The sequence below is a fragment of the Bos indicus x Bos taurus genome, chromosome 1 (assembly GCF_003369695.1).
Source record: "Bos indicus x Bos taurus breed Angus x Brahman F1 hybrid chromosome 1, Bos_hybrid_MaternalHap_v2.0, whole genome shotgun sequence".
NCBI classification, from domain to species: Eukaryota; Metazoa; Chordata; class Mammalia; order Artiodactyla; family Bovidae; genus Bos; species Bos indicus x Bos taurus.
The window spans coordinates 116589693-116733871 of record NC_040076.1 but is presented as its reverse complement, the minus strand read 5'-3'; the positions used below and the strand labels follow the sequence as shown (position 1 = coordinate 116733871).

Sequence of the window (144179 nt, the reverse complement as noted above, 5' to 3'; positions counted from 1 at the left end):
GCTTCTGTGATTGTGGAGGCTTGCTAAGAAAGTGTCATCAACCTCAATGAGGTGTCCCTCCAAAAGTCGTATGTTGAAACCCCCAAGATAATGATGGGTTTTGGAGGTGATTAGGTCATGACTGGGGCTTCCCAGGTGGCACTAGTGGTAAAGAACCCGCCTGCCAGAGCAGGAGACATAAGAGACACGGGCTCTATCCCTGGGTTGGAAAGAGCCCCTGGAGGAGGGCATGGCAACCCACTCCCGTATTCTTGCTTGGAGAATCCCATGGACAGAGGAGCTTGGTAGGCCACAGTCCATGGGGTGTGTCCATGAAATTGGACACAACTAAAGTGACTTAGCACATACGCATGCATGTAGGTCATGTTAGTGAAGTTCCCATGAACCTTTATTAGAACCCTTATAAAAGAGACCCCAGAAACCCCTTTTGTCCCTTTACCATACAAAAACACAGCAAGAAGATGGCCACCTATGAACCAGGAAGCAAGTTCTCACCAGACATCAAATCTGCTGGTGCCTTGATCTTGGACTTCCCAGCTTCCAGAACTGTGAGATATAAATGTCTGTTGTTTAAGTCAGCCAGTCTACGGTATTTTTGCTACAGCAGCCTAAACAGACTAAGCCAGCAAGTCTGAAATCCTAGGGCAGGCCATCGGGAGTGGCAGACTGGAACTCCTGGGCACGGGGTAAGACTGATGTCTACAGGTGGAGCATCTTCCAGGAAGCCTTAGCTGTTCATAAGGCCTTTCACTGATGGAATCAAGCCCACTGAATTATGTAGGATAATCTCCCTTCCTTAAAATCAATAGACTGTGGATTTTATTATTATTATTTTAAATTTATTTTATTAATAAAATATAGTTGATTTATAATGTGTTTCTACTATGCAGCAAAGTGATTCACACGTATATATATTCCTTTTCATATTCTTTTCCATTATGATTTATTACAGGATATTGAATATAGCCTGTGCTATACAGTCTGACCCTGTTGTTTCTCTCTTCTATATATAATAGCTTGTATATGCTAATCTCAAACTTCCACTCCATCCCTCCCTCCCCCTCCTGTGGCAACCCTAAGTCTGTTCTCTATGTCTATGAGCCTATTTCTATTTCATAGATAGGTTCATTTCTGTTATGTTTTAGATTTCACATATAAGTGATATCATATGGTATTTGTCTTTCTCTTTTCAATTTACTTCACTTAGTATGATAATCTCTCGTTGCATCCCTGTTGCTGAAAATGGCATTATTTCATTCATTTTTATGGCTGGAGCAGTAGTCCACTGTATATATGTACCACATCTTCTTTGTTCATTTCTCTCTCAATGGACATTTAGGTTGTTTCCATGTCTTGGCTATTATAAATATTGAAAATGGGTTTTATAAAATCTTTTATTTATGCTCTTTTTTTTTCTTTTGGCTTTGCAGCACGACTTGAAGGATCTAGGTTCCCTGACCAGGGATTGAAGCGGGGCCACGGCAGTGAAAACCTGGAATTCTAAGCACTAGGTAAGCGGGGAACTCCCCTGACCATGGATTTTAATCATACTGGCAAACTATCTTCAAAGTACTACCCGTACTAGTGTTTGATTGAGCAACTGGAGATCGTAGCCTAGCGAAACTGACACATAAAACTGACCATCACAAGTATGATGGTATTATGGGTATGTGCAAAAATATCTTTGTTCTCAGAAGATACAGCTTGAAAACGTTAAGGTAAAGTGTCATGATGTCTGCAATTTATGCTCACCTGGTTTACAAAATGCACATATGGAGAGAGCAAATGGCAAAAGGTTAATACTTGCAATGTAGATGGAGGGTATATGAGGGTTCACTGTATTATTATTTCAACTTTTCTGTTTGCCTGAAAGCTTTCAAAATAAAATTCATGAGCTAAAGTAGCTCAGATCTCCTGCCTGGCACAGTATCTGCTGGCTCATAACACAGTAAGTGCTGCATGAATTAAATAAAGGGCAGCATTTCACTCACAAAGTTGTCAGCAAGATAATGTGGCTAGGGTTGTAATAATAAGAAATTTATCCTGATCTTCCTCCATCCTTGTTTAGAATATCCCATTGATAAATAACCAATAGCTAAGGCATTTATTGAGGTGAGTGGAGGCTGCATGATGTAGCAGAAGAAACACTTAGATAGGAGCCAGGAATTCTATGTTATAACAGCAAGCTGTGTAACTTTGGGCAAATTGCTCACCTACTATGAATCTATTTCCTTGTCTGAAAATGGGGCTTATTATCCCTGCTTTTTTCAGGATTGTTCTGAGGGAGAAATTCAGTAACAATTGTGGAAATGCCCTGTAAGCAGGAGAGCTGCACAAGGCCTCCCCCTCGCTGTTGCTACATGCAGGATCTAGGCCTGTGTGGTATCACATGTAACATCCCTGGCTTGGGAAGAGCCTTGCAATTGATGGAGGATCATAGTTTAATTGGCAGCATTTTTTTCTTTCTTAACAGTATTTAAAATAATAGTGGTGTCATAGATTTGATAAAATACTGTGGCTGAGTGATCCTGGGCGATGACTTGACACCCTTCAAACCTCATCTTTTTCCTCTTTGCTTTGGGGATGTGCATGAGTGCTAAGTCGCTTCAGTCATGTCCGACTCTTTGTGACCCTATAAACTGTAGCCCACCAGGCTTCTCTGTCCATGGGGATTCTCCAGGCAAGAATACTGCTGTGGGTTGCCATTCCCTTCTCCAGGGCATCTTCCCGACTCAGGGAACAAACCTGCATCTCTTGTGTCTCCTGCGTTGGCAGACGGGTTCTTTACCACTAGTGCCACCTGGGAAACTTTGGGGATAAAAGTACTTTTATGGTTGTTATGAAGATTAAATAAGATCAAGAGTGCAAAGCACTTAGTAAGTATTCAATAAATAGCAGTCCTTCACAGTACTATGCAAATATGTTATTATTACTTAGTACAGAATGTATACAGTCTCTAAAGATCCTGCCTGTAGAATCTACCTTTGCCACCCCATTTTTGAAGAAGAAAAGAATACAGCCATATCAAGTTTTCTTTGGGAAAAAATGACCCCAAATGACATCTAGATGATTGCTTTGCATGTTAGCTCTAAAGAAGTAGATCTGAAAACAGTGTCAGAGCAACAATCTCTTTTTCACTTTCAGTTCCTCCTGGCTGGATGCTGGCAACATTTTCACAGCCACACTTCTGGGGACTGCCTGACTCAGGCTAGGACCTGGGTAGTGTGGGTCTCTGTGCACACAGAGGTTTTGAGAATATTGCGATCAGCCCTGCCCTGGGCCAGCTGCACTGCAGGCTTCCCTCAACAAAACTCCCAGAGGTTTCTCCCATACTGCTGTAGCCAGCCAGGTTCTGAAGCCTCTGGTGTCCAGAAACCAGGGATGGCAAACACATGACCTGCAGTAAAACCTTTTTCTGTTGACCTGCAGTGTGAGGATTTAATTTGCATGATCTCTCCTGTGGAGGGAAGCCTGTGAGTCGTGCCAGCCCAAGTGGCCTGTGTTAAGTGCTTCCAACCAACAGGCAAAATCAAGACCTGCTGCCAAGGCTCCAGCCTTAGCTTCACAAACAGTGTCTCCTGCGTGGCATGGGGAGCAACTGGGTGTTAGGATTTCAACATGTGAATTTGAGGGGAAACACATTTAGACCATAGCAGTGGAGGGACTTCAGTTTAGCCAGTTCCCTATTGATGGATGGGCTGCCCTGGTGGCTCAGGTGGTGAAGAAAATGCCTACCACGTGGGAGACCTGGGTTCAATCCCTGGGTCGAGAATATCTCCTGGAGAAGGAAATGGTAACCCACTCCAGTATTCTTGCCTGGAGAATCCCATGGACAGAGGAGCCTGGCTGGCTACAGTCCATGGGGTTGCAAAGAATCCGACAAGACTGAGCGACTAACACACTCGGGCATGTGTGTGCACACACACACACCCACACACTGTGATGGACACAGCTGTTTGGCGGGTTTTTTTTTTTTTTAGTACGTGTGGTCCAATATATCCTAGGTGGTACGCTGGTCAGTAAAGGCCAGAGGGTGAGGGGGAAGCCCTAGGAAACCACTTTAGTGATAGAATGAAATTCACCAGGCATGCACATCGCATGGCTTTGGGTGATCTTCATTCTGACTGAAGGATTTAATTGCTGTGGGCCGCATGTATTGTGAAGCACAGTGCTAGAAGCACAAAAGGAAACCAGGCCTTATTGTTGGTACTTTGGAAGCTAATTACAAGGAAGGAGTTAACATGCTGCACTGTTTACGGGCACTTGAATTCTTTCTCATAATGAAGCTTCCTGGATTCCTGGAAAGGACACCAGACACAGAGTGAGAGGAGCAGAATCTAACCCTGCAGAAGAGCAGGTTGCTCAGAGATAAGAGCTGTGGCCGCTACAGCTCCAGGACTGGACCCCCAAGGTGATAAGATACAGAACAGGATTTTTCTTGGTCTGGGAATTGGTGGCCAGGGCCAAAGTCGAAAATGAAGGATTCTACAGAGAAAGGTACCAAGGAGCCTCTAAAGATTGGAGCCAATCACTGGCCAACCCCCTTAATTGCCCCTGGGCCCCTCCCCATCTATAGGCCAAAGACAATTGGCAGCAGGTAGGAGTGAGGATGAGGGGTGTGGAGCCAGTGGAGAAAGTGAAGTGTTGGAGTTGTGATCCATCAGCTTATGGGGGTGGGATGGTGTTGTGGCTATTTCTGCAACTTTAAAGTCAAGTGAAGGAGTCTCAAGGGGTCATTTGTAAAGGCAAGGGTCCTGAAGGAAGTGTGCTTGATCACTGTGGTATCTTCTATTACTGCTGTAACACATTGTTACAAATTTAGTAACTTCAAGGGCTTCCCTGGTGACTCAGATGGCAAAGAATCTGCCTGCATTAAACAATGCAAGTTTATGATTTTACAGCTTTGGAAGTCCAATCAATCTCAGTGAGCTAAAGTCAAGGTGTTGGCATGTTCCTTCTCTCACTCTGGTTCCATCATCACATGGCTGTCTCCTGACTTTGACCTTGTTCCCTCTCGTTAGGACCCATGTGATTACCTTGGACCTACCTGCATAACCCAAGATAATCTCACCATCTCAGGATCCTTCATTGAACTACATCTGCAAAATCAAAGAGATCTTCTGACCATGTAAGGTAACATATTCACTGGTTCCACCGACATGCACATCTTGGGAAGCCAGTATTCAGCCAATCACAACCATGGTTCTTTGATTGAACAACAGCTTCGGCACTAGACTTGTTGAACTGCCTTCCACTGCGTGATTAAGGCAAAATAGAATTGGAGAGGGATGTGGAACTGCGGGGGTTGGCCACAGGGTAGACATCACTGACTAGTTAATAAGGATGTGAGAGTTCCCCAGGCATCCAGAGAGTGGCCCACTTGGGGAAGGGGACCCCAGGTGAAAGGAACTCTGGGCAGGATTACCAGCTGCAGCAATTGAAGGACTGGGATTCGGTGAAGCAGGCTGAGAGCCAGGTCTCCTAAATCTATGTGGGAGCAGGAGAGAGTACAGACCACCCCCTCTCCTCATGTTGGCCCCTGCAGTCACAGCTTGGTTATTTGGAAAACACTGCATCAAACATAAGATGGGGAGGTATAAACTACCTGGGCTTTCAATAACTTTTGACAACCAGAAAATGAGGTCAGCCCAAGATGTTGTGCTAGCCAGGAGGTAAAGAAGAGTCAACAGTTTGACAGTTGGGGTTCAGTGATGAAAGAAGAAAAACTACAGCTATTTCATGTTTGTGTTACTAGCCAGGGCAGGCTCTTCAATAAACCCGTTGTATTTCTTCATATCAGGGCTGGGACTCCAAGGAGAGAATGGAGAATCCTGGAAAGACATAGCAGATATCTTTTCTTGAGTGCCACTTGCAACACCCCAAGAATGAACATTTTCCCCTGAGCCCACACTTGTCTTAGTTATGTATGGTTATCTGTACAGAAAATTGAGGGCAGGAGGAGAAGGTGGCAACAGAGGATTAGATAGTTGGATGGCGTCATCAACCTGATGGACATGAGTTTGAGCAAACTCCGAGAGATGGTGATGACAGGGAAGCCTGGCGTGCTGCAGTCCATGGGGTCGCAAAGAGTCAGACAGGACTTAGGGACTGAACAACAACAGTCTTTGTGGTTGAATAGTATGGAGGCCCATTTTAAGCTGAGTTAGAGGAAAGGATTTTCAACATAGCAGTACTCAAGTAAACTGCTTGAATGGTTGTTTTTCTGGAGTGAACCACAACTCAGCCTCAAATTTGCCTGGAAAGAGGCACCTGAAGATGATATGTCAACATCTAGCACCCTGACTCATATTCTATTCCTGCAACTGTGTGCTCTATGGGAGCAGGGCGGTTAGGAGGGCCAATGACCACAGGTTCTCATCCTAGTTTATCACTACCAGATATGTGACTTTGACTGAGTTTCTGAATCTTTTATGCCAACATACCTAACCCAGAGTAGGTTTCCATTTCTTTCTTCAGTGGATCTTTCCCTGGGTCGGGAAGATCTCCTGGAGAAGGAAATGGCAACCAACTCCAGTATTCTTGCCTGGATTCCATGGATAGAGAAACCTGGAGGGCGGGTTGCAGTCCATGGGGTCGCAAAGAGTCAGACGTGACTAAGCACGAGCATGCACACACACCCCTAACCCAAATAAGCAAACACAATCTTTCTTGGTAGATTTTTGGCATTCTTCAGTATTTGCAATGGTGGGGGCCCATTACGTGAACTTTTGCAGCTCCACTATTGAGTTTCAAGGAAGAGAAGTCTCCGGCTGAGTCCTGCTACACATAGATGTCTATTAGCAAGTAGGTACAGGACATGTATCGTCCCTATTCAGTAAGCTTGGTGGAAGCTCGGCTATTGATTCCCTATAGCACCCCTTGCATAAAAGTCACCTCTGAGGCCAGTGCAGCTATATTTCAGTGGCAGGATTCTGTGAGCTGTTTTGTTGGAGTCAGGCAACCAACAAAACCCTGGAATCAGCAGGTACACTCAGGACCTTTTACAAATGCTGATCAGCCTTGGGGGTCATTGATAAGGGTTAAGTTTCTTATGTACCACTGATGCCAGTGGCTCTTGAAATTATGTTTTTCATCTATGTATGTTGAGCAAGCTATTAATTTGACCAATGGAAACTCATGTTTAATATCCATTAGGCTAATGAAAAAGCTTCAAGTGCTGGTGAGAGATAAAAACAGCTGAGGAGCTTATAGCAGCTCCCTCTGGAGTGGGGCCTTCTGATTAGATGCCAGCAAACCACCCATGGAGTGTATATTCCTGATTAGGGCATGACTGTCATGAGGGTGTAGGCCAAACGAACTAATATGCATATTTATAGCACATTGTTTATGTTGAAATATTTTAAAGCAAGCTACAGATGACATGAGACCTCTCACACCCTGGCTTCCTCTTCTGTAAAATGAGGGTAATGACACCTACCTCACACGGTTGTCACCAGACTAATAAACTAAGAGAAAGCTTAGTATGTGGTTTAGTCATTCAGTTGTGTCCAACTCTTGCAGCCCCATGGACTGTACCCCTCAAGGTTCCTGTGTCCATGGGATTTTCCAGGAAAGAATACTGAAGTGGGTAGCCATTTCCTTCTCCAGGGGATCTTCCTGACCCAGGGATCGAACCCCCATCTCCTGCATTGCAGACGATCTCCTGCATTGCAGGCAGATTTCTTTACCAACTGAGCCACCAGGGAAGCTCAAAGCTTAGTATATTGCCTGGTAAATACTAGCGGCTCAGAAAGTGTTAGCTGATATTGTTATTTCTTGCCTAGATACACTTAAGCAAACTTTTTTGAGAAATTATGTACCCTATTGAACACTTCAAAGTTGACATCTAAAACTTTTCATTACAGACATACGTAATAGAAAAGGATTTAATTTCTGACATGTAGCAATTATTACAATTTTAAATTAAAACTGATATATCAATCTTTTAAATATATACAATGGAATCTAAATACAATGCTTGGGTGCCGGGTATCCTGATTTTAAAAACACACAAGCAAACTTTTCTTTCCTGTGAAAACTCTTCTGTGATAAAGTAGGACATTTTATTTCTTTACTTTTTCTTCTTGAATTTGCATTTCCATTTCACTTACCCTACAAAATTTTCTTCTAATGTAATATATTGAAAGCCTCTTACTGATTGGGCTGTTGAGTTTTTTGCAACAAATGTATGTATGTAAATAAAAGTTTTATAATTCATTTTATTTCCTGTTACCTTAAGCCTCCAAATGTTAGAAATATTTAGTTTGGGTTACCATCACAGTTATTTTTTTTTTTTTGTGAGGAGTTGATCAGAATGACATAAATGTATGATATATTTTGATAAACCTGTGCCAAAGAAAAAAATAAGCTTGTATTAGAAATAAACTTAATAAGATGATTTTTAAAAATTTATATATCTGGATGAATATTGTTTATTTCTAGAATGAGACAAGGTTTAGCATCAAATACCTTTCTATTTTTGTTTTTATTTATAATGAAGAATGAGAACATTTATTCACATATATAAAACGTTGGGAGTGGAAAGACTCTTGCTCCAGCAATGACATTTAATTCTTTGAACTCTGTGTATTTTAAGGGGTATTATAGCAACCCCTGAGAATTAACTTGGAAGGTGTATTACAAAAGCAGTGACGTTGTTGTTTAGATTGGGTGGGCCTGGTAGAACTGATTTATTCGTCCCACCTGGGCAGGGCAGCACAATTAGCTGAAGTGTTTGCTGAGGGCAACTGCAAAAGAAAAGAACTAAAAACTCATGCTCAGTTGAAAAAATGTAACATGGGAATTTCTTTCTTATTTTGATACGTGTCAACCAAGTATTTTTGTTTTTCTTTCCTTATTATCCTTTTATCACATTTTATAAAATGTGTCAATAGTATTTAACTTTACATCTCAGTATGTGAGTTACAGGATAGCAAAGGGGAGTGTGAATCAGCTGGAAGAGTGAACATCACCCACAAACAAAGGACTTTGCGTCTTCTCTTGGAGAAAGGATCATTGGGGTTTTGGTTGTGTGTGGGATAGTTGTATGATGTCAGGCAAACATATGGCTTTGCTTTGGCCTTTAGAGATGGAGTTTGGTTTAAGGACACACGTGTGGGTGCAGAGTTGACGAGGCATAGATTGCACGGCTTTGAAGCATGTCAGTTTGGCCAGGCTGAAAAACATCACCTAGAATCCCCTTTTGTATATGTTTCCTCGTTAGGGTGCACTGCCCGGCGGGATCCTGGTAGTGGGCAGGGTGGTGGGGGGTGACTTGGAGGGTGAAGGTCAAGCAGCCGCCATATTGCAGCCCATGCAAGTGGTCATTATCTGCTGGTTCACCTCATTGGCAAGAGGCTGCAGCTGGGTCTGCTTTAGCTCTTCTGACTCCCAAGCAGGGAGATGGGTTCACCTCCATGGAGAACGGCCCTGGCTTCTGCAGGACACCACTATCAGAGGCAACAAGAGCTGATGTTTCAGTCTGCCTTTGTGGGTCCCAGCTTGTTCTTGGTCTCCCCAACTCTGTATCCAGCTTCCCTTCCTGATTTCCTGTCCAGCATCAGTTGGTAAGACGAACCCTTACTGTGATAGTTAATTTTCGGAGTCAGTTTAGCTCAGCTAAGTAAAGCCCAAGTAGCTGGGAAATTATGATTTCCCTGAAGTGGGGGTTGGGGGTGGGGAGTCTGTGATCTTTGGAAGAGATTAGAATTAGTGAACTGAGGAAAGCAGCCGGCCTTCCCCTCTGGGGACTGGTGTCACCCAATCCACTGAGGGCCTGAATAAAACACAAAAGTGGCAGGAGGGCGAATTCACTCTCTTTTCTCAGAGCTGAACCGTTCACCTTCCCCTGCCCTGGGAATTTGGTGCTCCTGGTTCTCAGGTTTTCGGATTTAGGTTAGGATTCATACCATTAGCCCTTGGTACTCAGGTCTTTGGACTCAGGCTAGATATCACCGCCAGACTTCCTGTTTCTCCAGTTTGTAAATGGAAGTTGTGGGTGATTTCTCAGGCTCCGGAACTGCACGAGCCAATTCTTACAATAAATCTCCTTTTATCTATAATATGTCTGCATCTATCCTATTAGTTCTGTTTCTTTGGAGACCTCGAATACATTTATAGAGACTACTTAACCAGCTCCCCAAATTGCATGGGGTCCAAGTCCTGTAACAAACCCCATTTTAGTGGTTCTGTTTCTTTGATAGAACCCTGACTGATGTTGCTGCTGCTGCTGCTAAGTCGCTTCAGTCGTGTCTGACTCTGTGCGACCCCATGGACTTCAGCGCACCAGGCTTCTCCGTCCATGGGATTCTCCAGGCAAGAACACTGGAGTGGGTTGCCATTTCCTTCTCCAATGCATGAAAGTGGAAAGTGAAAGTGAAGTCGCTCAGTCGTGTCTGACTCTTAGCAACCCCATGGACTGCAGCCTACCAGGCTCCTCCATCCATGGGGTTTTCTGGGCAACAGTACTGGAGTGGGGTGCCATTGCCTTCTCCCCTGACTGATGTAGTAGGTTATAAAAATGAATTAAAACCAATATGCCATTTTAAAAAATTTGCAATAAGGCAATGCAATTTGTGGCTCACATTGTAAGTTATTTTATTGTTGAAGCCAGTATGTAGTTGGATAAGGCAGTATTTCCCCTGAGCGTGGGAGCACAGAGAAACCCTGGTGTTCTGTCTTGGAGAATAATTATAGTGGAAGTTAGCATAAGAATCTGAAAAAACTTAATTTTTTTGACACCCTAAACAAACTTTTTCAATTTATTTTGTAAAAGAAGAAGGTAAATAACACTAAATACTAATTGGTCCAACAGCCAGTCATTTTATTTTTTTAAATAAGAGATTTATAATAGTAAACATTTTATAAAATGAAATAAATGAAATTTTACTCTAAAATAAATGTTTCATGATATGTAATAAAATATGTTTTAAGTAGACTGTTAACAATACACACTGAATCTCAGAAAATGTTACCTATATGTTCATTCCATTGTATCTTGAAAGTGAACGTCACTCAGTCGTGTCCGACTCTTTTCGACCCCATGGACTAGTTCATGGAATTCTCCAGGCCAGAATACTGGAGTGGGTAGCCTTTCCCTTCTCCAGGGGATCTTCCCAATCCAGGGATTGAACCCAGGCCTCCCTCATTGCAGGCAGATTCTTTACCAGCTGAGCCACCAGCAAATCTGAAAAATATTCTTATTACATTTAAAAGACTCAGCATCACTAATCTTTACTGTTTTGGCTGCTCAAAGTTGCTTTTCTTTCCAGCTAATGACAAGTTTTAGGCATGAGTATTGAGAACAGCAGGAAATACTTGCTTGTGTTTAAATAAATGAAAAGAAATTATTTTTTAGTACTAAGGGTTTCTGATGCTCTCTTTGCTGTCATGAAAATCTCCCTTGGATGATTCATCCTTTGAAAATGGGTTGAAAAATATGGACAAGCGATATAAATTAACAGTTCACAGAAGAATCGCAAATTGCTTCCATTCATAAGGAAAAATGTTTAGGTATAAGAGAAATGCAAAGTGCACCAAGAGAAACAGAACTCATGGAGATGTGAGGAGCAGAGACCTGGGAGTGTTGGGTTAATAGGTGATGGAGACTGATGGATGAGATTCTGAGTCGGAGATTCAGGGAAGAGGAAGGAACACTGACCCTCAAGTGACAGCAATATGTAAAGAGAACACCTCCTCTAGGTGTTAGCTATGTGGGGGAGAAAGCAGCTACATTTTGAGATGGCGGAAGATAAAACTCAGGACAGAAAAATAAAAATGAAAACCAAACTGCCAAGATGCAAAATTGACCAAAAAATTTTAAGAGTTTGACAATTCTGTTGATAAAACCATGGGAACAGAAATTCTTTTATATTGCTGGGGGGAATGTAAAATGGTACAACCCCTATGAAGGGAATTTGACAAAATCTGGCAATATTACATATACACTTACACTATCCCAGAAAACCATTTCAAAGATTGACTGGCAAAAATACAAAATGATAAACGTACAAAGACTCATCTCATTGTAGCACCAGACTCTGAGTGCAAATGGGAAGAATGAAAAAGCCAACAAATAAAGGGAAAGTTGAATAACTATGGTAGACACACAATGGAATACTAGATAGCGATAAAAAGGAAGGGAGTTCTATAGGACAAACAGCTCATTTCTTTCAATAAGTGTCAGGAATAAAAAAAGGAGAAATGGAAGCTGTTACAGGTTAAAATAGATTGGATGTGGTCTAATGTGATGAATTTTGTTTGAATCCTAATTTCAACAAATCAACTGGAAAAAAGTCATTTTTAAGATAATTAGGAAAATTTCAAACATGGCATAGGTATTAAAGGATCATTTTTGTTAGATGTGATGATGACATTGTGGTTATACTTAGGGAGAGGTATCAAAAGATGTATCTGCTGAGATATGTACAGAAATAGCTATCAGTAATGTGATCTGTATAGTGTTTGCTTTAAAATATTCCTTCCCCACTATTAATAAAATGTGTGTGTGTGTGTGTGTCTGTGTGTGTGTGTGTAGGGAAATACATGAAACAAGGGTGGAAAGATGCTGATTATTGTTGAAGCTGGATGATGGGTACTTGGCTTATCACACTATTCTATTTTTGTACATGTTTAGAAATTTCCATAGTAAGTTAACTATTTTCAAATTCAAGAAAAGAGAGTGTTGCTGCTGCTGCTGCTGCTAAGTCACTTCAGTCCTGTCCGACTCTGTGCGACCCCATAGACGGCAGCCCACCAGGCTCCCCTGTCCCTGGGATTCTCCAGACAAGAACACTGGAGTGGGTTGCCATCTCCTTCTCCAATGCATGAAAGTGAAAAGTGAAAGTGAAGTCGCTCAGTCTTGTCCGACCCTTCGAAACCCTATGGACCGCAGCCCGTCCGGCTCCTCTGTCCATGGGATTTTCCAGGCAAGAGTACTGGAGTGGGGTGCCATTGTGTGTATGTACCACATCTTCTTTATCCATTTCTCTGTCAAGGACATTTAGGTTGCTTCGATGTCTTGGCTATTGTAAACAGAATACACTCTTTTTATATCTTCAAAGATTTTTATACTCTGGGGAACAACACAACCATAAAATTTGGAGTAGATGATGGCTTAGTGTGGGAGAAAGGCTATTTTGATGCAGCCCTTCTAGGTGGGTGGGTTTTAGCAGAGTACATAAGCAAGCACAAGGTCTAGAAATCAGGTGCCTTAAAATAATCCCTGCACTATTTTCTCTGCGGAAGTCTTTGTTTATCCACAAAGGTCCACGCACTCATGTGAAGACTGCTCATCTCAGTTTGGCGTGGGTCCTCAGCATCCCCTGACATTCTGCTTCTCTGGCAGGTCTTGGCATAGGGTGGCAGTTTGTGCCCCGTCCAAAGGTGCCAGAGCGCTAGAGTAGGGAGGAAGTCCAGCTCCATACTTGCCAAGCCTGCAGTCTGGCAAGGAAGGGCCTTCATGTAACTCATCCTCTGGGGAGTTTTCTGTGTCTTGCACAGAGGTGACATCTGTGCTAATGGAGACCCAGACCCTGGGGGTTCATCCTTGACCTTATTCCAGTTCCATCACCTTCTCAGTATCAGATCTTTAGATTTCTGCTGGTAGGAATTCTGAATTATCTGTACTTTGAAGTTTCAGTGGCTTTGTGTTGACTGTAGAAGTAGGGATCTTTCTTGTATCATCCACTCAGTAGTGTTCAGAGGACAGCAAATCTTGGGAGTCTCAGGCAAACACAGACTCTAAAGTTATCTTCATCTTATCCTCCCTTTTCTCCTTTAAACTCTTATGCCCTCATTGCAAACTCAGATGCTTTCAGCATCTTTAAAATTATACAGAGATCCTTTTAACAATTTGGATATACAATGCTTGCTACAGAAATATCTTTAGAATAACATTTTCCTGATTATGAGAATTATACATGTTCATCATAAAAAAATTGGAGATTTTGTGAATAAGACAAAAAACTACCATGCAGAATGAGTATTAACATTTTGGTATTTTCTAAGTATCTACTCTTCACATGTAGATATCTATGTAAGTCTATTTGACGATGTTAACAGTATTAACAGTTTTACATCTCGCTTTTGTTATTGTCTTTAAACAATTTTTTAAATTTCATTTATTTTTTTAGCTGTGCCCACTCTTAGTTGCGGCATGCAGGACCTATTTCCCTGACCAGCGATTGAACCCAGACCCTCTGCACTGGGAGCATAGAGTCTTAACCACTGGACCACCAGGGAAGTCCCTAAACAATTAAAAAAAAAATAATTAAAGGATGTACTAGAAAAGGCACTGTGCGAGGCTGTAGGGTATACAATGCGTATGTGTGTGTATGAACTTATATATGCACGACTATGTTATTCAGATTGTTTCCAAAAGTAAAGAGGTAATAGATATTATCTCTGCTCTCCTAGACTTTCCAATCTAGTAGAAGAAATAATACATATACATAATCAGCTTCAATACAGTGGCAGCATATAATAAATCATGAATTCCTCAGAGATAACTTGGGGATGGGATTAATCTACATATTCATATTCTGGGCATTTTTCTGTTCTAGTGGCTGACACTGAGGAACTCTAACAATAATCCTAGCTTCTCCTCCCCTGTGAATGAACAGTTTTTGCTTTTCAAATGTAGGAATCATGGAAAAGTTTGGTGAACACATGACAAAGGGATGCTGAAATCAACAGAATTCATCTCCTTTTCATCGTTCCCCACGTCTGAAAGGTGATTCTGCCAAGGCTCTGTATTGTCAGAGGCAGTTAAAGTCCTGGGCGGCTCCGTCACCTGTCTCTGGAATGTTCTGAGGGTGAGGAGTGGATGCGACATTCAAAGAGTGAGAAGAGACTTTGCTTCTCCCTCCTTGGTGTGCCATGGGAAAACACTAATTTAGAATAATTAAGAGTAAGTAATGGAGAAGCCATAATGGGACGCTAGCCATGCATGGGACACAACAGGAGATTGCCCCTGCTAATGAGGAGGAAAGACCCAGTCTCAGGCAATTCAGAGACTGAGCAGTGAATTCTCACCTAAAAAGTGAGACTCACAGCTAGGAGGGGACTGGGAGAACAGATGTGAGCCTATCATGGGTGAATGTATCCTTTTCAGGGGCAAAGAGTGCCTAGCCTGTCTCCTGGTGTGTTTCATGTAATTTTCTTCTTCTTTTGTGCCTCATCCCCATTGTTTATAAAAGATATGACCCAGAGACAAGGGGTCACGTATGCCTTTGTAGTGGAGGCTCTGCAGACCTAACTGGCTACCCTTCCAGAAAATGGAGGTGATATTCTAGTGCTTTTATGGTCTTTCTGGGGAAGTTTATAAGATGTTGGTAAATTTGCTTACACTCACTACTCATGGGAAAATCCCATTAAATCTTGGTTCAGGGTTATTTTATTTGGGAAAGAGAGCCTTCCCCTCACCTTCCAACAAAGACTTGCATATGTTATTCCCCCTTAGTGCAGATATGCAGATATTTTATAAGAAACTGTGCAGACCTTATTTGGCATTATTTATGTAAGGAAAGGGCTTCCCTGGTGGCTCAGATGGTAAAGAATCTGCCTGCAGTGCAGGAGACCTGGGTTCAATCCCTGGGTCAGGAAGAGCCCCCAGAGAAGAGAATGGCAACCCACTCCAATATTCTTGCATGGGGGATTCCATGAACAGAGGAGCCTGATGGGCTACAGTCCATGGGGTTACAAAGAATTGGACACGACTGCGTGAGTGACACACATTTCAGGAAAAGAACCACAATTTTGTTGGCATTCACCATTTCTCAATATTAATTTTTTTTTGGCTGCACCACACAGCATGTGGGATCTTAGTTCCCAGACCAGGGATCTAACTCACACCCGCTGCGTTGGAAGCACAGTCTTAACCACTGGACAGCCAAGGAAGTCAGCATTCACAATTTTTGCAGGGAGGAAAGTCATCCCATGGCAGGGGCTGGGCCATGCAGTATCAGGTGGAGAAATTTCAGAGAAAGTCCCCACCGGAGCACCCTGCAACCAGAGCCCTGTTGAGAGCTCAGATACACTTGGGTTGTCTAAAGATATGAACAACTGGGCCAAACCCTGAGTATTTTTCGGATATGCTTGCATGGAAAAATCAGACTAAGAAAGCAAGTCAGATTCTATCTTGAGAAGAGCTTTAGTGATTCACCCCCACCTATTAGGGAGCCCCCTATAATGACTTAAACCAGTTCAGGTGGAAAATTATATTCTTGGTCATCTGACCGTGGAGATTTTTCTTAGCAAGACAGGAAGTGGACTCAGGCTGTTAGTAATGTGGCAAAAGCACTGAAAGTTTTCCTTTCAGACAGAGACAAGGCAGTGAGGCTCTCTGCCTGAAGGTGTGGTGAATTGTCATTACCAGATTGGTCCTTTGTTTGTATTACTTGGCCCACTCACTTTCACCATCTACAATTCACACTCATACAAATCTGCCCCAGGGTGCATTGTGTAGAGTAATGCTTTTCTTTGTGCAAAGTAGATGTTAATTGAGAAAGGAGGCCTGGCCCCTTGTGATCCCTGTGTCACTCTGCGGTCAGATTGAGCTCTTGGAAGGCAGAAATCTTTCTGACCCTGTTAACTTCCTGCTTAAAATCCCTTAGGCTTCTGGAAGATACCCAAACTCTTTGATGATCTGGTCACAGACTATCCCTCTAGCCTCTACTCTGATGACTCCTCACTCCGCGGTTTGGGTGCCAGTCATACCTAACTATTTTTTTCTAAGGTAACATTCACTGAGCTTCTTCTGTACTACAGAGTCTAACAGGATTTTTACATGGGTTTTCTCATTAGTCCTGATGACAACTCTAGGAGGCAGACACACAGAGATTACAGTGACCTGAGATCCCGGAGCTCATAAGTGCTAAACCAGGGTTGGAACTCCAACTGACCACTGAACCCACATCCATCACTGCTGGGCTCCACCACCTTCTCACCTGAAGGCACCATGCTGTCTGTTGCGTCACTCTCTTTGTTGATGCTGTTCCGTTTGTTCTTCATTCCTCATAGCTGCCTTTCCTTGTTTGGAAATCATATGGCCATCACCTCCTTCAGGAAGTCCTCTCACACACACTCTCCTAGCACCTGTGCTTAATTGTCATGTACTTGTCACATGTGTGTGTGCCTGTGTATGATATTTTTTATAGTCTCCCTTGTCACTAGGCTAACAGCTTATTTTAGGTAAGAACATCTTTTATCTCCATAGCCCCACTCAGAGTTCCCAGAACTTAGAAAGTCCTAAGTATATAGTAAGACAGTTCTGCTTTTTGTTTTAGGCAATGAATGCATGATGTATACCTTTTTCTCACCTAATAGTCTGGATATAAGGATCCAGGGCTGAGCAGCAGCACCAGAGTGAGGGGCCCCAGTCTCTGTGTATCTTTTTGATCCACTCTCCTGCTCTCATCCACGTGGACTACATGGACCGTCTCCACCATGTTCACCTGCGTTCAAACCAGTGGGAAGGGAGAAGGGGGTAAAGGGAGCCCTCACTCTTTCCTTTTAAGGGCCCAAATTGGTATTTGCACTACTGACCTGGGCTCACATACCATTGACCGGAACTGAATGATGCGGCTGTAACTTGCTGCAGGGGAGCCTGGGAAATATATTCTGAGAGGTCATCTGCCTAGATGAAAACTATTAGCATGGGCCTTCCCTGGTGGGCCAGTGGCTGAGACCCCATGTTCCCAATGCAGGGGGCCCGGTTTTGATCCCATATACTGCAGCTAAAGGTCCCACATGCCGCACTTGAGACCTGGCAGAGCCAAATAAGTAAATATTTGGAAAAAAAACTATTAGTATAACTATACTACTATGCTGCTGCTGCTGCTAAGTTGCTTCAGTCGTGTCCGACTCTGTGCGACCCCATGGACTGCAGTCTACCAGGCTTCTCTGTCCATGGGATTCTCCAGGCAAGAACACTGGAGTGGGTTGCCATTTCCTTCTCCAATGCATGAAAGTAGAAAGTGAAAGTGAAGTCGCTCAGTTGTGTCTGACTCTTAGCGACCCCATGGACTGCAGCCTACCAGGCTCCTCCATCCATGGGATTTTCCAGGCAACAGTACTGGAGTGGGGTGCCATTGCCTTCTCCCATACTACTATAGAGAGAGGGAAATGAATATTTGAAGATAATTATCATTTCTGCCACAGTGAACAAGAATTTTAAAATCACTGGAGAGTCTATTATTATGAACATGTTAAGTTAAAACAACACTTGGAGTATCAAACTTTTAGTTTACTGAATATACAGACTCTTATTGTTTGTTGTACAGTTACTAAGTCGTGTCCAACTCTTTGTGACCCTGTGGACTGCAGCACGCCAGGCTTCCCTGTTCATCACTATCTCCCAGAGTTTGCTCAAACTTATGTCCATTGAATCAGTGATGCCATCCAACCATCTCATCCTTTGTTGCCCCCTTCTCCTTCTGCCCTCAATCTTTCCCAGCATCAGGGTCTTTTTCAATGAGTCGACTTTTTGCATCAGGTGGCTAAAGTATTGGAGCTTGAATTTCAGCATCAGTCCTTCCAATGAGTATTCAGAACTGATTTCCTTTAGGATTGATTGGTTTGATCTCCTTGCAGTCCAAAGGATTCTCAGAGTCTTCTCCAACACCACAGTTCAAAAGCATCAATTCTTTGGTGCTCAGCCTTCTTTATTGTCCAACTCTCACATCACTGCATGACTGCTAGAAAAACCATAACTTTGACAATATGGACTTTAAGACCTTCAGTGATTCTCTGGTTGGAAGTGTTGGTCAGTGTATGTATGAATCAATTCAGTGGAACCATGGAGGAGTGGCCTGTTGGGGAAGGTTTCCTGGAGGAGGAGCATCTGACCTGATATTTGAAACACTTGTAGGAGTTAGCCAGGTGGTGAGCAAACCATGTCTGCAGGTCCAGCTGCTGCCGTGGTGACCAGCTATGCCACCCTTCCCCTCCCACCCACAGCTTCATGCTCCTCAGACCTCTTGCCTCCCTGCTGACAAGGAGGCATGGGAAGTTATGAGGCCCCCACACATACACAACCAGAAATGCAGGGCAGATAATGCTCCCCACCAGAGTAGACCTTCAACCTGAGATGAGGGCTGCTGGACACATTTTTGTCCCTTTCTCGCCCGGGTGAACTGTCCTGAGGTGCACTGTAAACGGCTTCTCAGGAGCGGCAGGAGGGCAAGCATCTGGTGTCCCCCTGTGTGTCGCACCCCCGTGCGTCCCTTCTCCTTCCCGCCACCCCAGCCCGTGTCCCTCATTCCTGTTCCATGGAGTTGCCACTCCTAGATAAAGGGGACATTCAGAAGCCTTTGCCTGCCAGACTCTGCTTTCTGGAGAATACCTGGTTTCCTCTAATCCCATTTGCCATTCCATCCACAGCATAAATCCACTCTCCTCTGTGCTATCTCTGTGAAAGGCGCACAATAGCCATCCACATGAGTACCCCCCCACTGCTGCCACCTGTCTCCTTTCCCCAAAGGAGATTGCAACTTCTGCAAAGACTTAGAAGCATGGGACATTTTCAGAACGCCATTCAACCACACATTTCAATTTAGATCTCATTGATCCCATGTTAGCATGGAGAGAGAGAAAGTTATTAAAGTCTGCGGTTGAGTGGTTCCTGCCCTGGCCTCTGTCTCTCACAGAAGAGCTGTCGTCGGCATGGCGATGGGGCGGGGAGCCAGCAGGCAGGGAAGTGGAGGGAACATCATGGCTTTCAGCAATAGGAGACATTTGTCTGGAGTCAAGTTAATGTGAGGATGAAAGTCCCTCCTCCTGACCCCATACCCACAAAAAATCTCCCGCAGAGACTCAGAAAAGTGCAAGAGTCTCATCTAGACTGTGGAGTTTCTATTTTTTTTTTTTTTTTGCCACATCCCAGGGCTTGTGGGATCTTAGTTCCTGCACCAAGGTTCGAACCCATGCTCCCCCTGCAATGGAAAGATGGAGTCTTAACCACTAAACTGCCAGAGAAATCCCCCTACTTTTTAAAACAGTTTTTTAAATTTTTGTTTTTTAATTGAAGCATTGTTGACTTACAGTGTTGTTAGAATTTCAGGTGTACAGCAAAGTGATTTGGTTATATATATATATATTCTTTTTCAGATTATTTTCCTTAGAGTCCCTACCTCTGTCCTGACCTCTATTTCCTCCTAATACCCAGAGGAAATGTTATTAAGGTTAACTTGTTGACCAATCTTGATTTTGCCTTTTATTCGTTTAATTGTGAGAACTTGACATTAAAGCAATTGAAGTAGAAGATCAATGATCAGCCATGGTCCCACCCTCTGAATGCAGTGTCAGGGAGCATATAGGGTGGGTGACGTTCATGGTGTCGCCTGCATGTAGGAGCCTGTGGATCTTGAATGTGATTTTGCTTCTCTTCTCTACCCTGTTGAGGCCGGGTGACAGCTCATCCCTTCCCAAGGCCCACAGTCTGCCCACAGAAGAGCCCCCGCATCCACCCACACACTGCCGTTCTCCCCTCTGCCTGCAGTGGAGCAGATCCTGGTAAGGTCTGAACTGGAGGGTCCAATCCAGGTAGTTCCCTCATTAGCCCTAAAAGGGCAACCCTCTGGTGTGGGAGCATTTTCTTGCTATTAGGAGGAACTTGAATGTTTATAATACAACAGCAACACACGTGAGTTTGCAGTTTACTTTTCTTATAGAATTGTAAAAAATAAAGTGTAAAGAAAGTCATCCACAATACCGTCATCTCCTGGGAATCGTTCTTACTACCTGAGTATATTTTCTTCTGTGCGTGCTGGTGTGTGTGCTCAGTTGCTTCAGTCACATACAACTCTTTACGACCCCACCAGGCTGCTCTGTCCATGGGATTCTCACCATTTTCAGCCTATCCAGGTGACGCCACTGGACTTGGCATTGGGAGCTGATGCACACAGTTGGCACACTGTCCTGGGAGTCTAGCCAGCTATGGGACGCCACAACCTCCAGAAGGATGCTGAGGGCACCTTTCATCTTTGCCTACAGAGAGCTGCTGGAAGCATTTTCTGAGTCAGTAAAGTATGTTGTTGTTGTTGTTACAAGTCGTTCAGTCATGTATGACTCTTCGTGACCCCATAAACTGCAGCACACCAGGCTTCCCTGTCCTTCTCTATCTAAAGTATACCACATTATATACTTTAAAACTGAGATCATAGCAAAAATATATTCTCTAAATGTTATTGAAATAAGGCTTTTGGTATCCAGGGTTTTTTTTTTTTTTTTTTTTGTACTTATCAAATATCTCAGAGGAGGTTGATTATTTTGTGTTCAATTATTAGATGTAAGCCTATGGCTGATTCATGTTGATGTATGGCAGAGGCCATCACAATATTGTAAAGTGATTATCCTCCAATTAAAAGAAATTAATTAAAAAACTGCCCATCATTTGAAGCACCTCCTTTCCTCTCCTCTCCTCCCCGCCACCCCTGCTATACAGAGAGCACCCCCTTCTGGGGCAGCTCCCTCCATCACGTTTTCCTTCTGGAGATTTTGCTCGTGGCCTTGAAAAGACATGGTGGTAAGACGTAACTTAGTCAAAATAGAAAAAACTTACATAATCTGTGTATTGATTCAGCATATTTTTATTAAGAGTTTATGAAGTTCCAGGCACTATTGTAAGTGCTGAGATTTATCTCTGAACAAAACAGACAAGATTCCCGTCTCATAGCGTTAACATCCTAGAGAGAAGAGGCAGACAATGAATGAATGAGTGAGTGAGTGAGTGAGGTCTGTGCAAACAAGGCCCGATAGCCTGCTGGGGCAGCATTCACTTTTTGCTGGAGGAATCAGAGGAGTCCTGGTATCTTTCAGAAGAGTTCCAAACGCCAGTTATCGTGTTTATCCTGTCCTCTTGGAGGGCACTGTTTGAGGTCAGAGAGCTGGCAGAACAGCACTCAGCTTTGCAGTCCCCCTTTTTCCCTCAGCCATCAAGACTCAGACTCAGTGATTCGAGAGCAGTGCCAGGTACCCTCGTCTAAAGGTCCTTAGAGAAGATGGGTTAACCCCTCGTCCCCATGCCTTACCCTGTGAGTCATGTACCTTGAACTAATGTAACACATAGATTAGAGGGCAGAGGGAGGGCTAAAGGAAGGAGTCCTGGAGGGAACTGGAAACTCTTAAGTCCTGGCCTTGCAATTCATTAGATGTTAAGACTTCAGGCAGCTTGCTTACTTTTTCTGAATCTACTTCCTCAACTGGAAAATAGATTATTAAATCTAACTTCAAGATCATTGTGAAGCTTACAATAGCTGATACATGGGAAAGCATTTTGAAAACCTAACACAGTTTAAATGTCATCCATTTGATATCATTTTGATTATGAACTAAAAAATATAGCGCCGAGATTAGTTACTCTGGAAATTCACCATGTGCTTTCTTTGTGATTCCCTTGCCCTGTAAACAGCATTTCCAATACAACACTAAATTCTGAAGCTCTTTTCAAGTGGGGATTTGAAGCAGAGATTAAAGAAATGTATATGGTAGCCAGTGGGAGTGTGCGACTTCTGATTGAGTGTGAACCTCCAGTGTTGTAGCAGCGGACTCTTGGAATTCGACCTAGTAGGAAGGTTGCAGCTGTGCTTCCTTGTTCCTGGATGCTGCTGGAAGAAAGGGAGGTGTTCCCAGGGTGTGGGACTCTGGTGCAGGTGGGGTGTGTTTGCAGAAGATTCAGGTGCAGGAGTGTTGGAGGAAATATCCAGTCCATGTGGACAGTGGCCTTTTTATAAGTCTCAACCTTTCCACTGTCTTGCATCACATTCCATCCTGTGGAGTTTAAGGAAAAAGCCCTTTCCTCCGGTTGTAAATTGCACACACAAGGTGCCCCTTGTTGTAACTTCATAACAAACTTAATTTTGGATCATTGTTTCCCTGTTAACACAATGCTACTATCATTTCATAGGCAGCTCGGAGTGTTTACTGATGCTCTAAAAACATCCAATTTATGTCAAGGCATTTGCATGAATAAAGTGGTTACTTTTAAAATTTGGTAGTTAAACACTCTTTATACCCGGCAAGGCAGGAGTGGGGAGAGAGAGAGCAACTGGCAGAGTGTGGACTTGAGTCAGTGTTAGGAAACATTATGTATAGTCTTCAATAATTTGTTGTTCAGTCACTGAGTCATGACCGACTGTTTTGTGACCCTGTGGACTGTAGTCCGCCAGGCTCCTCTGTCCATGGAATTCTCCAGGCAAGAACACTGGAGTGGGCTGCCATTTCCTTCTCCAGGGAATCTTCCTGACTCAGAAGTTGAACCCGCATCTCCTGCATTTGCTTGTTGTTCAGTTGCTGAGTTGTGTCAAACTCTTTGCACCTGACTGCTGCATGCGAGGCTTCCATGTCCTTCAAGTAAACTCCAGGAGTTTACTCAAATTCATGTCCATTGAGTCGGTGGTGCCATCCAACTGTCTCATGCTCTATTCCTCGCTTCTCCTCCTGCCCTCAATCTCTCCCAGCATCAGGGTATTTTCCAATGAGTTGGCTTTTTGAATCAGGTGGCCAAAAAGTATTGGATTCAGCTTCAGCAGCAGTCCTTCCAATGAATGTTAAGTGTTGATTTCCTTTAGGAATGACTGGTTTGATCTCCTTGCTTTCCAAGGGACTCTCAATAGTCTTCTCCAGCACCATCCTGCATTGGCAGATGGGTTCTTTACCACTGAGCCACCAGGGAAGCACTATGCTCTTTAATAACTTGTGTTTAAAGTACAGACACATTGTGTTTTAAAATGTATGCCAAGTTCTTAACTATTAAACTTCCACTAAAGCGTGAATCTTTTTTTTTTTTTTTTTCTTTCCTTGGGGGCTTCCCTTATGGCTCAGCTGGTAAAGAATCCGCCTGTAGTGCAAGAGACCTGGGTTTAATCCCTGGGTTGGGAAGATACCCTGGAGAAGGGAAAGGCTACCCACTCCAGTAGTCTGGCCTGGAGAATTCCACAGACTATATAGTCCATGGGGTCACAAAAAGTCGGACACGACTGAGTGACTTTCATTTTGGTGGTTGTTTCACTATTGTCTGAAGGAACGTAAAGTAGTTATTGTAATTGCTGTCATCCTGTTGGTTTTGGATATAGAAGGTGGGTTGTAGTTATTTAAAAATGAGAAAACTGGAGCTCAAGGAGGGAATACTATTTTCTTCTGGTGTAAAATATCAAGGCAGACTAATTATAAGAAGTCAGCTTTTCTGACTATAGAGGTATCTGCTGCATCTTTTCTATAAGATATATGTGCAATTACTGCGCTGTGCTGTTTTCTTTCTTCTCAGTTTAGCTCTCTGGGCAGCTTGCCCCTTACCAGTCTGTCTTGAGATATCCTGGAGGTTCTTTCTGTCTGTTTATCTGTGTCTCTCTCTCTCTCACACACACCCATCAGCATCACCCCTGCTTTATTCCCTATTCTTTTCATCCAAAAAGTGAACTGTCTTGATTAGACCACTGAAAGATGCCTTTCTATCAACATGAAATGACTGATTGAATGTATCTGTCAGGGCAAAGATGACTCATAAGGCAGTGTGTGAAAAGAGAAGAATGGGAGGGGATAGATGGCTTTAAGAGTTCTTGGCTCATAGTAATAGAAAACAAGCTTACAGTTACCAGAGGGGATAGCAGGGGAAGTGGGGGAGGTAAATTAGGAGTTCAGGATTAACCCATACACACTGCTAAGTATAAAAGAGATAAGCAACAAGGACGTACTGGATAGCACAAGGAACTATATTCAATGTCTTACAATAACCTACAGTAGAAAAAAAATCAGAAAAAATAATATATATTTTAATACAAAGTGGAAAAAAAAAAAAAAAAAAAAAACCAGGGCAGTTATGGCCTGTATGTCGGATTGGCGGTTGTTCGCACAAATTTCTTTGATTGTTCCTGGGAAGGGGTAGCACACTGAGGGACACAGCAAGGAGGCCCATCACACCCTATATCCTTGAATGTCTTAAATTCTTGGATCCCGATTTCATTCCTCCATTATGCTGGCAGCCGCAACCTGAGCACACAGGGCAAGGTGACCTAGATCATTACAGGGAGCAATGTATTTTCTGTGGTGCTCTGTTCCCTTTTTGAAATGGGAAATCTCATTCTATGGAAAAGACTCCAAATTGGCTTTTCATTTTACACACCAATAGCCGGGGCAGCTGCTAACGACTTTAAGTGGTAATTACAGCTATGGGCACGTAACAACTTTCTGCCTTTTTATTACCCTGGGAATTCAGGCTCCGGAGTAACTCTGATGTTCCTCTTGGCTGCATTCAGCATTCAGAAATGACTCATAGTGCGCGTGCTCACACCCTACCTCCCCAGTGACCTGGTGCTGGGTGCGCCCCGAGACTGTCCTGGGAGGCGCCTAATAGCCAGAGGCTATTATACTTTCTATGGTGACAGTTGAGTTCACTTAAGCCAGCTCGTTTGCGTGTCTGTGTCCTCCCTGGTGATTTAAAATTGCTTAGTTAGTGACTCTCTCTTACCTCTAAGCAGCAGTCAAGCAGGTTGCTCACCTGCTACTTTCGTTTTGCCCGTCAAGGCTGCCCTGTCTTTCTATCTGGTCAAGTCTGATTAGTTCTTGCACCCTGTGGCTTCTTGGGCTGCTGCTGAGGGGTAACCTGTGTGTTCCCTGCAGCACTTCTCTCATGGATGGTGGTCAGCCATTCAAACACCCAGGGCAGGAAGGGGAGGGAGTGCAGTGAAGCTGGGGTCCTCTGGGAGAGGAAGGGACCATTTGCACTGTTGCCCTGTTCCTTGTGGGTTTATAATTTTAGGCAAAATAAAAGCTAATTAGAGGTGAAGCAGCTTCATCAAGTAGGGGAGGGTCTGATTTCAGGTGTGAAACAGACCAAATGCCAGTTTGTGTTTAGGGAACTGTGTGGTTATATTGGGTAGGGAGTGATGATGAAATTTTCACCCTCTTCCTCCCTAGACATAGTCATGCCTCTCAAAACATGTTGGTCAGAGGTAAAGGCTTTTTGTCTTTGCAGATCTGTCAGATCCTTATTCTTTTACTATGGCCCCTTTCAAATGAATGGTGTTATTAATAGTACCCTTTATAAATAGCTCTTTTTTTTTTTACAAACAGCTTTATTGAGATATAATTTACATTCCTTAAAGTTTACCTGTTTAGCTGTTCTTCAGTGTATATTCAGAGTATGTATTCAACACTGTGACCTAAGTTTAGAACATTTTCATCATCCTGAAATGAAACCTTGTGCCGGTTAGCAGTCACCCTCCCCTCATTCTAGTCTACCTTCTCCTTCTCCCAGCCCTAGTGTGTGGTCGTGTTGGTTGCTCAGTCATGTCCGACTCTTTGCGACCCCATGGATGGTAGCCTGCCAGGCTCCTCTGTCCATGGGGATTCTCCAGGAAAGAATACTAGAGTGGGTTGCTATTCCCTTCTCCAGGTGATCTTCCCAACCCAGGGATAAAACCCGGGTCTCCTTCATTGCAGGCTGGTTCTTTACCATCTGAGCCACCAGGAAGCCCCTCCCAGTCCTGGGAAACCACTAATCTACTTCCTGCCCCTATAGATTGGCCTATTCTGGCCATTTTATGTAAATGGAATCATACACTATGTGGTCTTCTGTGACTAACTTCTTTCACTGTTTGACATTCATCTGTGTGATAGTCAACTGTGATGTGGTTATCTGTGTATGCCATTGCTTTTTATGGCTGAATAAGACTCCACGGTATGATCTATGAACACAACGTATTATTTATGTGTTTGTCAGTTGATGGACCTTTGAGTTGTTTCTACATTTTGACTGTAATAAATAATGCTGATATAAACATTTGTGTGCAAGATTTTGTGTGGACATAGGCTTTTCTTTTTCTGGGGTACATATCTAGGGGTAAAATTTGAAATTGCTAACTAATACTGTAATGTGGGATCTTCCCAGGTGGCTCAGTGGCAAAGAATCCACCTGACAATGTAGGAGATGTAAGAGATGTGAGTTCAATCCCTGGGTCGAGAAGATCCCCTGGACTAGGAAATGGCAACCTACACTAGTATTCTTGCCTGGAAAACTCCATGAACAGAGGTGCCTGGTGGGCTGCAGTTCATGGGGTCTCAAAGAGTTGGACACGACTGAGCATAGACACATACACACAAACACACGGTAACTGCGTGCTTAACGTTTTGAGGAACTAGCAAACTACTTTCCAAAGTGGCTGCAGCATTCTACATTTCCACCAGCATGAAGCAATCAACACGCTCACCAACACTTGTCTTTTTGATTACAGCCATTCTAGTGGGTGTGAAGTAGTGTCTCTTGTGGTGTTGATTTGCATCTCCCTAAAGGATAACGATGTTGAAGTTTTTTTTGTGTGTGCTTATTTATCCGTTTGTACATCTTCTTTGGATAAATCTCTATTCAAATCACTTCACATTTAAAATTGAATTGTCTTCTTATTATTGAGTTATACAGTACAAGTTCTTTATATATTCTGGGTATAAGTCTCTTATTAGATGCATCATTTGCAAATATTTTCTCCCAGTCTGTGGTTGTCTTTTCTTGATGGGGTTCTTTGAAGAACAAATATTTTTAATTTTGAGAGGCCCAATTTATCGATCTTTTCTCAATGAATATTCAAGACTGATTTCCTTTAGGATGGGCTGGTTGGATCTCCTTGCAGTCCAAAGGACTCTCAAGAGTCTTCTCCAACACCACAGTTCAAAAGCATTAGTTCTTCGGTGCTCAGCCTTCTTTATGGTCCAACTCTCACATCCATACATGACTACTGGAAAAACCATAGCTTTGATGAGACGGACCTTTGTTGGCAAAGTAATGTCTCTGCTTTTTAATATGCTGTCTAGGTGGGTCATAACTTTTCTTCCAAGGAGCAAGTGTCTTTTAATTTCACGGCTGCAATCACCATCTGCAGTGATTTTGAGCCCAAGAAAGTAAAGTCTGACACTGTTTGCATTGTTTCCCCATCTATTTGCCATGAAGTGATGGGACCAGATGCCATGATCTTTGTTTTTTGAATGTTGAGTTTTAAGCCAGTTTTTTCTGAGATACCATTGCATAGTATGAAATCACAGATTTATTCCTATGTTTTCCTCTAAGAGAATTATAGTTTTAGCTTTTGCGTTTAAATCAGTGACCTGCTTGGAGTTAAATTTTGTGTGAGATATGAGACAGGTGTTCAACTTCATCTATTCCATGTGAATATCTAGTTGTCCCACCACCATTTATTGAAAAGACTATTCTTTGTTCCATTTAATGGTTTTGTCCTCTTTGTCAAAAATCAATTGACAATGAAATTTAGGGTTTATTTCTGGACTCATAATTCCTTTCCATTGATATATTTGTCTATGCTCAAATGTCCTAGTCCAGAAAAAATATTTTTTATTAATGACAATATATATACATAGAAAAGAGCATAAATTTAAATGTATAGTTTTGATTAATTTTTGCAAGTGAACACAGTTGTGTAGCCAGTACCCAGACTTGGTAATTTAATATTGCTGCTGCTGCTGCTGCTAAGTCGCTTCAGTCGTGTCCGACTCTGTGCGACCCCATGGACTGCAGCCTACCAGGCTCCTCCCCAGGCAAGAGTACTGGAGTGGGGTGCCGTTAATATTGCTAGCACCCCACAACTCTCTGTACCCCTCCTGATTGCTTCTCCCAAAGGTAACCACCCTCCTGACCTTTATTACCACAGACTAATTTTTTTTTGTCCATTTTTGAACTATATATAAGTGTAACCATATAGCATGTATTTCCTGTCTGGCTTCTTTCCTTCAGCATTATGTTTATGAGCTCTATCCATGTTATTTCATGTAGCAAAAGTTTATTAGTAACTAATATGAGTTTTTGATACGGCATTATAAAATATGACCACATTTAATGATCTTCATAATTCAACAAGCCAGTATTTTCCAAATGACTAATGCATGGGAAAGATGGATTAGGAGTGCAAGATACACCAATAGATTCTAATATAACAGAGTTTGAAAAGCACATTAGTGCAGTTTCCTTTTCCACATTGCAACGAACTTTTAAAGAAATAACTAACTGTAGAGTTTTGGTGTAGTATCAAAGAAGAATAACCACAAGGTTATTACATTTTCCATTGTTTTCCAGCTAAATATGTAAGACCAGATTTTCTTCATGTGTTTCAGCCTAAAAGCAAATCACAACAGATTGAAGTAAGAGGTAGATATGAGAATATATGGCCATCTCACATTAAGCTGGCCATTGACTAGATTTATGGAAATGTAAATAATGCCACTGTTTCCTTTGGAAAATATAGTTGTTTTTCATAAGATGGCTTCCCTTTGGCTCAGCTGGTTAAAACTCTGCCTGCAATGAGGAAGACCTAGGTTTGATTCCTGGGTTGGGAAGATCCCCTGGAGAAGGGAAAGGCTACCCACTCCAGTATTCTGGCCTGGAGAACTCCATGGACTGTATAGTCCATGGGGTTGCAAAGAGTGGGACACGACTGAGCGACTTTCACTTCACTTTCATAACCTATTATTTTAGTTAACATATAATAGCTTTATTATTGTTATTTAAAATGAATGAATAGATTTTTAAACAAATGTTCAGCTTTAATTTCTAACAGGATAAATATTAATAGAATAACCCTGATAAACAGGGTTGTTGATAATTTTTCAGAACATAAAAGGGTCCTGAGACTAAAAAATTTGAGAACCACTGTGCTAGGGGGTAGTCAGGCATTTTAACACATAATCATACAAATAAGTGTGTAATTATAACCCCCCACAGTGAGTGATAAAAAGTAGAACAAGGTGCTAAGAGAGGCAAATTGGGGGATATTAGATGGGAATCAGAGAAGGCAATGGCACCCCACTCGTGTCAGAGAAGGCCCGTCTGAGAAAGTGGATTTTAAGTAGACATCTGCAGAGTGAGATCAGGGTGAAGATCGTTGTTGGCACAGGGAAAAGCATATGCAGAGCCCCTCAACTGGGGGTGAGCTTGGCTTGGGTGAAAACATGGTGATGATCAGGAGTTGGGTATGAGATGAATCAGAAGCTAAATCCCACAGGCTCTTGGAGATCATGTTAAGACTTTTGGCCTTTTTGTCCAAGGTCAATAAAAATGGCTCTATCACATGATCAAAAGTCAAATTTTTAAAAGATAACTATTGTGTTGAAAAACAATTATTAATAGAAGGGGACAAAAAAGGTGAGGGTAACACCTGGGCAGCTGTTTAATAGTCCAGTGGTGTCTGCACCAAGAAGGTGGTGATGCAAATGGGGGTATTTTAGAGCTAACATTTACAGTTCTTGCCGTGCCTTACCCATCCGCTTTCTGCCCCCGTTGGAGTGGAAGAGAAAGGAAGACACCTACAAGAGCAGTACTACCTACCATGCTTAGTGACAGCGCTTCTAAGTATCACAAAGATTAATACCCATTATATCGTTTATAATTATTTGCTTTTTTTTTTTAACGTGGTACCTGAATTGACCACATTTACTTTGATAATTATTTTTGATGAGGAGATTGAAAAAGTCACTCTCATAGCACCACCTTGTGGACAGTGGTGAGACGTTTTTAAAATTGGGTTTGATAACTTAAAAAAAAAAGGACGTACCAAGTTCTCCTGAAAGTTTCCTAGTTATCAGCCACCCTGTGTCCTTCTTGGAAAGGGATGGGATATGAATGCATTCAACAGAATTAATTTCAGCCTTAAACCTCACGTAAGAGTTCAATCATGTCTGACTGTCTGCCACCCCATGGACTGTAGCCCGCCAGGCTCCTTTGTCCATGGGATTCTCCAAATAAGAATACTGGAGTGGTAGCCATGGCTGCCGTCTATGGGGTCTCACAGAGTTGGACACGACTGAAGTGACTTAGCAGCAGCAGCAGCAGCAGCCATTTCCTTCTCCAGGGATCTTCCTGACCCCCTTCTTTCTGGTTGAGTTTTGACATAAAGAGTCACTGAAAAGACCTTTTATTTAGATATCAGTTGAGGGTCACCTCCTGTGTCTCGGGCTGTTGCCTCTCTGCTTCTTTTCCAGGCTCATTGGAACTTACTTGACCGCTAACAATGGGATTCCTCTGGGCTCAGATTCAGGCCAGCTCTCTAAATAGTCTCCTCAGGCAAATTCCCTCCCTACCACCATCTTCCTCACCATCAGTGCCTCCCAAATGTATTTTTGTGGTTCAAACCTCTCCTGTGAGATCCATAACCTTATTTCTAACCCGCTATTCTACCTCTCCACGTGAATCATGGTTTCACATCCAAGACTGAACTTGGGATTTCTTCCCCTCCTAACCTGCTATTCTCTTAGTGTGTCTTAAAATTCAACGAAGGCACAAACATCCATCCAACTTTCAAACCTGGAACTAAGAAACTATTCCTGATGCCTCCTTCTCCTTCATGTTCTGCCCCGACCCACCCCCAGTGTCAACCTCTTGGCCTTGTCTGCTTTACCCACCAAGTCGTTTCTCTTGAGTGGCCCACTTCAGTCTGCCTTAACTGCCACTACTCTGTTCTGGTCATCTCTTGTCTAGATCCCTGCTGTAGTCTTCTAACTAGTCTCTATGTCCACTGTGGGCTCTCTCCACTCTCCACAGAGACATCTTCTCAGAACGCACATCTTCCCAGGCCACTTAATCTTCCAAGGCTGCCCATGCCTCCTCATCTACAATGCCTAGGGTGTGTCCTTCCCTGCCCCTCCAGCTGCTTCTCAGCCATGCTGCACCTCGCGTTCTGCAAATGGCAGTCCCACTGGTTCTCTGATTCTTGAACTCGTTGGAGGCAGGGATTGGCACCTGCTCGTCCCTCTGTCCCTCTCCTGCTTCTCACCACTTAGCCTCCCTACCTCAGTTTAATTGTCTGTTTCTCAGAGATGTCTTTCCCTGAACTTCCAGGCCTTTGTTACAAGCTATTGCATGCCATGAATCCTCTCCCTCTGAACACTTATCTCAGTTTTCAAGTTTCTATTCATCACAGTGGTTTCTTGATGAGTGCCTTCACCTCAGAAGACCTCCAGAGAGAAGAGGGCCTGTGGCTGGTGTTGCTCACTGTATCTCTCTAGCACCCAGGCGAGTGCCTGGTACATGGGGGATATTTAAAAAGTTCCCTGAATGAGTAAACAGTTGTGTCTCTAAGGCCTTGACAAGGCGATTACAACAGTCCACAGCGTATATCCATTGTCTGTGCTATTTTTCAGTTGCTAAGTCTTGTCTGACTCTTTGAGAACTCGTGAACTGTAGCCCGTCAGGTTCCTCTGTCCTCCACTATCTCCTGGAGTTTGCCCAGAATCATGTCCATTGAGTCAGTGATGCCATCTAAACATTTTGTCTTCTGCCACCCCTTTCTCCTTTTGCCTTCAATCTTTCCCACATTGATTTTCAATCTTGCCATATCCTCCTTGACTATGTCGCATTTACCTTGATTCATGGGCCTAACATTCCAAGTTCCTACGCAATATTGTTCTTTACAGCATCAGACTTTACTTTCACCACCAAACACATCCACAGCTGAGCATCATTCCCACTTTGGCCGTCACTTCATTCTTTCTGGAGCTGTTAGTAATTGCCCTCCACTCTTTCCCAGTAGCATATTGGACAACTTCCGAACTGTGGGAACTTGTCTTCCAGTGTCACATCTTTCTGCCTTTTCATACTGTCTGTGAGGTTCTCCAGGTGAGAGTGGTGGATGGGTTGCCACTCCCTCCTCCAGTGGACTACAGTTTGTCAGAACTCTTCACTAGGACCCGTCTGTCCTGGGTGGCCCTGCAAAGCATGGGTCGTAGCTTTCATTGAGTTACACGGTCTCTTTGCCATGTCAAAGCTGTGATCAATGAAGCGGATAGTTTGTGTTACTCACTCATAGATAAAATTAGGCTCAGGTGTAACTAAGGTTGCACACAGCCTGGAGATGACCAGGGAATTTCAGGCCTGCCTGGGACCTGGCTTGGTCCCACCTGGTCTTGTGACATTGGCGAACTTACACTTAACAAAATGATACATACATCTTTGCTAAAAACAAACAGTAATTTTGAGGGACAAACCAAAAGGATTTGCCATCTCCACAGGGACATGGTCTCACTAAAGAGATACTCAGTTTAGTAATTATTCAGAAAAATTATCATCTGACAGAGCAAATAGCGTTTTCCTGCTTCATGTTTTAGAAGCTGACAAGACAATTAAAGTCATTTATCTCAAAACACAGAGAGTTCAAAGGTGAACTGATGGTCCTAGGAAATTTCTAGCTACTTAAAAAAAAACATGTTTCCACCTTACCAAAAAAATTAAAATATTATTTATAAGATGAAATAAACACTCATTTCACTGAACATTGACATACAAAGTAATTAATACCTTTCTGTGTCAAAATGATTATACGACTATATATAAAACATGTTCTTAATATTTATTATTTTGCTTATTAATAAGTTTGTTCCAGGAATAATAAGACAATATAACAGCTTGTAAAATATGGTAAAATACATAAATTATAAATGAATTTCCCAATGACTCAGTGGTAAAGATACTGCCTGCCAGTACAGGAGACACAGGAGACACGAGTTTGATCCCTGGGTCAGGAGGATACTCTTGAGGAGGAAATGGCAATCTGATCGACTATTCTTGCCTGAAAATCCCATGGACAGAGGAGCCTGGCAGGCTACAGCCCATGGAGTTCTAAAGAGTCGGATAAAACTGAGCATGCACACATAAATCAATTAAGAATCCAAAGAAAAATAGAGTAGAAATAGAAAGTAGATTCAGATATGAGGCCAATTGAAAAAGCACCTTTTGTAAGGACTAATACACTGCCAGGCAACACTGCCACATCACAGTCTACACCACACTCATCCTGCCCCTTTTCCTTCTGTAGAGTTCTGATTATGTCCTGGCTCTGAGACTTCTGTGCTTAGGCCTGGAGGAGAACCACAGTTGACCTAGGAGAGTCACGTGGATCCCTAACTGGCTCATTCTTGTTAGAGAGGAATGTCCTCACTGTGTGAGACACTTTTAGTGAGCTCTCTTACTTGTGGCTGGGAGCTTTCTGACCGATATACTTGCTATGGTTCTCATTAGGCTCTAAGTTTTCCAGTAGTCCACACTGAAAGGGAGATTTAATTAGAAATAAGTCAGTGTTCATAAAACCGAAACAGGCCTGCACCTCAGAAAAGCACAATATTGCTAAGACCAAGAAATATGCTGAGAATCTATCAGGATCCACTCATTTGTCTGATGTATTTAAAATCCCAAATAGAAGCATCAATGATAAGGATACTGAAATCAGCAATCGAAGCCAAATTGGCTTTCTCTTTTGACATAATTTATGATTCACCTTGAAGTTTCATTTTCTACATGCTTCTTAAGTTAAAACATTGTTCTTGGGGCCAAAAGAAAATGCATTTAGCAAATTAATTTGGACAATGGGTGCAGAAAAGTTGTTCTTTGCAAACTAAAGTTTGGCTTGTGAATAAGAAACCCTATATCTGTGAGTCAGTAGACCAGTGGGGTGGCTAGGAGAAAGGTCTAAATGGTTCCCATGGGCTTCTTTTAGAAAGAATATGTATCTTGCTCTGTGTATTTCTTCAGAAAAAGTGTAGGCATTCAACAGAACAGGGAAAGGTCAAGTTCTAAAAAGAATTGTTTTCCCCTTTGAACATTGACAGAAGGAGAGATTTTACTTTTGTATATAATTTTATTTCATTTAGGAATCAGGCTTCTCCGTGTATGTTTGTCCATTTGTATATTTATATCCAGGGGCTTCCCAGATGACTCAGGGTAAAGAATCCATCTGCCAATGCAGGAGACATGGGTTTGATGCTTGGGTCAGGAAGATTCTCTGGAGAAGGAAATGGCAACCCAGTCCAGTAATCTTGCCTGGAAAATCCCATGGATAGAGGAGCCTGGCCGCCTACAGTCCATGGGGTCGCAAAGAGCTGGACCTGACTGAGCACACACCCATTATTTACATTCAACTTATAAAGAAATTAAGCAATCATAGCACTGATGGAAAGAATGTCTCCTGTGTGCTCACAGGATGGTTTGCACCCACAGCCAACTACAATAGCCAGCCTACCAGGAATAGCCCCCGCTTCAATCCCATTTACTATTTTAATGACAAGAACTTGCTAATGTGGGCACTTTGAAATGTAACCTTGGAAAGGAATGCTCTTCATACCAGGAAATCTTTGAGAAGGCTTGAGTTCTTGCCATAACTAAAAATCTAATGATTTATTACTGATGACTTCATCCCCAAATGAAAGCTAGCTCCCTCCTTCTGTAATCCCCAGGGAGAATCACACTGAGGAGAGAGGAATTTGGAAATAACATGAAGGAAAGAGACTTCAGTTTTTCTTTTGAATAAAAATGAGGAACCCGTTTATATGAGCATAAAGGATACGACTTCCAGACCCTGAAGTAAGGGTTCTGTGTCTCCAAAAATACCAATAGCAACTGCAGAGAGTTCATAGAGACAAAAGAAAAAACATACTGCTTATGGGAGTGTTTTGGGTGGGGTTTCTGAATAAGGAACATAAAATGGTCTTCCCCAAGTTAGGCTTTTGTGTCCCCATAGTACTGATGCTTCAGACTTCATTGTACATCTTGGCTTCCTCTTTAGAAAAAGGGAATAGATCCATTCCAATTGATGGTGGCATCTCTCCACTTGGTTCTGATCACCATCTCCAGTGGGGAAAACCGTCTTCCTGGTCTGTGTTCATCTTCGTGTTGGACGCTTTCCCAGTGATGGGAGTGAGTGTCTGAGGAAGGAATAGCCAACATTTAGACCCCAGCATTTGATAGTATATTGAAAAGCAGAGACATTACTTTGCCAACAAAGGTCCATCTAGTCAAGGCTATGGTTTTTCCAGTGGTCATGTATGGATGCGAGAGTTGGACTGTGAAGAAAGCTGAGCACCGAAGAATTGATGCTTTTGAACTGTGGTGTTGGAGAAGACTCTTGAGAGTCCCTTGGACTGCAAGGAGATCTAACCAGTCCATTCTGAAGGAGATCAGCCCTGGGATTTCTTTGGAAGGAATGATGCTAAAGCTGAAACTCCAGTACTTTGGCCACCTCATGTGAAGAGTTGACTCATTGGAAAAGACTCTGATGCTGGGAGGGATCAGATGCTGGGAGGGAGGCAGGAGGAGAAGGGGACGACAGAGGATGAGATGTCTGGATGGCATCACTGACTCGATGAACGTGAGTCTGAGTGAACTCCAGGAGTTGGTGATGGACAGGGAGGCCTGGCGTGCTGCGATTCATGGGGTTGCAAAGAGTCGGACACGACTGAGCGACTGAACTGAACTGAACTATGTATACCATTTCAGAAGAAGCCAGGAAGGAAGGAAAATAGGATGAGTGGGCAGGAGTTGGGCTCAGCAAGCTGTGTTCCTAGAAGTGAGTGAGCTGATGGGGATTCAAGTGGATGGTGTGTACATATGCCCCACACAAGACATGTCCATGATAGTCTGGGTTGTTGTAGATTTTGAAAACTCAGTATTGATGTCATGTAATGGTGTGGTCCCGCACCGTGATGGAACACATAGAGTTAGACGTATCAATAAATCACTGAATGTTGTCAGGAAAAAATAAGAAAGAGAGAGCTTCTCAATGCTAAGAGTACATTTGCATTTGGGGGTGAAGTGCGAGTATTCTCGTGAGGTGGTCTAGAACTGAGTTCAAGGCCCAAGTTTGTCGCAGATGACCTTTGGGAAGGTACTTAGTATCTCTCAACCTCATCCATTAGAAATCATTTTTTGGCCACTTCAGTTTCCTCTGTGTAAAATAAGCATCATAGTGTCTACTTTAGATGACTGTTAGGAGGATTTAATGGAATAATGTATGTAAGGCTTTCAACACAGTGCCTGGAACACAATGCTTGCTATGTGTGTGAGCTAAAAAAAAAAAAAAAATCCCAGTGCTTTCCTCAAAGAAGAGAGTAAAGTAGAAGCAATAATAGTAGAAAAGTAGAAACAATAAATATCTTAAGAAATGTATTGGCAATATCCCACTAAATGAAATGGGTGTGTATATATATAATATACATTTTTCTGGGGTCATATATACACACACACACACACACACACACACACACACACACGCACACATATATATATGTATGTATTGGGCTTGCCTGGTGGCTCAGATGGTAAAGAATCCACCTGCAATGAGGGAGACCTGGGTTCGATCCCTGGGTTGGGAAGATGCCCTGAAGGAGGGCATGGCAACTCACTTCAGTATTCTTGCCTGGAGAATCCCATGGACAGAGGAGCCTGGCAGACTACAGTCTATGAGGTTGCAAAGAATTGGACATGACTGAGAGACTAAGCACATGTATGTGTATACACATACACACAAATATAAATTTCTCATAATTAAAGAAAAAGAATTAGGAGCTACATAGACAAAGCAGTCACTAAAATACTCTTCTAGATGCAGTCATAATAATGAAAAGTTGCCTAAAGCCAGACCTGTGATACTAAAGGCAAAGAGTCAGACACCAAATCAGCAAGGCTCCATGCATGGTGCCTTGGTAGCAAATACGGGCTCCTGGTTTCATCATGTTTATTCCCTTGTCCAAAAGGCTAGTGTTTTAAGACAGCTTAAGGTTAATCTTTTTTCTTCGTGTTTTGTTTTTTTTTTTAAACATGGTGGGAATTGGAATGAAATGGCTTATATGATCACACTGGAACCTCTGCCAAGACTGTGCCTTCTTGCTTTCCTAGTGTCTGGTATATGCCTGGTGCTTAGTAGGCCTCAAAAATGCTTTTTGAACTGATCTGAATACAAATGCACTCTCAGTTTAGTTACTGTGTTCTGGGATGATCAGTCATCTGATACTCTATCTTGGGATTAGAATTCATCAGTTGGAACCCCAAGATTACAATGCTTAGGTTAGACCCATGACGTTGAAGCCTAGGTTTCATTTTAGAGATCAGGCCTCCACATCTTCCTGCAGAGCTAGCCCAAGCGTCCACACAGCTGTAAACCAGCACAGCCTCGGCTCTCTGAGCACATTAAGCTGAGAGCACTGGGGTCTGGAGTGCTCACCTATGGTAAGGTGCGCAGGCTTTTTCTGTGCAGGCTGGCCACTGTAGAAGTACAGATCAAAGAGGCGCTCCACTTTCCAGTCTGATAAGAGCTGCCTGTTTGTGCTAAACAGGACACTGTAATTTCCGTTGATGTTGCACAGCCAGACAGGTAACTTGGGAGTCTTCAGCATGCTGCCCACCTGCAAGAGGAGAGAGGACCGCAGATGAACATTAGATTTGGCTGCCTACGAGAGAACACATGTCACCAGGATCAAAAAGCAGCTCGGGGACTTCTCTGGTGGTCCGGTGGTTAAGACTTTGCCTTCCAATGCAGGGGGTGTGGGTTTGATCCCTGGTAAGGGGGAGCTAAGATCCCACATGCCTCATAGCCAAAAAACAAAAACATAAAAACCAGAAGTAGTATTGTGACAAATTCAATAAAGGCTTAAAAAAAATTTTTTTTAAAGCAGCTCAGAGACTTGGCATTGCGCTTGTAGCTGGGCAGGGCACTGTGCATGGAGGAAGATTTCAAACAAAGGCTTTCTTGTAAATGAATTTGCATTTATGAATGGTGTGGTGGTGATGTTCCAGTTTTTCTCTTCATGGATTTTATTTTAAAACATTTTGAGGGTGGGCTTACGGAGCTGGTGGAACCATCTCAGTTTGGTTTGTTAGTGAGGTGGAGAATAAGTAGACTGAAATAGAAGTGTAGGAATGGAATATGAGAACTTGAACTGGTCTTTTTGTTGACTAGTGTACTTATTTCTGTTCCCAAGATAGGACAGTATTTCATTCAGCAGGTGGTCATTCTGGCAGCACTAACCATTTAGATCCTAGGAAAAAGAGCCTAGAATATGGAAAGAGAGGATATTTTGAATACAGAAAAAAGCTTCTGGGAAATGAGTGGAACGCACACAAACACTCTCACAGATGTACACATAACTGCGTGTTAATATGTAGATCAATTGTGAAGATGTACTTACAGCTGAATGTACTAGTTCAGTATTACGCATAATATTAAGTTCACTGTTTTTAAAAAATTATTTGTTTTTGGTTGTGCTGGATTTTTGTTGCTGTGTGGGCTTCACCCCAGTTGCGGCAGGTGTGGGCTCCTGTCTAGTTGTGATGCATGTCTTCTCTTTGTGGTGGCTTCTCATGGAGCAGAGGCTATCGGGGACATGAGCTTCAGTGGTCGCAGCCCCTGGACTCTAGAGCACAGGCTCAATAGTTGTGGTGCACGGGCTTAGTTGTTCTGTGGCATGTGGGGTCTTTCTAGATCAAGGGTCAAACCTGTATCTCCTGCATAGGCAGGTGGATTCTTTCCAGTGAGTCACCAGGGAAGCCTAAGTTCAATGTCTTAATCAGCTTGTTTTCTGGTTTTTCCAGGCAATCCAGGCCTTGAATTCTCAGGCCAGTGAATTAGATTCACCAAAGCACCACTCAGGAAGGCTCACTAGTAAAGGATCCTGCATACTCCAGTAACCCCTGAGGTTCGTTGTTGCTGTTCAGTCACTAAGTCATGTCCAATTCTTTGCGACCCCATGGACTGCAGCACGCCAGACTTCCCTGTCCTTCACTATCTCCCAGTTTGCTCAAACTCATGTCCATCGAATCAGTGATACTACCTAAACATATCATGCTCTGTCATTGGCTTCTCCTCTTGCCCTCAATCTTTCCCAGCATCAGGGTCTTTTCCAATGAGTCAGCTCTTTGCATGGCCAAAGTATTGGAGCTTCAGGATCAGTTCTTCCAATGAATAGTCAGGGTTGATTTCCTTTGGGATTGACTGGTTTGATCTCTTTGCAGTCCAAACACATGAGGGAATCAGGATTATAGTGTTTTTCTTGATGATATCTCCCATTTTGTTTAAAGAGTCAGGGAAGCACAAATTTTTTTTTAATGCCATTGAAACTCATTAATGTTTTTTAAAAAACATTAAAAAAAAACATGTAAAGAGATTAACGTGAGCTACATGGAAACCCCCATCATTTCCCAAGATGCTAGGGAGAGCTCTGGACCCTCAGCTGTGGCATATCTTCCCATAACAGAAGGATTCAATTCTGTTTCTTTTCTTCTTGGTCTTCAGAGTTGTACTGTGTGTTCAGGAACAAATTCTGTTGCATGGAAAATCCAGTTTTGAAAAAAAATGACTGCGTGTTTTGTCAACCCAAGTATTAAAGGCTAGTAACTTGACATTTTGATTTCTCAATCATTCTATTCAAATCCCTTCTTTCTCCTAGAGTTGAAATTCTTCAGTTGTGGGTGAATCAGAGGTGCTTTTGTGTTTAAACTTTACTCTTCAGCTACTGGAGAAAAATTATACTACTGTGTTTAAAAGAAATGACCTAGGTTTTAGCTGATAGTTGAAAAAAGGGGTGTAGGCCCAGCACCCCAGTCTGGACATGCTCATAGTGGGCATGCTCATCTGCTCACATCAACACCAGCCCTCCCTGGACTGAGTATAACATGAGTATAATACACCAAACTTGGGGCAAGTCACCCACTGGCTACATTGGAAATAAAACACAGAGGATGTGCCATTGAAGCAACCCCATGTATTTACATCCCAGAGTCCACCCCCTACATTCCAAAGAACATCGTCACCATTCACTAGTTATAAAATAAGCTCTTTCTTAGGCCTTCTTGTGATAGTACTAAGGTTATGTATAATCAAAATACGATCCTCAGGACTTGGAATTATTAAGTTTGAAAATATGGATAAACTAATTAGGAAACTGAGGGCTGTTTGTAATAAAGTGCCACTGCATTTTAACTCCAGATGCATATTCTGGCTGATTTTAAATCAGTGAAAGTTCCTGTAAATGATGTGTGGGTGGATGTAATTGACTGTAGACATACATGATATTGTTTCACAAAATCTTTGTGACGTTGGCAAAATTCAACTGGAGCTCAGATTCATACTCTGTAAGGTGTGGCCACTGCACTGTTGTGATTTTATGCAACAATGCAACAGTTTTCTCTCCTGAACTCAAAGCTACTCATGATCTTATTAAAGTAGGAGGAAAACGAAGGAGTCATAAATATAGCAATCTCCAGCACTCAAAGTGACCATTCAGAGACCCTACACTGAGTAGGCAGAGTCCCACTTGCCCTGAGAGATTCTGGTCAAGAGAAATATGTCTGTCACAGCACTTTAGGTTTTAACTCCAAGAGGTGAGCCTCAGGTTACAGCTTAGAACATGCTTGGTTTAAAGGGAGTTCTGCAGAACCAAAACTGAGTACCTCCCAACTGAACCCAGTCAAATATCAAAGCCCTTTCCTCAGTGCACCATGGAATCTGTTTGACTGGCATCTTCAGTTAAGAATTTGTATTGCTTTGGGATAGACACAATTTATCAGCTAACCTCCCCATGAAAGAGAATTCTAAGTATGTTTTACTGGTGAGATGTCATCAATGCAGAATTTGTGCATGTTGCCTCATGTTGCCATGGTAAAAAGGAAATTAAATTGTGATAGAGTGGTGCTATAAATAAAATACCTTTCTCCTTAAATTCACTCATTGTGTAATAAGCCCAGTCAGTTCAGCCTTCCATGCGGCAATCAAACCTTCCATAGCAGGTGTCATTGAAGGTAAAGTTACAAAGATAGGAAGAAGGGACAAATTCTAAGCACCAGAGAGTGAGGATCCATCTGTCCGTGTGGTGGCTTAAGTGGTAAAGAATCCGCCTGCCAATGCAGGAGACCTGATTCGATCCTTGAGTCAGGGAAGAGGAGCCTGGAAAATCCCATACACAGAGGAACCTGGTGAGCTACAGTCCATGGGGTTGCAAGAAGTCGGACCTGACAGTGACTGAGCACTGAGACTGAGCCGTAGGCCGGCTCCAGAACAACGGCTCTTGGAATGCGCCTCTGCATAAGGAGCTTGATGTGGAAGTCCCAGGGCCCCCATCCGGCGATCTGATTGGGAGAAAGTTGTGGAAATGTGCTTTCTTCGCTGATTCCTGGTGACAACTCACATGCGTGGCTCTTCACAGTCTGGCTCTCATCTCTGCCACCCGGAACACGAGTTGATGTAATTTCTCTTAGCCAGTTTGCAGGGGTGTTGTCATGTTTTCCAGGCGCTACCCCAGCGACTCAGGGGTAGAGAACAGTGGGTGGAGCTTCATCTGGTACTTTGAGTGTTGGATTTCTTCCTGTCAGTCTCTTTAAAGGGAAAAATGTAAAGAGGGAAGAAGGTAGGACTCAGATGGTGATGTGCTCTGCCAGGGTTGTCGGGGGAATAATTCCAGCAAGACCTAAATGGCTTCCGTTCCTTCTAAAAATCAGAGTTGATTTTTCTTCTCGGTGGCAGGTGTGAAGATAATGTGAACCTCCTGAGGTTTTCCAGATGGTGTTAGACTCAAACTACTTTATGTTCTCACTTAGGTATTGGAACCACACACTCAAACCTGTATCTTCAAATAGAAAAGTGATGGGAGGCTTCAAAATAGTGCCTCTTCTTGCGGGGAGCTGGCTGTGTGCTGCAGGAACTGTCAGTCTGGTGGGTTCTGGGGGGCTTGCATGTCATCTAATGAGAGCTCCTTTTTTTGTTTTTTTTTTTAATCTCACCTACTGGGCTGTGACATTGGGACTGAAAGACGTGCGTTTTTGCAATCTCTGCAATTTTATCACTGAGTTAGAAGAGATTCACTTAGGGAAGACAGATGCAGTGGCGGATGAGGGGGTTTCACAGCGACAGCAGGTTCTGCCAAGCAGCACATTGATTTTCTTTTGAACTCAGAAAACTTCTTATATTAGGTTTCTCTTACCAATGCTTACATATAATCTTCCAATTTAGAACGCCCACCCGAGGCAGGGACTCGAGGCAGGAGTCCCTAAATACCCCAAAAAATGCTTATGTGCGAGCTAAGTCACTTCAGTCATATCCGACTCTTTCTGACCATGTGGACTTTAGCCCACCATGCTCCTCTGTCCATGGGATTCTCCAGACAAGAATACTGGAGTGGGTTGCCATGCCCTTCTTCAGAGGATCTTCCCGACCCAGGGATTGAACCTGCGTCTCTTATGTCTCCTGCATTAGCAGGCGGGTTCTTACCACTTAGCACCAATACCTATATGCATTTGGCATATCCATGTGCAGAGTCACCATGCCTCAGAGCAGAAAGGGAAGGGAGTGACTGTGAGGTCCTCAATCCAGTGATGCTTAAAGCACTGCCCTCGAACCACATCTGGTTCTTTTTTGAGCAAACAGCTGTGCTGCAAGAAGTCTTATGATTGAAGGTTATGAAATATTAGATATCTGTATGCACTGCCATCAGATGAGTCTTCTGGTTAGCACATCTCTGAGCACCACTGAGCTTGTCCTCCTAGCATATAGTGACAGACACAGTCCGCCAAACACACAGATACTTGAAAGGGTGTGTGCCACCAGTACTTGCGGATCACAATCAACTCACACTCACCACTGCTTTAACCTAGTAGTCAGTGGATAAAGTTTTAGATATTGAGTACAACCACCATGCATTGTAAGACCGAGCCATGATTTTGCCATTATCTAACCATTTGCAGTTCAGCATTAGAGGATCTGTAATTTGTTGTTTGGTCACTTAGTCGTGTCCGACTCTTTGCGACCCCATGGACTGCAGCATGCCAGACTTCCCTGTCCTTCACGATCTCCCAGAGTTTTCTCAAACTCATGTCCATTGAGTCAATGATGCCATCCAACCATCTCATCCTCTGTCCCCCCCTTCTCCTCCTGTCCCTGGTCTTTACTTTGGCCACCTGATGCAGAGAGCTGACTCATTGGAAAAGACCCTGATGCTGAGGAGATTGAGGGCAGGATCTGTAATAGATCTTATATAATACAAATATACATGTCTATGTCAATATGTTGATGTGATTGATTACAGAAACACCTCTGAAAGATATCTTACCCAGAACAAATGTTTTGTATTTACCACTTTATCAGAAACAAGTAGAGATGATCATGACAGGCAGTGGGCTGAAAGTGCCTTGGAACACATATAGATCTGGGCTCAGAATCCTGGCCCTGACACCTCCTTAGTTGGTGGCCTTCTTACACTTTCTCAGTCTGGGATTTCTCATCTCTGAAACAAACAGCTAGTGGGAAGCTACTGTGTAGTTCAGGGAGCTCAGCCCTCTGCGATGACCTAGAGGGGTGGGATGGGGGCAGGGGAGGAAAGGTCAAGGGGGAGGGGAAATATGTACATATATGGCTGTTTCACTTCATTGTACAACACTGTAAAGCAACTATACTCCCAATAAAAAGAAATAGAATGAATGATCACACAACAGCCCCTGTACTTGAACTAACACTGATTGTAACTCTGAGTGGAAATGAGGGTTAAATGAAAGAAGATATCATTACCAGTGACTTGGAGAGAGCCCAGCACACAGTATGTGCTCTGCACAAGTGGCTGTTAGACTATAATGACTAAATGAGCTTTAAAAAATACCGTCTTCAGGAGTGATTGAGCTTTAAAAAATACTTTAATTGCCAGCTTCGGAAGTGATGGGAAAATATAAAATTCTTATAGATATAAAATCATTATCTACAAAAATTATTTTGATACTATTTGGTGAGTTATAGATTGCTTTTTTCCCAGAATATAATGAGCTGCTATAGAAAGAATAAAAAAGCACCTTCAGGTTAAATAAACTTTATATGTATGTATGTAGATGCCTAACAGAGTCATATATCTCAGCAGTTCAAGTAAAACTACCTGCCAGCCTGTATTTGCTCTTTAATACATTTGTTCTGAAACCAAACTTCAAGTGCATGTCAGAGACAACATAATAAACATCCTCTGGGTTTCAAGCCATTAGTGTACAATTTCAGGCAATTTTCACTGAGGGCAGGATTCATAGGCATCTCCCTGGGGAGAGAACACTGACTCTAAGAAGGGAAAATGAAAAGCCACATTAGTCACTTTTTGAAAAGATGGAAGCTTTGTAGATGTGATTTTTATGTAGATTTTAAAGCTAACCCAGTGTCTCACCATCCTTTGCCCTACTTCCAGTTTGTGAGCAGGCATCTGGATGGTGGTCCTGAGGTCGGCTACATTTTGCCCTCTTCCCAGCAAGAAAGCTTTTGCTTTTTTTTTTTTTTTAAACCTTAGACCTTGGCCTCTTGATGGAATTTAAGGTCCCAACAAATATCCACTTTATTACTGGAGGATATTTTAGGCTCTGCAGGTAATTTTCTTTAGAGCATGACTTAGCAGTGCTGTTGGTCCTAGCTGACTTGTATTGAAAGGTATGTGATCCGCGGAAAATGGTAGCACTGGATTGCCATGAATTCTTGCTTCTCTGAATCTCTCTCTCTTTTTCTCTCAATCTCACTTTCTTTGGGGCTGGGGTGCATAGCCTTTGATACAGTCCTTTTTCTCAGAGAAGCTTAGTCACAAGCTGCTGTTTAATTTTAAGGTTTAGCAAATGCATGTTTAACTTTAAAGTTTGAAACTTGCCCCTAACACCTTGGTAAAAAGGAATGGAAAGCTGTCAACATTTCTCATACTTGAAGGAAATATCAGTATTGAAAGAAGATACTCTTTGTTGTAATTTCACTTGAAATGATAGTTTTCTAATTCTGTATACCATGGATTTAATCAGTTAAGTCTAACGAGATTCTCCCCCACACACACCTTTTTTAGAGCAGTGATTCAGTTGGGACAGTTTTGTCCTCTGGGGAACATTTGGCAATATCTGGAGATATTTTTGGTTGTCACATGGGGTGGGGCAGTACTACTGGGATTTAGTGAGTAAAAGCCAGGATGGTGCTGAATATCCCATAATGCACAGGCCAGCCCCCACCGCAAAGAATTATCCATTCCAAAGTATTAGTAGTGCTGAGGTTAAGCAGCCTTTCTCTAGAACAGAGATTTCTAACTCTGGATGCACCTGAGGGGTTGCAAGGTAAAAAGCTTTGATTACCAGATGGTCTCCAGGCCAGATAAACCAGAGTCATTGGATAGGACCAGCTGTACAATTTGTGGGGTCCAGTACAAAATGAAAAACTGGAGGCCTTTGTTCAGAAAATGTTAAGAATTTTAAGGCAGTGACAGCCGAGCCTTCTAAGTGTGTGGCTGTGTGTTCACACAGGTCCTACACACATATAGCTGACACTGTTCTGGAGGATGACCTGAGCACTGGTAATTTTAGACGCTCCCTATGAGTAACAGATGAATCAACAAAGACAATAGACAGATGGCAAATAAGCATATGCTTATTATCAGGGCAATGCAAATAAACAATGTGGTACTTATTAGAGTGGCTGAAATCCAGAACACTGACGACACTAAATGCTGGCAAGGATGCAGAGCAACAGGAACGCTCACCCATTGTCGGTGGGAATGTAAAATGGTACAGCCACCTTGGGAGGTAGTTTGGCAGCTTCTTATAAAACTAAACATACTCTTACCATGTGATCCAGCAATTGCCCCCCTCTTGATATTTACCCAAAAGAGCTGAAAACTTATGTCCACACAGAAACCTGCACATGATGTTTATAGCAACATTATTCACGATTGCCAAAATGTGGTAGCAACCAAAGGATCTTTTATAAGTTAATGGCTAAATAAACCATGACATATCAGTGGAATAATATTTGTTCACAGAAATATTATTCACAGTATTCCAATGGAATATTATGCAGTGCTGTAAAGAAATGAGGTATCAAGCTATGAAAATATATGGAGAAAATATAAAGGCATATTATTAAGTGAAATAAGCCGATCCAAAAATGCTACATACTATAATTCCAACTATATATTAATAACACTCTGGAAAAGGCAGAACTATGGAGACAGGAAAAAGATCCATCATTGAGGGAGATGGAGGGTTGACTTGGCAGAGCGCAGAGGACTTTTAGGGCAGTGAAACCACTCTGTATGATGCTATAATGGTGAATACATGTCATTATACATTTGTCCAAACCCAAGAGCGAACCATAACATAAACTATGGACTTAGTTCATGTCAGTGTAGGTTCATCAGCTGTAACAAATGTACCACTCTGGTGGAGGATACTGATAATGTGGAAGCCATGCATGTGTAAGGACAGGGAATTTGTGAAAACCTTTGTGCTTTCCACCCAATTTTGCTGTAAACCTAAAACTGCTTTCAGCTCAGTTCAGTCGCTCAGTCATGTCCAACTCTTTGCGACCCCATGGACTGCAGCACACCAGGCCTCCCTGTCCATGACCAACTCCTGGAGTTTACTCAAACTCAGGCCCATTGAGTCGGTGATGCCATCCAACCATCTCATCCCCTGTCGTCCCCTTCAATCAGGCGTCTCCTCCCACCTTCAATCTTTCCCAGCATCAGGGTCTTTTCAAATGAGTCATCTCTTCGCATCAGGTGGCCAAAGTATTGGAGCTTCAGCTTCACCATCAGTACTTCCAATGAATATTCAGGACTGATTTCCTTTAGGATGGACTGGTTGGATCTCCTTACAGTCTAAGGGACTCTGAAGAGTCTTCTCCAAAAACTGCTTTAACTGACCTAAAACTGGTTACCTATTTATTTAAAATGTGTTAGAAAGAAATAGTGTATCAAGTCCATTGCTTATATTACTGCTATAGGAAATGTATATTTGTATGTGAAAGTCGCTTTGTCCTGTCCCACTCTTTGCAGCCCCATGGACTCCAGGCCAGAATACTGGAGTGGGTAGCCTTTCCCTTCTCCAGGGAATCTTTCTAACCCAGGAATCTAACCCAGGTCTCTCTCATTGCAGGAAGATTCTTTACCAGCTGAGCTACCAGGGAAGCCTGCTATAGCAAAGGTTAGATTCAAATTTTAAAAGTGAGTTCATTTAAAGGAAAATATTAAGCAAATAATAACAGAGGTGGTGTGAAGATATGACAAAGCTTGTGAATTACCTACTCAGATGACAGAACTATGAGAAACACTGTTTTAAATCTTTGTAGTTTGTAGTGAGGATATGGTGAAATAATATTGTGAAAGAACTTTATAATAACAGAGAAAGCACTAAAGTTGTGGTTTTTGTACCTCACTCCTTGAAACTTGCCCCCAGTGTAGCCTACCAGACTGAGTCTTGTCCTATTCCTGGGTTCTAATAGATACAGAGTGCTTAACCAAGGACATGAAGTGACCTTGTGCAGTTGAAAGAAAACTATGGATAATGAAATCTATAAGTCCCCTATTTTTGGCTTAGTTTTCCTTGTTATTATATACATCAAATTCTAAGATGAATTCCCAAATTATCAGGGACAAGCAATTAGGAATTTTATAGTAGTAACAGAGCCATTCTCTGTTTAGGACATATTCAAAGTACAGTTTTTCAGTTTCATATAGTGGAAATGTTTGCATCCATTAAATATGACGAAGGACACATATTCATTGACATATAAGGACATTTGTATTACATGAGAAAGACAGGGTTCAGAAGAAGTAGAATAGGACATATTTATATGAGAAGGAGAAGGAAGCATTTCTGAGAGAACTGACCGTGGGTGACGGATTGGGTTGATTTGTTTTAGTTTACCTGTCACTTCTCATTTTTTCTTTTTTTCAAACTGAAGTGTAGTTGATTTACAATGTTATGTTAGTTTCTGTTGTCATTTTTCTATGATGGACTAGATTTCAAACTCAAGGAATACTTAGCAAACTTTGAAGACACACTTGTACAAAAAAGATGCAGTCATTCTGTGATAGTCAGATGCCACGTTCCCAACATCAGATATGATTTGTGTGTGTTGTGATGTGCTGATTTCATGAATAACACGTTGTAGCTGGACCCAACAGTAGAGGAAAGCCAGATGAAGCAATAGATATAAAAAGACCTTATAAAGTGTAAAGTCCTGTACATGTGAAAGAGACTTTGAGCCTGAACCAGCAGAGTGAAGGACAGGACAGGCTCTGAGCAGTGGGGCTATTTGGCGCTGATAGACCGTGAACCTGGGAGGGTTTGTCACCATCATATTGAATTCCATCCCAGTTAGTTTCAGGATTGCTCCAGAGAAGCATTGCTTCTCACAGAACCTCCTTGCCTTCCCTAGGTTTTAGGATGAACTTTTTGGGAAAATATCACAGAAGCATCTTTGATTTGTGGTTTGGGTGGGTGTACTTGATTCCTCACTCTCTTTACCGGTTGTTTTTGCAGAATCACATCTTACTCAATTCTCTGGTTGTGCTTTTCAACAGCACAGTCTACATTCTGGTTGTCAGAGGTTATAAATCCTCAGAGCTGGAAAGTGTTTTGAGAGGCATTTCATAAGTGAGATTCCCTTTTATTTTCAGTGATTTTTAAAGCTCTGAGTAATAGATACAATATATGCATTCATATTTGCATAAATAAAGGGTTGGGAAGATACTCATTGTCAGCTGACAGTATCGACTTCTGATGAGTGGAGATGCTAGGGGACTTTATTGGTATACTTCAAGTATTGTTTTAAAAAACGATTTGCATATTACTTGTATCACCTATACTCTATATACATAAAAATTGATAAGGCAAAATATAAAGCAAGACTTGTGTATTTCCATTTAGACCCTGAAAAATCTCTGTGTGTGTCTGTATGTGCATGTGAGAGGCATGCAGTAAAGTAGTAAAGGAAAAAGTAAGCTCAGGTTTGAATTAGGACTTCCCAGACGGAGCTAGTGGTAAAGAATCCAACTGCTAGTGCAGGAGACGTGGGTTTGATCCTTGGGTCGGGAAGATCCCCTGGAGGAGAAAATGGCAACCCACTCCAGTATTCCTGCCTGGAGAATCCCATGGACAGAGGAACTTGACGGGTTACAGCCCACGGGGTTTCAAAGAACTGGACACAACTGAGTACGGACACACGCAATCTAGAGACTTAACAAAATGTCCAAATAGTGCCACTGGTGGTGTGGTTGAAACTGGATCACACTTACCTGTGAAAGTCTGTCATCGTCTGAAGTGCCCTTCCCCCACTGCAAATAGCCGATGTCACTGCGGGTCAGGACCCCATGTAATATTTCTTGAGACTTTCCTTTCTGACAGCCGTTAAAGGTGTGTGGACTTGCTCTTCCAGTTAAAATCAGGTTCAAAACTGCCTAGATGACATATTTTACAAATATGTGTAAAGATAACCTTGACACAAGGACTTAATTTTTTTATTTTCATAATCGCAAAGATTACCATTTTTAGTGAAAAGAATGAAATCCCACAGTATATAATTCTGGAAAAACATATGTTATAAATATTTGGTAGAGTTAAAATAGGAGTTTATTAATTTTTTTCTTGAGCCATGCCCCATAACTCCCCACAGACCCTTAATATTTTCTTAAACTTTGGTTTCTATAATTGTGATTTAAGATGCATGAAACTAAGATATTTTTATAGTGCTTTCCTTTCAGTTATGAGGGATTCCTGGCTGGAAGGGGGGTCTTGTCAAGATATTTTCTAACATTTCTAGACTTTCAGGGATGGCAGACTCTCAGAGGTAAGCTAGAAAGGACAGTAATGGAAAGTGGAAAAGTGAAAAGGGCGGGGAGGCATCTTAGTATTTCAAAGATAATTTGATCACCCTTCACTTAAGGAGAGAATATACTTAATTGAAAAAATAAAAGCCTCATTCAGATTCTACAATAAAAAGGTAGTCTTAAAAAAAAATTAATAAAAAGGTAGTCTTACAACCCACCTGCCTGCACAGGAAACCTCCAGCATTTGGTTGTAGTAGGTGAGTGGTGGAGATGTCCAGCTCCTCCTGAAGCCTGCGGAATGGGAGGAACCATCAGCACTCAGAGACCATGACTGCTCCAGGGACCCACAGCCTTTCCTGCCTTCACCCGAAACACGGAGCAGCACCAACATGAGCTCATCTGGTCACCGTCCTTCCCATGTGCCTGGTGTGTTTCCATCTGTCCCCTGGAAAGCTTCTAGGACTGGGGCTGTAGAGATGATTGGGGAAATTCTGATGCCATTGGGAGAAGCCAGTGTGAAGCGATGAGGGAGAAAGAAGAAGTGACAGACCTCACATGTGACAATCCTTCGGTATCGGCTCTGTAGGGATGCTGGACTCAGCAGAGAAACTGTTTGCTCTGAGTCTCAGGGGATGCTTGGCTTAAGGTGGTGACTTGTGACCACTCCAGAGAGTTCTGGCCCAAGGCAGAGCTGAACAGCCTGTTTAAGGGGAAAACGCCAGCTTGGCATTAAGCCCGTTTCTTGGTTGTAGTTTCCACTGTTTCATCAGGGACCAGGGATCAGGGTTCTACCCAGGGCAATGTAATATCAAGGTGGAAAGTGGCTTCAGCTGTAACCCAGAGGGAGCTGCTGAGTATGTGAGCTGTATGTGTTCTTGGATGAACCTAGTCACAGGGTTGGAAGGTCAGGCGCTTCTGTGAATCAAACCTAAAGACATGGGTGAAGCATCAGATATAATTCAGGGCAGTGTTTTCTAAAGTATGGCTTGATGTTAGTTGATATAGATATGAGCATTTTAAAAGTTCCACATTTATATGTTTAATACATTTTTTCTTTAGCACAGCAAATAAATGATTTAGATCATATATATTAACATATTAATATTTGAAGGGTATTAAATTTAAGAAGAGGATATTTAAATGTGTATTGATTTTGAATTTTTCTTCTTTTCTTTTTTTGTCTGCACCATGGAGCATGTGGGATCTTAGTTCTCTCATCACAGATAGAACACTTGCCCCCTGGAGTGGAATCACAGTCTTAACCACTGGACTGCCAGGGAAATCCCAAATGTGTGTTGATTTAAGGAAATTGTTAAGCAAATAATAATACATCATAAAAGTATGATATGCAAATGCATAAGTTTCAGGAACACTGCTTCAAGGTTTGAAATTTTTCCTTTCTGGAAGCCCTGTGTTTCTCTCTCTCTCTGACTTGCAAAAGCTTATCCTTTTTTCAAGGTCCAGAAGAAGGTCTCCTTCTTCCATGAAGCCTTCCTTGACTACCCTATCTGTTGGGGACCCTTTCTCCTCTGGCATCCCTTAAGAGTCATTGTCTTTGCACATCATCTGACATACCAAGTACCATCTGGGACTTCCCCAGTCTCTGTATGTGTTTACCTGGATTTTGCCAAACTAGAACCTGAGAGGCAATCAGGGCCATATCCTGTTTTATTTGTATATCCCACAGTCCCAAGAACAGTGCTTTGCATTTCATGGGGACAAAATAAATATTTGTGGGTATATATTTTATTGTATATAGAAATCATGAATTGTTTTCATTTCTGAAAGTTGTACAAATAAGCCTGAGTGATATCTGCCAATATTTATAACCACAAGAAGGAACCTCCCACAGTGCTAGAAAAGTAGATTTGCACTTTTCTGATGATATCCACTCTCCCATGAATATGGCCAAACCGACTATAGAAAAGGATGCATCAACAGAAGAGTGTCTATTAGAAAAAAAAATAGCTCTCATGTTTCCAATAAGGCATGAAAATACTTTCCAACACAGGAGAAGGTAGTTCATATGACCCCAAAGCTACAGGAAATACCTGTGCAAATATTTGTAGCATTTACCTTTCAAATGTTCTGGAGAAGATCAGGCTGTAAAGAAATAAGATGACGCCATGGCATCCTTCTCCTTTGAACTATTTGGAAAACAAAGGAAAAACACATTTGTCTAAATGCTGTGCATCTCTGTGTACCTGTGGGCCTGAATTCAAGGATTTACAGCCTGAGGGATTTTTTCTAGCTGATGAAAGGACAGTGGAAGCTGTCTCTGCTTCCCTAGGTCATCTCCTCTCAAATGCATCCTCTTGCCTTGCTTCAGGCCTGCCCGTGGCACCATCATTTTCTTGGTTTTCAATCTGTCTTTCTTTCTTCCACTTATATCACGTGACTCTCTTTGACTCATGGCTAAGACTTCGTGTATTTTCCCTCTCCGTTTTTCCAGCATCCATCCTAGCCCAGCCCTTCAGAGTTGCTCTGGATGGCCTTTATCTAGCCTCCCTCAGTCACTGCTTTCCTCCTCATTACCCTGTTAAACTCAGGGGGAGCAGAGTTTTCTAGAAATTGGAGTTACAGAAATCTGAATTCAAAACCAATTCTATTATACTAACTCCAACTCACTTTGAGTTTCAGTCTCATCTGTAATTGCAGATAAAAATACCTTTTCCCTAGGATTATTGCAGAAGTTGAAGGAAATAATGTACAGTGCCTACCTTAGTTTTGTTTTGTTTTTTTGTCATTGATTAGTCACTCAATCATGTCCTACTCTTTGCGACCCCATGGACTGCAGCACGCCAGGATTCCTTATCCTTCACTATTTCCCAGAGTTTGCTCAAACTCATGTCCAATGAGTCAGTGATGCTATCCAATCATCTCATCCTCTGTCATCCCCTTCTCCTGCCTTCAATCTTTCCCAGCATCAGGGTCTTTTCAAATGAGTCAGCTCTTTGCATCAGGTGGCCAAAGGATTGGAGTTTCAGCTTCAGCATCAGTCCTTCCAATGAATATTCAGGACTGATTTCCTTTAGGATTGACTGGTTGGATCTCCTTGCAGTCCAAGGGACTCTCAAGAGTCTTCTCTAACACCACAGTTCAAAAGCATCAATTCTTCAGTGCTCAGCCTTCTTTATAGTCCACCTCTCACATCCATACATGACTACTGGAAAAACCATAGCCTTGACTAGATGGGCCTTTGTTGACCAAGTAATGTCTCTGCTTTTAATGTGCTATCTAGGTTGATCATAGCTTTTCTTCCAAGGATCAAGTGTCTTTTGATTTCATGGCTGCAGTCACCATCTGCAGTGATTTTGGAGCCCAAGAAAATAAAATCTCTCACTGTTTCCATTGTTTCCCTATTTATTTGCCCTGAAGTGATGGGACTGGATGCCATGATATTTGTTTTTTGAATGTTGAGTTTAAAGCCAGCTTTTTCACTCTCCTCTTTCACCTTCATCCAGAGTCTCTTTAGCTCTTCGTTGCTTTCTGCCATAAGGGTAGTGTCATCTGCATATCTGAGGTTGTTGATATTTCTCCCGATAATCTTGATTCCAGCTTGTGCTTCATCCAGCCTGGCATTTCTCATGATGTGCTCTGTATATAAGTTAAATTAGCAGGGTGACAGTATACAGCCTTGACATATTTCTTTCTCAATTTTGAACTAGTCCACTGTTTCATGTCCAGTTCTATCTGCTGCTTCTTGACCTGCATACAGATTTCTCAGGAGGCAGGTAAGGTGGCCTGGTATTCCCATCTCCCTAAGAATTTTCCATAGCTTGTTGCAATCCACACAGACAAAGGCTTTAGCATAGTCAATGAAGCAGAAGTAGATGTTTTTCTAGAGTTCTTATGGTTTTTCTATGATCCAACAGACGTTGGCAGTTTGACCTCTGGTTCCTCTGCCTTTTCTAAATCCAGCTTGAACATCTGGAAGTTCTCAGTTCATATACTGTTGAAGGCTAGCTTGGAGGATGTTGAGCATTGCCTTGTTAGCATGTGAGATGAGTGCAATTATGTGGCAGTTTGAACATTCTTTGGCATTGTCCTTCTTTGAGATTAGAATGAAAACTGACCTTCCCAGTCCTTTGGTCAGTGCCAAGTTTTCCAAATTTGCTGGCATATTGAGTTGCAGCACTTTCACAGCATCATCTTTTAGGATTTGAAATAGCTCAGCTGGAATTCAATCATCTCCACTAGCTTTGTTTGTAGTGTTGCTTCCTAAGGCCCAGTTGACTTTGCACTCAAGGATATCTGACTCTAAGTGAGTGGTCACACCATTGTGATTATCTGGGTCATTAAGATCGTTTTTATATAGTTTTTCTGTGTATTCTTGCCACCTCTTCTTAATATCTTTTGCTTTTGTTAGTTCCATACCATTTCTGTCCTTTATTGTGCCCCATCCTTGCATGAAATATTCCCTTGGTATCTCTAATTTTCTTGAACAGATCTCTAGTCTTTAGCATTCTGTTGTTTCCCTCTATTTTTTTTGCATTGCTCACCTTGGTTCTTAGAACATGCTATTAATAGAACCACAGAAAAATTACTATCTGCCCCTTTCTAAGGGACTTCTCCCTGTCTCTTTTCTTGGCCAGGTTACTTTTCTGCTCTGAACTTTCTGAAGGTGCCCTGTGAGCTCCAGGATATAATCCACCCACATTCAGGGCCTCCCACTGGTTGGCCTTATCCTGGCTTTGTGTCAGTACTCTACCTGCTGAGGAGAAGAAACTCCTTGGCTGGCTTTCAAAGTGCCCAGGGTTAAAGCCTTTTCTTTAAAGGCATAGTGTCAGGAAGGTTTCTGTGAAAATGCATATGCTTTCCCTTTTGTGAGTTAATCTGTGCTTCACTATCTGTGTGCTAACAAGGGCTGGAATCTCATGCAGGAGAACAAATTTCAGTGCCACTAGAGCCAGATGGGAACCCAAATGGCTGTACTGCAGGACGTGAGAGAAAAGGGGAGAGGTGGAGCCTGAGGCACAGGACAGCACCCTTGGGTCAGTTTCCTGTTGCTGTCTTAACAGATGACCACAGACTCGATGGCTTAAAATAATGGGAATCCATCATCTCAGGGTTCTAGAGGCTAGCTGTCCAGCCTTGGTATCTGTGGACTCGATCCTAACTGCTGGTCAGTCCACGTTCCTTCTGGAGTCTTTATGGGAAATGGCGTCTCCTAGTGTTTTCCAGGTTCTGGTAACGGTCTTAATTCCTTGGCTCGTGACCCCACATTGCATAGCTTCTTCCCTTCTGCTTCTCTCATTGCATCCTTTTTTTCTGACTCTCCTGCCATCCTCTTTCTGTTTTAAAACCATTATGATTAATCAGACCCACCAGAAAAATTCAGAATAATCTTCCATCTGAGACGGTGAACTTAATCTCATCAGCAGTTCCTTTTGACCAGTTAGGTAACATCATTCAATCTATCACGACTTGTTTAATGGGAGTCACTGCTCCCCGTATCAGCTAATGGAGGGCATGCTAGATAGAATATAGGTCTAGTGCAGCCAGATTTTCTGATTTGGCCAGAAGGCGCTAAACCTTTAGGTTTTGATATGGAATTTTCTGATTCTTTTTGAAGTTCACTGACTCAAACTTTTAAAAATACAACACCAGGTGAACTGACACTGCCCATCCTGTGTGGTAGATGTATGAGTTTCCTACAACTGCCTACAAGTGGCCAGAAATTCAACAGAAGTTTATTCTTTGAAAGGCTTGAAACAACAGAAGTTTATTCTTTCACAGTTCCGGAAGCTAGAAGTCTGAAATCAAGGTGTCAGAGGAGGGCCATGCTCTCTCTGAAGGCCCGAGAGAAGGAACCTTCCTGGTACCTTCCTAGCTTCCTGTGGCTGCTGGCAGTCCTCGGCGTCCTTGGTTTGGGAGATACATCTCTCCAGTCTCCACTATTGCATGGCGTTTTCCCTGCATGTGTCAGTGTTTATGACCAAATTTCTCTTTTCTTATAAAGATAGAAGTCGTTGGATTGAGGCCCACCCTCAGCCAGCATGACCTGATGTTAACTTGATGACATCTGCAAAGACCCTCTGGCTGAATAAGAACACATTCGCAGCTGCTGGGGCACACACATTTGGGGGGGGGGGGTGATGCAACTCAACCCATAATAACAATAGGCCTGCTCCCACATGTAGCCCTCAGTTCTTCAGCTTGTGATCCCTGCCTCAAGATAGGCACAGAGATGCTTTTTTTTTTTTTAATGTTTTTTTAAATTAATTTTTATTTGGTGTATAGTTGCTTTACAAGGTTGTATTAAGTTTCTAGTGTACAGCAAAAGGAATCAGCCATATATATACATATATCCCCTCCCTTTTGGATTTCCTTGCCATCCAGGTCACCAAAGAGCATTGAGTAGAGTTCCCTGGGCTGTACAGTATGTCCATTTTGTACATAGCATCAGTGATGTATATGTGTCAGTCCCAATCTCCCACTCCTTGCCCCACCTCCAGAACTGTTGTTCTTTGATAGTAATGACATTGGGCGAAGGTCTGAATGGAGGCTGATCACACAGGCAGCCCCTGGTCTGGGAGTGCCCTTGAGAGGGGTATCTATGAAGCAAGATTCCCCCTCACTCAGGAAATGGTGCTGGCCCTTCCCCAGCATAGCTACGGTAATGGTCAGCTTGACACGGGTAGCTCTTGTGCCGAACCCACCTGCACTGTGCAGTCTGATTCCACTTCTGTTTATTACTTATTCCAGCTTAACCCTTAGCCTTTGAGGCGAATCCCTATATATAGCTCTAGCTCTGATTTTCCAATTGTCAGCTCTGGCTACACTTAAGAAACCGTTGCAGATGTGAAAGTCCTTCTTATTGAATCAGACTCTCCCAGGGCTGAGTTGAGGAGATGGAAGGTAGAGAGGGAAGGGTTTTCCTCTGTTGACTAGGAAAGTAATTTCTTAAATGGTTCCTCTCTGTGTAGCCCCCTTAAACATCTCTCTCTGCAACAGAGAGTCCCTAAGCAGGCTTCAATTGCACCCCACTCCAGTATTCTTGCCTGGAAAATCCCATGGATGGAGGAGTCTGGTGGGCTGCAGTCCATGGGGTCGCTAAGAGTCAGACACGACTGAGTGACTTCACTTTCACTTTTCACTTTCATGCGTTGGAGAAGGAAATGGCAATCCACTCCAGTGTTCTTGCCTGGAGAATCCTAGGGATGGGGGAGCCTAGTGGGCTGCCTTATATGGGATCACACAGAGTCAGACATGACTGAAGTGACTTAGCAGCAGCAGCAGCAGCCTAACATTTCATGTCAGATAATTTAAAATCTATCACACAGCTTTGATTGCTTTCATATTGCTATTGGAACAAATTACCACAAATTTGTAGCTTAAATAGTACAGATTTATTTTATTATCTTATAGTTCTGGAGGTCAGAAGTCTGAAATGGGACTTACTGGTCTAAAATTAAGATATCAGCAGCTCTAGTAGAAACTAACACAACATTATAAAGCAACTATGTGTGTGCGTGTGTGTGCTCTGTCATGTCCGACTCTTTGCAACCCCATGGACATGCCCTCCAGGCTGCATGTCCGTGGGATTTTCCAGGGAAGATACTGGAGTGGGTTGCCATTTCCTCCTCCAGTGAATCTTCTGACCCAAGGATAGCACCCGCATCTCCTGCATTGGCAGGAGGGTTCTTTACTACTGCATCACCTGGGAAGCCCAAAACAACTATACCCAAGTGAATAAAAAAAAAAAACATTGTCATCAGCCCTGCATTCCTTCTGGAGGCTCTAGAGGAGAATCCGCTTCCTTGCCCTTTCCATCTTGCAGCAGCCTATCCACATTCCTTGGTTCATGGCCTCCAGTTTCAAAGCAGCAATAGGGGTGATGCTCTTTTCATATCACACCACTCTTCCCCTCCCTTCTGCCTTCCTCATCCACATATAAGGTCCCTTGTAATTACACTGGACCCACCCACGTAATCCAGGATAATCTCCCTATTTTAAAGTTAGCTGATTGGCAACCTTAATTCCCCTTCACCATGTAATGAAGCAGTCATGGGTTCCAGGTGGTAGAGTACAGACATCTTTCAGGAGACTGTTCTTCTGCCTACCACATAGACCCAAGAGCTGATGGAGGAGGTAGGTCTGGGGTAACTAGTTTATCCAAGAACCTATTGCTAGTGTGTGTTTGACAGCTCATGCTCAAGTTTTCCATTGCTGTGACCTTTGAAAGGCCTGGAGCTCTGAGTTTCATGAATCACATTCCCCTTTCCACACATACACATGGACTTATAGTTACCCTGCTACATTGTAAGGTTCTGATTCTTCGGAAAACCAACTTTCCTTTCTATCTCCGCAGAGGCATCTTACAAAAGCACCTTGCGTTTTCAACCATCGCTGTCTCCTACTTTGTGTCACGCCTACCCAGGGGGTGAGGAAGACTCATTGCAGGGGAGAGCACTGTGCAGAAGGGGCTGCTAGAAGAGGTGGGGGGGCACCTTTTTCAGACAGAAAGTCATTTCTTTGAGCCAATGTGAATGGTCATTTTGGCAATTTAGACTACAATTTTTATGTTTTATCCCTCAGAGGAGGCAAGAATGCTGTAAAATTTTCTCTTCCCATAAAAGCCATCTTGCTGTATATGCCCTCTATAGTATTATTCTTTGGGTTTGATTAGCCAAGGAGAAAGAGGCATTTGTGAGCAGGCCTGTGTATGATCTAGCCTCTCTCTAGATTGTGGGGAGGGACACACAGGCTTCTCTTTCTCTCATTCCGCCCTCTCTTAGTCCTCAAAATGACCTGGTTTTCTTAACAAGCATCATTAGAAATATACTTTATAAAAGGAAGAAAATTCCTGTAAGATCAGTTCAACATAAAGGAATTACCTCAATACTTAAACACTTACACATTGTAAATGATCATAGATGAATTTCTCAGTGGCTTCTTTGTCTGAAAGTTCAAACAGCTGGAGCTATAAGTCAGAAATAGAAGATAAAAATGAATAGGAAGATGAAAGTCACATCTAGAAGATGTCAACTCACTGTTATTACCTCAAGGGAGTTCTTTGTTTCATTGCAAAATCACAGTGCTAAAACTGACATATTATCTTACCCAAGGTCATGTAAAACATACATGGTAAAATTGGGAGGCCACCGGTCTCATGTTTGCATTCCTGTTTTAAACCAATATGGTATCTTGAGAAGGAAAACCATAAACACATTTTTTTCCGTAATAGGTAGAATTTAGCCAAGTTTAAAAGATTAGTTATGAAAGTGTAGTTTTATGATAATTTCAGGCATGAGATTTTCTTTTTAAAAATGTTTTTGTTGTAGTTAATATATGGTATTATATAAGTTACAAGTGTAGTATCTAGTGATTCCCAATGTTTAATGGTAATATTTCATTTATAGTTATTATAAAATATTGACTATCTTCCTCGTGTTGTATAATATACTCTGTAGCTTATTTTATACGTAATAGTCTTCACCTCTTAACTCCCAAACCCTATGTTGCCCCCCGTCCTTCCCTTTCCACTGATAACCACTGCTTTGTTCTCTGTGTTCTGTGAATCTGCTTCTTTTCTCTTAGGTATGGAATATACTTGTTTGTTTGTTTGTTTTGATATGGACTGTTTTTAAAGTCTTTATTGAATTTGTTGTAATACTATTTATGTTTTGGTTCTTTGGCCATGAGGCATGTGGGTATCTTAGCTCCCGGAGTAAGGATTTAACCCACACCTCCTGCATTGGAAGATGAAGTCTTAACCACTGGACCACCAGGGAAGGCCCTGGAATATTCTTGATCATGGTAAATTTTGGAAGGAGAAATTCACAGCAGGCATCTCTGTCTTGGCTGCTTGGGTTCCTCATGGCCTTGATCCTTGCCTCTTTGGTCACATCAGATGCTTACATTGTAGAGGTCCACCCCAGAGCAGCAGTGGGCTTCTAACTCCCTTGCCATGGTGAGTCTAGTACTCACCCAGGCTCCAGCACCTTTATCGGGCAGGATGGGCAGGAGCGCACTCACCCGTTCAGAGAAACCGTCCCCAGAGTAGCCAGGAGTTGGGGCGACATAAGTGTCCTCAGTAATGAGGCAGATGGTGGCCTTCTGAGCTGCTCCTGCGGCCCACAGGATGCCTGCGAGCGCCGCCGCCAGCGTGTGGTCCTGATCGTGCTTGCTTATCCTGCACAAGCTTTAACGCAGAAGGAGGGGAGGAACACGTGGCAAAGAACATCACCTAGCCGAAGGCCCAGGCCTCCACTTTCAGGAGCCCTTCTGAGTACGGGATGGCTCTGTTGGGCTCCTTCATCAGCCTGCACTCCGAGAATGTCGTGGGGTCTTGTCCTCTCTGCCCCCACGGAACAGGCATCCTCATCCCAGCATACTATTCCTCCTGGTTCTCCACCCTGTGCATTACGGTCGCCACTGAATCCCCACACTGTCCTCTCTCTTGAACTCTAGTCAGGCTCCATCCAAACTCTCTAACCCCATAACACAGGCCCTTCCAAAGTGCAACCCCGAACAGTCCTCCCAGGTTTATCTCCCAGACTTCACTTTGCAAACCCTCTGCCCCAGATGGACTGGTCCCCTGGATGTTGTTTCTGCGTTCCACCTCCATGGTTTTTCTCATGTGCTGCCTTTAATATGCATGTCCTGTCTGTGCTTCCTGCCTGATCACATCCTACGTGTCATTTGAGGCTGCCTTCAGGTTGCCCTTAGTGACTTGTAACTTACTCTCATCTGGCACTCATTGGGTCCAGCATTGTCCTAAGCACCTAACACATATCACCTCATTTAATCCTTTCAACAAGCTGTGAGGTGGACACTATTATTTCTCCTATTTTAGAGGTAAGGAAGGGAAGACAGGGAGGGTGAGTAGTCTGCCCCTAGTCTTCTGCCTTTACAGCAGTACAGCAGTGACTTGAATGCAGGCAGTGTGGCTCCTGACTTAACCATTAGATTATCCTGAAGCATTAGCCCTGTCAAGTAATCCCAGCGGGTCCGACTTCCCTGGAAATGAGAGCCAGTCTTTACATCAGAGACCTGTGCTATGCTCATTTTCTAAATATTTAACATTGACAGCTGCGGTCCTAATGAAGAAACACCTGATAGAGGTTAGCGAATGAACTCAGCCATGGTTTATAAAATCCACCTAGATCTATGATGATACAGAAATGAGTAACAAGAGCCTCATACTCCAAAACCCCAGTGCAAGGTAGAATGAGAATAAAACAAAGTGCTGGGAAATTACAGAGGAAGGAGAAAGAACTTGTACCTGGGAACATTCAAGAAGGCTTCATGGAGATAGTGGATCGTAGCTGTTATTCATTACCATTGACTTAATACCAAGTACTGTGCTAAATGCTTTCTATTTGTATAGCAAATGTATGTGTTTCATCTAGACTTCTTGGGATCTCTTACTCAGTTGGTGGATACATCCTGCCATTGCTTTGGGTACTTTCGCTAGCGGCTCGTAGTTCTAAACTTTCTGAAGACCTGGAGCCATCTTCCCTGAAAGTGACTAGGAGTTGTGCCACCTTCCCATAGGAGGGTACATAGTAGATGCCTAAGCAGGAGTGAGAGGTGAAAAGGCCTCACCCCCTTATCTGAAGGTGGAGCAGTGCCCCACTGCCGAGAGCTCCCATGGCTCAGGCGGAACCTAGCCATCACTGGCAACCACCTGCTTCCTCCCCTTCTCTTCCTTCCTGAGCCTGTTTTACTCTGCTCTCTTATGGGTTTCTTCTCAGGACATTCATTCACTTAATAAATAACCTGCATAAAGAATTCCCGTCTTTGGCTCTGCTTCTAAGGAACCTGGCAATTCATGTTCTTAGGATAGATGAGTATTCAGTTCCTGTTTTGGGTGATAACTTATCCTGCTTGAGGATAGGTAGGTGCCTTTTAATTATTTCTGTTTCTCCTAATAGCAATCATATAGCCTTGCACATGATAGGGGCTTGTTGACATCTAAGAACAAAATAATTTGAACTGATTTTTTAAAAAATAGGCAACCACCAAACACGGCATTGCCAGCCTGATTAAACGGGAGGGTGAATTCTCCAGTTATGAGGCTTTTCATCACCCCTTTTGTTCTCTCTCTGGAATTGTTAGGTTGGGGCTTCCCATCAAATGTTGTCAGTGGAGCCCACCTGGAGACCTGGTGCTTCATTTTACCTGCCAGGGTGGTCTGCGGTGGAGCATAAAACCTGTCAGCATTACTCCTGCAGCTGAACCTTGAGGGGGACTCTGGGCGAGCCCTCCCCAGTTGTGAAATCCAGCCCCTCTGGGAGAACCAGGACCATTTCTGTCTCTTTTTATTTTTTAAGATTCTTTTTAATATGGACTGTTTTTTGAAAGTCTTTACTGAAATTGTTACAATATTGCCTCTGTTTTATGTTCTGGTTTTCTGACTGTGAGGCATATGGGATCTTAGCTCTCTCTCCAGGGATCAAACCCGTTTCCCCTGCGTTGGAAGGCAAAGTCTTAACTACTGGACTGCCAGGTAAGTCCCCACTTTTTGCCTTCTGAGTCAAGTCTCCTTCTTGAGGCAACCCAGGGGATTTTCCCTGGTGATTATTTAGCCCATAAAATTTTTCATAACATGGTTAATTCTTTTTGCATCCTTCTCATAGGCCTCTTACCTGAGGAAGTTACAGTCTTTTCCCTTCCTTGTAAACAGCAGGTATTTAATGATGGGTCCTTGTACAGCCATCTGAATGCTTTGGACACCTCCCTGAAATGGGAGTGGATGAATAGTGAGGAGCAGGGCTTTACAATGGTATTGGAACCCTTAGGGCCCACATTATAAAAATGAACTCTTGGAAACGGATGTCATCATTTATTCTTCTTGGCAGCCTTTTCCCTCCTGATGCACAGCATCCCTAGGCTTAGCAAAGGGACGCTGCACTCTACAATGCCACACCTCTCCATGGACTATGGCCGGGTGCCATGACCAGACTAGAACCTGCAGTGACTTGCTTCTCTGTGGAGCATTATAGCCAGCACCCCAGGCTGTCTGTCTTCCTCTGTCCTACCTTCACTGTGCTCCTGTCTCACATTCAACTTTGAGATTTGCAGGAAGTAAGGAACTAGTCGGCTAGCTCTTGAAATTCTGTGTGGCTAATGATCAATGATATGAATTATTGAGATTTTGGCGGATTCATTTCTATATTTGGCAAAACCAATACAATATTGTAAAGTTTAAAAATAAAATAAAATTTAAAAAAATAAAACAAGTTAGAAATTCCTAGATCTCTGTCTACCTCTAAATTCTTAGTGATGCTTAGGACTTTGAAAGAAGACCTAGGAAAACCAGAATTTGGAAGAGGGTAGGGAAGAGTTTGAGACTTTATTACATTCTTGATAGTGTCTTAGAATTTTCAACACACTAATTCTGTTATCATTTAAGGTTACATTTTAAATTATAAACATGTTTCTACATTTGATTATAATGAAAACATGCATTTATATGGAGGAGGATGGAAGGAAACACAGGGAGCATAGGATTAAAAAAGAGATCACCTGCACTTACCTTTCCCACTTGCAACGTGAAAGCCAGGTCAGAAAAAGGCTCATGAAACTGGAAATAGGCCTTTGTCCAGTCAGAGCTGAAGACCTGGATGGTATTTCCAAAGAGGGTCTGGCGCAGTTTCTGAAAAAAAGGGAACAAATGGTTCAAAGGGTATTCTTCCTAGACACAGCCCTTAGCAAATAGCCCTAAGCCAGGTGGTGGAATCACGGAGGTGGGCCTGTCCCTTTCCTAGAGTCAGGTTAGCATGTTACTCTGTTCCTCTGAGCATGATTGTCCAGCCCTCTGCAAAAGGTTTGCATCAGGTTCACTTAGGACACTTTATCCTGAAGGCCCAGAGCATCGACTCTGCACCTGTTGCCCCCGTCTGAGTTTTGTCCCTGTGTCTGTCTCACCCTCCACTGCCAGCCATCTTCCCTGCTCGCTCTTACCATCCGTGATGAGGCTGCAGTTCTGTTCTCATGCCTCTTGTCCCTCCATCCATGACTCTGGAACCTCTACCTCTCCTGCCTTTGGGTCTTTCTCTCTTGCTTAGAAAAAGGGAATAGGCAGGCCTCTATGATTGTAACCTGAGTGTGATAGTGGTGTCAATGGTATTCAACAAGCAGCCTCTGTTCTTGCCCTAGAATCTTTATGATTTTTTCTGGATACTCTGCAGCATGTTGAGATTAGAGAGGGTCTTTTAGAAAATCCCAGAAAGCTTGGTACAAGCCTTTGTAAACCAAACACATGACAAAAAGGGAATGCCTTTATAACCAGAGACACAAGAATCTTTGAGTATGTGTTAGGTCCTGTGTGGGGTATAGATGCGTAAAGAGTCTAACCTTGCAACCATGTCCAATAAAGCATGTGTGACATTCCATTAGACAAAGTGCCAGGAGTGAAGACGACTTCTGACGGAAGCAGTCAGTGAAAGCTTCGTGGAAGAGGTGGCATTGAATGCTGGCAAATGGCATCTAGTATTTATTGAGCATTTTCTGTGCACCCAGGACTGCGCTAAGTGCTTTGAGTTCATTATGTTAATTTAATTCTTTGAGAAGGGTCCCATTTTATAATTGACCATTTAAATTGACCATTATGAAATGACCATTTTATAATTATCCTCCTTTAACAGGAAAGTATTTGCAGAAGATCACCCAGCCAGAAGAAGCCAAGCTGGGATGCACACCCAGTCTAACAGCACTGAGCTGCCTCCCAGCTTCAACCCTGTATGTGCCTTCCTTAGGACTGCTGTCATTTTTATGTGCTGATCATTGTTGAATTAATAGCGCTCATTAGCTTGGGCCACTCTTTGGTAATGTAGAAAACATTTAAAATGTTTATTTAATTATTTAAAAGGACCCTTTACACCATGCCCTTAACGGGGAATCAAAGTCACTTGCCATAATAAAAAATAGAGAAAAGCAAACACTGTATGTTAATGCATATATATACACGAAACCTAGAAAAATGGTACTGATGAAGCTATTTGCAGGGCAGGAATAGAAGCGCAGACATAGAAAATGGACTTGTGGACACAGTAGGGGAGAGGGAGGGACGAATTGAGAGAGTGGTGTTGACATTTATATGCTACCATGTGTGAAATAGCTAATGGGAAGCTGCCATATAGCACAGGGAACTCAGCCCAGTGTTCTGTGATGACCTCGAGGAGTGGGATGGGGGAGGCTGGGAGGAAGGCTCAAGAAAGAGGGATTTATATACACATATAGCTGACTCATGTTGTTGTACAGCAGAAACTAACACAACATTATAAAGTAATAAAAATTGCTCTATAACATTATAATAAAATTAAAAATTAAAAAAACTGTACAGAATAGTGACCAAAAGTAAATACATAAATATATAATAGAAATAAAATGATCTTATTGAATCATGCTAGAAACCATTTTCTATGAAGTCTCTGACTGAGCCCTGCACTCTTTTTAATTAAAAAGGGAGATGGTGGTGATGGTTTAGTAGCTAAGTCATGTCTGACTCTTGTGACCTCATGGACTGTAGTCCACCAGGCTCTTCTGTCCATGGAATTTCACAGGCAAGAATACTGGAGTGTGTTGCCACTTCCTTCTCCAGGGGATCTTCCTGATAAAGGAATCAAACCCAGTTTCCTCCATTGCAGATGGACTCCCCCATTGCAGGTGGATTCTTTACTGACTGAGCTACAAAGGAAGACGTGAACATGTCCTTAAGTGGTCTTCTCCCTGGCCTGCCAGAGTGAAGAGGGGCCTGAATTTCCATGACGCAACTCCATGTTATTCAATGTCACTTACTGCCGCAGCCCCAAACACCCCATACTCCAGCTCAGGGACACGTCCCGCACTCTGCAACAGACCACACAATGGCCTGTCACTTGTAAAGGAGGGGAGGCAGGGCAGAGAGGAAGACCTACAAATGCACATACATGGTACCAGAGTATCTGGGGACAGTGAGCAGTTCAGTGAGGCTAGAACATTGCCTGTGTGTGTGTTCCAGGGTCATGGGGCGGAAAGTCAGTGGAAGCTCAGACTGGAAAGTACCTCGAATCTGATTCTGGAGTGTTTTGAACAGCACGCTCAGGCATTTGGAGCTAGTTGAAGAGTGTGGACAAATGGAACATGGAGCACAACTGATCCAGAGCCAGAGTACCTCTTCTCAGCAGTGCGCAGAGCAAACCCTGATGGTTTCCAAGAAGGACACATGCAGGAGAAGCATGCATCTGGAACAGTCTTCTCAATGTCCGACCAGGGTCTGCTTCCATGTGTCCGTGCATGATAAGTCGCTTCATTTGTGTCCCACTCTTTGTGATCCCATGGATTGTAGCCCGCCAGGTTCCTCTGTCCAAGGGATTCTCCAGGCAGGAATACTGGAGTGGATGGCCATTTCCTTCTTCAGGGGATCTTCCAGATGCAAGGATCGAACCCATGTCTCTTGCATCTCCTGCATTGGCAGGCAAATTCTTTACAACGAGTGCCACCTGTGGCTGGAGTTTATTTCCTGGCCACCCCGCTCCTACCTTGAAAGAAAAGATTGTCTCGACAGAGAAAAAGGAGTACAGCAAGGCCGTCAAAGGCTGTATATACCAAGAGAGTCCCTTGGACAGAAAGGAGATCAAACCAGTCAATCCTAAAGGAAATCAACCCTGAATATTCATTTAAAGGACTGATGCTGAAGCTGAAGCTCCAATACTTTGGCCACCTGATATGAAGAGCTAACTCACTGGAAAAGACCCTGATGCTGGGAAAGATTGAAGGCAGGATAAGAAGGGGACCACAGAGAATGAGATGGTTGGATGGCATCACCAATACAATGGGCATAAACTTGGGCAAACTCCAGGAGATGGTGACAGATAAGGAAGCCTGGCATGCTGCAGTCTATGGTGTCTCAAAGGGTCAGACATGACTTAGCGACTGAACAACAACAGAGAAAAAGAGGCGGATACATTTCAGAGTGAGAAAGAGCCCCAAACTGCACTTGAGGGAAAATGATGTGTCCCGTGTCTGTCAAGGGGAGGGAGCAGAAGACACAAAGGCTGCTCTTGGAAGACAGAATCGGTGTGCACTCTAGCCAAAAAGGGCCACCAACTCCTGGGCAGAGGACTGCATATGGATGGAAAGTGTTTCTTTGACATCAAGACTGCATAGCGAAGAAGGAAAATGGCTCACTCCTGACTCCAGGGTTGAGAAGCCCCTGCTCTGCTCCTTGCTGACAGATTTCCAAACCTAAGACTTTCTTTGCTTCTTCTGAAACTGGGATAACCCCTGGCTCAGCCCCTATCCCTAAAATGGAAAGCTATCCCACTGCAAGAGAAGATGTATGGAAAGGACTCTGGGAACCATAAGTGCTGTTATTACCTCTGTGAAAACACAGTGTGTCTATGCTTGAACGTCTTATGCTGCATGGAAGAAAGTTCCAGCCCAGATGGAAAAAGACCAGAGACTGGCAGGAGTAAGGGAGGAGAAACCGTGGCTAATGTGACAGACTAAGACCGTCAGAACTAAGAAAGCTTAGAATTCAAATTCAATTGAAAAATTCAGTAAGCCAAATCAAACTCCTGTTTATGTTACCAGCTGCCCCTTCCAACTTAGGGAGCATTGCCATCCAAATGCATCTTGGGGAGGCCTAGAGCAGAGGGGCTACAGGCTGCTCGGGGTAGCCCCCACCGGCCAGCATGGCAATGAAGATGACCCACCTTACTTATGTAACCCTAAGTTTAAAAAAAATTTTTTATTGGGGTATAGTTGATTTACAATGTTGTGTTAGTTTCGGGTGTACAAGAAAGTGAATCAGTTATCCATATGCATATATCTACTCTTTTTTTAGATTCTTTTCCCATATAAGTCATTACAGAGTATTGAGAAGAGTTCCCTGTGCTATACAATAGGCCCCTGTGTGTGTGTCTGTATGTGTGTGTGTTAGTCATTCAGCCATGTCTGACTCTCTGCGACACTGTGGACTGTAGCCTGCCAGGCTTCTCTGTCCTTGGGAGTTCCCAGGCAAGATTACTGGAAGGGGTTGCCATTCCCTTCTCCAGGGGATCCTCCCAACCCAGGGATCGAACCCGGGCCTCTTGCATTGCAGACAAATTCTTTTTTTTTTTTTTTAATTTTATTTTTAAACTTTACATAATTGTATTAGTTTTGCCAAATATCATAATGAATCCGCCACAGGCATACACGTGTTACCCATCCTGAACCCTCCTCCCTCCTGCCTCCCCATACCATCCCTCTGGGTCGTCCCAGTGCACTAGTCCCAAGCATCCAGTATCGTGCATCGAACCTGGACTGGCAACTCGTTTCATACATGATATTTTACATGTGCAGACAAATTCTTTTACCATCTGAGCCACCAGGGAAAACCACAATAGACCCTTATTAGACATCTATTTTATATACGAGTGATACTCGCTCAGTTGTGTCCAACTCTTTGCAACCCCATGGACTGGAGACTGCCAGGATCCTCTGTCTGTGGAATTCTCAAGGCAAAAATACTGGAAATATTTCTCCAAAAATACTTCCCCACCCAGAGTATCTTTATATTATATATATTTTATATATAGTAGTGTGTTTATGTCATTCTCCCAGTTTATCCCCCTCAACACTGACTTTTACATCAATATAATTTATAACAAGATTAACCTGACATGCAGTAAATGATACATATATTTTATGCTGCCTGGTAACTAGACACAAATGGTTGCTGCTGCTGCTAAGTCGCTTCAGTCGTGTCCAACTCTGTGCGACCCCATGGACTGCAGCCTACCAGGCTTCTCCGTCCATGGGATTCTCCAGGCAAGAATACTGGAGTGGGTTGCCATTTCCTTCTCCAATGCATGAAAGTGGAAAGTCAAAGTGAAGTCGCTCAGTCGTGTCCAACCCTCAGCGACCCCATGGACTGCAGCCTACCAGGCTCCTCCATCCATGGGATTTTCCAGGCAAGAGTACTGGAGTGGGGTGCCATTGCCTTCTCCCAGACACAAATGGTAAATGGTCCTAATAAATGACTGTAATGAGTGTTATTGTTTAACACAGTCAAGTGGGGTTTGTAGTTTTTCTCGCTTTACTTTGTTAGTTTTCCAGGAATACTTACCTCTCTTTCCTGATTGCTGTGATGATAATAAGGATGATGACCATTATTTCTCTCTCTCTCTCTCTCTCTCTCTCTCTCTCTCTCTCACACACACACACACACACACACAGAGACATGCACGCATCCACAGATCATTCTTCCCAACAGATTCATTTCCTTACCCTGACTGCCTTGTCTCTTGTCCCTGGGCTTAGAGTTTCCCTGTGACCACCTGTCTCTATCCATTGCTCAGCCACATCACCATACTTCACAACTTGAAGTGGAATAATTCTCTTTGAAGCTCCTTCCCTGAATCCTTTCCTGCTTTAGAAATTGCTGGACCATTGTAGAATCAGAGAATGTAGACCTAGTGAGTCCGAAGACATTTCTAAATCAGCCCACCAAGTAGAGTGGCAATCTCTAGACCTGGTCATGTTCACTGTCAGTTTCTCAACATCTGGGGCAGTACCTGGTACACAGTAGGCTCACAAGAAGTATTTGTTGAATAAAAATCTAATTTGGCCCTTTCATTTTACAGTTAAAGCACTTGGGGCCCAGAGCAGTGAAGTGGTATGCCCAAGGTCACATAGCTAGTAAATGGTACTGCCAGATCTCAAATACAAACCTTACAGCTGGCACCAGTCAGGGTCCTAGCAGGAAACAGATGGCACTCAAGTCAGGATAATTGAGGAAAGTTTAATTCAGGGACTGTTTACAAAGATGATGGCTGCATGTGGGGAAACCACAAGAGCTAATGTAGACTGCCAGAGCTACCAAGAATGAGAAGTTGTTATGTCTCCTAGACCTGGAGGTGGGAAAGGAAGAAAAGAGTCCTAGGGGAGCACTGCCTTCAAAGGAGAGGGATTCTGCCAGCTTGCTCAACCTGACTTAATTCCCATCCCTCCCTCCAGGGCTCCCATTGTTCAAACTCAACAGGAAGTCAGAGGAGGGAGCCCTATTGATGAAGTGAGTACAGCTCAGTCTCCAGGGCAGTAAGCAGAGTGGCAAGGGGTAGAACAAGTGTCTGAAGGGGCACACGGATGATATCCACTCTCCTGTACCGAGAAGCTTCTTTTGGAGATTGTCCAGAGGCAGTGAATTAATTAATTAATTAATTAAATAAACATCTACTTAAGACCATCTATTAGACCTGTGCTGACAAAGGTCAGCCAGACCTCTGTCGATAAAGGTCTGTATAGTCAAGGCTATGGTCTTCCCAGTGGCCACATACAGTTGTGAGAGCTGGACCGTGAAGAAGGCAGAGCAATAAAGAATTGATGCCCTCGAACTGTGGTGCTGGAGAAGACTCTTGAAAGTCACTTGGACAGAAAAGAGATCAAACCAGTCAATCTTAAGGGAAATAAGCCCTGAATACTCATTGGAAGGATTGATGCTGAAGCTGAAGCTCCAGTATTTTGGTCATCTGATGTGAACAGACACATTGGAAAAGTCCCTGATGCTGGAAAGGATTGAGAGTAGAAGAAGAGGGCATCAGAGGATGAGATGGCTGGATGGCGTCACCAGTGCAATGGACTTGACCTTGGGCAAACTTTGGGAGATGGTGAGGAACAGGGAGGCCTGGTGTACTGTGATCCATGGGCTCACAAAGAGTCTGACATGACTGGGCGACTGAACAATAACAACATGCTGAATTTGGACGAATTCCAATCATCAGGACTAATTATCAGTTACCAGGCTCTGGTAACTCAAAGCCAACCCATTGCCTGTTATCCTCTGTTAGAGCGTCATTCTTCTGGGTCTCCCCCAGAATATTTTGATCTCCCATATTACATTTTTTAGATGATCCTGCTGGGTGGCATTCCAAATAACCACTAGGCAAACCCCTAGTTTTGTTTACTGGCTGCTGATAAAAGAGGCAAGAAGAATATGTTCCAGGCTGGGTCCTGCAGAAGGGTTGGCTCTGGAGGAGGATGGAAGCTGCTGCTGGTGGGAAGATCAGCAGCTGTGGAGGGGAGGAGGAGGGGAGGGGGTGAGATAGGGGGAGGGGATGGGCCCTGAGGAGGACTCTCTCCTTATCCGAGGACCTCACCTGGGTCAGCAGCCTGGCTGGCCATTCATTACACCACACCACCACACACACTGTAAGATGTGAGGCTGGGGAAGGGAGAAGGCTGTGGAACTGGATATAGGGCAGCAAAAAGCAAGAAACAGGAGAATTAGAGACAGCGAAGGGGCCTTGTGTGCATTGCCCACCCCTTACTTTCTCAACAGATTCCCAGCAAAAAGCATGTGCCAATGTCCGGAAGTCCCATGCATCCCAATTCCAAGTGGGGGGAGAGCGAGAGTAGCAGGATGATGACAAAAGGCGCTCTCATGTGAGAATGAGGATCCAATCACTCTGAAAATTTGCCAGGCAGCTACACTGCCGAAATGTCCTTTAGAACTGGTCTGATCAAGCTTCTACACTGACTCCTGGACATGCGTATTCAGAGTCCCAAGGCTCATCATCTTGAAATCCCAGGGTGTGTTTAATTAATGCTGCTGTTGTTTAAAGGACACACTATCATCTGGTCCTGATAATTGGAATTTGTCCAAATTCAGCTTTTTTGAAGAAAAATCAATTCTCTCTTCTTCTGGGACTTCCTTAACACTCCATCAAGTCTGATTCTTTTGTCTCCAAGCCTCTTCCAAAGGAAGAGAATTATCTTGGAAAAGTTACCGAGGAGGTCTCCAATTGCATCATGTCTGTATTTGTAGACGAGTGGGAGAATTCAGACCCAGGCTCACTGGCCTCCACAGTATAGAGAGAAACTAGAAGACTTTGGAAACATCGGTGACTGCCTCTTTCCCCCACCACGCCCCGCCCCCCCCCCCCCCGCCCCGTTTTTAAAATGCATAAAGGCATTTTAAAAAATGCAGTTTTTGGGTTTTTTGGGTGGGGGGTGGGTGTGCTGTGCCACACAGCATGTGGGATCTCAGTTCCCTGACCAGGGATCGAACACACGTGCCCCACCTTAGAAGCGCAGAGTCCTAATCCCTGGACCTCCAGAGAAGTCCTATAATGGTGTTTTAAAAAATAGATTGTCCATGCACATGGTTCAAAATCCGGAGAGCACAAAAAGCTATGCTAAGAAGATTTCTCCCTGCCCTAAGTCTTTTGTCCCTCCACCCCTCCCCCCCGCCACTACTGTCACATTTTAGGAAATCGTCTGGAAAATTCCGTGTGCATTTGCAGGCAAATACAGTACTAGTATAGAATCATAGTTTTCTCTGTTTTGCATATAAAAGGTAGTCTATTTCCTGTTTCCTGATATGTGTAAATTTTAAAATGACCTTCTCCATAGAAATTCATTGGTGGCCAGTAATACTTGTTTATTAAAGATTGAAAATAAAAGATGCTTATTCCTTGGAAGAAAAGCTATGACAAACCTAGACAGAAAAAAAAAAAAGCAGAGATGTTACTTTGCTAACAAAGGTCCATCTAGTCAAAGCTATGGTTTTTCTAGTAGTCATGTACGCTTGTGAGAGTTGGACCATCCGTACAGAAGGAGGCTGAGCGCCAAAGAATTTATGCTTTTGAACTGTGATGTTGGAGAAGAATCTTGAGAATCCCTTGGACAGCAAGATCAAATCAGTCAATCCTACAGGAAATCAACCCTGAATATTCATTGGAAGGACTAATGCAAATGCTGAAGCTCCAATACTTCGGCCACCTGATGCGAAGAACTGACTCATTGGAAAAGACCCTGATGCTGGGAAAAATTGAAGACAGGAGGAGGAGGGGACGACAGACAACAAGATGATTGATGGCATCACCGACTCAATGGACCTGAGTTTGGGCAAGGTCCGGGAGATGGTGAAGGACAGGGAAGCCTGGTGTGCTGCAGTTCATGGGGTCACAAAGAGCTGGACATGACTGAGTGATTGAACAACAATAAACTGTTCATTAAAGACCTTGTACAGTAAAATACAGATACACTCAGCCCTCTGTCCCTGAGGATATTGGGGGACCGATGGTACTAGGCAATTTTATATAAGGGACTTGAGTGTGGTGGGCGTTGGTTTTCTCTGGGGGTGCCTGACACCCATCCCCCAGGATACTGAGGGATGACTTCAGTTGCCCTAACTACTGTTCCTATAGCACATCATAGGCAGAATAACCATGGAGGCTGGAGACTCTAACAGGATGACACTTTACCTGTCTTGATTATTCAAAAGGAGAGTGGTAAACTAGATGCCTGAGATACAAGTTAAAGCACCATCCAGGGGCTGGGCCACCAATGAGCCAAGTACTGCATCTCTGAGAGCCCTGCCAGCCTGTCTGCCTGGGACATCCGGCATTCGAGCATAAGGGGGAAGGTGGGTTGAGGCAGAAAGATCTGTGATGATGAGACAGAGCATGTGTGCCTCCCAGCACGTTTGTACCATAACTCCAGCAGTGGAGAGAGTTGCTCCATGGAGCCTGTGAGGATGTGCGTGAAGATGAAGAACATGGGGGCTGTAGGCTGTGTGTGATGATGTCCCATCTGGGAGCCTGAGGAACAGTTATGGGTTATGTTGAGGTTGGAAATACTGCAGTAAGGGCCAGCCTGGCCTCTGGGCTCACAAGGCAGGTGGAGACTGTGAGGTTCCCCCATAAAGGGGTCCGGCCCCCATCCCCACTCCCAGCAGGAATCCTGCCTATGGGGCACAGACTGCAGAACTTTCTGTCCATGGTGGCCTGACTGCAGCCTTGCTGGTCTTTGCCTGGATGGTCAGGCTGGTCCTGGGTGTGTTCTGAGAGTATACCCAGGTGTAGGGCAGCATGTCCTCAGGAAGAAAGTACCTCTTCCTACTTTTGTTCTTAGGGCCTCAAGGAGAGGCCTCTGCCTATGTCTCTATAATATAGTCTGAGGGGATGGGCTGAATATGGAGAAATTATCCCTGATGTTCACTGTGATTGAAAGGGCGATATTGGAGGACAATCCTGTTGGAAAGATCGCTCAGCCTCACTGGTGCTTTTTTTCCTTTCCTTGATCCCTGGCTTTGCTTCCCCAGGTCCCAACAACACCTCATTGACCATGACAGCTGGTCCTTTGGCCACTTGTCAAGACATTGCCCCCAGCCCACACAAGGAGATGTGGCTGGGTCTCTGCCTCAGCCCCTCGCCCCCACCTTGGTCAAGGTTTGAATGGAGCAAATGGTCCCTGGAAACAGCAGCTTCCAGATCCACTTGGATTCTCAAACTTTTAGGTTCTCTTCAAATCTGACTATTAGTTGCCACCCCAGAAAGTGTTTCCTCCTTGGGATCATGTGTTTGCTGCGGGACTGAGCCAGGGAAGGTTCCCCATCTTCCTCCTGTCCACATGGCACAGGGGTCCTTTCTCCCACATCTACCTCGTTTTTCCACCTTTGCCATCTTTATCATCTACCCCATCCTACCTCATATGGTCAATTATTTGAATTTAACACCCTCATGCCTTCACTTTTATCGGTCAAATTGAGGAAGTCAATAAAGAGAGACTCTTTATTGGGAAGGAAAGACTGTAACATCACCAGTGTCCTTGAAAAATACCACGCATAAGTCATTTTCATTATATTCTCCTTTAGCAATAACAACTGTCCGTAGTCTTATCTTCCATAATACTCTCATATGACAGCCGATTAGATTCCCCCAGCCTTGTTGTTTGGGGAAGATTACGTTTCGTTTCATGTTTAATTGACAAGCTATACTTACCGTGGCCATTGCTAGGGAGACAGGAAAGCCGCCTGATTTTGAAGAGATGATAGAGGGTTTGGGAACAGAACAAAGTCGACTTGATGGCAAATGTCCTTGTCCTTTTGGCTGAGACCTTCCTGTCCCATCTTCAGTTTCACCAGCAGATATACAGTCACCTTCATGATTCTGTGTAAAATGCCACCACCACCAAAAAACAAAGCAAACAGCTGGTGATGACCTTTTCCTTTGCTTTCCTTCTTTTCTTTTGCTCCCTGCAATATCAGTGTTCATAAAATGTTGTCTCCCTTTTAGAGATGTCTGAAAATGATCATAAATAGATAAAAAAGAGGCAGAAAAACCCCAGTGTCTGTGTCAAAGGGGTTCTCCCAAGTTTTATGTGACTTGATGAGGTTAAGTGTAACTATGGAAACATAATTAATGCTATCAAGACCTTGACTTGAAGCTGTGTTTATAGACAGTTGTAAATGTTACTGTCTCTTGTTTTGAGGAGACAACATTTTATAAACAAAGAGTGAATCTTTTTAGTCTATACGAAGTATTTCCCATTATATTGTTAACTGGCCAATAAACAAAGTCAGGTTACCTTCTTTTAATACTCTCAGATTCCTGATCCCTAGCAAATGCGTGCAATGATTTTCTTCCTTAAAAAAAACCACTCCCATCTTTAAGAAAAAAAAAATCCATTTTTACTTTTCTTAACTGATTCTTATAGCATTTAAATATAAGATAGCATCAGTTCTTCTTCCACTTGGTTTAGACTTCTATCCTAATGTCATGAAACATGTCTGACAAATTGGTAGCTGAAACATGAAGGAAACTGCCTTCCTTGTTTTCTGGATTCCTAGAGGCTAAGATACTTATCTCAGAAACACAGCATCCCAGTCATAGACTACTAATGGGATAAGATGCATTTTGTAAATTACATGGAAAATCTTTACATTTGTAGCAGGGGGTTTCCCCCACCTTGTGGAAAGCTTAACTCAACATTTGTTTATTTTTTTCCTTGCAAAGATTGTTTTATCTTTTGACTGTTCTATTCCCCCAAACGATAGCTAGCTCCATTTAATACTTCTAGGACTGAAATAGAAGTATTCTCTCTCTGACTGTAATGTAGACTGGCTAAGAGAGTTTCAGCAGAAATAATAAGGTTTTTGATCTTATGTTACTTGGAGCAAGGTGCTTTAGTGCTATAGTTAAAATATTAATAATTCAGTTGTTTGACTGTATTATACATTAGTGCCAGGAAAATCACCTTAATATTTTGTGCAGAGTTTGTTCAGTGATTGAATTAATATCTGAAATACAAAGCCCGTTACCTTCTAACCTTTTCAGGTGACAGGAGAGGAAAACATCTTTCATCTTATATTGTATAACAGATTTTAAAATACCTTTTAACATCTGAATTCAGTCATCTTTTCCTTGTTTGAAGATAGTGAAGGAAAACAATTTTTCAGGAGCTGAATCAATATAACTATTTTCAGAACTACTTTTCTTCAGGATCACTGAAGCACTTGGATGTCAGAGTCTAGTGCTGTTGCACAAGTGTAGGAACTCTAGATTCTCATATGATTTTTTTTTTTTGAAAATAATAACCATATGGTGCTTTTAATGATGCAAAGTAGTTTGTAAAAGTAAGAAGAGATTTTTATGAAAAAAGAAAGCACAAGAAAAGATCTCCAACAGGGTTTCCAGTTTTGTGTTTTCACACATTAAATGCCAAGTGCCCGAGTGACATTACATGCACAGAATAAATGGAGATTATGCTGTTAATGTGATTGTTTGAAGAAGCAACTAGAGGAAAACACTCTGGCTTTGAGAAAAGTAATTACCTGAGAAGTTGTATTATTGGTTCCCAACCTATAAGTGAAAGAGAAAACATCAAGAAAATTACTCACTCTATTCAACCCTTATTCCCTCAAACCTCCTCAACCTCCACTTTGCTTGGGATGCTTTTTCTGCAAAGAGTTATACCTGAAGCATTTTAAATGTAAATCTGTAATGGAGACTTCTCACATAGCAAGCGTAAAAGCTGGTTGTTTAGCCACATAAAATCCCCCTGGTTCTAGTGGGGCTTCCCTGGTGGCTCATTGGTAAAGAATCCACCTGCCAATGCAGGAGACAGGGGTTCCATCCCTGATCCAGGAAGATCCCACATGCCTTGGAGCTGTGCGCCAAAACTGTTGAGCCTCTGCTCTGAAGCCCAGGAGCCATACAGCCCATGCTTTGCAACAACTGAAGTCACTGCAATCAGAAGCCTGCGTACCACAGTGAGAGAGTAGCCAGTGTAGCAAGGAAGACCCCCCAAAAGACCAAAAATAAATATATAAAATTAAAAAAAAGAAATCCCTCTGGTTCTAGAGGATTGAGAAAATGAGAACATCTTACCGGTGATAACTAAAGATTTCCCTCCATTTGTCAAGAAATAAAAGCTTTCTAGTTATCTCCTCTAAATCCAGCTCTTGGGAGTTTTGTGCCTCTTCTGAGGGCTCCATAATTATTAGATAATGTAAAGAATTGGAAGAAGGAAGTTGTTCAAATGGGAGAGAGAGAGGGCTGGCAGTGAAATGAGTTGGCTGGCAAAGATGCCCAGGTGACGGGTGTGCAGTCCCTACCTTTTGACCAATGAGGAGATCACGCCACACAGTTGCAGCTCTGGGCTTTTTGTAAGACCTTGCTATCAGATCACGATTAAACTTTCATTAGGGGTAGAACACTTCTCTGTTTTTCTTCACTGTATGGATACCATGAATGTTTAATCCAAGACACAGATTTATAAACAAAAGGACTGCAATTACTTATCTGTATCAAAGCAACTGGGATAATTTAACTGATGAGAGATATCATGTTAGTGGAATGTGATAGCACCTTATGCTGTGTTGCCTCCTTGGAAATGTGTAGTCAAAGAGACTAAAAGCCATCATGATGATATTGAAAAACAGTATCAACTACTGTTGGGTAAAGTGTAGGCTGAGGAGGAAACTGGCCATATCAAGGCCAACTTGATATGGATTTTAGCACACAGAAACCTTACACAATTTGAAGAAGGACTGGTTTGATTTCTTTCTGGGGTAAATTTAAAAGTATGTCTCTTCCTATTAGCTGAATGAATTGTAGCTTTAATAACTGGCATAATGAAGAATGTTGATGGTTGTGATGGTTAATTTTATAACTTGTTAGGCTCAGAGAAGGCAATGGCACCCCACTCCAGTACTCTTGCCTGGAAAATCCCATGGACAGAGGAGCCTGGTAGGCTGCAGTCCATGGGGTCACTAAGAGTCAGTCATGACTGAGTGACTTCACTTTGACTTTTCACTTTCATGCATTGGAGAAGGAAATGGCAACCCACTCCAGTGTTCTTGCCTGGAGAATCCCAGGGATGGGGGAGCCTGGTGGCCTGCCATCTATGGGGTCGCACAGAGTCAGACATGACTGAAGCAACTTAGCAGCAGCAGCAACTTGTTAGGCTATGATACCCAGCTTTATTGACTATATCATAGCCTTTGATTGCGTGGATCACAACAAACTGTGGAAAATTCTTCAAAAGATGGAAATACCAGACCACCTTACCTGCCTCCTGAGAAATCTCTATGCAGGTCAAGAAGCAACAGTTAGAACCAGATTGGAACAGTGTACTGTTTCCAAATTGGGAAAGGAGTACGTAAAGCCTGTACGTTGTCACCCTGCTTATTTAACTTATATGCAATGTACATAATGCAAAATGCCAGGCTGGATGAAGCACAAACTGGAATCAGGATTATTGGGAGAAATATCAATAACCTCAGATATGCAGATGACACCACCCTTCCTTATGGCAGAAAGCAAAGAAGAACTGAAGAGCCTCTTGATGAAAATCAAAGAGGAGAGTGAAAAAGGTAGCTTAAAACTCAACATTTAAAAGACTAAGATCATGGCATCTGGTCCCATCACTTCATGGCAAATAGATGGAGAAACAATGGAAACAGTGAGAGACTATTTTCCTGGGCTCCAAAATCACTGCAGGTGGTGACTGCAGGCATGAAATTAAAAGACGCTCGCTCTTTGGGAGAAAAGTTATGACCAACCTAGACAGCATGTTAAAAAGCAGAGACATTACCTTGCAGACAAAACTATGGTTTGTCGTCTAGTCAAAATTATGGTTCTTCCAGTGGTCATGTATGGATGTGAGAGTTGGACTATAAAGAAAGCTGAGTGCCAAAGAACTGATGCTTTTGAACTGTGGTGTTGGAGAAGACTCTTGAGAGTCCCTTGGACTGCAAGGAGATACAACCAGTCCATCCTAAAGGAAATCAGTCCTGAATATTCACTGGAAGGACTGATGCTGAAGCTGAAACTCCAATACTTTGGTCACCTGATGTGAAGAACTGACTCACTTGAAAAGACCCTGATGCTGGGAAAGATTGAAGACAGGAGGAGAAGGGGATGACAGAGGATGAGATGGTTGGATGGCATCACCGACTCAATGGACATGAGTTTGAGCAAGCTCTGGGAGTTGGTGATGGACAGGGAAGCCTGGCATGCTGCAGTCCATGGGGTCGCAAAGAGTTGGACATCATTGGGCGACTGAACTGAACTGAACATTTAAATAGTAGATTTTGAGTAAAGGAGATTATCTTTCATAATGTGGGTGGGCCTTTTCCTATCAGTTGAAGACTTAAGAGAAAAGACAAAGATCCCCAACAGAAGAAGGGAAGTCAGCCTGTAAACAGCCTTCAGACTTGAACCTGCAGTGTCAGCCTCTTCCTGGACCCCCAGTCTGCCAGCCTGCCCAGCATATTTTAGATTTGTCAGTCCCCACATTCGTGCAGCCAGTATACATGAAAGTGTTAGTCACTCAGTTAGGTCCAACTCTTTGCAACCCCATGGACTGTAGCCCGCCAGGCTCTTCTATTCATGGAAATCTCCAGGTAAGAATACTGGAGTGGGTTGCTATTCCCTTTTCCAGGGGATCTTCCCGACCCAGGGATAGAACTTGGGTCTCCCAGATTGTAGGCAGATTCTTTACTGTCTGAGCCACCAGGGAAGCTGTGGCCGATATATATGTGTATATATACTGAAAGAGAGAGATTCTTATATCCTGTTGGTTCTGTTTCTCTGGAGAATGCTGAGAAATACAGTGGTTTTTTTTTTTAAATCAAAAACAAATACTGGTTATCAGAAAAGGATTCCTATCTTTTCTGTTTGAAATAGAACCTCTTAAGCAGGAGGTCACTTTCTCTATGACATTTCTGATTATAAGGTTTGTAAAATTTTGGGAAGACTAAGAGGTCAAAGCAAAGAGGCTATGTGGATTTATTACGACTAGAGTGAGGGTCAGAGCTAAGGGGACTGATTGTATATGGAAATGCAGCAAGATACCACATCAACCACTTTTGCCTGAGGATGCTCTACCTCGTTTCTCAAACTAACTTTTAGTGATTGTTTAACCACTTAATATTCAGACGTCTCATAAACTTCCTTTGGGTTCAGTATTTTTGTTGTAAATATAAGAGGCATAAAGAAATTCGTTTTCATTTCCTCCTTTATAGTTTTAATGGTGGCTTGGAACTATGGGAATGCAGGGGACAGGTAGGAGAGCAGAGTGGTAAAGAGCGTGGCCTCTGGGCCCCAATTGTTTTGAATCATGTTTTCACCTCTTGCTAGTTGTATGGCCTTGGACTAGTTATTTAGCCTCTCTGCAGCCAGTTTATTCATCTGTAAAATGGGAGTAGTTGCATATCTATGAAAATGGTATATTACTTACTTGCTGCTGCTGCTGCTGCTAAGTTGCTTCAGTCGTGTCCGACTCTGTGCAACCCCAGAGATGGCAGCCCACCAGGCTCCCCCGTCCCTGGGATTCTCCAGGCAAGAGCACTGGAATGGGTTGCCATTTCCTTCTCCAATGCATGAAAGTGAAAAGTGAAAGTGAAGTCGCTCAGTCGTATCCGACTCTTAGCAACCCCATAGACTACAGCCTACCAGGCTCCTCCATCCATGGGATTTTCCAGGCAAGAATACTGGAGTGGGGTGCCATTGCCTTCTCTGATATCACTTACTTACACAGGTCTTATTTATCTTGTTTAGTTTAATCCTTAAAAGTAGAGTGCCTGAACCAAATGATTTGGTTATTTAAAGACTTTTGCTACATAATGCCAAGTTTTACCATTGTTTGTGAGCATCCCTTGCCCAGTCCCTCTTGTTCCTTGTATTCCTAAATTGGAATTTGTGGTCCCATTCTTTTCAATCAAGAAAGTGCTGTCTTTACTTCTCTTATCTTTCTTCACAGTTAGATGTTGATAAAGGTTCTAGAATGGAAAGGACTGGTCTGTAGATGACATCAGGACTTAAGAATGTGATTTAGCTATATTCAGAGGAAGTCAATCTCTCTTGGGCATTTTGTCAAAGAACTTAGAGCAGGAGCCTGGGTGTAAGAAGTAGGTTGAAAAGAAAAGATGGAATTGGGGGATCTTGAGCCAGATCTGGAGAGATAAGGTGGGAGAGGGGTATAGAAATATGTAGAATTTAAGGTTGTCCCCCTCACTTTTTAATACCTTTGTTCCCACCACATGGCATGTGAAGTCACCTAAATCTCCCTAGACTGCCTGTGGTGTATCAAAGCTTCCTGCCTGAATACAAGGTCTCACACAGCAGTGGATTCGTAGCAGCAAAAGGAGAGTAGAAAGCAGGGTTGTGGGAAAGGAGGGAAGTTTTGCAACCCTGCAGTGAATCAGGGGGTTAGGGAGGATGGTGGAGAGCCTGTATTTGCCTATGAAATACACTATGTAAGTACAGAAACTTGTGCCTGAATCCATTTCCTTTCTTTGTTGATAATTAAAAAAATAATTCCAATGATTTCATGAGAAAAACTACTTTTTATTCTAAACTTTTTATTCTAAACATTTTATTCTAAACATATGAACACTTAATGTTATTACTATTTGCTATAGTTTCTAAGCAAACCATGATGGATATTTATAGTGTTACTCAGTTCATCCTTACGGTCAAATCCGAAAAACCTTGTGCTTCCAAGTGTTTTGACCAGCTTGCAAAATGATCCCCAACCTTTCTTCTTGCTGTTTTCATAGGAGGCTTTATATATAGAAATCTGGAAGGAGAATTTGCAAGCCTTTTGGTGTTTTTTCTTAAATAAAATCTTGTTAAGTGTTTTAATTAACCTTACCCATGGAAAGCTCTTCCTTCGGATTAAGTTAAATCCTTTGCACTTTAATCTTTCATTTTCTTTAGTTTTTCTTTCTGTGGAGATAGAAATTTCTTGATTAAGTCCTTCCTTAAGGCCTGGAAACTAGAAGATAGCTGATATATTCCCCCTTTTGTTCCTTGGTGGTGTAGTAAGGAAGAGAAAGAGAGTGTCAGGCTCAAGATCAAATGCCAGAGCCTCCCTCGTGACCTTAACCTTGGAGAAGTTACTTCATTTCTATGAGCTTCACTTTCTGAGTCTCCTTTGACTTACCTCACAGAATCATAATGAATATGACTTATGTGAAAATTCTTAACCTTTTACCAATGTTTTCTTGCCTCTCATATATTAAAAATTCTCCTTTAAAAGTTTTACTTTTTCCTACCTTTATGCATTTTACGGGTGGTAGCACAGGCTAGGGATACAATGAGAAGTCAGAAGGGCTCAGGCATGAAGACTGGGGCATTGGTCCCTCCATCAGTGGGCATGTGGTCTTTGGTTGGTCACTTAGACACTTGTGTTGCATCATACTCCTGCTCTGAAAGGTCTTAAAGACCAATGCGGTATGATAGGAAATATATTTGGTCTTTGTCCAAAGAATTCCTAGAAACCTTGGTATTTCAACTGTAGAACACCTAGGTGGTGTTGGAGAAATAGAGAATTCATTAGTTTGGGGGGAAAAACATCTCCCAGTTGGTGTCAGAAAGAATCTGAGAACCAGTATTTAAAGCACATGTTCTGGAGTCAGAGTGGGTGGGAATTTTTGCTCCTCTTCTATGCATGCGTCAGTTGTCTTCAACTCTTTGCGACCCCACAGACTGTAGCCTACCAGGTTCCTCTGTCCCTGGGATTTTTCAGGCAGGAATGCTGGAGTGGGTTGCCATTTTCCTTCTGCAGGGGAATCTTCCTGACCCAAGGATATTATCTCCATTTCCCCGGGTCAGGAGTCTAGACATGGTTTAGCATCCTTTGCCTAGGGTCTCACAAGTCTGTTGGCCAGGCCTTGTATTCTCATCTAGGCTCCTCTTCTCTTCTCAACTCACATAGTTGTTGGAAGAATTCATTTCCTTGTGACTGTAGAAGTTATTTCTTCAAGACCAGAAAGAAAAAGGGAGGTTCTGCTGCTTCAAGTTTCTGATCTTGGGGAAAGCCTAAGCTCTCTTATAATAAAACTAACTTGATTAGACCAGGCCCACCCAGAGTACTCTCCCTTTTGATTAACTGAAAGTCAAACTGATTAGGGACTTTAATTACATCTGCAAATTTCCTTCACCATTGCCATATAAGGTAACACAATTATGAGAGTGATATCCTACCACCATTGCCATGGTTTGTTGGCTTTTTCAGGTGGTCTCTTTCTTGTGTGAGTTTTGGCAGATTGTGTCTTTCAAGGAACTGGTCAGTTTTATTATTTTAGGTTATAAAATTTGTGAGCATAGAGTTTTTTTTTATAGTATTCCTTTATTACCCTTTTAATGTCCATGAGATTTGCAGTGATGTCCCCCCTTAATTTCTGCTACTACTTATTTGCATCCCATCTCTTTTTTATCTTAGCCTGGCTAGAGGCTTCATTGATTTTACTGATCTTTTCAAAGAACCAGCTTTTGGTTTCATAGATTTTCTCTATTGAGTTCCTGTTCTTAATTTTATTGATATCTGCTCTAGTTTTATACATTATTTGTTTTCTTTATCTTGCTTTGGATTGAATTTACTCTTCTTTTTCTAGTTTCCTAAAGTGGAAATTCAGATGATTGATTTTAGATCTTTTTTTACTAATATATGCTATAAGTTTCATTTTCATTCAATGCTATAAATTTCCCTCTAAACATTGCTTTTGCTGCATCCCACAAATTTTGATAAGTCATTTTATTTTTATCTAGTTATCTTGAGATTTCTTCTTTGACCCATGTCCTATGTAGAAGTATGTTTAATCTCCACATATTTGGGGATTTCCCAGTTATCTTTTATAGATTTCTCATCTTATTCCATTGTAGTCTGAGTAGACACTGTATATTTTTTATTCTTTTAAATTTGTTAGCTTTTGTAACAACTGTAAGAGTTCAACTGGTGGACCAGGTAAATGTATCTCATGGCCTATCTAATACCTAATAGAATGTTGGCACCAACCTAATATCTTAGAGTATGTTGCTGCTGCTGCTAAGTCGCTTTAGTCGTGTCCGACTCTGTGTGACCCCATAGACGGCAGCCCACCAGGCTCCCCTGTCCCTGGCATTCTCGAGGCAAGAACACTGGAGTGGGTTGCCATTTCCTTCTCCAATGCATGAAAGTGAAAAGTGAAAGTGAAGTCGCTCAGTCGTGTCCGACTCTTCTCGACCCCAAGGACTACAGCCCACCAGGCTCCTCCATCCATGGGATTTTCCAGGCAAGAGTGCTGGAGTGGGTTGCCATTGCCTTCTCCAATGCATGAAAGTGAAAAGTGAAAGTGAAGTCACTCAGCTGTGTCTGACTCTCCGCGACCCCACGGACTGCAGCCCACCAGGCTCCTCCGTCCATGGGATTTTCCAGGCAAGAGTACTGGAGTGGGCTGCCATTGCCTTCTCCACTTATAGTATATTAGGTGTGTTTTATAGCCCAAAATGTGGTCTATCTTGGTGAACATTCCATGTGAGCTCGAGAAGAACATATATTCTGCTTCTGGTTGGATGCAGTATTTTATATGTCAATTATATCCAGTTGATTGATGGCATTGTTGGATTAAACTGTGTCCTAGCTGATTTTCCACCTATTGGATCTGTCCATTTCTGGGAGAGGGTATTGAAGTCTCCAGCTATGATGGTGGATTCATCTATTTCTCCTTGCAGCTCTATCAGTTTTTGCCTCTTGAAGTTTCATGGTCTGTTGTTAGGCACATACATATTAAGAATTATTATGTGTTCTTGGAGAATTAACCATTTTATCATTATGTAATATCCCTCTATATCCCATATTCTGTTGATAAGAAGCAAGTCACAAGTCCCGCTGACACTCAAAGGAAGGGTATCATACAGAATTGTGATTGTTGGGGTGGGGAGGTCACCTTAGGGTGTGTCCACCATATCTAGATGCTGGCAGTGATCTTGGACCAATCATTTCACCTCTCTGCCTTACTTTCTAACCTTGAAAAATGGGGATAATAATTTTAAATGCATTAGTGGATCACTATGAGGATTTATTCACACCTAAGAAGCATTTAGAACATTGGGACATAGCAGATGTCTATGACTTTTAGTGGATTCTCTTCAAAACAAGGACAATTCCTGCTCTGTTGACCTCTTAGAGTTTTTACAAAACTCAGGGGAATGTGGATCTCTGTTAACTGAAAAGCACCACAAATAGTGGTGGGTTGTTGTTTTAGGGCTTGTCTTTCTCAGTCTTGTAAAAAAAAAGTTGCTTTTTGACTACTTTCCTATGATTGTGCAGTGACACAATTGTCTGTTTACATCTGTAGATGAAAAGAAGTGAAGGCTCTGCACCTATTTATCATGTTGACACTCCACCTCTGCCTGCTTTGAAATACTTTCTGCCTTGTTTTAGAGGCTGTTCAGGCAGCAGAAAGGTCATGGGGCAGCAAGTAATGAGATATGAGCACACTCAAATTGCTGTGTGATTTTACAAAAGTCACCTACCCTCTCTGAGCCTGCAGAAGTAAAATAAGATGTTGGACGACACTAGGACCAGATAACCCCTTCAGTGCGTACCTTCTCTGATTTTGGCTTCATTTGTCAATTCTGCCCAACTCCACCTGGAAACTCTTGACTCAGGCCTATAACTCTCTTCTATTTAATAGGCTGTTCACGGTTCTGTAATGCTTGGTGCTCTCTTCTTGGACTTCAGGTCATCCAATTGTCTATGGAATCAAGAAAACCCCTTCAAAGACAGAAGGATTCATTCTCAGGAGCATAATTCTAGGAGCCAGAAGCAAAGTAAAGCTAACAAAGTCAAAAGGCAGGCAAAATTAACAGATGCTCCCAGTAATGAACAAGGTGTAGAAAGGTTTCTCGTGATGACTGCCTCCGTAGAGCATAAATAGGAATGCATCCGTTCCCTCCCGTCTCCCCTCACACCATCTGTTATTTGTGTCAGGCAGTTGGTAATTGCTCTGTGTGACCCTTGTTGTTGGTAACAGAGGCTACACTGTACATTGCAGCTTTCTTTGCTTTCTCCCATCTCCTGGCAGCTGTGGCTATAAGGTTTGTGTCTATCCTGAGATGGTAGATCAGGGTTTCCCTGGCTCTTGTAACTAAATATAAACAAATCACTCACCCTCCCTATTGGGAAATAAGTTATAAATAACAAGTGGGAGCAATCTTTCATCAGAGAGGCTGTGGTTACTAGGAAACGGGCACTGTAGTCAGGCTGTCTATTGTCATTATGTATCCATATGGCATTGAGTATAAGCTCTGGTTCTCTGTCCTTGGTCTTTCAAATGGTTCTTGAGGGCACTCTTCTTGCATATTATTCTACTCTTTGGTACCTTGGGGGTTCCAATTTGACCTCTGTCATCAAACTTGCTGTGTGACTTTGGGTGAATTAATTCACATCTCTGGTCCTCAGTTTAATTCTCAGTTAAAAGAGATGAGAAGGTTCGGCTAGATCAGGGCTTCACAAATGACAGCCCATGAACCAACAAATCTGGTTTGCCATATGTTTATGTGTGGCCAGCAAACTAAGAATGGTTTTTACATTTTAAAATGGTTGAAAATGAATTAAAAGAATAATATTTCATGACAGAAAATACTTTACTATTTAATAGTGTAATTTAATAGTACATAATTTTAATATGTAATATACACAATCATATTTATGAAAATTATATGAAATCCCAGTTTCTCTCTAGAAATAAAGTTTAATTGGAACATGGCCACACTTATTTATTTATTTGCTGTCTATGGCTGCTTTCAGACTCAACAGCAGAGTTGAATAGTTGTGACAAAGATTGTACGGCCTTCCAAGCCTAAGATAATTACTATTTGGCCCTTTAGAGAAAAAGTTCACTGACCCCTGACCTAGATGGTCTTTTACCAGGGGTTCCGAACCTCTGGGATCTAATGCCTAATGATCTGAGTCTATGTAATAATAACAGAAATTAAGTGCACAATAGATGTAATGCTCTTGAATCATCCTGAAACCTTCCCCACCACCATCCCCCTGGCTATGGAAAAATTGTCTTCCACAAAACTGGTCCCTGGTGCCAAAAAGGTTGGGGACTGCTGTGTCTTAGTCACCATACAAATTGACTAAGTCTCAGCATAGAACCTTCTTAACCTGGGAAAGAATTTCAGGCTTTAGGTGAAACAGACCTGGATTGTCTAGTGCTTCCAACAAGACCTAATTACTGCCCTGGCTGATGAATGGCCTGATAAGGACTAGAAATATCTCAACCCAAGACAGGATTGGCTGCTGGACTCTGGTCCTGCCCTTGTCTGGGTTGGCCCAGGCCTGGGGACCAGGGTAATGAGCCACACGCCTGCTCTAGGAGCCATGACCTGCAGTGATGCTGGGCTAAAGCCCCTGGAGGTCTAGAGGAGAGATGAAGGTGTTAGGATGTCCTTGCCTTGATAGAGAGACTCCAAGTATGTGGCTTATACAAGCCAAAAGATCGTTGGTAAACTCCAGGTAACCTATATTCTAAAAGAGATATATCAACTTATTGCAATATAAGGAATTTATTTGGATCCTACAAAAAATTTTATGGAGGAAACTAAATACTATATGTTTTAAAAAGTGAATAAATACTGTATGTTTGATCATAATAACATAGAATTATATGATCATGTTTTTTAAGAAGAGTCCTTCAGTTCAGTTCAGTTGCTCAGTTGTGTCTGACTCTTTGCGACCCCATGAATCGCAGCACGCCAGGCCTCCCTGTCCATCACAAACTCCCGGAGTTCACTCAGACTCACGTCCATCGAGTCAGTGATACCATCCAGCCATCCCATCCTCTGTCGTCCCCTTCTCCTCTTGCCCCCAATCCCCCCCAGCATCAGAGTCTTTTCCAATGAGTCAACTCTTCGCATGAGGTGGCCAAAGTACTGGAGTTTCAGCTTCAGCATCATTCCTTCCAAAGAAATCCCAGGGCTGATCTCCTTCAGAATGGACTGGTTGGATCTCCTTGCAGTCCAAGGGACTCTCAAGAGTCTTCTCCAATACCACAGTTCAAAAGCATCAATTCTTCGGCACTCAGCCTTCTTCACAGTCCAACTCTCACATCCATATATGACCACAGGAAAAACCATAGCCTTGACTAGACGAAGCTTTGTTGGCAAAGTAATGTCTCTGCTTTTGAATATGCTATCTAGGTTGGTCATAACTTTCCTTCCAAGGAGTAGATATATACTACAATGTTTATGGGTGAAACGATGTGATGTCTGGGATATGCCTCAAAATAACCCACTTGAGGAGGATCTGAAGTGAATGAGTCCATATAGATGAAAGAAAGTTGGTCCAGAGTTAGCAGTTGAAGACATGTAATAGGTAAACAGGGCTTCATTATATTACTTTTTTTAATCATGTGTATATTTGAAATTTTCCATAATAAAAAGTTTAAAATATCTGTGTTCATAACCAGTAATTTAAAATTTGTATTTTTAAAGGAATTTAGTCCAGAAAACCTTACACAAGAGCCAAAAGTAATTATTGTGTCTTTGATAGAAATTTCTGGTAAAAAGTTTCCCTATGAGAAAAAAAAAATTCTTGAAGAGGAATAACTGTATTAAAACCTATAAGCATTAAAAAATTTCAATTGCTGAAATATAGTTTATTAATAATTTTGCTATTGATACATAATTATTTAAAATCTTACAGTAAATAGAAAAAGAAAACATAGAACTTGCTACTAATTCCCTAGCCAAATGTACCAGCTTTTATTAAGCTTGCATATTAATCATATAAACATTTAGCATTTACCAGTGCCTCCTGGATGATGGATGGTCTTATATTATTTTTTCCAATATAACTGTAATAAAATTATTTCTTGGGCTTGAAAACAAGTCTGGGTTAGCAGTGATTGGTATAGTGGCTTCTTAATCATCAGGAACCCAGGCTTTATCCATTTGTGTCTCTGTCATCCTCATACTTGGCTTGTACCTCATGGTCCGATATGGCTACTTCACCTACTGCCATTAACTCTGTATTCCAGAGTGTGGAAAGGAGAAGGAAGAAAGGACAGGCCCTTTAAGAGCATGACGTGGCATTTGCACATGTCACTCTTGCTCATGAAACCCCTAGCTGGGCAACCGTTCATGCTGCTAAGAATGTTTTTACTATATTGTAAGGGGAGAGAGGCCATTGATGGGAGGGACAATGAATAGCCTCTTCCATTGATACCTTATATTAAAAGATAGATATGTTTATGTACAGTTTCCAAAAGTCTCCCTCTTGATCTGAATCTATTTCTTGCTTTTCTCTTTCCTCCATCTGTCTTCTGGTCCCTCCTCCCCTTTTCCTTGGCATCTTGTGAATAGCTTAGTTTGAGAGTGCAAGTGACTACATTCCTTCAGTTCTGGTGGTTCCGATTCAGACACCCACTCACCTATTATTCATGCATTTCTACCCATTTAGTCATTTGTCTCCCCCACACTCACACAAAGTTTGGTTTTGCAGCTCGAGAGACATAGGTTTAAGTCCTACTTCCTCTCCTAGTCTGTCTGTGATCTTGGGTTAAGTCCACTAAGCTTTGTAAGCCTTGTTTTCCTCACCTGGAAGAAGGCATCATTGTATCTTAAAGAGTCCCTGCTTAGTCTACTTATCTGATAACTGTGAGGATGAGAATAGTCGTGGGGAAGTGCTTGGACTTTATAAAGGGTGAAGAGCCACATTGCTGGGAAGTAATGCACGGAGGGAGCCCAGGTATGCTGTACCTTCCCAAAACCTGATCATCCTGCTCTTCTCATGGAGTGAGCTGCTGGGAGCCATGTAGCTGCATGTGACCTTATCCCAATCATAGCAGATTCAGACATAGAATTTTGTCCCCAACAGGCTTGACTGTTTATTTGGGGAATATGCATTTGAACTGAAGAGTCATATGATGGTTAGAGAATCCTCTAAGTGGTTGCGGTCTGTAGGAACCAATCACAAACCCTGGGATCCTTGGAGTTCAGCAAGTCTTTGTATTCTGTGTGATGCCTTATTCCTTCAACATATTGCATTTCTGTTCTTTGATTTGTTAGAGTGGTTTCTTTTCCGTACAAGAACCTCAACTAAGAAACTCGATTACTGGCAAATTTGGCAGAATGTAACATTTGGTGCTCTCATCTTATAAATCTGTGCCTTTTCACCCTCTCAAAGTGAAAGGTAAATGGTGGTTTTTTGTGTTTCCGTGATCTTTCCCAATCATAACTGGGCATTAGAAGAGGCTCTGACAACAATTATTAATGCTGTAAAAATGTGAATTTATGTGTGTGTGTATGTATGTATGTATGTATGTACATATATATGTGTATATATATCCCTGGAGAAGGAAATGACAACCCTCTCCAGTATTCTTACCTGTAAAATTCCATGGACAGAGGAGCCTGGCAAGCTACAGTCCATGGGGTTGCAAAGAGTCAGATATGACTGAGCACAGCACACACACACACACACACACACACACACACACACACACCTCTCCCGGGGTGATCAAATGAGCCTTAATTCCACTTATATAATAAAAGAGTTTTCTGTGTTAAAACAGAAATGAGAAGGTGGACTTTCTGAAGAAAAGGAAGAGCTTTCAACCTTCTCCACCTCCATTTAACACTAAAGCACTATGAGCAGATGACAGGGTGTGCTTTTCTCCAGCACACCCTCTCCCTATCACAGGCTCCATGCATTCTAGAACCCTAGGGTTGCAGAGCATCCCTGGGGAGCACTTCCTTTGCCTTGGGAAAGCAATCTTCTCACAGAAGCCTCAGAGTCAGGTAGGCTGTGAGCTGCCATGGTGTGAACTGAGGAAGCAGACTTGATTCTGTGGGAACAGGAGGACTTAGAAACTTTCAGAATGAAGTAAAAGGGACTGTTTCAAATCCTAAAAGATGATGCTATGAAAGTGCTGCACTCAATACGCCAACAAATTTGGAAAACTCAGCAGTGGCCACAGGACTGGAAAAAGTCAGTTTTCATTCCAATCCCAAAGAAAGACAATGTCAAAGAATGTTCAAACTACCACACAGTTGCACTCATTGCACACGCTAGTAAAGTAATGCTCAAAATTCCCCAAGCCAGGGTTCAACAGTATGTGACCCGTGAACTTTCAGATGTTCAAGCTGGATTTAGAAAAGGCAGAAGAAGTAGAGATCAAATTGCCAACATCCATTGGATCATCAAAAAAGCAAGAGAGTTCCAGAGAAACATCTACTTCTGCTTTATTGACTATGCCAAAGCCTTTGATTGTGTGGATCACAACAAACTGTGGAAAAGTCTTAAAGAGAAGGGAATACCAGATCACCTTACCTGCCTCCTGAGAAATCTGCATGCAGGTCAAGAAGCAACAGTTAGAACTGGACATGGAACAACAGACTGGTTCCAAATAGGAAAAGGAGTACATCAAGGCTGTATATTGTCACCCTGCTTATTTAACTTATATGCAGAGTATATCATGAGAAATGCTAGGCTGGATGAAGTACAAGCTGGTATCAAGATTGCCAGGAGAAATATCAATAACCTCAAGATATGCAGATGACACCACTGTTGTGGCAGAAAGCAAAGAAGAACTAAAAAGCCTCTTGATGAAAGTGAAAGAGGAGAGTGAAAAAGTTGGCTTAAAACTCAGCATTCAAAAAACTAAGATCATGGCATCCGGTCCCATCACTTCATGCAAATGGATGAGGAAACAAGGGAAACAGAGATTTTATTTTTAGGGGCTCTAAAATCACTGCAGATTAAAAGACACTTGCTCCTTGGAAGAAAAGCTATAACCAACCTTGACAGCATATTAAAAAGCAGAGACATTACTTTGCCAACAAAGGTCCGTCTAGTCAAAGCTATGGTTTTTCTAGTAGTCATGTAGGGATGTAAGAGTTGGACTATAAAGAAAGCTGAGCACCAAAGAATTGATACTTTTGAACTGTGGTGTTGGAGAAGACTCTTGAGAGTCCGTTGGACTGCAAAGAGATCCAACCAGTCAATCGTAAAGGAAATCAGTCCTGAATATTCATTGGAAGGACTGATGCTGAAGCTGAAACTCCAATACTTTGGCCACCTGATGTAAAAAGCTGACTCTTTTGAAAAGACCCTGATGCTGGGAAAGATTGAAGGAGGGAGGAGAAAGGGACAACAGAGGATGAGATGGTTGGATGGAATCACTGACTCAATGGACATGAGTTTGAGTAAGCTCCGGGAGTTGGTGATGGACAGGAAGCCTGGAGTGCTGCAGTCTATGGGGTTGCAAAGAGTCGGACATGACTGAGCGACTGAACTGAACTGAAAAGGGACATGAGTGAAAGGGCCAGGTAGGGATCAATGTCTTGGTTCTCTTTATGGCTGGAGGCTATTAAGAGCCATGAAATTTGGAAATTAAATCTAGTATGATTGTTATCTATGTTTGTCTACTGGGAAAGTCTGGGGATATTTAGATTGGTTTCAGATGGGTAAAGAAAAGTCAGGAAAATTTAACTTTTGCCCCAGTATTACAGAACTGGTGAGAGCAAGAGTTTGGGCTTAAGCCAAGTTGCTTTCCCACTTCAGCAAGCTGATTCCATTGGAGTTCACTTACTGAGAAAATAGTCTATATTTTAGTGGCAGCATAGTTTCAGTGATTTTAGGAAACTGATTTAAGTTCTAAGAGAAGGGGCCAATGCCTTGTACATCTTTCCTGTAGGGTGTGTGTTTGAAGCTTAATCAATATCTCATGAGTCATTTTATTCACTAGACCCAGCATCAGCATCCTCTCTTAAATGTTGTAGGAAGTTCACTGGCAAAGATTTGGGAAGACGTAGTTAAACAATAGACCTTATATCTAACATTGCCACCCCCTCCAAAATGAAGAAGTGAAAGCCCTGGTAGCTTCATGGTTAGACAGAAACCAAGGGGAAGTACATGCAAAATGGTAGGAAGGAGACTGAGTTTAGGGACTTCAGTAAATATTAGGAGTAGTCAGATCTCTGGAACAGAAAGAAGAGTTGAAAATTGACCAACATTCAACAGAGATTTATCAAGTGCTTAGCACATGTCAGGTATTGTTCTAGGGACCAGGGATTCTGGGGACCACTGCTGAGTGGACAAAACAGAATTGATTTACAATGAAAGCATTTCAAGGATTGGGTTATATTTTATTTACATCTCTCCTTATTATGTTCTTGTCATTCAAAGATGATGGAAAGACTTGGATTTGTAAAATCTGTATCCTCCTTGTTCAAAAAAACAAAGCAACTTCTAAAGTAGTATGCAATTAATGATGAGATTATAAAATAGAAGTAGAAGCAATAGGTAAATACATTTCAAAAATTTAAAAATCATTGGAATATGGACCCGGCCCAGAGTAAGCCTTGTTACTAAGACACGTGTATCCTTGAAATGCTAGACACCGCAGGTGAGCCACAGACAGGGCTTTAGGCTTTTCAGTGGGGGAAGATGATACCATCACTGAAACAACCAACCAACCATGGTCTTTGGAAGAAGAATTATAAGTCCTAATACCAAGAGGAGGGAAAAACTTAAGAATCCTCCAAAAAGCAGGTCACTCTGTGAATATGCTAAAGGACTGTATCAGAAACCAAACACCACTTGGGTGAGGCTGGGAGAGCTCTCACCTTGAATCCAGCGGCCAGGTCTCTGTGGGTTCACATGGCATCTCCTCCAACAACAGAGGGGAGGCATGCTCCTAGTGAGTCAGTCCCTGCAGCTTTCTTTGGCAGACATTAACACACGGGAAAGCATGGCTATTGATCCTGCATGTGTTTCATGAGATAAAGAACTTTAATGTGATTCGCAGAATCGCTAGAAGCAAGGCAAGAGGGAGATAAGAAGGCTTGAAGTGAGCTTCCTGCAGAGAAATGTGTGCTTGTAAACACGATCAAAACCATCTCCACTCGGGCCATTTCACTCACCCAGCTTGTTATGTACAAGTGGGTCTGGCCATAGCTGTGCTGCCAGGTGGGTGAGGAAGGCCAGAGAAAGGATGGAAACAGGCTGTCACGTTTTGTTAGAATAGAAAGAATAAAGCTGGAATGAAACTGCTTTGCCTGTTCCATAGGAATCATCTAGGGTGCCCTCCTGCCCTTTTTAAAAGGGATTACCCACTGTTCAGTCAGCCAGGATATCTGTGAATACAATACACAGAGAAAAGGTGAAGCTGCATCTCTATGTCTTTCTCTCAATGTAATTCCGTGTCTTTTCTCTCTGATTTTAGAAAACAATAGAATGGGTAAGAAATAGTGAAGGAAGTTTGGTCCATCATTAGAAGGCAAGAAATGACACTAAAAGACAATGAGTAATAAAGATTAATGTGTAGGATACAGACTCATATAACCAACCATGATGGGTGGTTTTGGGGAACTTGCCAAACTGACATCCTCTTCTGGGATGAGCACACGCACAGGTACACGCAAGCATGCACATGCACGTGCGTGCGCACACACACACACACAGTCACACACTCTGCCCCCAGCCCCTCCCTATAGCTGTGACTCATCCCTCTCTTTGCTTGTGTGGAACGAGGGTGGGCACCTGACCAAGGGCATCTGGTACAGAGGCTGGCTGCTTCATTCTGGTGTTCATTCTCTCTCTCTCCCACTCCCTCCCCCACCCCCTCTCACTCATTGGTCCTGGGTCTTAGGGGATACTGTAGATCCTGTAGACAATGTAGAGATGGAGTTTCTCCTCTCATACTTTGAAAAAACAAAGCTGGTGGGCAGAAAGAGAGAGGAAAGTGAATTAAAGGCTTAGGGAGAAAACAGGGGCCTGAGCCAGTGGCCTTAGATCCACACACACAGAGGAGGGGTAGGAGAAAAGAGAAAGGAAGGGAAGGGCAACCTTGGTCTCACTGGACTTTCCGATAGACTTGCCTATCCAGGGGCTGAGTGCACACAGCGCCCTGGGTACCAGTGAGATGAAGATGCCTTATGTCTTTCGAGTGAATCTCTCTCCCATGCATTCTCTCTCTCACTCCTTTCTCACTTAAAATGTTTTAAGTGGGTCTTTGTTTTTAAATTAAATGTTTCCTGACCAAGATACTAAGTAAAATAGAATGTTTTCTTTTTTTTGAGGTAAGGAATAGAGGATTAATGGATATGGCATAAATATATTTTATGTTTTTGTATATTTATGAATTTTAAAAAAGGAAATAGCTTATTTGTGCAGGAGGAAGGGTGGCTGTGAAATTTGCTAAAAACTGGAAAAAAAAAAAAGTGAAGCAGAGTTCCCAGTGTTACGTTTCTTTTTAATTGATGTATAGTTGATTTACAATGTTGTATTGGTTTCAGGTGTACAGCACAGTGATTCAGTTGTACATTTTATATATATATGTGTGTGTGTGTGTGTATACACACACATACTCTTTTACAGATTCTTTTCCCTTATAGATTATTACAAAATATTGTGTATAGTTTCCAGTTCTTATTGCTGGTTTTATGTTAATGTGTGTTTGTAGGGTAGGGGCAATATTTCACTGGTTCTATTTGCTTTTCTGCTCCTCCATGCCTGTTTCACTCCTACACCTGTACTCCAAACATCTCTGCCCAGTCCAGGTAGCTTCATATACAATTTGGACAGAAGTGGATGACTGTGGTGAAATGTAAAAAGTGATATTAAGTTCAATGGTCACTAATTTAGGAGTGAAACAGAGTCACATACATTCTTGCAGAAGAAGGTTGCTTTTTTCTCCAAAAAGTGATAGTGTTATTCACTCAGTCATGTCTGCCTCTTTGTGACCCCATGAACTGTAGCCCACCAGGCTCCTCTGTCCATGGGATTCTCCAGGCAAGAATACTGCAGTGGGTTGCAATGCACCTCTCCAGGGGAGTCTCCCAACCCAGGGATCGAACCCAGGTCTCCTGGATTGCAGGTAGATTCTTTACCATCTGAGCCACCAGGGAAGCCCCTTTTCCTCCAAACTAGCTAGAAAATCCCTAGGGCCAGGAGGGGCAGGAAAAGGAGAGGAAGTACACTAGATTATACCTAAAATCTCTGCTGGAGTGAGGGTCATCTTTTTCCAGCACCAGAGAACATTGGGGAAACTGAGGCAGTGCCCAGGTGTCATCCTCACTGCAGTCCAGGTGAAGCCCTAGTTGACAGCAGAGAATGAGTGTCCTGTCAGCGGCCTTGCAGGAAGGACACCACTCAAGGCCCCAAGACTTGGCTTAGGACTTGTCTGACCCAGAACTGTGGAAAATTCCTCCTCTCAATGCCATGACCCCTCAGAAGGGGGAAGTGAGGGTAAGGTCATATGGTAAGGAATCTGCCTGTAATGTAGGAAATCTGGGTTTGATCCCTGGGTTGGTAAGATCCCCTGGAGAAGGAAATGGCAACACTCTCCAGTATTCTTGCCTGGAGAATTCCATGGACAGAGGAGCCTGGCGGGCTACAGTCCATGGGGTTGCAAAGAGTTAAGACACAACTGAGCGACTAATACTTTCACTTCTTTTCAAGGCAATTGAAAGATATTTTTCTTGGCTCTCAACCAAAGATCAAGAAAAAATGTTTATTAAAAAATGAAAAAACATTTTCCTGACTGTACATTTCCTCCCCCATCTTCAATGCTTTACACACAGCTAGATCCACTGTAGACGAAAGATTTGAATGAATGAAAAGGGATTTACTAACCAGCATTTGGAAAGCATACTGAAGGATACCAGCATAAGTTATAGTATTCATTTACTCTTGAGATATTTATGCAGAAAATTCATTCTCTGGTCTTCATTTTGGGGATAAGGGGATAAGTAATGTGGCTAGAGGGCCGGGGCTTCAAGGAAGGCAATGGTACAGACAGTCACTCAGTGGTTGTGGTTGAGGGTGCCCCTGGCCTGAGGCTGTATCTCAAGGGGCTTAGAGAGTGTCTCCTTGGCGTGAAGCAGAGCTTTCCTGGAGAGCAAGGCTTTGTTGGCGAGGCTTGGGTACTAAAAAATAACCACCCCAACTCAGCGGCTTTACAGAAAGTTTATTTACCACTCTTGTCACACTCCCAGGCAGGTCACAAGGCCCGCCTCTGTTTCGTTACCTCACCTCCTGGATCCCATGACTTCCCAGGCTGTACTGCCAGGGGCGGACAGAGGTGGAGGATCTCAAGTGAGAGTCTTCAGGGCCAAGCCCAAGAGTAGCTCAGGTCACCAGCCTACATCCCATGGACACAGACTCACTCCCATGGCCCCAGCTGCAAAGGAGCTGGGAACTGTGGCTTAGCTGTGTGCCTGAGAGGAACCTGATGGGGAATGCAAAACATTATCCACTACAGAGGGCCATCGGGGGAAAGGGGGCAACAAACGAGCAGGGCCAAGGGAGCCCCTGTGTGGCAGCCAGTGTGAGTCTGCAGCTTCTGGTGGGCAAGGATGCGCGTCAGACACTGCCCTTCCTTGTGTGCAGGCACTGTCTCCATTTTGCACCGGCCTTGAGAGCATGTAAAGGGATGTGAGAGCAGCTGCTCTGAAGGAGCCAAGGGGACCTCCAGAGCAAAAGACCTTTGTAATCGGCACAGCGTGCACGGAGGGAAGGCGCCCTCCTCCGCCGCCTCCTCTCCCGCCCCATATGCATGTGTTCGGTTCTGCAGCCTCCACGGGATTCAGGGAGTTTATTGTGTACGTGCACAGCCAGCTCTGCCCCGTAGAACCTGGCTTTCCGTTCCTTGCTGTTCTTTCCCACAGCGTAATAAGCACGGATGCTGATGGTGTGTGTGGACACCGAGAAAGGAGCGCCCTGCTGCGCTCCTGTTTGCTGCCCCGGAGCCAGCAGGGGGCCCCGCGTCCCCGTGAGAATGTGAGACCCAGGCTGCCACCTGGGGCGGGAGGTCAGACAGAGTGATGATTGTCATCCCTGGGCTGTGATCCTCCCAGAGGGACTCTCAGAGATCAACCCGGTCACGTCCTCCTTGGAAAGCTTTACTCGAAGGCCACATGGCACAGAGGTTTCTTCTGAGAGAAGAGAGGGAGCCAACTTAAGTGCTGTCCTCTGAGGGCCTGGGTGGTATCTTGTATTTTTGGGTGCGACCCACTTTGCAGGGACTGGCAGCCCTGCCTCCACTCCTCAGGGAGTGATCGTTCTCGTCAGGGAAGATCATTCATTCGCCTGTTAAGCTGTCACTGGATTTTCAGCTGCTGCTCTGAGTTTTCTCTGTTTATGGAACAAAGAACAATCAGGGAGGTGTTTTCTAAAGAAGAAAGTTTGGTGTTAGAAGGGAAGACAGAGAAAGGAGTCAGAAGGGACTGAGGGGCCTCTTGGGATCTCAGGCCAGTTGCCCTGGTCTGTGGAGTTCCTTGCGCTGTCCTGTCCACTCCTAGAGCAGCTGCTCTGAAGGAGCAGACGGGACCACGAAATGCTTCCGTATGTAAGTGTTTCATGAAGACTTCCAGAACTGGGTGCCCCCAGCCCATTACTGAAATAAGCAGCCTCTTTCTCACTAGATGGACTCATGGTCTTCTGGAAATTCTCCAGGTTCTTTCCTGAATGAAGGTAGAGAGACTAACATCTGGAAACGAAGTGAGTGTTCTCATGTTAGCCTGTGGGCTTCAGATCACCATCAGAGCAAGTATACAGTCAGGTACACAGTCATTTGTTTCTTGTAAATTGTTCCCCACCAAAAAAAGGATTTTTTTAAAAAGAGCCCTTTCAGAACCTCTTGTGTGGGGACTGAGTGCTGAGCAGCTGTGGCAAAGGGCCTGGTGGTCTGCTCTCTGTCATTCCCCGCCTCTTCCTGAGTGCTTTCTCCAGGGCAGCCGTTGGAAGACAGACGAATGGTCAGTTCTAGGTTCAGTTGCGGCCTCTGGTCAGCAACTTCATCGGTAACTGAGGAAAAAAGTCAGCTTGGGTCATGCTTTGTGACAGACCACCACCCAAGATGACACTGATACCATCTTAATTCCACAACGTAATACGATTTTCATAAGTGGGACTTAGTGCTTGAAGAGACTAAAAAGTTTGAAGCAACAGCTCCAATGAGTCATTTTGCAACAAATTTACTGGGCAGAATCACTTTTCATGATTCCTCAGTGGTCCCAGCAATTATGTCTATTGAAAGTACTGCGTTTCTTCTTTTTCCCTTTTAGAGGTTTATACATTTTGAATAACAGGCATGGAAATAAGACAGTGCTTTGAATGAGTTTTTAAAAAGTGCCTGATATAGTTAGCATTGCTCAATTAATGCAGTATCATTTTAGGAAAGCGATTCCAGTTCTGTCTTCTGGTATCTGTGGCAACAAATGTGTGGATATTATCAGAAATAGTATTTGTTTGTTTTAAAATGTGTTCCTCAGACCTCTTGATTTCTTCCTGGCAGAGCAGACATTTTGCGCTCTGGTGTGGATGTGGAGTAATGGTTTGGTCATTCTAGTCAACTGTCTAAACTAGCCAGGTGAAGCAATTTCCCACCAGGTTGAACAACCTTCTGAAGCCTTTCTTCTGCTCCCTTTCATTTCCTGCCTGTGTCCTTAGCACCCAGTTTGTATATAATATCACATAGGGCTTGGTGCTTTAAGCTGTGCACCTAAAAGGTTGAGCAAAAGTAACCACAGCCAAGTGACCAGAGCTAGTCTCGTCTCTGTGAGAATGACAGACATGTTGGCCTTTCAGTACATTAGGTCTGCAGCTACATTAGCTGTTTCTGTGTCTTTAGATTTCGCAAAAGGGAACTGAAATCCAGCAAGTCGTATTAGAAGCCCATTCAGAAAATGAACAAAAAAGCAAATGAAAACCACCCAGAAGGAGGCGGTATATTTTTCACTTTGCGTTTTGTAGGCGTAAGTCCCTTCCTTGTAATTTGCAATTTTTTCTGAGAGGTGGTGGAGTTTCACTTCAGAGGCAAACAATATCATGACAAGACAGCCACAGGAGCCTGCAAGAGAAAGAACAAACAACGCGCTGGGACAACATTTCCTGATTGTAAGGGACGAGGAAGAGGGTTTACGTGCAAGCTAAAGAAAGCCTTTCCCACCAGCTCATTTGCATTCGTCTACAAAAATACTTCAAATACGTAATCATGAGCCTGATACCCCAAAGACGGGCGGCAGTGTCTGGGTTATGGCTCTGAGTGAGAAGACTTGTTGCAGGGTAGAATCGAGCCAGTCTTACAAAGACTAGGAGATGTCCCACTTCGCATGAAGAGAGGCTGAATTGCTGGGCGCCTTAAAAGCGCGGTGGTGGAATCAGGCTGCACAGCAAGCCCGGCTATGGTGTGACTTCAAGAGAGCACGTTTCTCTGTACTTCACAGGCCATACACGAAAAATGTTGTCATCTAGTCCCCTTGTGAAAGGGCTGAAAGCTTTCTCCTTCCCCTCCTCCGGCTCCCACCTGGCCACAGCTGCCCAGAGGTGTCCCTGCGCAAAGGCAGCCATGTCTAACATGTTAAGGTGGAGAGTACCTATTCTCCTTGTTTGTAACAGAACTCAGGATTTTTACCTAGGTATGTGGCTGCCTTGAACAAAGACTACATTGGTTGAGGGAGGTTGGTATGTGGGGCTAGAAAAGTTTCCTTGAAGTGTGCAGCATTAGGGGCCTCCACTTTCTTTCCCTGTTGTCCTTCCTGTCGCTGAAATATGTATGCAATGGCTGGAGCACCATTTTGGGCAATGTGGCCTTAGAAATGGAAGCCGTGTGTTATGGTAAAATAGGAAAGGAGGAATCTTGGATATCAGATACCAGGAGTCACCAGACCAGCCCTGGACTTCAACTTCTAGGTTTTTACATGAGAGAATAATAAGTATTTATTTTGTTTAACCCATCATTATTATTTTCCTCTCGTTTATTACTCATTGGTAGCCTAATCTACTTTTAAATGGTGTGACTATGGCCTGGAGTTCTCTGCAGGACAGGGGCACAACATGTTGAGTGGTGCCTGAAAACTCAGGCCCTCTCCCCTGAGGATGGAGGAAGGGAGCCCCCCAGAGGGGTGGGTGGCACAGGGGGGCAGAAGCACGTGGCAAGAAGGGGCAGAGTCGGGGACACCATGGAGAGCCAGGGCTCTGAGGGCTCCCACAGCTACAGATGCATCCCAGGTCATCATAACAGGTTGCTAGTTAAAAGGAGACTTGCTGAAATGGTTTTCTGACTTTGATTAAAACAATTTGGTTTCACACTCTCAATCTCCCTTTTGTTATATGAAAGTAGTCCATTTAAAATGTTATTTATTTGGTCACTCTGTGCTGCATGTGGGATCTCAGTTCCCTGATCAGGGACCAACCCTGCACCCCCTGCAGTGACAGTTCAGAGTCCTAACCACTGGACCACCAGGGAAGTCCCAAAGTCAGTTTTAACCTCCCAGTCTCCCCTTCCTTGTCTACAAAATGTGGATAAGAAAGATGATTCAAGATTAACATTTGATATTAGAATAGTCACAGAGAAATGCTTGCTAATTCGTCACTATTCCTCTGGTGTTTATGTATTCTTTTTGCCTTGCAAGTCTTAACCATCATCCCTTACTGCACTCTACTACACACCAAAAAACCCCTAACTCCATCAGTTAGGCTACCCTGCCTTGTTCCTTCATACGCTCTCCCATTAGATTTGTGACTCCTTGAAGAGGAGTAAGTGCTTTTGCCTTCAGTGACAGTTAATTCAGATGTCTGGGAGCAGCAATGTAGTGGCTTAAGTTCTCATTCATTAATTCACTCAATCCTTTATTTAATGAGACTTACTGATGGGCCAAGCACGGTAGTAGTGGGGAGCTTTCAACATGAAAGAAAAGGTATATGGTGGCTTCTGCTCTAACAGAGAGTATAATTGGGCAGGGAACTCAGATAAAAAAGTTATAAACCTATCGCAGTGAGCGTCATAGTAAAGGGAGGTGCGGGTGGCTATACCTGAGAGGGCGGGCAGCATCCTAGAAGGTTCTTTGGAAGTAGCTGTAGGAAAAGTTAGCAAAGGGAGGCTGGACTGTGTGGGGAGAACATTCTAGACATGAGGTGCTAACATGCAAATGTTGCCCCATTCCTTTTCCAAAGGCTGGGTTTGGGTTGGTAGAGAGGGGTAGGGTCAGGAGTGAACAGGAAAAGTGAAATTCCATTTCTTCTATTAGAATTTCACTGAGGACTGGCCCCACCAGCTTGCTCCTCGTAATCATACACCCCCAAATAACCAAATGATATAATTTTCTAGAAACTTCACTTCCCACCGGCCTCGCGGAATATTCCTTTGTAAAAATTGTCAGCCTATTTTTGTATTCTGAGCTTAAAACCAGAGCTCTCCCCTGGCAAAACCGTATTATTCCTTTATTGTTCGAACTAACAAAGAGGCTGCGATGCTGTTTTCTCTTTATCTTTTATTTGAAAATTGTGGAGAAAATGCCATTGCTTTTACCATGAGACCCTTCTTTGTGTGAGGAGATGGTGAATTTCAGACAGAAGTGAAACCCTGTATATTCTGGGTGCTTGAAAGAAAAATTCAAGTTCGGTTTCCTTTTTCAAGTTGTTTAATATTTTAAAGGTACTACTTTGTTAAGGAGACTGCATCATAGTGAGACCACATTTCAAATTCTTAAAGTCAAGGTTGCTGGGGTATCTTAAAACCAATAGCCCTTTGCTGGAGCTAATACTTCAAGCCTGCAAGCTCCCAAAACACGATGTAGTCGTTAAGAGGATAGTCTATGATTTCGCTCTGGATTTAGGAGTTATCCGTGAAGTAGACTTGGTCATTTCAGAGTCAGAGCATGGAAACCCAGCCTGAGTCTCTGCCAACCCCTGAGTGATGCTAAGACACATGGAGGGAAACAGCTCAGTGTGAACTTGGGGCATTTTTGCTTCTCTTTCCCCAGCTCTAAAAGAAATATAGGGCTCCTGATACCTCTTTATGGCTTATGGAACAAAAGATACCCAAGAAGTGTTTCTCTTTTTGGTGTGGCTGCTGGGGACATGGAGAGAGGGGTGTAAGGGACAAGAATAAGTGTGAGTAATGATAAGAATAGGGTTCAGCATGTTTCTAGTTTGGCCCTTAGACTCCATCGAAGGGGTTCCTGCTATGGGCGCCATATTTAAAGGGTCCTGCTCTCTGTCCTGTTGATACCTCTCCCCCATAAGGTGAGGAATCCTTGATGTCAATGGAATGGGTCCGTCTACAGTCCTTGACTGCGTTCTAGACTATACTCTTGCTGTTGTTCAGTCACTAAGTTGTGTCTGACTCTTTGGACTGCAGCATGCCAGGCTTTCCTGTCCTTCACTATCTCCCAGAGTTTGCTCAAACTCATGTCCATTGAGTTGATGATGCCATCCAACCATCTCATCCTCTGTCAGCCCCTTTTCTTCCTGCCTCCAATCTTTCCCAGCATCAGGGTCTTTTCTAATGAGCTGGCTCTTTGCATCAGGTGGCCCAAGTATTGGAGCTTCAGCATCAGTCCTTCCAATGAATATTCAAGGCTAATTTCCTTTAGGATTGACTGGTTTGATCTCCTTGCAGTTCAAGGGACTCTCAAGAATCGTCTCCAACACCACAGTTCAAAAGCATCAGTTCTTCATTGCTCAGCCTTCTTTATGGTCCAACTCTCACATCCGTACATGACTGCTGGAAAAAGCATAGCTTTTATATGGATCTTTGTTGGCAAAGTGATATCTCTGCTTTTTAATATGCTGTCTAGGTTGGTCATAGGTTTCCTTCCAAGGAGCAAGTGTCTTTTAATTTCGTGGCTGCAGTCACCATCTGCAGTGATTTTGGAGCCCAAGAAAATAAAGTCTGTCATTTTCCATTGTTTCCCCATCTATTTGCCTTGAAGACTGTACTCTTGGGACTCAGGAATTTTCTCTGCACACAGCCTTGAGCACTCTTCCTGAGCTGGCATGAGTGTCTTTCCAGGGTCCATCTCCCCAGGGGTGGATTTTGTGGCAGGTGCTGTACAGCTCTGAGGCCTGAGAGTGGCCAAGGAAAAGAACAGCTGTTTGGCAGGCATGGTCAGAGGTTGGATATGCGGTGGAGTGTTCATATGTGCTTGCTTGAGGCCCTTTACAGTGTGGATGGAACCAGGCATGGGAAGAGAAGTGAAGAGACAGGGGATGGTATTCCTCCCTTAGCCACATTCAGGTGCAGAATTTCCAGAGCTCAAGAATTCTAAATTTGGGACTTCCCTGGTGGTCCAGTGGCTAAGACTCTACACTCCCAATGCAGGGAGCCTGGGTTCAATCCCTGGTTAGGGAACTAGATCCCACATGCTGCAACTAAGACCTGGCACAGCCAGTTAAATAAATAAATATAAATTTTTTTAATTATAAGAGAATATTAATTTTTTAAGTACTCTAATTTGAATCTTGCTTCCAGAACCTTATTTGTCAAGGGAGAAGGATGGAATATGTTTCATTGAATAGTTTAGCTTATAACTTTGAACTGTTTAGACATGTGGTATGTGGACTTGCATTCATGCTCTTGCCCACAGCCTCTCAGAGGTTAGGATCATGCCTGCATGCTTCCTTCTTTCTTTGCCCAGTTACTTGTGTGTCCCCCAAGAGCCCAAACTCAGCTGGGGCCATTTCAGTCCCCACCCCCCAGGTCTGTCTATCTGACCAACACTGCTCCAGCTCACAAGAAAGATTGGAGTACAACAGATGTAGGAAAACCCAACAAGCCTTGCTCAAGCTAGGATTTAGACTATAACCAGGCACATGACTGAGGTTTTTCTGCCGGTGTCTTACTCAAAGATGAGCTGTTTTCCTTTCACGTGTTTGATTTCCCCACCATCTGGCTGGTACCATAGTGGCTTTTTCCCCTTCTCCTTTTAATGACTTTGATTGTTCAGTTAATTTCTGACTGAATAGGATAGCCAAGTTATAAGGCCATCAAACCATGAATCATCAGTCAATTAACAAACATGTGTCATGTACTAGACACTGCACACTCAGGGCTCCCCTCTGGCAGCTGTCTGGGGCTGCAGGATTGGACATCTCTCTCTCCTCCAGTCCTTACATGTAGGGAATGAAGGTCACAGCCAACAAGAACACCGCTTCTTCATCCCTTGGTGACCCCTAAGGTTGACTATGGTCTCATGGGTGGGAACATCCTGACAGGATCCATGGAGTCTGGTGGAAATGTTCCCTCAAAGGTGAAAAAATAAAACAAAACCCCAACTCTGAAGCATTCTATTATCACTAAGATTGCATTTGGGAAATAGTAAATTAGAATTTCAATTCATTTAAAACAATGGCCAAGATTTCCAAAGAGCTAACACGTCATCTTTAAACTCTTTTAGAGATAACTGGGGTCAGGATTTGCCACCCTAAATTATCCCACTTCAACATATTGATTATTTTGAATTTAAGTTACATAAGAAACAGCTAGTACAAGAAGGATACTCTGACCCTCCTCTGTCTCCCTGAAATCAGGAAATAAATTGCCCACTTGAAGGGCACCCTCTCTGCACCTGGAGGGTGGAGGACATCCTTATCACCAGAGATAGAGAATTCAGGGCCAAGATGCCTGTCTAAACAAAACTTGTAAGTTCTTCACCAATTTACTACCCCAAGCCCCAGCCACTTTGTCTTACTAATTTTTCACAAATTATTGTTTCTTTGTCTGAAAGATGTAAAAGCTGCCTGCTTGGGTCAGTTCTTCGAGTCTCATATTTTATGAGCTCTAGTACGAAATTAAATTTGGTCTTCTCTTGTTAATCTGCCTTTATCAATTTAATTATGAGACCAGGCAAAGAACCTGGAAGGGAAGGGAGAAAAGTTTTCTGTACCTGCGATGGCAACTCTTAGAGGCATTCCCTTTCCTCCACAGCATGATAAATTGAAAATTTCCTTCTTTAAGGAGACTTCAGAGATGATACACGGTGGTAGGAAAACCACAGCTTTTCAGGTGTAAGTGCTAATTTTCTGTGAAATTATGTAATTTCATTAGAAAATCAGTTTTATTGGTGAGATCTCTGGCCATGATTTCTTCCCCAAAAGGAAACTGCTCCAGTTCCAGACTACTTTAGACACCAGTGGCTACCATCTAGACTAGTAAGGCAAGCTAATCCCTAAGAATAGATTGAGGTTATCATGAGAGCCATTTGGTCACGTGTTTCTAAATAGCAGGTGTGGATGAAGTTATAATACCAGTTGCTGTTCTGTTGCTCAGTCTTGTCCAACTCTTTGTGACCCAGTGGACTGAAGCCCACTAGGCTTCTCTGTCCTTCACTATCTCCCCAAGTTTGCTCAAACTCACATCCATTGAGTCGGTGATGCCATGCAACTATATCATCCTCTGTCACCCCCTTCTCCTTCTGCCTTCAATCTTTCCCAGCATCAGGGTCTTTTCCAATGGCTCTTCACAATAGGTGGCCAAAGTATTGGGGCTTCAGCCTCAGCATCAGTCCTTCCAATGAATATTCAGAGTTGATTTCCTTTAGGATTGACTGGTTTGATCTCCTTGCAGTCCAAGAGAGTCTCAAGAGTCTTCCCCAGCTCCACAGTTCAAAAGCATCAGTTCTTCAGCACTCATAATACCAGTTAGGTTCAGCTTTCCCCCTTCTTCTGTAATATATGTCTTCTGTCATAGAGAGTTGCAGAGCCCATATCTAACTTAAGTTTTAGAAATGTCACGTGAGTGAGAATGATTCATGCAAAGAAGAAATGGTCTTAAAACACCATGTTTGTCTAATCTAAATTGATTTTCAGAAAAGGAGATGGTCATTTGTTACTAGAAAATGTTCAGAGCTTATTCTGTTTTATTCATTTATTCAACAAATACTGGATGCTTACTGAACTATTCTAGGTACTGGGGATACAGCACTGAAAAAGCAGATGAGCAACTTCCCTGGTGGTCCAGTGGTTAAGACTCTGCATTTCCAATGCAGGGGACATGGGTTTGGTCCTCGGTCACAGAACGAAGATCCCACGTGCCACATGGCATGGCCAAAAATAAATAAGATGCTATCTTCTATATCATAGTATCCCGACTCCCGCAAAAGCAGATGAAAATTCCTATCTTGATGGGATATGTATCTTAGTGATGGTGAGAATGGAGAGAGAGGCAATAACAAAATAAGTAAGTCCATTCTATAGTTTATCAGAGTGTGATGTGTACTAAAGAGAATAAAATAAAGCAGGGAAGAGAGATGGCCAGGGGAGGTCCCAGAGAGAAGATGACATTTCAGTGCCTCTTGATGATGTCAGGCAGTTAGATGACAGGTATTTGAGGGGAGGAGCATTTCAAACAGAAGGAACAGTGAATGCAAAGGAACCAGGTGGTTTTAGAAGAGAACCAGGCAGAGAGGAGTAAGACATGAGGCACGTGTGCGGTTTTTGTGGTGGGCAGAGCAAGTACTGCTTTGAAAGTTGTAGAAAGGACTTAGGTTTTGACTCTAAATTAAAAAGAGGGTGGGACTTTCCTGGTGGTCCAGTGGTTAAGAATCTGCCTTCCAATGCAGTGGACATGGGCTTGATCCCTAGTTGGGGAACTAAGATCTCACATGCTGTGGGACAGCTAAGTCCATATGCCACAACCACCTCTGAACTGCAATGAAGAGCCCAGTGCAGCCAAAATAAAAAACTTAAAAATAAATGAAACAGAGGGAAGACGTAAGTAACCATTCTGAACAGACAGGAGTCTTTTTGCAATTGTGTTAGGACAAGATTGAGGGTCTCCTTGCAGGAGATCACACACAGCCAGGCTCTGAGCTAAGTGATCTAAACAGCCCTTCTACTGCATCCTTACCATGAATGACCTAGAATGCAGTCCCCTCACTATGATTCTGGCCCTTCAGATGGTACCCTGCACATCTAGACAAAACTCCTTGCCCATTGCCATGACAGGCTGGCTAATATTACTTCTCTCCCTCCTGTGGTCTCCTTCCAAAGTATATGCTGAGAAACTCGTGGAATATTTTTGTTGCTGACTTTTCTTACAACCAATCCTATCCTCCTCAGGCTCTGTAGCTTTGATGCCTGGACATCCTTGATTTCTTTCTCAGACCCTGAACAACAGCTCCTCCATAAGGATTGATGTGGAAATAAGTTGCAGTTGGTTTTTCAACTAACAGTTGCAGAATAATATGCCCTAGACTTATTACAGGGCTTCCCATGTGGCACTAGTGGTAAATAATCTGCCTGCTAATGCAGGAGTTGAAGGAGATTTGGGTTCAATCCCTGAGTCAGGAAGATCCCTCAGAGTGGTAAATGGCAACCCACTCCAGTATTCTTGCCTGGAAAATTCCATGAACAGAGGAGCCTGACAGGCTACAGTCCACAGGGTCACAAAGAGTCAGATACAACTGAGCGACTTAGCTGGCGCACACACACACACAAACACACACACATATGCATACACAGGCTTGTTAGAGAGGCCAGGATATTATGAATCCTGAAACTGATCTATGACATAAGCATCTTTCTATTTCTGTACTGTTCTTTATTTTCCTGTCTTCATATTTTATATTGACTGTGCTTATTAATGTCCCATGCCATGGTTACAATTATCCTAATTAATTACTCCCATATTAGGAGCGTCCCCTTTTTAAAGAAAAGCGGTATTTTCATTGTTTGCCTTGATTGGTGTAACTCAAACATGATGCTGCATATAAGAGAAGATACAATAAGTACAATTTGCAGTAAGTCCACATTTTGATGGTTTTCATCACCTCTAAAAGGCATGAATCAATGCATTTTATAGCATCCTCAGAGAATATTCACTGAACTGCCTAGAATATTCTACCATGGGTCCTTGGCAAGTCTTCCATGTAACCTGCTTTCTTACATGCACATGGGAGTTAGACTCTCTATCATCAATTGGGAAATTTCTTGAATGGAATGTAGAAAAGGCATACACTTATATAGTCAGTTCTCCGGTGTGAAGCTACGGGTCTAGTTGCTTCCATGCTCCACTCCTTCTGTTTGGGTTCCCTCTATTTCTCTATCTCCTTTATTTGAGTACATTTATCTCTCTCCTACTATATTATGAACCTTGAAGGAAGGTTTTTTTCACCTTGTTTTCCCCATTCTGCCTTCCCTGGCCACACTCGCCTCCCTCTCATTGACTCTTGTGGGTGGCCTCCTTTTCACAAAGCTCACTGGTGACCTGTACTGGTTTTTTTTTTTTTTTTTTTTTAACTTTTAATTAAAGTATAGTTGATTTACAATGTTGTGTTAGTTCCTGTCTGTGCTTAGTCACTCAGTTGTGTCCAACTCTTTGTGACCCATGGACTGTAGCCCGCCAGGCTCCTTTGTCCATGGGGATTCTCCAGGCAAGAATACCAGAGTGGGTTGCCACGTTCTCCTCCAGGGAATCTTCCTAACCCAAGGGTCAAACCCAGGTCTCCCACACTGCAGGCCGATTCTTTACTGTCTGAACCAGTGCTAGTTCCTAGTGTACAGCAAAGTAATTCAGTTACGTATATATATTTGTATATAGTCTTTTTCATATTCTTCTCCATTATGATTTATTACAGGATTTTGACTATAGTTCCGTGTACTATACAGCAGGACCTTGCTGTTTATCTATTTTATATATGGTTATATATATATATATAGTATTATATTTATTAAATATAGTTTATTTATTTTATATATAGTTAGTATCTATTAATCGCCACTCCTAATTTATCCCTCCCCCTACACCTTCCCCCTTTGGTAACTATGAGTTGGTTTTCTGTTGTTGACCTGTACACTTGAAACTTTCCCATCTTGTAGCCTCCAGGATACCACATCTCCTGATTTTCCTTCTTCATCTCCAGAGAGGCCTGGTCAGTATCCTTTCCTAGCTCCTCCTCCTTCTCAACCCCAGAACCAACTGATGGGATTGGCCCTAGGCCAATTTTTCTGTATCTACATTCTCTTTCTAGATGATCTCATCCATTTTCATTGCTTTGAATAATATGTATATCCTGACAACTCCTAAATTTATGTTTTTTGTCTAGACCTCTTCTCTAAGTTCCAGACTCATATACCTGACTATCTACTCGACATGTCCTCTTGAACATCTCATAAGATCTCAAACTTGATGGGCCCTAAATAGAATTCTTGATTTCTAATGCTAAGCTCCTCTCCCCACCACTTTTTTGCCCTGAACTCTAAGCCTGTTCCACCCCCAACTTATTCATCTTGGTTAATGCCACCACTGTCTACTAATTGCTTAAGCTGCCTGCAAAACATTTTGGATCTACTTTCAAAATGTTTTTAGAATCCATTCATCTCTCTCTATCTCCGATGCAATAGCCTACTCTTTCACCAGACATTTCTTAAAAGGTAAATCAGCTATCAGACAGCTTCTTAAGGCCTTTCAAAAAAGCTTCTCTGTGCAATTAGAATCAATTCTAAAAGACTTACAGTGGCTTTTGAGGTCTGACATTAACTGATGTTAGCTGATCTCTCTAATTTCTTTCTTTCTTTCTTTCTTTTTTTTGGCCATTTTCCCCTCACTGCCTACCCTCTAGTCGCATGGGCTTTCTTTCAGTGCCTACAGCAAGTTGGCCTCTTTCCCTAGCATCTCCTCTTGTGTGTTTTCTCCTCTCCTTGGGAAATTCTCTGAGGGTTCTCAGCTTTGTATCTTTAGAACTCAGCTACCTGGAGAAGCCTTCACCAACCACCGTATTAAGACTTGATCTCCCCTCCCCTTCATTCTCCATCATGGCAGTCTGTTTATCACCGTTTTTGTGATTATTGTGACCTTTAATTCCCTGTGTACACTTCTGTTGAACCTCCCACTAGATGGTTGGCTCCACGAGGGCAGGACAGTATGCCTGTGAATTGTGGTAACACCAGCACCCACTCATAATGGCTGGTTCATGGCGGCTACCAGTCAGGGTTTGTTGAATAAATGAAACATAGGCACCTGTATCAGTGGTTCTTACACTGGTCACACATTAGAATCCCCTGTTCAGTTCAGTTCAGTCATTCAGTCATGTCCAACTCTTTGCAACCCCATGGACTGCAGTACGCCAGGCTTCCCTGTCCACTCAAGCTCATGTCCATCGAGTCAGTAATGCCATCCAACCATCTCATCTTCTGTCATCCCCTTCTCCTCCTGCCCTCAATCTTTCCCAGCATCAGGGTCTTTTCCAATGAATCAGTTCTTTGCATCAGGTGGCCAAAGTATTGGAGTTTCAGCTTCAGCATCACAGTATTCAGGACTGATTTCTTCTACGATTGACTGGTTTAATCTCCTTGCAGGCCAGGGGACTCTCAAGAGTCTTCGCCAACACCACAGTTCAAAACCGTCAATTCTTCAGTGCTCAGCTTTCTTTATAGTCCAATTCTCACATCCATACATGACTACCGGAAAAACCATAGCTTTGGCTAGATGGACCTTTATTGTAAAGTAATGTTTCTGCTTTAGGAACCTTTAAAAAGACCAGTGCCCAGCCTCCATCACCAGAGATTCCAATTTAATTAGTGTGGTGTTGGATCCAGCATCCTTATATTTAGAACTTTTTTTTTGGCTGCTCTGAGTCTTCATTGTGGCATGCAGACTTTCTCTAGTTGTGGTGAAAGGGCTTCTCATTGCCATGCATGGGCTCCTCTTGTTGCAGAGCATGGGTGCACAGGTTCTGTAGTTGCAGGATATGGGCTTCTCTTGTTAGCCCTGAGGCATGTGCGTTCTTAGTCGCCAACCAGTGATTGAACCTGCATCCCCGTTATTGGAAGGTGGAGTCTTAACCACTGGACCACCAGGGAAGTCCCAGTATATTTAGAACTTTCTTCTGGTGATTCTAATACACCGTCCCAGAAGAGAATCACTGTCCAAAATGCACTATGCATGTGTGTTAAATTGCTTCAGTCATGTCCAGCCCTTTGTGACCCTATGGCCTGTAGCCTGCCAAGCTCTTCTGTCCATAAGAGTCTCCAGGCAAACATACTGGAGTGGGTTGCCATGCCCTCCTCCAGGGAATCTTCCCAACCCAGGGATCTAACCTGTGTCTCTTCCATCTCCTGCATTGGCAGGTTGGTTCTTTACCACTGGCCCTTCCTGGGAAGCCCCAAAATGCACCGTGGGAGACCACTAAGAAATCTAGTGTTATATCTCAGATCTAGGCTATAATTGACAAGATGAGAAAAACCAAATTAACTGACTTGGGTGGTTTCATGAGAGAATGATAATAGGAGACTGAGGATCGTGAGCTGGACTGGAGGCCATGAGAAGTGGGAGGCACTTCTGGTCCAGGATGGCACCAGGATTCTGGACCCTAAAGACAAGCAAGCTGTGGTGACTGCACCATTGTTGGCCTCATCCAGAGCTTGGCTCCCTTTCCTTCTCTCCCCAGAGGGTCTGGCATGCAGCACATCAGGACACACTAGGAGATGCTCACAGCATTGTTACTCCGGGCAGCGTGCAAGGTCCCAGACAGACAAGCAGAAAGAGCTCTTTTCCCTCCCCTTCTCCTGTCTTCACACCTCAGGATGCCAAGTCTGGGGTTCTCACCCAGCAGGGAGGTGGACAGCTGAAGAAATAGCCCTGGCATGACATAGCACAGGGAAGGGGGGATCCTGGGGAAGCCAGGGTGAGCTAGAGGAGAAGAAAAAAAGGGAGGAAGGAGCTTTTCTCTGCTGGCTGTGAGGGAGGCCACCTGGGCAGAGAAACAGGGGAGGCCACTCAGCAGAAGGGAGCTGCCCCGGGGGAGGAGTCTCTAGTGACGTGTGACCCCTACCGCCCCACCCCAACCCCTGCACCCTAGGGCACTAAGGGACTCCTCCCCCAGTACAAGCTCCAGCCTCTGAGTGTATGTTCCAGTGGCTCACATTCTGAGTGTCTGTGATTAAGGGCTGTGAAATCCCCATCTTTCCACAAGTAGGGGTTAAACCTGGGAGTCGCTGTGACTGTTATAGCTTTAGAGAAACTTTTCCAAACCTCCAGGGACTTCCGGGTACTATAGGTAGACCAAACAGAATGGAGTAGTTAGTCTGTGATTCAAGAATGGCCTGTTACCTCTAGAGGTAACAAAGTGTCAGTGCATCTGACTGTCACACATGTTTTGTTGTCATGCACAGTATTTTAAAAATTGTTGAAAATTTTGGCATTTCAAAATAAGAAATTGGGGACTTCCCTGGTAGTCCAATGATTAATAAGACTGCATTTCCAATGCAGGGGGCATGGCTTTGATCCCTCTTCTGGGAACTAAGATCCCACATGCTAATGGTTGGGCCAAAATGTAAATAAATAGATAAATCCCATTGAAAAACAAGAATTTGGGACTTTAAGAAAGCAGATAATCTGGCAACATAGGGCGTTTATCCTCTGCCAGAGGCCAGTCTGTAGCTGGTTCATTCCTTTCTCCCCCTCTTCTTTCTCTCATCCACAAAACTTCATTGAGCACCTGCTTTTGCAATAAGTTCAAGGATAAATCCAATACAGTATAAGCACAGGGCCTGTGTTGCCGCATATATTTCTGGGCTCAGGCTTTCTTTGGATTGGACTCGGCCAAAAGCTGAGATAAGAACTGGGACTTGGATTAAATTCTGCATCCTTCTGAGTCATCCTGCTTTTCAAATACCGTTAGTTCGGTCGTCCATTAGAACTGTCAAATAATTTGTCTTCCAAATGGGCTGTTCTCAGTTTTCATTCAGAAGCCGGAGTGTGAGATAGCTGTGCCACTTAATAAGCTGCTGTGTCTCGGCGTCAGACCAACTCTTCTTTCCTCTACCCTGTGATGCTGGGTCCAGACTCCCCACACTCGGACTCTGCCTTGTTGGCTGCCTCCTGTTCTGCCCACAGGGAGAGGAGCAGGCAGGGAAGAGAGGTCTGGCTGGTCTTGTCGTGGGCTAGCACTGTGCCAGGCAGCAACTGGGGAGTTCCCAAGCTCTTGCCACACTCCCAGAGCTGCCCTCTGGTGTCGTGTGAGAGTGACATCTCCTCAAGGGACAGTGCCACCTCCTCAGAGGGCTGAGACCCAGTGCCCTTGTGCCTCTCCTCCAGCCTCAAGGTTCTGGTAACCCTAAACTCTTCCCTGGGTTCTCTAAGCCGTAGGGATGGCCACTGCTATCTGACATTGCCATCTCTGACTTACCTCTGGGTCTCCTTTTTTTCAGTCCTCCAATGTCTGCATAATCAACTCCCTATAGCCCTGGTTCTCAAACCTGAGCTTTCAGCAGAGTCATCTGGTGTGCATGCTCAGTCACGTCCAACTCTTTGGGACTCCATGGACTGTGGCCCACCAGGCTCCTCTGTCCATGGCAAGAATACTGGCGCAGGTTGCCATCTCTACATCCAGGGGATCTTCCCGACTCAGGGATCAAACCCAGTCTTTTGAGTCTCCTGCAGTGGCGGGCAGATTCTTTACCACTGTGCCACCTGGGAAGCTGTGAGTCACCTGGAGGGCTTGCTAAAACACAGATTGCTGGGCTCCACTCCAGAGTGTCTGATTCAGGAAGTCTAGGGTGAAGTCAGAGAATTTGCTTTTCTATCAAGTTCCCAGGTGATGCAGATGGTACTGGTCTGAGGCCTCCACTTGAAGAACCACTGCAGAACATTATGTTCCCTCTGATAAGTTAGTATGTATCCTGTGGTCTAGTTGGCCCTAGGCTGATGCAAGGAGTTCCACTAAAATAGCACACCATCCAGATCTGCCAGTTTGGTTTGCTGTGTGGGGTGGGAGTGAAGTAACCCCAATACCCACTTTTAGCCTGGCCTTCCCTTGGGATTGAATCACTGTCTTTGTCTGTCTGTCTGCACCTTGTACCTGTGTTCTTGCTCCTCAGCCCTGATTGCAAAGGCCTTAGCCTCCCTTTAAACTGTTCTATCCTATCTCTCTGGAGCCTGTCCCACCACCTCTATGGGCCTCCTCTGCTAATTCTGTCCCATTCGAGTTCTGATTTCTCTGACCTGTGCTGTTTACGTGCCCAGCTTCACATCTCTTTCTGGACTTGCTTTTGCCAAGTCAGTGAATATGTACTGAATTGTTTGCTGTGTGCAGAGCCCCATGCTGGAGGCTTTTGTGAGAGTACCAAAGATGGGAAGGACTTAGACACTGCTGTCATAGGGTAATCATTGCTGCACGATTGAAACTGTATTGTTTACTTGTGAAAACTATGGAAACTATCTTAGCAGAACCCTCACTAGAGAGAGAACTACTTCAGTTGGGTAAATAATTTGATTAGCAAGATGTAGAGGGGGTAAAGGGCTTCCCAGATGGCTCAGTGGTAAAGAATGCCTGTGGTGCAAGGGACCTGAGTTCGATCCCTGGATTGGGAAGATTCCCCTGGCAACCCACTCTAGTGTTCTTGACTGAGCAACATACACGCATGCATGTTGAAAGGGGGTAAGACCCCAAGAAGTTGAGACAGGCTGAGACCTAGGACATTTTACTAGAGTGTTAACACCTGGACAAATATCTCTTTGAGAGACAGGATGTGAAGAAACTCTAAGGAACTAAAAATCAGTGCATGCATGGGCAGTTGGGGCAAATTATGAACAGTAAAATACAAAAAAGGCCAACGCTCAGCTGCCACTTCTGAGTTTCAGGGAACAAAAGCAGGGTACTCCTCTTGACCCCTGCACACAGCACCCTGAGGAGGTGGGAAGAGCACTTAGGCCACCTCTCCAGCCTGACCCACAGATCTGCCTCCCCCCGCAAACCTCATCCCATTTAAGAAACCAGCTCCCCATAAACTCAGGGAGCAAGCAAGGATACCTGTTACTTTTCTTTACTCCCTCATGCTTCAGCACAAGTCCCCATAAAGCCTTGCCTGGATGCCTCCTCTGGCCTCTGAGCAATCTCCATTGATTAAGAAGCCCAAGAGCCCAGGGCAGTAACAAACTGTGCTCAGGTTATCATGGAGAGAGGCTGGTATACTGCTTTCTAAGATGAGTGAGCATCTGTTAACTGCACGGGTTTGTTTGATAGAGAAGGAGCTGTGCAAGTTGGTGAACAGAGTTGAATTGTGCAAGGAGAAGGGAGTGGTGTCAAGAGAGAGAAGGGGCCTGGGGGCTGGAGGCTGGGATGGGGAGCTGGCAGCCAAAGGGAAAGCTGCAGAGGAGAAGGAAAGAGTCTAATATGGATCTTCAATACAGCGTTTGCTAGTGTGAGCTGTATTCTGTCTTGTCTCTCTGTGAAATCACTAATAAAATTACTCGCTTCCTGGGGACAGGACAAACACTGAGTCTCTGCGAGTTTGGAGTGGAGTGAAATCAGAGACCTCCCATAGAACAGCGGTGCATATGAGCTAGACTCCTTTGATTTTCTCATCTGTATCTTCCTCTTCCTTGTAAATATATTGGAAACATCCTGTGCCATGAACTGGGTTTTATATTGTTTCCCATCAGCCTTGGTTATTGAGTAGGATGTTTATTGATGAACTAATTTCTGGGTTTAGAGTTTTATTTGTTCAGATACACCTCCATAGGCTACACAAAGTCCCTGTAGGCCTGAATATGGCCACTCATGTGTGGGGGTACACTGGCTCTTTACTCTTTTTTGATGCCTTGTATTTATTTTTCTGATTATGAATAGATACATGCATATTACCAAACATTTGGAAATTAAAAAGTATGAGAAAAATGAAAACCACTCATAATTTTACTGCTCAGAGATTACCACCAACAGAATAGACTGTCTCTCTCTCTCTATATATATATACATACACATATGTGGGGGGCGGGGCTATATATATGGAGAGTCTATATATATGTATACATTCCCTATATTTATATAGGAAATCAAATTAAGTTTATCTTTATAAAATCTTATATACAGCTTTTCCACTTTTTGATATGAGCATTTGTTCTTTCGATTACATCTTCTTCAAAACAATTTAATGCCAGCTAGTTGGATAGACTACCGTCAGGAATTTGTTGGCTCCGCTCTTGTTGGATAATTATACGTTTCTCTGCCTTTTGCTCTCATAAATACTGCCACAGTGAATGTCCATATATATGTACTGTCATTTTACATGTGGGTAGGTGTATCTTTTGTACACTGACAAGCCCATTTGTCTTCAGAGGTAGAATTTTGTACTCACCTGAAATGAAGCTCAAGAGATACAACCCCAGTGGACCATGCAGAGTTTCAAAGGGCTTGCCAAAAGCATTGTACATGAAGAAGGCTGTCCCCACCAGGGTTAAAACGATAAGGATTGTGGAGAAGAGAATGACATTGACGTGAATACTGACTGGGATAGCTTTGAGCAAATCCGGGAAAACTGAAGACAAAACAAAGATTGGGAAAAATTTCATCAGTGGTCATTTGCAAGTGTAATTTAAAAGATTAAATCCCTCTTTTTTCACTTCAACAGTCCCTAAAATCCTTCAGATGAATACATTCTCACTTACTCATTTACAAGGGATTTACAAAAAGGTTTAAACATGGTATTACTTTATAGAACTCACCAGTAAAAACTAGCAGTGGGGAAAATTTGAGGGATTTTTTTTGCCCTTGGTCATATATAATTACTTAAGTGAACAAGTGCTAGTCTTATAACCAAAACCTATACATTTTGATGACCAAACTTTTAAAGACATTTCTCCGTAGCCTTTTTTTTTTTTCCAATCTATCTTAACTCGTAATGACATTTTCAGAACTGGGAGAGTTAAACCATCAGGAGATTTTTATACTTCCTTTGCTACAAAAAAAAAAATCTAGTCCACACCAAGATTAAAGAATGAGGTATTTTCAGTTGACTTCAATATTTTGATGTAGCACAAACTGTGGGAAAATAATTTCTGGTGATACAAGAAATATTTTCCATTTAGAAAACATGCCAAATCTATTTCTAGATTTTGTGTTCAGGGCAAGTTTTTCTTGTTTGCAGAGGAAATGAAATACTTCATAAATGTAGCATTTCTCTTATCTGGTAAGGCATCAGCTTGCTTAGCATCAGCAAACCAGGCAAAACCAATCTGGATAAGTTTAGTCTAGTCCACAAACTTGATTTATTGAACACCTACTGTGTGCCAAACATTGTTCTAGGTGCTAATAGAGCCATAAAATAAGACAAGGTCCCTGTTGTCTTGTGGAGTTTTTAACCTAACAGGAGTTGATAGATAAATAACAAATAAATAAATGAATGTGATAGTTTATTGCCAAAGAAGGCCCCCATCAATTCCTTGCCTCTTTTTACATATATGTTACTTCCCCTATAAGAGGTAGAATTTATTCCTCAGTCCCCTTGAACCTGGGGGACTGCTCTATGACCATTTGAATATGGCAGAGCTTCCCAGGTGGCATTAATGGTAAAGAACCCGCCTGCCAGCGCGGGAGACATAAGAGACATGGGTTCAGTCTCTGGGTCAGGAAGATTTTCTGTAGAAGGAAATGGCACCCACTCCAGTATTCTCGCCTGGAGAATTCCATGGACAGAAGAGCCTGGTGGGCTACAGTCCCTGGGGTTGCAAACAGTCAGACACAACTAAAGCGACTTGGCACACACCCAGAAGCACATCATGCCACTTTCAGGCCTGGTCTATAAGAGGACCAGCCATTTCTACTTCTTTTCTTTTTGGAGGCTTGAGCTGCCATGCAGGAAGTCCAGTTCTCTGCTGGGAAAAGAGACCACCCAGAGGAGCACCAGGGCACCAGACACAGGAGGAAAGAATCTTACACATCCAGCCCAGAAAAGCCTCCAGGTGACTCCAACCTCAGCTGCTGTTCAACTGCAGCAGAGAGAGACCCAATCAAGAGCTGTCCCAGCTGAACTGGTACATTTTTGTTTTAAGCCCCTGAGCTTTGAGCAGCTATTGCACTCAGACACTTTTAGATAGTGATAATGCTATGGAGATATAAAAGAGGGTGATGGGATTTTGAGTGATGGATAAGTGGATGGGGGTGGTCAGGAAAGTGACACCAGAGCTGACACCTGAATGTTGAGAGGGAGGTGGCTATATAGAGATCTGGGGAAGAGCATTCCAGGGGAAAGGAACACAGCTGAAGCGGGAGGGAGCCAGTGCAGGTTCCTGGTGAATGAGGTTGAGGCAGAAGTGGGGTTGCTAGGCTGGGATCAAATTGTTACACCTGCTAGCTCCTGGTCTGTTGACCATGGTAAGGGGCGGGGGATGGTCTGCCCTTATGCTAAATTCATTTGGAAGCCACTGGAGAGTTTTAAGTAGGAGAATGACATAATCTACTCCAGGATGTAAAACAATAGCTCTGGGGCTTCCCTGGTGGTCCACTGCAATACAGGGGACACCAGTTCAATCCCTGGCATGGGGAGACCCCACATGCTGCAGAGCAAATAAGCTCGTGTGCCTCAACGACTGAGTCTGAGCTCTAGAGCCTGGGAGCCACAAGTAATGAAGCCCGTGCACCCAGAGCCCATGCTCTGCAACATGAGAAGCCACTGCAATGAGAAACCCGAGCAGTGCAACTAGAGAATAGCCCTGCTTGCTGCAATTAGAGAAAAGCCCACCTGCAGCAAGCAAGACCCAGCACAGCCAAAACTGAAAAAAACAAATCTTCTTAAAAAAGAAGATTGCTCTGCCTTGCAGAGTCATGAGTCTAAGGGGGGGAAAGAAGGGGGAAGGGTACATGTGGAAGCTGGGATCCATGAGGATGGATTTGGGGCGATGATAAGAGATGGAGGCCTGGCCCAAGGCATAAGTGGCAAAGACCGTGAGAGGTTGTCAGATTTGTATTGTATTTTGGAGACAGAAGATAGACTTGATGAAAGTAGAAATTGAGGATAACTCCTGTAGTAACTGAATAAACGGTGATGCTATTAGGTGGAATAGACCAGTAGAAGGAGCAGGTTTGGCCATTGGGGTGAGCAGTGATGCAAGAGTTCTATTTTAAATATTTGAAGTTTGAGTTGCATTTAAGCTATCCTAAGTAGAGACAACAAATAGGTTGTATGTATCTGGAGGTCTAGGAAGCAGGCAGAGATATTGAAGGAGGTGAAACTAGGGTGAGGAAAGCAAGGTGTCTAGAGCAAAAAGGAAAGCTTAAGGAGATAGTGACACTCTGGGGCCAACCCTGTACTTGCACGAACCCAGGGTAGATGTCTCATTAACTTCTATGACCAAGGTGTCTTCATGGCCTCACCCTAGTCCTGGCCCTGGTCATTAAAGCCAGGGGAATGGCTATCACTTGTGGAGAAGCTATAGTTAGAGGAAAGATGGACTCAGGAGAGGAAGAGAGTTTATGAGTTAGGAGCAAATTCACAGATTGAACAGCAGGGAAGCCAAGGGAAGAAAATGTCTCAAGGAGGAAGTGGTCAGCTGTGCAAATACAGGTCCTGTGGCCACAGTGCTGTGCTCCTGATCATGTGTCCGAAAGCGACCAGGAGAAGGAGGTGCATTGGTTCAGAACAAACCCTTCACCACTTGTAAGATATAACTCACAACATACGGACATGCATGAAACATGCTTAGTGCTATCAGAGAGGGAGCATCCTCTTCACGAGTACAGACAAGGTCATTTTTTTAAGCATAAAAATCTACCTTCTATTTATGGGCTTCCTTGGTTGTTCAGGTGGTAAAGAATCTGCCTGCAATGCAGGAGACTCGGGTTCGATCCCTGGGTTGTAAAGACTCCCTGAAGAAGGAAATAGCAACCCACTCTAGTATTCTTGCCTGGAAAATTCCATGAACAGAGAAGCCTGGAGGGCTACAGTCCATAGGGTCACAGTCAGACAAGACTGAGTGACTTAACACTACTACTGCCTTTTAGGTAAAATGAAGCAAATTCTGAAATGCCATAATGTAAAACCCCAAGAATAGACTAACCCGTAAACATTGCTTTACCATGACGTTTAAGTAATTGCTCTGTAACTGAAAAGCAGACACACAAAAAGGAGAGAGTACTTATACTTAAAGATGCTCATGTTCATTTGTCACTCTAAACAAAAAAAGTTCATGTTTTTAAATATCATTTTGGAAATTCAGTCACTGTGAACCAACCCCTCAGCGTATCAATAAAAATTAATGTATCTGGGGAAAATAGGTGAAGGATACCGGAAATGATAGTACTCTCTGCACCGTCATTGCAACTTTCTATGAGTCTAAAATTGTACCCTCGCTGGTATTCTCTGAGTCCTCACTCAGGAGTCCTGGGCAGGTCATTTGAACTGAGGTTTACTTACACAATGTTTCCTTTACAATCTCATAATAAGAGGGGAAAAAAGTGAAAGTGTTAGTTGCTTAGTCATGTCTGACTCTTTGCAACCCCATTGACTATTAAGCCCGCCAGGCTCCTCTATTCACGGGATTTCCCAGGCAAGAACACTGGAGTGGGTTCCCTTCTCCAGAGTATTTTCCTAATCAAGGGATCAAACCTGGGTCTTCTGTATCACAGGCAGATTCTTTACCATCTGAGCCACCTGGGAAACCCCATAATAAGAGAAAATGAAAGAAAGTGAAGTCGCTCAGTCGTGTCCGACTCTTTGCAATCCCATGAACTGTAGCCTACCAGGCTCCTCCCTCCATGGCTCCTCCCTCCTCTTACTCCAGGCAAGAGTACTGGAGTGGGTTGCCATTTCCTTCTCCAGGGGATCTTCCCGACCCAGGGATCAAACTCGGGTCTCCCAAATTCCAGGCAGACGCTTTAACCTCTGAGCCACCAGGGAAGCCCCATAATAAGAGAAATGCACATTAAATCTGTGAGATACCATTTTCCACAAATCATATTTACAAAGATGAAAACATATAGCGATAGACTGTGTTAGTTAAGACGTAGGGAAATGGAGTCCTTTCTGTACTTTTCTTAGGAGTATAAATTGATATGGCTTCCTTTGGGGCTTTACATGACTGTAAAGAATTAAAATACATGTATCCTTCGCTCAGCACTTTACTTCCAGGAGTTTATCCTATGGATGCTTTGTGCATGAATTCAATAGAATGTCATAAGGATATTCATGGCAGCATTTTTTAAATTTATTAATTTTTAATTGAAGGATAATTGCTTTACAGAATTTTGTTGTTTTCTTTCAAACATCAACATGAATCAGCCATAGGTGTACATATCATGGCAGCATTTTTTTTTTTGTAAAAACAAAAGGTGGGAAATTATTTGCATGTCTATCAGTATGGCATCCATACAATGGAATGTAAGTCAATGATTTCAAACAATGAAGCGAATCTTTAAGAACAGGTATGGACTTATCATTAAAATGTGATGTGTGATGAAAAAAACACACCGAAGGAGAAAGTGCCTGATTCTGTCATTTGGGGAAAAGCCAAAGGAGGATGTATATAGAAACAAGTAATAAGTATTTCACATATCTGATTTAATTCAACGATGCCATGGTATAGGTGCCATTATTAGTTTTTTTCCTCTAGCAAATAGTTTCCTCTCTTTCCCAGAGGAAACATCTGGGACTCAGATGTAATGTACCCAAGGTTTTTATTTAGTGAGTTGCAGAGACTTGAACTCATGTCCACTCTTATTCACCAGGCTAGAGCCTTGGGGACAGGCATGCTTGTCTAGGCAGAGACTATTTCTAAAAGATTACACGTGAAACTGGTAGCATTGCTTCTGGGCCAGGAGACTGAGAGATTTTTCATTATGTACCTTTTAAAAACATAATTTTTATTTACTTATTTATTTTCGGCTGGGATGGGTCTTTGTTGCTGTGTGGGCTTTTCTCTAGTTGCGGAGAGTGGGGGCTACTCTCTAGTTGCGGTGTGTGGGCTTCTCCTTGCAGTGGCTTCTCTTGTTGGGGCGCATGGGTGGTAGGGCACCAAGCTTCAGTAGTTGTGGCACACGAGCTCAGTGGTTGTGGTTCCCAGGCTCTAGAGCACAAGCTCAGTAGTGTATCACACCAGCTCAGTTTCTCCATGGCATGTGGGGTCTTCCCAGTTCAGGGATCAGACCCATGTCTCCTGAATTGGCAGGTGGATTCTTTACCACTGAACCACCTGCAAAGTCCCCATGATATTCCTTTTAGTTCCGTTTGGAAAAAAAAAATTTACCACTCTGCACGCATTATCTATTCAATAAATACATAAATATTAAAAACAACACAAAAGGATAAATGAAGACAAAAAGTTCCCATGACTGCTCTAGATTAAAAGAGACTTTAGGAGATACACTAACCAAATGCAATGTGTGGGTATTGTTTGCGATTTGAACAAAACTTTGTAAAAGACATTTTTGAAATAACCAAGGAAAATTGACAGTGGACTGAGTTTTAGATATTACACAACTGTTATTGATGTTGTTGGTTATGTTAAAGGTGTTGTGATTGTGTTTTGAAAAGTTCTTATTAATTAGAAATTGGATGGCTGGATAGATAGATAAAAATAAAATAAGAAAATGCCTCTGCTTTGTTTGGAAGATGGAGGCACACGGGGTGTTGAAATGCTGAGCCTGGGTTGTTAGTGATTGTACTGGTCCATGCTGCCCTGTGTTCTGAGGGCACAGAATGAACCAGCTGGTCTGTGATCACTTGCCCTCCAAAAATTCCAACTTCTGAGACATCTCAATCAATCTGACCTGCTATTCTTATACTTGGTCAGCTGTTGCTTTGGTTTTGACCAGCAGTTATCAAAAACCTTGGTTGCTTCTATCTCCGCACCTGTAGAATAAGTAGCAACCTCTTCATGTCTGACGGGGCAGGTAGGTGAAACCTGTTTGAAAATGGAGGGTTATTACCAAATCGAAACAAAGGCAGAAGAAATTGTACTGATTTGCCTCCTGGAAAGAAAAGCCAGAAGCTAAAGTCAGTATCACGTGGAGCATGTTAATTCTTACGAAGTCTCTTAAAATTCCTACAGTTGTGAGAAAGTTACCCAGGAGGGCACTAATCCCTGCTTATTATGCTTACATCTTATCAAGTTTCTTTGTTTGATAAAAATTCCCTGAGGTCTATAATGACCAATCAGAGCTCTGATAACAACTCTCCATTTTCCAACCAACACTAATCTGACTTTTCCTTTGCTGAAGATGAGAGCAGACCATTCAAATAAAAATTGGAAGTTGTCACTTTAATGATAGTGGATATTTTGTGTCCAGGAGGTAGATTTGTTCCTCTTTCCGTTCTTTGAGGTGTAGGATTACAACACAGAAGAAGGATTTGAACATGTTGATCTCTGGAGGGGCTGTCATTAATCCAGCAAGTCACTTCTGGCCTCGAGAAATTACTTGATTAGCTGTTGACAAGTGAAAGGGAGTTATTTATGAAAACGGGCAGCCGATGCCATATTAATAGCACAGGCTTGGTCTGTGGGTTCAGCATTACTCTCCCTCTCTTTCATTCCCTTATCACTGATTTCCTCCATCTGTCTATGACTCCGTGTGTCTAGGTCTCCTCATCCTTCAACCATCCAAACCCCTAAGTACCCTTCCTTTTTTCACCAGACTTCTTCAAAGAGAAATATGTGAGTAATAAAAATACGAATAAAAATAACAGTCAAATAATTATATGGCATTTGCTGTGTGCCACATGCTTTAGGTATATCGCATAAATCAGCATACTTAATACAATATAAAGAAAGTACTATTATATGCTCAGTGTATAGATTTAAAAAAAAAGAAGGCATAGAGAAGTAAGTTGTATAAAGTCACACAGTGGCCTCACTGCCTTTACTTTTACTTTGCCCTCTATTGTCAAGATTAAATAAAATTAATACAGTAAAAAATTCTTTTTAATGTAATTTTGTGCATTTTGACAAATGCTTGCAATCATGTAACCACCACCGCAATCAATTATCAGAACTATTCCACATTTCCCCAAACTTCCTGCTTCCCCTTTGTAGTCAACCCATCCCCCATACAAAGCTCCTGAATGTGTGACTTTATAAGAAACTGCCAAGTGTTTTCCACAGTCGCTGTACCATTTCACTTCCTACCCACCATGCATGAGAGTCCCAGTTGTTCTCCTTTCTTGGGGACACTTGGCAGGTTTTTTTAAATTGTAGTCATTTAATAGAAGTGTAGTTTATCTTGTAGCTTTAATTAGTATTTGCCAAATGACTGATGATGTTGAGCATCCTTTTGTGAGTTATTTGCCTTCTATATATCTTTTTTTTGTTGTTGAAGTGTCTGTTCATATCTTTTGTGTGTGCATTTTTTACTGAATTGTTTATTACTGTTATTATTGAGTTTCAAGAATTCTTTCTGTGTGCTGGATACAAGGCATTTATCAGATAAGTAATTCACAAATATTTTCTCTGAGTCTGTGGTTTGTCTTTTCATTCTTTTATCAGTGTCTTTTGAAGAGCAGTCCTTATTTTAAAGAATTCCAATTTATCATTTTTTTTCTTTTATATATCATGTTTTAGATGTTAGATCTGCAAGGTCACAAATAATTTCCCCTATGTTTTCCTTCTAGAAATTTTTTAGTTTTAGGTTTGCAGTTAAGTCTACGATCCATTTTAAGTTATTTTTTGTGTATGGCCAAGGTTAAATTTTTTTACATATGAATACCTAGTGTTTCAAGACTTTAAAAGCTGACCATAGACTTAACATATGACCCAGCAATCCTATTCCTAAATGTTTACAATGGCTTTATTTATATTTGTTAAAAACTGGAAACATTTTAATATCCATCAACTGGTGAATGGACAAACTGTGGCCTGTCCGTAAAATAAGCGACCCCATGGACTGCAGCCTGCCAGGATCCTGTCCATGGGATTTTCCAGGCAAGAATACTGGAGGGGGTTGCCACTTATTTCTCCATAGTAATACAAAGGCATGGACTATTGGTGTGCATGATAGCAAGGGTGGATCTGAAATGTGTTATACTAACTGAAAGTAAGTGAATTCGAAAGGCTGCATATTGTGTGATTCCATATAGATGACATTCTGGAAAAAGCAAAATGATAAGGACAGAAACGATAAGGATCATTGGTTACCCAGGGTTAGGGGTGGGGAGGAGACTGACCACAAAGGGGCATAAGGGAAACTTGGGGGGTAATGAAAATGTTCTATATCTTGATTGTGCTGGTATTAACATGCCTCTATGCCTCTCAGAATTCATAGACCTGTACACCTAAAAAGGATGAAATGTACAGTATGTAGTTATACCTGAGATGGTTAGATAACATCACTGACTCAGTGGACATGAGTTTGAGCAAACTCCAGGAGATGGTGAAGGACAGGCAAGCCTGGCATGCTGCAATCCATGGGGTTGCAAAGTCAGACACCACTGAGCAACTGAATAACAATGACAGTAAAGCTCACCAAAAACAAAGAAAAGCAGGAGGAACAGGGTGTAAAGTGAATGCTGCCTTCCAGGTGTGAGTGATAGCCTCGGCAAAGGTGACTGTTTGGCATGGAGGAAGGAAGAGCTTGGTTAGAGATGAGAAAAGGAGCACTGGGCCAGGAGTCAGGCACTCAGGTTCGGGTCCACTCTGGGACTGTGAGCAGGTTAATGGATCCTTCTTTCTCTCTAAAATAAGGGTCTCCATGGGGCAGCCTGGGAATGGACTAGGCATTTGAAATTAGACAAAAGAAATTCAGTTTCAGCTTCTTTTCTAACTCTCTGAACTCCCTAAACCTTGATTTCTTTGAAAAAAATAAGACTAAGGGGATCCCATGATGGTCCAGTGGTTAGGACTCGGCATTTCCACTGTGGGGACCTTTATTTGATCCCTGGTCGGGGAACTAGGATCCCGCAAGCTGCATGGCACGGCCAATTAAAAACAATAATAATAATAAGACTAATCCCATCTTTCGCTGACATCTGTGAGGATTTAATGACATCGTGGAAGGAGAACCTAGTGTGTGATCAGTGCTCAGGAGAGGTCTGCTACAGTGCACCCCTGTCTTAGGCCAATTTCCCTACCATCCATCCCTCCCACCACCTCAAAGATACTGGTCTCCTCTCTCTGCCAGAGTATCAGTTTCCCCGTCTGTTGGATAAGTCCCACCAGCATACAAACATGCTCTCATTTTTCTCATCTTAAAAAAAAATCTCACTCAAGTCCTCCTCCAGCTCTTACCCGCTTTCTCTGTTTCTCTTACAGCAAAAGCTCTCAGGGAGTTGCCTACATTCTCAGCGTCGTTGTCTTCTTTCTACCTTCTCTCTTGAACCCACTGCACTAATACTATTAATACATTTCCCAGGACAGCCAAGAGCTTCAAGCTGTCAAACCCAAGGGTCCATCTTTCTCCCCATCTTACCCAGTCTACATTTGGCACAGTGGCTCATTCCCCTGCTCCTGGAAACACTTTCTCTCTTGGCTTCCAGACATTGCCGTCTCCTGGGTTTGTTACCTCCCTGGCCACCATCTTGATCTACTTTGTTGGCTCATCTTCATCTCCTGAGTCAACCAGAGGACAACTCATTTCTTTGACCTCTTCTCTCCCTCTTCACTCTCTTCCCCAGTGCTCTATACAGTATCATAGCTTTGACCAGAAATACTCTCAAACAGATGTTTCCGGCATGACTTCTTCTTGAATCCCCAACTTGTATGTCCTCCAATTACCTACTGAACATGGGATATTGAGTAGGCATGTCAGTGTGTCCCAAAGTGAACTCAGAATCTCCTCTTCTCACTCTTGCTTCCTTTAGCGTTCTTCATTTCGGTTGCTGGCAGTCCCATTCTTCCTTGGCCTCATCCTCAATTCCTCTGTTACTCTCATACTTTGTGTGAACCCATCAGGAAAACCTGCTGGTTCTGCCTTCAGAGTCAGACTATGTCTCCCTGTCTCCACTGCTCCTCCTGGTCTAAGCCACCAGTATCTCTCACTTGGAGGACTGCAAGGGCTTCCTAACCGGTCTCCCTGCCACCACCCCTCCATCCCGCACTCTGCTCTCAACCCGGTGGCCAGTGGGATCTTTCAAAAGTGAATTGGGTTATTTCAGTTCCCCACTTAAGCCCTTCTGGTGGATTCTCATCTTGCTGAGTATAAGCCAAGTCATTACAATGGCCCTAGATCACCCACACACAAGGTTGGACTTCTTGTCAAACCTCTGACTTCATCTGCTGCCTGTTTCCTTGCTTGGTGTGCTCCAGCCACTGGTCTCATTCTTGTACTTCAAATGTGCCAGAAACACTTCCACCTCCGGGTCTTCGCTTGTACTGTTCCTTCTGCCTGTATATCCCCTAGATATCCTCACAGCCTGTTCCTTCAGCTCCATGTCTTTACTTAGATGTCACTTTCTCAGGGAGACCTTCTTTTCTAAAAAATTATTTATGTTTAATTGAAGAATAATTACCTTACAATATCGTGTTGGTTCCTGCCATACATCAACATGAATCTTAAAGTTGCAACCTCCTGCCCAGTCCCCCACCCCCGCACTACCAACCCCTTTCCTTGCTTTTATTTTTCTCCACAGCAATTATCACCATCTGATAAATTGTATATTTTTACTTGTTTGTTTGTTTCCTCCATAACATGAGGACAAGTGCCTTGGTCTATCTTATCCACTGCTGTCTTCCTGGCATCTAAGGATGCTGGCAGAACAGTATTTCCCAACATTTTTTTTTCACTATTGCTTCTCACCCCAGGAGTCTTTTTAGACATTTCTCCTAATCGCCCTCCACTCATGAAATTTTAATGCCACAGATATACTATGTATTGGTTTCTGTATTATATTTGTATGTGTACTGTATACCATATAATATACACTTTTTGAAGGAGTAGGGGTTTTTGCTTGCCCTGAAGAACTAATTTTCACCTCCTTTGGGGGTTTCTGCTGCTGTGGAGAATGCACCATGTAGCTGCTGGACACGTGTGTGTTGGGTGGATATGTCTCGCTCTGGGGAGGATGTAGGGGCAGAGCCTGGTTAGCAGGTCTGGGGTTTTTTGGTGGAAACCAGTGGTTCTGATGGGAGGGCATTAGTGCAGCATCTATGAGGAGGGAAGGAAGGAGGGGAGAGGTCAGTCCAGCCAGAGACCACAGGGCCAAAGTAGATGAAGAAGCAGGTTGGCAGTTTTAAGTGTGTTGGGAGTTTCTGGTTGGGAACCAGAATTTGTCCTTTGAGTCAGGCAGTCACTGGTGACCTTAATAGAAGCTGTTTCTGGGGTTGGTGGTAATCGAAGCTGAATTGAAAGAGCTTTTGGAGAGAATCTGGGACAATGTGGAAATAGAATAGTTGCCAAAGGGATGAGAGGAGCTGGTATGGGTCTTTTTTTTTTTTTTTTAAGAAGTTGAAAGACCTGGCTGGCAACTAGAATGGAATTTCAAATCTCTTTATTAAAAGAAAAATTTTAATCCAACATACTTGGGGGATTGTCAACATGTTAGATGGAAACTGATTGCTGTTATTTAATAATAAGGTTTAAAGTTTGGAATTTGTGAAAGAATCCACATCAAATGTTAACATGACACAGCCCTTTTTTGTTGCCAGGGTGGGAGAATGGGGCAAAACGGACTTGCTCTCTCTGTGTTTCTGTTAGTTTGTCCAACGTTCCTGCTGTTTATGGAGGGAACTTATAACTGAAAAATATTATAGCATTGAAATGGAAATTAAGATATGAATTTCACCTGCAATCCCATCAACATAAAAAGCAAGCCTTTCCTTTGTTTTTTTTTTTCCTTTCAAATATATTACTGTAATCATAATGAAGTTTTGAGGTCACATTGTGTTCTTTTTATTCAGGATATAAGCAATCCCCATGTCACACAGATTGTCTTCATAACTACCATTTAGATAACTGCATGGATTTTCCATCAAACTGCTGCCCTGCTGCCCATTAGGTTGACTTCCATTATTTCAGCATTATGGTTACTGCTTCCCATGAGCATTTTCAAGTATATACCTTTTTCTTTCTCATTATAGGGGTGGGTGATGTGCAGGAATAACCTTTTTGGAGGCATTCCCAGGAATAGAATGACTTGGGCCAGAATACTAAGAGAACACCATCTAGATATGTAGATACAAGGGAATCTAAAGACGGTGAGTTATATTCTATAACACTCATGTTAAACTCCTGGTTCAAAGCTCAATTCCTCTTTGGGAAGTCTGGAAAGCAGAGATTTCAGACAAGATATCAAGTTAGAAACAGAGCTAGAAGAAACCAGACGTTGAGTTGACTCTCCTAACAGAATAGAAGGCGCCCAGGTCATAGGAGGGCTTCTCTGGTGGCTCAGGTGGTAAAGAATCTGCCTGTAATGCGGGAGACCAGAGTTTGATCTCTGGGTTGGGAAGATCCCCTGGAGAAAGGAATGGCTTCAACCACTCTAGTATTCTTATCTGGAGAATTACATGAACAGAGAAGCCTGGCAGACTATAGTCCATAGGGTTGCACAGAGTCAGACATGACTGAGCTACTAACACATACATACATGCATATACAAGTCATAGGAAGGCAAGGGAACCCACATGGCTGAGCACACAGAGGAAAGCTGTGGGACCCTTGTGACTGCAGTCTGCTCTCATGAAACAGCCGAGTAAGTCATAAGGTAATGGCTGGGAGTGAAAACACGGTCACCGTGGTGCTCTCTGGAGGAAGTTTACCCTCCTGCCGTCATTCAGTGGGAGGCTCTGTTCCTCAAGCTGTATGCCTTGTGTCTGGACCCCCACTCTCCTTGAGCCTCTGAACTGTGGTCCCCCCATCCCCGCAAAGCCTTTCCCAGCCTTTCCCCCTTCTGTCCCTCTTTGGATATTCCAGATTCCCCAGCTCTTAAGCACCCACCACGCTCCAGCTCTGTCTCCCTTAGTCTTATCTGGCTTACAAAAGGCTCAAAGATACTTAGTGAACCGAACTCTTCCATTTCAGAGAGAAAACAGAGGCCATCAGAAGATTTCCCACATCTAGGCCTACTCCTGGTGCTCTCTGACCCTTTCCCACACTGTCCTTTCTGAATCCATTAATCATCTACCTGTCCCATCTGTCTACAGCCTTTTCCTCTTACTGCTGTATCCCCTCAGCGTAGACTTGTACTCAATATCCTCCCACTATATGTACGTATGTATACACACACACACACACGTAGACACACACACACACATGTAGACACACACCCACACACACACACACACCCACACACCCTAGCCTGGCCTTAGGACTCTTCTCGCCACTCCCTGTCCTCAGTCTTCTCTGGGTCCTTATCTCTCCTTCCCTCCTCAGCTCCCACAAGGTCCTTACCTCCCCCTTCCTACAGGAGGACCACTGCATCAAGACTGCTTTAGCAAAGGTCCCCCGTGACCTTCTGGTATAAGATTCAAAGGACCATTTTCATTGTCTCTCATGTGACACCTCCATTGCTCCCTGGTTGAACATTGCTCCTCCCGTGGTTCCCCCTCAGCCAGGCCCTCCCAGTTCACTGACCATCTTCTCTCCTCCCCTTTGCATGTCCTTCCTTTTCTACCTAGAAATATTAGCACTTTCTAGAACACATCTTCTTTTGCCTTCTCATTTGATTCCCACCTCAAGAAGCCTCCTCTTCAGTTGTAGCTCCATCTACTACCTCCAATCTGCCGGGTCCCACCTCTCTGCCTTTGCCCCAGCCTTGCTCACAACCTCCATATCTGTATAACTGATGGACGTCTTTTATTGCTAACCCATATGTGAACTCATTAAACGTGACCATAAGTCATTCTACCTCCACTCTAAACTGTCCCCTTCTGTATTTATCTTGGCAAGTGATCCCAACCATCTAGCCAGTGGAAGCCTGGGGTTCATCCTCTATCACCAAGTTCTGTTGATATTTGCTTCTGATTATTTTGGGAATATTTGCACCCCGCTTCCAGCCTTCTGAAAATGCTTTGGTTTGGACCTCCAAATCTTGGAGGAACCTTCTGATTATACTCCCTGCCTCTCTTTCAGTCTTCTAATCTGTCTTCTGTTCTGACACAAACCTACTTAATATCCTTAAGTGGTACCCCAATGCCTACAAGATAAAGTTAACCAGTGAAGTCCCTCACATTCTATTCTCTTCTTCCTCTCCAGCCTTACCTTCCTCCTTCTTTTGTCTCTCACGTGTCCTCTGCGCTCTGGCCACAATAGGCTCTTCCTACGTTGGTTCATGCTGTTCCTTTGCTCAGAATGGCTTGTTCAATGCCATCTAGTGATATCTAACTCTAATCCTTACTTTCCTCTGATCTCTCTGTGCCTTGCCCTGACAGTAGTTCTGTTTCTTGGAACTTTGTAAACAAAAATGATTGTGTTGATGATAATGATAATGGGCACGATTACACCGTCCATAGTTCTGGTTCTTCCCCTTCTGGGCCCATGGGGATTTCATGTTTTGGCTCCTTTGAGGGCTCGGTCATGTAACATCCTTGGTGTGTGTCAGTTCCAGGTCAGAGAATTTAGTTGCCTGGGTGAGAGCTCTTTGTTACAATAACTGGTAATATTACAGACGGTGACTGAAATCCTGGAATAGAACTACAGCTAATCTCTGATGAGTATGTACTGTGAGCAACAAATCAATCTTTGTTAATTTTTTTTTTTTTGGCTGCCCTGCATGTCTTGGAAGATCTCAGTTCCCCAACCAGAAATTGAATCTGGTCCACAGCAGTGAAGACCCAGAATCCTAGGCCATCATGGAATTCTAAGTCTTCTGTTGATTTAAACCTATAATATTGGACTTCATTATTAAAACATAGCCTCGCCCATCTTGACTGAGAAAACTGTACATACAGCTCTTACAAGTGGTCAGTTATTTAAAAACACTTCTGCTAGATTCTTGGGTGTTTAGGAACAAGTACTGTCTCATTCCCCTTGAGTCTAGAAGAGCACTGGAGCACGTAAGCACCGATGATCTTTTCAGGGGGTGGTGACAGCACCATACTCTAACTTACAAAGAATTTGTATTTTACATATGAAGTGACATTGTTTTCAATAGATCATTGGAAAGTAATAAGAATAAGATTTTTTTTTAAAGCTGTTTGTTTTTACTAACTGCTAAGTATGTTCTTTTATTGCCATTAATCCATGCTTTATTTGATCTCTTTAAATGTATGGCTTTCATTTCAGTTGCCTTAAAATTTATTTCATTTCTGTCTCCTGGGTTCTTCTGCTGTATTTTATCCCAAAACCTTGTTCTCTGTTTATCTCTTACTGATTACATCTTTCATCCTGCAATTCTTAAAACAGGACTCAGTAAACCTGGTCTAAGCCTCTGTTTAGGCACTAATCAAGAGTATGAGGTGGTTAGAATATCACACATGACCAAAGGAAGAAGAGGAGGGAGCTTGGTGGGAAGAGAGAAAAATAGTTAGACATTAATCAAAAGGTGACAGGCTGGGAAAAGAGTAGCTTTTGGAATCGGAAAAGTGAAAGTGTTAGTTGCGCAGTCGTGTCTGACTCTTTGCAACCCCATGGACTGTAGCCCACCTGGCTCCTCTCTCTGTCCATGGAATTCTCCAGGCAAGAATATTGGAGTGGGTTGCCATGCTTTCCTGCAGGAGATCTTCCCAACCAAGGGATTGAACCCGGGTTTCCTGCATTTCGGCAGATTCTTTACCGTCTGAGGCACTAGGGAAGCCCAAGTCTGAGATTAAATCTGGTTTTGCCATTTACCGCTCATGATGCTTCAGCTCCTTGTCTGTAAATGTGGATGGTAATAGAAATAAGTTGCAGAACTTTTGAACAACACAATATCATTTATATGGAAGTTCTATAAATTTTATGTAATCACTTAAGCATTTTTTTTAACATAATGAAAATGGCAGAAGAGTTGTATTTTTACCATGAGTGAGATACTTAATGGATTTCCCTCATGGTCTAGCAGCTAAGACCCTGCTCTCCCAATGCAGGGGGCCTGGGTTTGATCCCTGGTCAAGAAAATAAATTCCACATGTAGAAACTTAAAAAAAAAAAAAAAGATCCTGAATGCCACAGCAAAGATCGAAGATCCTATATGCCACAACGGAGATCCAGTGTAGCCAATAAATAAATATTTTTTGGAAAAAGAGTGGGAGATTCAAGACCCCAGTGCAGTGTGAGAGCACCGGCGTTTTCAAGTCTCAGGATTGATCCCTGGAACTGGTGGGAGTTATCCAGCCCATAGGTGGAGCCATATCTGTATATTAGGACTTAATATCCTCCCAGAGAGGCCCTGAGATTACATGGCATTCAGATGATCTGTCTTGCAGCTCAGGGTTTTTTTGTTTTGTTTTTCCCCTGGCCTGACAGGTGACTATTGCTATACATAATCCAAGAACTTCAGATTTGATCACTTATTTGCTCCTTGTCACACACTTCCCTCAGTAACGGATCTACTGCCCCCATCAGATCAGATCAGATCAGTCGCTCAGTCGTGTCCGACTCTTTGTGACCCCATGAATTGCAGCACGCCAGGCCTCCCTGTCCATCACCAACTCCTGGAGTTCACTCAGACTCATGTCCATCAAGTCAGTGATGCCATCCAGCCATCTCATCCTCTGTCGTCCCCTTCTCCTCCTGCCCCCAATCCCTCCCAGCATCAGTCTTCCCAATGAGTCAACTCTTCGCATGAGGTGGCCAAAATACTGGAGTTTCAGCTTCAGCATCATTCCTTCCAAAGAAATCCCAGGGCTGATCTCCTTCAGAATGGACTGGGTGGATCTCCTTGCTGCCCCCATTCTCACTTCTATTTCCCTAGTGCTATTCCTTGCACATTTTCTAATGGCACACCTCTAAAGAGGGGCCCTGATAGTCTTCAGGGGACAGAGAGATGGAGGCCAAGATACTAGCTTTATCTTGATAAAGTGTTGGAGAAGGTGGTTTAGATTGTCCACCCAGTTCCATTGAATTGGTTGGTCTCACACTCCCAACCCCCTCAGCCCGTCAGCCCTCGCCTGTCAGCGAAAGTCCTCCTTCCCCCGGGCAGACCTGGCACCCTGACTCTGGCCAGGAGAAGAGCAGACTCCTGTAACTGGTGGGCAGATTTGGAAAGACGGAATGCCTTTGAAGCCAAAACTTGCTCAGTTTCTTACTATAAACCCACCATTCAGATCTGTTGTTCCCTCCGAGCCCAGGTGGATGTGGATGAAGTGTGAGACCCTTCCTAGAAATACGCCCGCTAAAGGAATGGAAGGCAAGTATTCCAGCTTGAACTCGACCAGAAAACCTCCCAACTGTTTGGGAACAATACTAAACATGACTTCTCCCCCTGCCCGCCTTCTGGTGACCTCGTCCAGCCCTAACACAGAGGGCTCCTGACTCTTCGACCTCACCTGATTCTGCCAGTCTCAGCTGTCATCTGCCACAGTACTTCTCAATCTTGGCTACACATTAGACTCACTTCGGAAGCTTCTAAGCCATCCAATGCTCAGGCCCCGCCTCCAGAGATCCTGATCCAGCTGCTCAGGGATGGGGCCTTGGCATCGGTAGTTTTCAGGACTCCCTGAGTGATTCTAAAGCACAGCAGGGTTACAGACCACTGATCTAATGATTTAGGTCTCATCGACCCTATCTGTCTTCATCTGGCCAGATGTAAATTGCAGGTGACACCATCCGTGAAGCTCTCAAAACGAAGGCAGCCTCTGACAATGATGTTAGCAATGGTGCCACCTCTTCTTCCTAGATTAAAGCCATGGTGGTAGCTTCAGAGGTCCTGTTTTTCTTCTTGACTTGTCCTTCGCATGAAAGGGATGTTTCAAAAAGAAGTTGTATTTGGCCCCTTGGTGCTCAGCTATTCATTTTCTTGAAAGGGACTAAGGGGGAAGATTTCTTTCTTCTTACAGAAATGCTCTTTATCTGACTTTTCCCCTCAGCCCGTCTGCAGCCTGTCATTATGAAAATCCAGTAAAAGACATTTCTTGACATGAACTCAGTGCATTCATCTCCTTTAATATCACCCCGAATCTCACACCCAGGTATCGAGCCAGGCTTCTGATGGCTTCATGGTCAGGGAGAATGAAATCCATGACCCCAGCACTTAAAAGGAAGAGACTCGATGATATGATAGAACCACTTAAAATGCAGTTTTCTCAGTACCTCGCCTGAATTTCTTTCAGCTGAACTCTACCTATCTGACTCCAGCCTATGGGAAGCAGCCCCATCAGTGAGTCTTAATCACCCACAGTGGCTGAGGGACAGCAGATGCTTTGGTGCATATGTGTCTCCGATAACAGAACCCATTTAACTGCTCCGAATCCACAGGGTATGATTATGTTGGGGTAATAACTCCCAAGAATGGCTTTGCCACAGTTATAACATGCTGAGAGGGAGCGAAATACGAATCCTGCATAAATTAGTCTGCCAGGTACCGTTAGCTATTAGTCAGTGCTATCAGACCTGTAATGAAAGGGTATCACACCACAGCCACTCTGGCTGTTTAGCTACATGACTGGATGAAAGGCAAATCGGATGTTGTTTCATTTAAATGAGTTTTTTTTTTTTTTAATCTACCTGCTTTTAGCTTTATGAAATCCCTAATACAGTTCAGAGATTAAAATGAGCTTTTATTTTTCATCTTTTGAGAAAAGAGATCTTGATTTGTACTCTAATTCTAACCCATTGACTCCTCATATCAGTTTTTATAGTGAATCAAATGTACCTGCATTTTTTTTTTCTAATTCCTGCTTCTGTTTTGAAACCTGTTCTTGTCACCTCTGGAAGGAGCCCGCCATTTTCATCATTGCCGTGGTTAAATAATTATTGTAGTGCAAGTAACTAAGTGGGGCTTCCCAGGTGGCATGGGTTTGACCCCTGGGTCGGGAAGATCCTTTGGAGAAGGAAATGTCAACCCATTCCAGTATTTTTGCCTGGAAAATTCCATGGATAGAGGAGCCTGGCAAGCTATAATCCATGGAGTCACAAAGAGTCAGACACGACTGAAAACATGTACTCACACAAGTAACTAACTTTGAAGATCTTACCATGAAGGTTTTCACTGGCAGAGATTTTTAAATGAGCTAACCACAGTTGAAACCTGGTGTCTCTGCCTTCAGCGTTAACTATCAACATCAAGATAATATAATTATATAACCCAAAGTTTAGCCACAAGCATGTGACCTGCTCAAGCTAGATCCTGGCTTACCTATTTTATTTTCTAAAGGTCAAATTGGGGCTGAAATATCAGGGCCACTGAAATGTGAAATAAAGAGGCAATGAATGAATTCAAATCTGAAGGCCAACTACCATCACTTGGTTATATGAGAACTAGGTCGTGTGAAGTACTAACACAGTGCTTTTTCATCTGTGAGGTTTTTTTTTCTTTTAAAATAAACTGAAGTAAAGTCGACTTACAATATTATATTAGTTTTAAATGTATAGCATAGTAGTTTTATCCTTTTATAGATTATACTTCATGCAAAGTTATTATAAAATATTGACTACATTTCCCATGTTGTATCTTAATGGTAGTGGGTAACTCTTAATCCTCTTCGCCTACTTTGCCTCCACCACCCATCTCCCCTCTGATAACCACTAGTTTGTTCTCTGTATCTGTGAGCCTTTTTCTGTTTTATTTGTTCACTTTTTATTTCAGATCCCACATATGATTGAAAACATATGGTATTTGTCTTTCTCTGTGTGACTTATTTTACTAAGTATAACACCCTCCAGGTCAATCCACATTGTCACAAGTGGCAAGATTTCATTCTTTTTTATGACTAATATCCCATTGTATATGTAAAACATATCTTTTTTTAATCTATCCATCTGTTGATGGACACAGTTTCTATATCTTGGCTATCCTAAATGATGCTGCTAAGAACATAGGCTTACATATATCTTTTTGAATTAGTGTTTTTGCTTTCTTTGGATAAATATCTAGGTGTGGAATTGCCAGGTTGTGTGGTCATTCTATTTTTAAGTTTTTGAGGAACCTCCATACTGTTTTCCATAGTGGTTACCAATTCCCACCAACAGTACACAATTTTTCCGTTTCCTCCACGTCCTCAGCAGCCCAACATAGTATTTTAAATAGGTGGTGAAACTAAGTCCTGCTTGTACATTTTCCTCATCTCTTTGCATAATGTATGGAGACAGAAGGTGGTAGAGGAATGAGTAGATCAAGAATTTCAATCCTAGGTCTGCTACTTACTAGGTCTGTGACTTTGGGAAATTTTTGTGACCTCTCTTGAGTTTCCACGTCTTCCACTTCTATTTGTTCAAGGGAAGCAGGATCATAACGCCTCCATCTCAAGGTTGGAGATCATGTATGCAAAATGCCTGGCACCCGTGAGGCACCCAGTAAATGGGCAGCTGAAACTAGTATTTTTTTCTTCTGGATTGCCTGAAAGTCCTTGGGGAAGATGAGTCGCCCTCAGAGATTAGAAGAGAAAGCAGGATGGGGGGTGGGGTGGGAGGGAGGCTCTAGAGGGAGGGGATATATGTATAATTACAGCTGATTCAATTTGTTGTACAGCATAAACTAGCCAATGTTGTAAAGCAATTATACTCCAGTTTTTTAAACAAGGCTTCTTCTAAGGATGAAAAAAATAAACGAGAAAGCAGAGCAGCAAATTATAAGAACAGTTTAGAAGACATCCTCCAACAGATAAAGTTCACACACCAGGATTAAGTTCCAAAAGTTCCACTGAGAACCTGCCACACGGAGTTTCAGAAGCAGCCCCATCCACCTCTACTTCCTCTCTCAGGAAAGCACAGGTCAATGACATTACTCACTGTCAGGATGGAGGGTAATTTAAAGGGAAGGCAGGGGTGTGTGTGTGTGTGTGTGTGTGTGTGTGTGTGTGTTTACATATTTTGTTGCTGTTGTCCAGTCACTAAGTGGGGTCTATTTTGTGACTCCTTGGACTGTAGCCCACCAGGCTCCTCTGTCAATGGGATTCTCCAAGCAAGAATACTGTAGTGGGTTACCATTTCTTCCTCCAGAGGATCTTCCCGACCCAGGGATTAAACCTGTGTTTTCTGCATTGGCAGTGGATTCTTTACCACTGAGCCAACAGGGAAGCCTGTTTACACATATAAGCAAGACTACAATTGTCAAACAAGGCTGATTTTGTGGATTATTTTTTCCAATAAGGATATTAGATGTAGTTGTTAGGAAGGAAGCAGAGATAAATGCTCTTGTCCTGGACTAGCCAAGGAGAACCAGAAGTTCCTTCTCTCAAAATCACCTTTTCTGTATTTCTCACTAATTTGAGGATGATTTCTGCTTAAGTTCTGCCTTTGGGTAAAGAACACCCTTGGAGTGTTAAATATACTAGTCATTCTTCATTTCTTGACATTACCAGTTAATAAAATCAGATTCAGGAAAAAGGAGTTTTGCAGTGAGGATGGAAGAGGAGCTTCTAGAGAAAATGAAGAGGAAAAAATAGAAGGAGGTTGGACAGACTCTCCATGCCTTTAGATCTCCCTTTTTCTCTTTCTCGATAATTCTCTCTTAATTCCTTGACGGTTTATGGCTGTTCCTGCTCTTTGGAACCAACTAACCCCTCTCCCTAGAATTCCAAAACATCCCATTTTTCACTTTCTCCTTCTTTAACCTGCAATTTTCTACACAAAAAGTGAAAGGTTATGACAGGGGAAAAAAAGAAGCACTGACTTTGATAATGAAATTCGTCTGAGTCCTAATAAATGGAAGGTATTTCAGAATACTTCAAAAATCAGGTGCTTTAAGCATGAGAGAGCAAAGGCACACAAACTCGCCACTTCTAATGATGGTGGCTAACATCTGTCAGTGGAAGCTGTGAGCATTTGAAACTAGAAGGGTCATGCAAATTTAAAGCTGGAGGGACCTTGTCTAGAACAGCCAGCCGCTTGTTATACAGATCATAGAGTGTTTGAACTGGAAGAAATGTTAGAAATCACCTAGTTTCACCTCCCATTTGATAGATGCAAGAGCTGAAAAGCAATGAAGTGACATAATTTGCTTCAAGTCTAATCTGCAACGAGTGGCAGAGTGCTGCCCCCATCCCACATTGCTTATTCTTGATAGTGCCAGTTTACCAAACACTGATTAAGCACCCCTTTGTGACATGCGTTGTACTAGGTCCTAGTATGAGGGAGCACCAGGATGCATAATAGCCTCTGCCTTCTTAGGGCTCAGGATCTCCTTGCAGAGAAATCTCAAGAACTTTTAATACAGGTGATGAGAAATAGCAGAGTGAGCATCAAGGTCTGGGAAGGAAAGAGGAGCAAGAAGAGGCCGTGAGAAGCTGGCTTTCCCCTTCGCATTAGTGAAGATAGCTAGAACATTACTATCTTCTAATCACTTTTTTCCTCAATGGGAGGTAAACAACCTCTCATTGGCGGAACTGTTCTAATGGGTGAGTGGGGCTGCACAATAGGGCACCTAAGCTGCAATGCCAGAGGGGCCCTGCAGGTTGAGTGAAACAGTACAAGTGTATCCTACCCACCTCCCTCCCACCAGCTAGTCTTCCGTGAACACACTAGGTGTCCCTCCTACCCCCACTGTGCCGGCTTCCTCATGGCAGTACGCTAAGGAAGAGGGGAGAGACAGGCAGTGTTACCAGAAGGCGGAACGTCAAAGACGTTTGCAGCCCCGCCATGTGTAGGCAGAGTGATGGGAAAGATGCAGGACATATAGAATGGTGACCAGTAGATCACCTGGAACAGCTGGGATCAGCAGGAGACCACGGGGATAGAACGCCAACTCTCAGTGATGGTCACAGAAATCCAGAATCCCAACTATTCTACCCCAAAATATGTTTGAGAAGCCACCTTCTTGCTCACAGAAGTAGTTTCAATGCTCCCTCTGCAATCTGGGTCATATGCCTTAACTGGTCAAGAAGCTCTGCTTCTCTAAAATATGAAGTAAGCTAAACCTCTGTTAAGCTTTTTACAAATTTTCAATCATAAGGTCCAAATTAAGATGCTTTAAAAAGTATGACTCAAGTTACAAGCTACGAAATGCTGTGATTGGTTAAATTTTGTTTTTCTGATTTAAAAAAAAAAATTATCCCATATGTTTTCCCCAGCTCATTGAACAGTCTTGGCAATGAAGAGATCAGCACATCTAGGAATGATTAATGCCATATGATTCTTGAAGATCATATTTTGATAATGCTCTGCAGTGTTTCAAACCAAAACAGAAACCCACCCACACACCCTGAGCTCAAAACTGATACTTTTTGTCTTGATGGCTACATTTAAAGTTTAAACACCATCATTAAAATTTTACAGGTGACATATCAGGAAAAATTAAGCCAACCAGTCGTGCTGCCTTGAAAGGAAAATAGTCCTTCATTATAATGAATGAAATTGTGTTTTATGTATGAATGCTAGTGATCTCGAGAAGATGAACCGCTGACCCATAAATGGATGAGAATCAGCCAGAGTAAACGAGGCAGAAGTTTTCCCAGCATAATTGTGCAGGCTCACAGGGGAGATTTTTGTTATAATTAAAAGAGACAGAGTGGTCAATAGGGAATATTTAATAGGAGTAAACATGACAACGTTGCCTAACTATTTTCTGGTTCATTCTTCATCCCCATGTTATACTTATATCTGGGTTTTAAAAGTAACACATATGTTGCACATAAAAATAATACACATAAACTTGTACAGCAGAACCAAGCAAAAACTCATTTAGAACATGGACACTGACAACGCCCAATTTATTCCAAATAAACCTCCAACTAAATTTGTCCAGTGCAAAATTTTCTTCATTAGGCTGGAGGAAACATTCAGAGAATCACAGGGACTAATGCAATGGTGTGAGGTAGGCGGGGGTATTGTTTAAACCCCATCAGCTCTGAAACTTCACAGAAAGCAAAGGGACCCCCAATTAGAACAACTTCATTACAGACAGAGCTGGCATAGGACACAGCCATGAAAAATTGCTTCACTGAACTACAGAGGAATGCGGCCCTGGGAGGATTAAATGAGACAAAATATGCATACTGCTTACTGTCAAGTACATATTTAGAAAACATATTATTGTTTTGGAACATATCCTGTGCTATGAGTAAAGTTTATCTTCATTTCACTGTGGAAAATGCAGAGACTCCAGAAAACCCCTGTAGGCTCTCTGCTTTTGTCTAAATTCATTTATGAGAAGCTTTACTCACACTTTAGCTTGCCAATGACTCATGCTTAAATCATTTCACTCATCTTTTTTCCTTCTTTGTCTTTTAATACAGTTGCAATTCGTGTGACATTCTGCTTTGTTCTTACCCTGAACCCCTTGGGAAACTAAACAACTCTAACAGCCCCCTTACCTTAAGGAAATAAAGCCATTCAATAAAAAGGGTGGGGATCCACTTCATCCAATCTAGTCAATGCTGATTTCTTAAAAAGCCGAAGACTAATTCTTGGGGATTTTCTGGAACCCTGTGCAAATTTCTGTCACTTAATAGCCTATGTGAGTTGAAAGTTGGTGTCCAATGGTGCTAAGAAGTGGGAAGGAATGTTGTGGAAATATAAATAGGCCAGCACTGAAATTTAATTAGACACTGCATATGTTAATAATAAATTCAATTAATTTAGCTTTCCACCTATGCTAGAAAAAAAAAATACCCAGGCAAAATAATAATTCATTTTAAATGCCTCAATTGGTAACCTCCTTTCCTGAAGACTGATTTATGCAGTAATTTACTGGCGGTGTCTTCATAAGATTGTTCCAAACCAGCCCATTTGAAATAATAATAATTTCTGAATGTGTGCTGGGAGAGATATAACAAATGACTTCTTATTAATTTTCATTTAATGAGTTGCCTATTCACATGGTAATTTTTTAAAAATTCTCTTCTTAAGACACACAGGTAGTAAATAGTCTGGGTAACACTTCCATTTCACAAATATCGCAATAGGAAAATCTGTCTCTTATGCTCCACGTAATTCAAAGGTCAGTCAGTGGCAAAGTTTCCTAAATATGTATCTAATTCTTTCTCAAGTAGCATGGCACATTATTTTAAATTTCTATAGTCAGGTGATCCAAATTAGGTAAGGAAAAAAGAAAAAAATATTTATCAACAGTAAAGTTCCTAGCAGGGGAAATGAGGGTATAGACAGGAAACAAACTTATGTGCCAGGAGTAAAAACAGCTAGAGTTGGTTAAGGAGCTCATGACACTGGTTCTTTTTTTTTTTTTTTTTTTTAACTTGTTATTTTGTATTGGGAAATCGCCAATTAACAATGTTGGGATAGTTTCAGCTGAACAGGGAAGGGACTCAGCCACACATACATGACACTGGTTCTATTTTAAAGAACAAAACAAAGATCTTCTCTTACACTTTCCTATTTCTCCAAGCTCCCCTCTTTTAAAAATAAGAGCCCATAATTTCCTACATAAATATTAATATTTAAGAATGTTTATCTTTACCAAAAGTTCAATTCCCTGGTAACTCATTAACTGTAAGTTGTCATAAGAAAAATAGAATGAAATAATAAAAACCAGAAAGAAGCTGCTCAGAAGAGATCTATGTATTTCAGATGGTTCATACCTCTTCAACAAGTCCTGCAATAGACAGGGCAAGGTTCTTAAAAATAATTTCTTGCAACACTTGGAAGAGCTTGCCTGCACTATTAAATAATTCAAATGGAATAGTTACTTACACGAGAACCGAAAGGGCCTCTTTCCCAGGCCACACTGTCTCACGCCCTCTCCATGGAAAAGTCCGTACTGCATCTCGCCCATGAACTTGTCCAGCTCCTGCCCTGAGGCGTTGACGAGCAGAGCCCCAGTTTTGCAGAGAAAGGTGGCTTTGATCCACAAAGGTGTCCCCAGGGCTGTCACAACTCCGAGGGCACACATGAAGCTTAACATCCCAGCCATGCAAAAAATGACTTTCTTCTGTTGGCTTGGCATGATGAGAAATGGCTCTTATGAGGGTGAGGTTCAGAACTCAGACCTTTGTGACCAAGGAGAAATGACTGCCCCTTTGACTGTGTTTATTATAGAAGCTAAACAGACAAATCCCAACTGAAACAGCAACTTCACCACTGACGGCATCTCTCGCCAGGTTAAATGTCAGAATCCCAGGGTGGAGGCGGCTTCATCATGCTTGCTTGGTTTTTTTTCCTCCTTTTCTCTGCTTCTAATTTGAAATCTTAAGACTAAGAACCTAGAGAATAAACCTCTTTCAAAGTGCCTGCAAGTATCTGCTCTTCAATCCCCTGGTAACAGAGGTCTAAGATAACAGATGGAGTCCTCTGTGTAACCTGATAAATGCCTCCCCTTTCCTCTGCTTATTGTCTGATTGGGTGAGTTGAAACTTTCAGAAACAGGCTTGGCTCCCTTGGTAAATGATCAGCTACTTGAGAAGTTCATTTATTGATGTGTTTTTATTTTTGTTTTTGTTTTAGGTGGGAGGAGAAGAG

The 144179-nt window shown here is 42.9% G+C and overlaps 2 protein-coding genes across 2 annotated transcripts; both read right to left on the bottom strand.

Annotated features, from left to right (window-relative positions):
• Positions 1–34844: 34844 nt before the first annotated feature.
• On the bottom strand, positions 34845–77605 carry MINDY4B (MINDY family member 4B). Its single transcript, XM_027543577.1, has 12 exons — positions 77439–77605; positions 76883–76910; positions 75051–75218; positions 63836–63955; positions 62946–63037; positions 60331–60496; positions 59210–59275; positions 52426–52496; positions 50568–50640; positions 49819–49980; positions 37980–38160; positions 34845–35685 (listed from the first exon to the last, which is right to left on the bottom strand). Exons 1-12 carry the CDS (start codon positions 77543–77545, stop codon positions 35543–35545), a joined length of 1377 nt encoding a protein of 458 aa, XP_027399378.1. The 5' UTR covers positions 77546–77605; the 3' UTR covers positions 34845–35542.
• Positions 77606–96822: 19217 nt separating this feature from the next.
• CLRN1 (clarin 1) lies at positions 96823–143959 on the bottom strand. The gene is made up of 3 exons (XM_027543569.1): positions 143415–143959; positions 117193–117372; positions 96823–100183 (listed from the first exon to the last, which is right to left on the bottom strand). The coding sequence occupies exons 1-3, from the start codon at positions 143665–143667 to the stop codon at positions 99918–99920; spliced, it is 699 nt and encodes a 232-aa protein (XP_027399370.1). The 5' UTR covers positions 143668–143959; the 3' UTR covers positions 96823–99917.
• Between the last annotated feature and the right edge of the window lie 220 nt (positions 143960–144179).

Bases quoted from the DNA above. Each gene is read 5' to 3' on its own strand.
- CLRN1 (XM_027543569.1), bottom strand. From the start codon at position 143,667: ATGCCAAGCCAACAGAAGAAAGTCATTTTTTGCATGGCTGGGATGTTA. The intron at 117,373-143,414 runs GTAAGTAACTAT...TTTTGTCTTCAG, and splicing joins GAGGCCCTTTCGGTTCTCGT to TTTTCCCGGATTTGCTCAAA. The intron at 100,184-117,192 runs GTGAGTACAAAA...TTTCTCTTGCAG, and splicing joins TCTCTTGAGCTTCATTTCAG to GCTCCTGTGGCTGTCTTGTC.
- MINDY4B (XM_027543577.1), bottom strand. From the start codon at position 77,545: ATGGAGCCCTCAGAAGAGGCACAAAACTCCCAAGAGCTGGATTTAGAG. The intron at 75,219-76,882 runs GTAATTACTTTT...CATTTTACACAG, and splicing joins CCAATAATACAACTTCTCAG to AATCATGAAGGTGACTGTAT. The intron at 60,497-62,945 runs GTAAGAGGCCTA...TCTGCGTTAAAG, and splicing joins AAAGACTGTAACTTCCTCAG to CTTGTGCAGGATAAGCAAGC.